This window comes from Antennarius striatus, chromosome 12 (genome assembly GCF_040054535.1).
Source record: "Antennarius striatus isolate MH-2024 chromosome 12, ASM4005453v1, whole genome shotgun sequence".
In the NCBI taxonomy this organism is placed as follows: Eukaryota; Metazoa; Chordata; class Actinopteri; order Lophiiformes; family Antennariidae; genus Antennarius; species Antennarius striatus.
The window spans coordinates 14,956,452-15,090,000 of NC_090787.1; the positions used below are offsets into that span (position 1 = coordinate 14,956,452).

Below are 133,549 nucleotides of genomic sequence, written 5' to 3' on the forward strand. Positions count from 1 at the left end.
CCATGGTGTCTGGCGGCATAATCAATCAACACAGAAAATAGAGACCCAGCAGGTGGAACCCTGAGGCAAACGTGTAATTCATAAACTTTTGTAGTTGTTTTTTTCTTTTCCATTATGTCTATGTCTTTGATAAGTCTTAATAACGAGCAATTGCAATAAAATATTCTGATTCTGGTTCTCATATCTGCAGGTCCTCACTGACAGTAAAGCATTTGATCGAACTAATTTTAAATGTTTCTTTTGTGTGTGTGTGTGTGTGTGTGTGTGTGTGTGTGTGTGTGTGTGTGTGTGTGTGTGTGTGTGTGTGTGTGTGTGTGTGTGTGTGTGTGTGTGTGTGTGTGGGTGGGTGTGTGTAAATATTTTTTTAAATTTTATTTACTTAAATGATTTCTAGCACATAGTACTTTTTTTTTTAAATTATTATTATTTTTATGCAATTTAATGTGTAATATTATGGTAACTGCTCTTTTAATTTGTATTATCATTTGTGTGTTCATCTCCCTGTCTTTGGTTTAATTATTGAATAAAAACTATGTTAAAAAAAAAGAAGATTTCTAGCATTCCATTACCCACAAAAATAAAGACCACACATGTCAAGATCCATCAGATTCTTGGTGGCATTACACAGAGGAGATTGTGTTCACGTTCCAATTCTGTCTGCAGGGTGTCTCATGAGAAGGTCACACAGAGTTCAGATTTTTCTTTTTTCTCCTGTCTACTTAAGTTGAAAGGAGATGCTGTAGAATTTAAACCATGTTACTCCATAACAAAAAGAGATGTCAGAGTGAATCTTGTCAGACAATATATTTTGGCTCAGCATTTGCTCAGAGTCAACCTTGGAAAACAAAACTTTCTTTGCATTGGTGACAATATTGTCACAATGTGAGAGCTTTCATAAGAACCCATGTGGGGGACCATGTTATTCTCAAATGAATGAATGTAGTAATTGAACAGATGTTAAATTTTTATGTTACCGAGACACAGTTTTCACTAGCAACACATTTGAAATGAAGATGACAAGATGATCAGGCAAAGACATTTTTATTAAAATTTGACAGCCAGAAATGTGAAAAATGTGGCCAGAAACTGATTTAAAACTGTCAAAATAAAACAAATAACCCCAACTGCTGCACATTGTGCCATCATTAACAGATAATAAATATTTGAATATTTCTAACATCAAAAAAGCAAAACAGCTATTAACTATTGCTGTTAGATCCTTCTAAGTGCTTTCCAAAAAGAAATAGAACAGAAATCTTTTAAGGTACGAAATGTTTAGAAATACCCTCTCCAAGAAATGTCCTCTCCAAATGCTGCAAAGTATGAACTTTTAAAAACATTACTTCTAAAACAACCTGAAATACAAAATTTCATAACATTACTTACATTTAATGGGACTGTATAAAGAGACTGTATAAATGTTGATATGAATTCAAATGATGCTTTGAGAATATTTCCAGCTCTAACTGCAAGCAAACCTTAAAACCATTCTGCAGTGTAAGGTATATATGTGCAAAGCAAACAAAATCAACAAATATCTGTAAAAAAATTCTTAAACAATTAAAATATATTTCATAGGCTTGATCGACACTTTAATTGCATGTGGTCAGGTTACTCACAACATGTGCATCACAGTCAATGAGGTACAGGCAGTCAAGTCTAGTAAACAGGTATTGTCAGTTGTTGTAGTCTGTCTCCTCAAGGTAATCTGGAATGGGCAGTCCGGTGAGAATTGTTAAACATCTGTTCCACACGTTGAACACAGGACAGACTGGCTGAACAAAGGAAATGTCAAATGTGTGCAAGTGCTGAGAGTTGACGGCATCGTAGAAAGACAAAGACCCAGAGTCATAGTCCAGCAACACCCCCAAACGCCGCAGGTGGGGCGAAGGCTCAATGGGTATCTCCTTGCTGTTGTGGCGCACCACCCATGAGTTGTTGCATCGAGACAACACCCAAGAGGCCGAATTTTTGCCAATCCACTCTTGTTTTGGTGCCGATTTGTATGTGATTCCCACTGCAAACCTGCACGTGCAACAGAAAATAATAATTATGTTTAAAATGGCATAAAAATTGTAAAACTGATACTTCATAAAAAAAGAGATGTTATTGGCATTGTAAACCTGAAAATTGTCAAACTCTTAGTGGGTCTACAGCAACAGTCAGAGGAATACCAAATACCTCTGATGCCCATAAACACTTCATGCAAAAAAAAACAAGTTCTCTTTGATTCATGCTGGGCTAAACAGGAAAAAAACATACAAAGAGCAAAATGTTGTTCTTCAGTGACTGAATGAAATCTCATTGCCCAAAATTTTGCACAGTGCAAGGAAAACAAAGCATCGTGGAAAGACTTCTACTTCCCCTTTCAATTGTTATCCAAATACTGTACAACATGTTATGACAAAACCAATTCTACAATAAAAAAATAATAATTTAATTTAACAATCCACCGATACTGTAACATGAATATTTTTACCATGTGCTTCCTCCTATCAGTGCTTCCCAGTAATGGCGGCCACTGTCGATAAAGACATTTCCTGCAACACCGTAGCTGCTGTGGCTGGAGAATCGATCCTGACTGTGGCTCTTCTTGGAAGATGTCTCATCCCTCTCCACCGTCTGGTTGTCATGGGACACCCTCAGCTTCTTGTGTGCTGATTTTGGGTCTAATTTGAATGGCTGACCTTAAAAAGAAATCTTCCTTTTTAAAATGCATTACAATATTTATGTATAATTAACTGTGTAATAAATTTGGTGCAGTTACATACTGTTGGTTTTGAGTTTCTCTGGTTCGCTGCTACGGTTTCCTGCCTGATTTATGGCCTTCACTATGAAAATGTACTTGATGCCACATTGGAGCCCATGCACCGTGTAGTGATTTTGCTTGATGTTTGGTACAATCATCCAGCTATCAGCAGAGTTGCACAAACCTGCAGCCGAGAGAGACAAAGAAACACTTGAAAAGAAAAATTTAAATCACTTAACTCATGGTGGAAACAGCTGATACAAACAGAGAAGAAATGCAGCATAATTACCGTAAATGCAGTGTTTCAGTCTGCGGCTGCTATTTTTTAGGTACTCAAATATAATCAAGTGAGCATGAACCCTGAGGCAGATCACAATATATTCCTCAATCAAGCTATTGTGACCTTGTTAGAGCAAGGGATTAAAGTGGTTTGCTGCTCAAACGTGAGGTAATATTGACTTTATGATACACAGCTGGATGTAAATCCACTAAATTGTTGTTTTCTTCTCCTTACATCATATCCTAGACACTGTATTGTATTTAAGCAGCATCCAGTTATCCACAAAAGTCATGACAGATCTCTTCTGTGGCTACAATACAATATTATGTTTTTGATATTGTAACATTGCCCCCAAGCAATTTAAAATCAAGCAGAGAAAATCCCTTTCAAATCCCTCCATCTTTGCCATGTTTCCAACCACAAATATTATTCTGCACTCCCACCAGAGAACAGTATATAAACTTACTGACAACATTAGTTTGGCTGGTGAAGATAGCATACTGGAGTTCATAGGATACAACAGAGAATTCATCGTCTGATGACCAGTGAACTGTGATTGTGTCATATGAAGCGGTGCATAATTCCTCACGGATTATTGGCGGATTTGGTGCTGCAGTCAAAAAACAAAAGACAATCGTTGTTCAAGACAGCAATTAAAGACGAGTGTATTCTGTACAAAACAACACAAAATATCAAACAAATTTAAAAAAAATGGATTCCACTAGTTGTAATCTGGATCCCCCAGAAATAACTGTACAACAGGGGCCTAAGCATAAACAGCCAATGCCAAATAGTTTAGTTCAGTGGAATTAAAGCTCAAATCCTCTCTAACATCTGTGATATTTTCTATTTTGTCATTTCCTAGACGCGTCATTAAAACATTTTTGTCAATGAATGGTGGAGCCTTTACTTGGAGGATAAATCAAAATGAATTGTTTTGTAGAAGAATGTTCAAAAAGTTCTCATCTGTCAGAACAAAGTCATCAAGTAACACAGTATAACATGGTCTATGTATTGAACAAGATCCTAGTCACCTGTAAGATAATCCAAGCTTTCAAGCAATTTCTTTTCTCTTGTAAAGTCCAAAGCAAAAGTATCGAAGGTGTCATTCAAGTTAATTTCTGGCAGCAGTATTTGAGATGAAGCTGTCGCCATAGAAACTCTGTAATAAAGCAGTACATAATTAGATGGATTGATTGCCTGTTGCTGGTTTTTGGAGATATTTGTAGCCTCACCTGTCACAGATGCTTTTAGCCGTCTGGAGGAAGTGGGTGTGGTCCGTCTCCTTGAGAGCTTGGTCGGCCTGAGTGATGAGGGACGAGGACCTCTCGATGCACTGCTTGCAGCTGGCTATCTGCTGGGCTAGTTTCCTCAGTCGCACAGACTGTGCAAGAAGCAAGAGACATGTTGATGGATGAAAAGCTTAGTAAATAACCAACCACTGTCTAAAAGATGAAACTGACATTTGCCAAATTTGACTTTATCTCACTTTGAAAATCTTGAAAATCTGACTTGGACCTTTGAGAATTGGATTTTTTTTGTACTTGTGTAATGCTCGCAAAGTGGCAAGGTTCAGCCACTTATAAAAACTGTTCTGGCATGAGAGAGATAATCATGAAACATCCCTGATGACACCATCACATTATCTAGCCCTGCTATCCCACATCTGTGACACATTGGATTAGTGGTGGAAAGCAGCCTCAACCTAATGCAAGATATAAAACAAGGAAGCATAGAGTCGTCATGCAAGCAGGTCCATGATCGAAACAGGCCTGATCTCACTCTGACAATGATTATGGTGCAGCATGCAGGGTTTATTTCTAATAGAATCTACCAGTAATAATCTAATAGAGGACATGATGTGAAATTATTCAAGGGATGCAGCACATCAAACGCTGTGCCAGAAAATGTGAGGAGTGATACTGAAGACAAAACGCATCAGTGAACACAACAGGCTGGCAATGGTTTGCTATTTTATACATATTTAAACAACAGCACATATTTTGCTACTACTACAATCTACGATTCAAAACTTTTTGGAGATGTGAGGCTTTTCCTCAACAGCCTGTGATTTGTTACCACCATAGTGAGAGCTGCATGCACAGGTGTTGTGAGAGGAGCAAAGGTCATCGAGCACGAGGAGATAAACAAAAAGACAAAGGTAATCCAGTACAAAAGTGACAAAAGGTTAAAAAAAAACAAAAAAACATACCTTTCCCTCCTTTATCTTGGAAGCTATGATTTGTCTGCGCTGCTGGATGATATTAATCAGCAGGTCACACTCCTCAAGCAGTTTATTTTCTTGTCTTGATGCATTAGCCTGGATGGAAGCAGATAAAAAACATTGGACATAATGTAAATGCTTTTCTTTTTCCTTTGCTATTAAAATGAGTGCTTGTTTGTTTGATTAAACATTTCCTAAAGACAAACTTCATATGACAGGAAAACTATATTAGGGAATGTAATTCCCCCTAACATTGGGCAGGGAAATTGATTTTGCTCACATTTTGTATTTTATCCCAAATGTACGGATAATCACACTGATTGATGAGAATTGTGGTACACAGTGAATTAGAGATTCTTTGTTTTAGCAACACTTAAATGTACCCACACCCATGGAAATATATTCAGTGTAAAGTTGTTCTGAAAATGCTAAATTTGCTTCAACTTGTAAGCAATGTTTACATTGTGATTAAATCGCTTTAATCATTTTTATCTGTGTCAAAATAAGGAGCTTGAACAACATGAGCAGCATCACCTCAACATGCTGGCAAGTTTGGATAAGTTTGCCCATCAAACTTTCCAAATCACTGGTCCTCTTGATGAGACTGCTGAGGTTGGAATCCAGGGCGTGCTGCAAAGAGAGTTAAAGATGAGTATTTAATCACACGTTGGCTCCCACCACACCACCATCATCAGAGTGTAAACAGCAGAATAAAGAGTCTGGTGGACGAGAATGTAAGGACCTAAGTTATGTGGAATCAACACAACAGGGGACATACTGTACAAGGCTGCCTCTTGTTATGACTGGACACATTTGGGGATCCCCGAATATGTCTCACAAACCCCCATGATCGGGCTCAGGAGAGCATCTGCCAGGGATTCGGTCAGCCAAAGCCCGACTGTGTTAATCAGTGACTCAGATCAAAGGATTATGGCACTGAGCTATCTCATACTGTTTTTGGTAAAAATGATGACTGTGTGCTGAGGTGGTGTGAAATATCAAATGAGATAAAGTGTTGCTCTACTGGAATAAAATATTAACGTGCAATTACATGTAATAGTGTCATAAATGATTACATAAAGCAAAGGCATAACAAACCAGATGACACAAGTGTGGGAAAAAAAATCAGCAGGTACTTTGCAAAAACAAATCCAAAGCAATCATCAGTAATAAAATCTAAATTATTACTTTTGTGTGAGCATATGTTTTCAATTGAAATTTCCATTGAATTCGATGATTGTTTTGGTTTAACAGGGACACACTGTGAAGTAGTAAACAATCCAAATCGGTACTGTCATTCTGTTAATCTCCCAACATTCAGAGCATTTTAATGTTCTCTTTGTTCACAAATGTCAAATATGTAATTATGAAATTTGTGGCTGAAAACAAATATTGAAAATAGTCAGTAGAAATGAACAGAAACTAGAAGGCCTGTAGCAGATAGGGGGTTAACTTCCTTCAGGGTTCAGGTTTTACTTTGTGATGTTGGGTACATCGCTGCGTATTAAAATAGCAAAGGCTTTATTTTACCACTCTCAGCAGTATGATTTATTTATATGAAAGAGAAAGTGAGGAATCTAAGATGCATATCTCCAGATACAGGTGAGGGGAATAAAACATTCTCAAACTGGGCACATGAAACATAAAATATGAATCAAACTGAAGTTAAATATAAGCAAATGCCCCGGTTAACATTTTGATGCATTGTTCTTCTCAAAGTGCCTAAAAAGCATCTGCTCGTCCAACATAAATACGCTCTATGTGTTTGGACAGCTCTCGCTAGCTGAGTTCTCTTTCCGAAAGGTATTTAAGGTCGATGAGAGGAAAGAATAGCAGCTTCCTTTTGCATGTGAATGCTTCTAGTCTAACACCTTAGCTTTGGCCAGCCTCTTTTCCTTCCTGTCTGACAGGTCACTGTCAGGTTTTGGAGTTTTTTCCTGTGTCAACATTAGCAATCGGCTCTATTGTCAGAGTTTGTCCCATCATCCTGTGAGCACTGCGGGCAGTGACCAACTGTGATCCCTGATGTTGAACTGACTTTTAGGTTGTCATTGAGTTGGATCAGCTCAACAGTTTTTTTTTACACACACTTTATCAGGTATAAAGGTATTCTGTAGTTTGACAAAATCACATTTGATCAGAATTTCAAATAAAGCTGACGGTGGCGCAGTGGTTAGCGCTGTTGCCTCACAACACGGCGGACCCGGGTTCGAGTCCCGCTCTGTGCGGAGTTCGCATGCTCTCCCAGTGTCTCCGGGTTCTCCGGCTTCCTCCCACCTCCAAAAGCATGCGCTTCAGGTTGATTGGTCCAAAATTGCCCGTAGGAATGAGTGTGTGTGTGTGTGTGTGTGTGTGCATGGTTGTGTGTCTTTGTGTGTGGCTCCGCGGTGCACTGGCGTCGTTCCCGGAGTGTCCCCCACCTCACGCCCTATGCCGCCGAGATAGGCTCCGACGGCAGATATAGTGGTGGTAATCTGAAGATGACTGACTGACTAGTGCCACTTCAGTTTTACCTTTATAAAGAGGAGAAATACACGCTGGGAAAAAAAGCCTATTAAAGAACCTGTTCGTCAAGGTGGGAACAAAAATTTAGCCATTCACCAGAAAACACTGCCCTCAGCCTTCAGTGAAACAGGTTACTGTCAGAGTGTAGAGCAGATCTACTACTCTGCAATTATTTTGGAAATATGTGACCTTAGAATGACACTCCAGCAGATGAAGAAAAATCTTCATGGTTCAGGACATGCTGTTCCTTAGATGTGCTGCAGGCCAGGTGCCTCGGTGCTTATTACATTCCGTAGGATTTTTAGCTTTGGAACACTAATCTTGAGGTAATTATAACACAAAATCAATAAAAATCGTTCATGAAATTAAAAGTGCATGTTGCTGCAGTGAATATTTTAGCCCCTAAAAATTCCAGTAATTCCTGAACATGATACAGCATACCAACACTGTTGGTTTGAAGTTGTTTTTAAGCTTGATTCCTTTTGACCTGAATATAACTAACATATAAATTCAAATTTATACTAGTACCTCACCCCTGGAAGGTTCTGCATACGTACTGATGTGAATCTTCTCTCTGTGTTTATGTGACTTTCTTCCCACATCTCACTTAAGTGAAATTCACCACAAACCTGAAATTGCCAGTTCTTCCTGTTTATACACCCAAGGCAGACCAGAAACCTTACATGATGGCACAGAAGATGTACATAATATCAAATATAATATCAAACCTTCATCATGTTGCATCGTACCAGACTACATTATAGATGTTTTACTTAATCCAGTATCTACATACACTGTTGTTACCAGCATCACAATATCTCTTTGTGTGCGAATCTGTGAGAAATGGAAGGCATCATGATCGTAAACATGTGTTTGGGAACACCGGCACTAAAACAGGCTCAGCTGCAAGCCACCTGGGTCCTGTCCTGCCTGCCAGGATTCTTTAGAATGGGGATTGTTGTTTCCCGTGTCACTTGAGGCTTTTAACAATGCAGCAAAGTGCATTTAATTTGAGGTCAACAAAAAAACATAAAGTGGTACATTAGAACATAAAATGACATCAAACAAATGATTATATGACACAGATGAGGAAACAGGTTATATGGAGGGAGTCTTTCAGAAGATAAATGGCTCTATTAATCTCAGGGCGCTTTGCTGTCTTCATAGAGTGATATTTACATCCCGCTTCAAAGTGGTGATGTATTGTAATTGTCAGTGTTCGTCCGTCCGTCCGTCCGTCCATCCGTCCGTCCGTTTGTTTGTTCGTTTGTTTGATCATTGGTTCGTTTGTATGTCCACCAAATATCTTCGCAACCGTTGCAGATAAAAAGACGAAACAAAGAGCACATTACTCGGGCAGCAAATGGGATGAAAATGAGATGATGTCCTTGACCTTGAGATAACTACGTCAAGGTCAAATTTCAACTCTTGCACACTCAGGAACCGGATAAGATAGAAAGATGAGGGAGAAGGCCAGTGTGAGTAAGATCGTAGATCAAAGCTAGTGCTTTGATCTATGACAGTAGGTCAGAGCACTAGCTTTGATCTTTGACCTATGCAAGTAGGTCACGGTAAAATTTTGAATTCAGGAGTGTCACGGGATGTTGCAGTCTCTGACTGCCTTGTTTTAAAAGAGAATAAATTGTACAGTCAATACTTTACTAGATAACAAAGGCTTACATAGTATGCCACACAAAATCAAAATTATAAAAGTTTATCAGAAAGTTTTTGTCGTTTTTCATGTGTTAAATTTAAAGTTTTTCCCTATCTAAAGTCGTATTCCATCCCTTCATATGTATATCAATATGTATAACAGCTTGATTATTGCAGGGATGTGTCTCCAACTAATAACAGTAAAATGCACTATTGCCTTGAAGAAACTAAACTGGATTTTACATAACAGGAGCTGAAGCGCATCAGTATCTGATGAGAACACCTCATGTGGTGCAATATCTTCTCCAGACAGAGATAATCAGGCTGTTTCCTGTGGATTGTTGGTCCCCTGCTGGGTATTGACAGCGGCTGGTTTATATACATATGTTCAACAACTGGGTTTTTTCCCTTCCAGACGTGTACATGCATTTGCAACACGGACATCATCATCAAGAGAGGATGATAGAGGCTTCTACATGGCTATTCAACTCAGAATTTTGTCACAGTTTCTCTGTGCATTTGAGACTGTCATTAATAAAATACATCCCTGTCACCCAGCAACATTTAAACCACAAGTTGATCAGTTGTACTAAAACTTGTTATAATTAAAGCCATGCACTAGGAGTAGTTATTGTGAAAGCTATAGCATAGCAGTACCCTCGCGGTTCTTGTGATAATAGTAGTAGTAAAACATGTCGCAATTAAAACTGTTGAAGCTGTGATAACAATAGAAATGCCAACACAAATAGAGGCAGACATTTTTATGAGAATTTTATTGCATATTTGTATGTGTGTGTCCTGTCATCATAAGAATTCATGACGCTTCACCCTCACTTCCCAGGGATCATTTATGAAATAAAAAAGCAAATAAACATTACTGTTCTGCAATGAGTCTTGGGGGCTTTGAAGGGTCTGCATTGGATCCTTTGTGACCACAGAAAAGATGGCCACATTTGAGACTCATCTAATGTTTTAGGATGGCAATTTTACCAAAAACCAGGTGCTTTTGCCCTCAGGTGAGTCAGGTGTGTTAATCTTCTGTTTTCACTCACGTCCACCCATTGTGGTTTGATACTTACATAGCTCCCACTCTATTTTGAGTTTGTCTGCAGTAATCCTGTTTAAGCATCTGTACATGCTAACACCTGTCACTTGGATTGAGCATCGATGAAGAGGAGATACATTCACTAATTCAGATTTTAAGCCAACTTTTGTGAAAAATAAGCAAAATATGACAAGACTTGGGATTTCAAGTGCCGACCAAATGTCATCTTTTATCTCAACCGAACAATAACTATTTGTCTTTACTATGGTTCTCATTCCCTTTTGGATTCCTAAGGATAGAATCCAAATTAAAATCAGTTTTTTTTTATACAACAAATATGCATGTAGAGTTAAACAAATGATGCTCGTCACCTGTTCTGCCTCTTGGTGTGAACGATCACGCCCCATACAGAGAAAGTGGCAGGAAGATTTCTGCACAATGACAGCATGATCAAAGGAGAAAGGTTAAAGTTTTCTGATCTCTCTTTGGAAGATGTTCCAAACGTTGACATGCCAGTTCTAACCAAGCACAGTGCAGAGGAGGATCAGGCAGGTGGGTTTTCAGCATTAGTTGGGTTGCAGTAACACCCCCATATGCCCCTTTAGTGAGTCGTGCATACACATTGGAGAAACCATAACATTCCTGTTAATTTGATGAAGTGGGATGCCATGCTATCACAAAAAACAACCTTGTGTGTGAAATTTCAAACTTCTCTCCATTGAGCGTAGGAAATTAGCCAACTTATCACATAATTAGGTTAATTGATAGAAATCACCTTTCTGCAGTCCTGAAATATAGTAGTTATTTTTATATATCCCCGTCATCGAGTTCAATGCACTGCAGGTAAGGAGTATACATAATAAATTTTAAGCTTGCTGGAGACACACTGGAGATTCGAAAAACTCTGTGACCACACTGATTCATGGCTGTAATAGAAAGAATATGATGCATGACCTTTTTACATGCTCCAGCTGACAGCCCTGTCTCATTCTTTATTGATAGAAGCCCATCTTCTTGCAGTGAAGAGCTTCACTTAACCCAAAACTGTAAAAGCATTCTCTTGCATTGAGTCACTGGCCATGAGAGAGACCTAGCCTTCACTTCATACTATTTGTCAAAGACTTGTGATGAATTATATCTCAAATAGAAGGGGTAGTCGTATTCAGTATTGTTTTCTTTGTAAGAAAATCTCATTAAATCATCAAGTCTCTGGCCCATTCATGATATTTAATTCCATTTAGATGACATATAATAAGTTATGATGTGTTAAACAACTGTATATTTGAGCTTCCTCAAAAATAAATTAAGTCCTAGGCAATTTAGTGGTGAAGATCTGTAAGTATTTTCAGCTCAATTGTCTATATGGGATCAACTCAACACAAATAACAGTGCAGATGTTCATTCAGTGAAGGAATACATCACCAGTCTAACAATGCAGCTGGCTGGTGTGTTTTTAGACGACAGCAGAGGCCTATGGTACAGCAACATAGACTACAACTGTACATGAAGCTTTGGCGATACAGACTGGCGTTAGTATAAAATATCAAGATACCTGGTTGACTTTTGATTTATGACAATAAAAACTGGTGTAACTCACTCACCAAAACATCTTGAGGGGAAACGTAAGATTATTTCATCAAGTGGCAGATCATTTCTGTTATTTGCATCATTTGTGCTTCACAAAGTGTTTCATGTATTTCTAACAAAATAATAGAGTCGGGGTTATGTTGTGTTTTACTAGTCAAAATCCAGTAGCAAAATATGAATCCTTTTTTTGAACCTGAAATGCTTTTATCATTTTCAAGTAATACACCACAGTTAAATTTGTTGGGGTTAAAAAACAGAAACATCACTATTTTAGTGGAATACTCATAAATGCATCAATTTAATGGCTTAATTTATCAGTTCTCAACATCTTTTTCATGCCACCAACCTTAAAATTGATGCAGATAGGAGGAAAGAAGACCATTTGGTCTTATCCAGTTGTACCACATCCATTAAATGTTTTTAATTCTAAAACGTGTTTGACATCCCTGACATATTCACAGATTTTGTTTCAGTATGTTACTCCCTGGACTACACTCTGACAACCAGTGGGTTAATTCATTTTAAAACATGTAGCTCTAGCTGTAAAATAGTGAGAAATGGAGCCTGAAAAACCCTCCAATTTACTGTAAAGTCATTTTTTTCTGAGTGTGAAACTACTGGTTCGGCTACGTTGAACAGTGAAAAGACAGTAAAGAGATTCCATGCTACGAGATGATTGTTTCATCATAATAATCATTACAACTTCAATAATTTTGCTTTACCTTATGAGTTTATTTCATTAAAATGAAACAGCTCAACAACGCTGTTATTTAATAAAGTAAAATTCATTAAATTTACTAGCTTATGCTGTCATGCTGTGATACTGTGGGGGGAATAGGAGGTCTCAGTAGTGCATCATGATTCTCCAAGCATTCCTTGAACAACACATCACTCCTTACCTTGAGCTTGTCATAGCGGTCGCTGAGAGCTGCCACTTGGTGGTCCCGGTGTCGGCCAACCAGCTTACACAATGCACAGATCAGCTGTTCATCTGTCACACAGTACATGTTGACCTTCTCATCTTCGTGTTCCAGACACATGAGGCCTCGCAGAGTGGAGTCCAGTAAAGGCTCGATTAGTCGGTGACCCGTGAAAGGCTTCTTGTTGGGGTGGGTGGCCTTGAGGCACTCCTCACAGTATGACACCTCACAGGTGACGCAAGTCTTCACTGCATTCTGTGGGGGGTCCTGCTCACAAAATTGACACTGTACCCGGTCATTAGGAGAAGTCATGGCTTTGCCGCCGGTGGTGGCTCGCTCCCGTCGAGTTTCGTTAGGAGAATTAGGTCCGCTTAGAGAAGCCTTCTGGTAGCGATCGATGATGTTCTGTAATGTAACGTTGCGTTTGAGTCCCTCTAGGCCCCTTTGGTTGAGAGTGATGACATAGCGGCAGGTCGGGCACTGAAAGGCACTGATGGATTGAATCGGTTCACTTGGAGTGCAGTGTGACACCAGGATACGATGGGCACAGTTGAAACAAAGACTGTGAGCGCAGGGCAAGAGTAGAGGATCTTCAAATAGCTCCAGACAGATTGGGCAGGTCAGCTCTGACTCCAGTGTTTCCATCTTCAGGCATACAGAAGTGGGTTTGACAGCGAAATCCAGGGAAGCTGATCAGCTATCTGTGCAGAAATGAATGAAAGCAAGTTTTCATTACAACATGAGTATGCATGAAATATACAGTATTTTCTGCACTATAAGGAGTACCTAAAAGCCTTAAATTTTCTCAAAACATGACATATATATGACATGTATATGTCAAAACATGACATATAAGATTTGAAATAAGCCACTCATTGAAGGTGTGCCTTATAGGCCAGTGCAACTTATAGTGTGGAAAATACTGTATACTACAGTAGGTTTGTGATATATGAGTATGAAAATTAAAAAAGATACAATTCCCAGACATATACTAATCATTATGTGCACAGAGGACATAGCTGGCTGTCATTTTACTGTATGTCACTGTACTTTACTGTAGTCTGAGGGCCAGTGGGTCAGGGAAGACTGACAACTCAGCCAAGCAGAAGTCTATTGACCTGCTGGCTGATGGCTGGGGCTCCTCGCTATCACAGACACTACGCCTTTGTTCCCCGGCCAATCGGACACCATAGCTGCGAGTGGACACACTGTGCTCAAAGTGTCTGCCTACATGAACTTCCTACCTCCAGCCTTTATGTGTGAGGAGGCAGAAGCTCATTAACGAGACAGTCGAGCACAAGTAGCCTTTTGAAGTTGTGAGGATGCAGCAATTACCTCCAAGCCACAGAACCTGGGTTTGTTCTTTCCATTCTACATCCAGCTATACTGCGTTACTCAAAACAGGAGGCAATTGTTACACTTGTCTGTGGTCACAGCTGTGATGAATCTGCAGGTCTTTGTTTCTTAGCTGTTTTGTTCGTGTCAGAAAAATCAACAAATGGAGCCGTGGGGAAGTTCTGTGCTGAGACTTATCCTTTCATCATAGAAACATTTCACTCCTGAGCAGAATATGTCACAAGAAATGAAATAAGGATTGTATTACATCATCCATCAGTATATTCCCTAAACTCCTGCTAGCAGAATTCAGGTATGTATAATTGGCTAAAAATCAAAGTCATCTCAAAACACAAACCAACCTTTGACAGATGAAACTAAATTACTTGCCTTAATTTGTCTAAATTACCTTATTAATTTCTCTGATATGTTTTTACCAGACACACACAAGAGTTTTATAGCAAAGCTATCTGTTACAGCAATTCCACAGGTCTTGTCTAACAGGTAGAGCTGGTACTTTACCTGGGAACGCCTTAGTATATGAGAAATAAAAAAAATAGTAGAGGAAATTCAAAGACGACAGTCCTCTGATGTCATCTCCTAAGATATAAAATATCCCATTCAACAGAGGGCTTGTAAAACAACACTATGGCAAACACACACTGCAAACTGCGTTATATCCCCTAGTGAAACTCCCATTCATACATAGTTTACTTTACCCACCGATGGATTTCGCCCCACTTTGTACTGCCGAGACATTTCTGCTGAAGGAAAACTTCTGGCCAAAATCATTAGAACATATTTTGGACAACAAACACGGCAGCCGTAAACCGTAGCATTGCTGTAGAGATGGGCATCCAGATGGCACAAGTCTTCACAGCCCCAGTAATCCTGCAGCAGAGCTGTCATTAAGCGAGAGGTTGAGCAAGAAGCAGAAAGCACAACAGGAAAAGTTGCCCGACAATTCCAGGAAAGCCAGCTCCACCTACAGCTGGAGTGCTGGCCAGTACTGGAAGAAGAGAGACAACAGTAAGGGAATGTGTGTGCGTGCGTGTGTGTGTGTGTGTGTGTGTGTGTGTGTGTGTGTGTGTGTGTGTGTGTGTGTGTGAGAGAGAGAGAGAGAGAGAGAGAGAGAGAGAGAGAGAGAGAGAGAGAGAGAGAGAGAGAGAGAGAGAGAGAGAGAGAGAGAGAGAGAGAGAGAGAGAGAGAGAGACGAGGGTGGGAGGCAAAATAAGTGGAGGCAAAGTATTGTGTGCACAGTCTCAGCCTGTGTCCTCAGAGGCAGGTTAGTGTCCTCTCAGCCCTGCCCATTGAAAAATTCAAAGCACTGGGATCAGTTTCAGGTTTCCTGTGTGACAGTCGCTCACAATGCTGTGGATTGGAACAGTTCTCGGCTGTGGCCCCAGGGATTCGAACCAAAGACACCAACATAGCTCAGAGACTGCCTGAGGGGACTCGTATGTACGCAGGGCAAAGGCCTGAGATCCCCTTTGGCATACAATGACAAAAAAGAAATAAAAATGAAAAGTTTATGTAAAGCAAATTCCGTCAAAAGCTGTATGTAAGTCTTGTGACGTGTAAAATGTGACAAAAGAGAACGTTAGGTACTATAGTTGGCAAAATAAGGTGAACTAAGTTTTAATGTCGAAACTGGAAACTCTAGACCACCCCGACGGACAAGACTGCGGATTAAGACAGACAGTGGATAACATCATCTGCCACATTCAGGTCTGTCCCAGTTGGTCCTCGTGTGGGAATCACCGAGGTGCCATCTGCTTCTCATGTGCCTGTTTCCAGACACACCCCTGCTGTGCTCCATTTGGATTCTGCAGTCATTCAAACGAGTCCCAAGAGTCACGATCGTCTCCAAGAGACGGATCCACACCATAGATATTAAATACAAGCTAAAGTTCAGACAAAGCAGTGGGTGTGTGCTGCACTGCTTTGGGAATGCACGTGGGAATGTAACTGGCATTCCCCAGGCTTCCTATGGCATTCCCCAACTGGGATGGACATCAATATCATGACATCAAGCCTCTGCTTATTCTTTCCCAATTCTGCCTCCCTCTTCACGTTTTAACACAATGTAATCACAAGATCAGTGTGTTAGGAAGTTGTGTTTCCTCATGAAGGGAACAAGTGGCTATGCAATCTAAAGGTTTCTATGCAAGGATTTGTTGAGATTATTTTTTTACTGCCTGTAGAGCTGAGCCATACGTCACACATTCAAATCAGCCTGAGCATACCTCAACACTGACAGAGAGTATCGACACACTGCTATGACGTGACTATTTTTGTTTCCAGAGGAAATGAAAGAAATGCTAAGATAAAGAAAGATTAGATATGAAGGCAATGAGTTCAGTACTCAACCACAGATACGCTCAGAGCTGTAATGCAGCCAATAAAAAGAAATAAAAATCATAAATGCTAAATCATGTGTATAATAACCAAAATCCAACTGAAATGATAGTTTCTCATAAAAACACACACATAAAATCAAAATTATATTGTATACATTTGCTATAACTAAATGTTTGTGATGTGGAAATAACTTGAGAAAAATCTGCATGATTTTCCTATTTCTGGAGAGAAAAAAAAGTCTCTATTTTTGACTACATCTTAGCACAGATGAAGTGACAGGTGTGAGACGTGCACATTAAAGTGCCCGGTGGTTTGTCAAATCATGAACTTGAGCACTTAACGTTTTTAAGGTTTTATTTGATTAGAAGGTAATGGCTCACTTAGAGATGAAACAATTACAAAGTCTCAGATAGGAAGACAATTACCTGCTCAAACACTTCTTAATCCTTTTGGTTATGGTCTTTTATTCTCTTTAATGTCACCTCTTAACCACACATTCAGCCACCGAAAGAGTGTGATTGTTCTTTGTCTTCTTTCCTGGGGCAAGCACCTAACATATTTATCTGTAATCTTGTCGATGCAGCGTGGCTGTGACCAATGTGTGGCCTGTTGATGATCCCTAAAGCAGCCAGCTCAGCAGCAGCCCGTGCAGGCCTAATGTGATTTAAAGCATCACTAGCCAGCTGATTAGACTGACAAATCTACCTGATCTGCAGCTGCACACATTACTGAGATTAGCCTCATGAAGCCCGGTACAGACGAACATACATTATTACCATCATTTAAATGACTGTAGAGGACAATTTAATTAAAAACCTACTTGTAAACATTTGGGCAAGTCACTCAACCTACAGAATGTACAATGTATTAGATTTTTTTTTTTTAATGTTTGCCTTTGCTCTACAAACATCTTGAAAATTAATGTAAGAGACACAAAATAATCACAAAAGTCAAAGATGGTTCCAACAAGAGGTGTCTTTTGTGAATTAACAGGATGTTTTAGAATACAGTCCAGAATCAGGATATGACACTTAATATTTGAAGTTAATAACTTTTTAAAAGCCAGAAAAAAATAAAACTCAAAATTTTATCTTGACAGCTTGTGTAGTTTTTTCTCTGTATGGCTGGATGTGTTATACAGGTCATCAAAAGTAGCACCAAAAATCTATTTCCTCTCTGCTGTTTGGCAGGTGGTATCAGCAGGGGAAAAGAATCACTGCATCCTTTCCACAAACACGGGAAATTTACAGAATGTGACCTGCCAACTGTGCAGCTGTGAGCCTGCAACTCACAGAAGAAACGGTCACAACTTTTTTTATTGTTGGGAAAATAGTGAAGGTGCGACACCATGTGGTTAATTTATGAACTGCAACAAGCATTTCGACCCTAGGAGGACTTCTTACCATAAAAAAAAAATACACGTCGACATTTTACTGCACTAAGAAAAAAAAAGTATAGTTATTCAAAGCGCTTTGCAATTTAGTTGCACCATTTTTGTCACCCCACCACTTTTCTAAGGAGCTCCACATGTGTTACCATGGTGACTGCCAGACGTCTATTTGTCCCACTAACGATCAAAAGCAAAGCAAACTCTGGTGGGAAGACGCCTCGCATTCCTCCTCACAGCAATGAACAAGATAAGTTACTAATTAATAAGGAAAAACCACAGACCCAACTGTGAAGTCTTAGTTTCAGTATTCTTTAGCTTCATTTAGAATGACTCCTATATATTTGTTTATACAAACACGTTGGTCTTACACAGGCTGTGTTGACATGTATTACTAGGAAATGAAAGATATGTAACTTTTATCTTATCAATGTGGGAAATGGTATTTTACGGGTCAGGAGGCTACCAAATTCTAGATAAAATGCTGGGTTTATCTCTGGCAAAGGTAATAAAAAGCTTTTATGATGACAAAGAAAGGTGACTCTGAAGTAAGGAAATTTGCTATACGGTATTTTCTAGTGATTGGTCTTTCAAATTACATCATATATTAAATTGAGCTCATTTAGAAGTATAGTAAATTCCAGAAATGCAAACTGCTTCCATACTGAAACCTGCTTTAACTACTCCCACCTTCTTTGATGCTTTTTAATCACCAGATCCCCCTCAGGCATCTCACTTAGTCATCATACCTTTAATGTATTATCCACAGCTCTAAACATGAGGGAATCTGTGAGCACAACAAGGCCAAACAGCCACTACACTCACACAGAGCTCTGCCTGGAGCCATGGAAACATACAGTATGATGACTCATTGTTTTGGTTGCAAAACATTTCAAGTCAATAATTAAAAAAAAAAAAGTGCAGAGTTAAGAATGACATTCTGACTTACCTGCCACATGATTACATCCATAAACAGGCGACAGAGGACAAGGACTGAGACTCTGTCACTGCTGATCCGGGGCACGGGTTTAAACTTTGGATGAAGTGACTTTTTCCTCCTGTTCCTGTGAAGTTCTGAAGTTCTGACCCCTGTTCTGAAATCTAGTAGGAGGATCGAAACTTTCAACCTCTTTCCCTCCTCTCATTGAGGACTGCACCTACACTGTCTATACACAGTGGGCTGCACGTTGTTGCATTGACCAATCACGTGGATGGGCCCTCCCCTTTCAGCTGGTTTTGTTCTGTCATTCAGAGCTACTGTAACATAGCATGGGCTGTCATTGACTCTGCAAAGTTTGATTTGTTATTTTCAAAATGAACATCAACCATAGAGCACCGCTGCACAGCACAAAAACAACGTTAAGAGCTTTAGAGCACTATCCTCTCTTGACTTTTTCAAGATGGTATATGATTTGCAAGTAATGTCAACCACATTCAGGCAAAATCTGAACTGCTTAGATTTATGCTCTGCAAGCTTGGTGGGGATTTGTGCCGCATGAAATGCCTGAGGCAAGATTCAATGCAGCCAAATTAAATAGTGCATAAGTAAACACCATAATCAATGACTAGTGCATTCTGGAGCAAGGACACGGATGCTTTGAGCCTGTCGATGGTCCATCGCTAGAGAGGGTGAGCAATGACACTGACAAACCACTGCTGCTGTCTTCAGCAATGTTTACTCATGCATCAAGGCATAGACGGTATTCACAAAGGAGACACATTTAGTTGGAAACTTCCTTTGTGCAAACTCATTTCTTAGAGCGATCGCACCCTTTTTGTTTTTCATGTAAATAAACTAAAATGGAAGCACACAGGAATGCATTGTGGTTGCAACGGTTAGTGTTGAAAGTCATCTTGGTTTGTTGGCACCCCTTTTGGCTACATGGAAAATGACCCCAACACAAATAGTTGCTGACGTTCAAACAGTGTTGCTGACGGCATGAAGTTTGATGAGTTTCTCAGCTCAGAATTTGAGCTCATGTTCACTTTTTATCGACAAGTTTTACCTCAGACGACCTTATCAGGCACGTGAAATCAGTATTATAATGCTCTATCTCTGTTGAAAGCACATGTCTTTGTGGTAAAATCAGAGTACATAAGGCACGGATTAATCTGGATTAGTAGCAATTCAAAAAACTCCTGCCAGGACCACATGTGTTTCAGTTTAGACTGCAGCGTTCAATAAACATGGAATGAAAATGTGAAACTAGTGAAAAACAAATTCTATTTTGAAGAAAAATCAATATTAAATAGCATGCTGGGATATACTCGGCAAACAATTGTTTTTGACGGCAAATAAATAACATGAACGCTTTTGCTAAATACATAAAATCCAATGCAAATGCAGCTGTTACAGCAGTATGTCGCAAGACCAAAAAGATAGCATCAAAATTCACATTTTTTCCTTTTGTGCGTGTTTTTATTATTTATTTTTCAGTAAATTCAAAAATAATGTGCTGAATTTCAAACAGCGTGGTATGCAGAAGACTGCAAAGCCTGTTTATTTTAGCAATACTAAACTTTCTCAAAGCCCAACTTTAAAGTGTAACAGACTTTAAAGGGGACTTTTAAAGTGTCACCCAACGGAAATACAAATGATCCCTTACCTCTCAGTCAGTCAACCAGACAGTCCGCAGTGCAGTGTGACAGATGAATGCAGAAATTTAATCCAGAAAGGGATGTTAGCTACAGTCACCTGCTTCCCTCAGAAACCTCCCTTTAGCTTCCTGTCTGGGCTCTGCTGCTTCATCTGCCTCACTGCTATCTCTGAAAATTCTCCTCACACATCCTCTTCTGCTCTAATCCTCTCTAAAAGGAAGCCAAAACTGCTCCAAATGGTTCAACCAGGCATCGACTTCTCAGGCTTTTTAGCCTTTGTATTATTATTCTGTTGGCTGGGATCATTAACTTTGTCCCATAAGAATATAAAGAGGTAAATAACCCGCTTCCTGTGGGAGGCTGTCAATCACAGCTGATGATGAGGTGTTTGGGGGGGGGGGATCTGTGGGGGAGCTGCCACAGAAGGAGGCACTTCTGATTGGTCACCGGGGAACAGAGGTGACCTGCATGACAAACGTGGGTAGTGGGATGGATGGGTCTGTAGAGGTGCTCAGCTGAGGTTATGTGTACATTTATAATAGAGCTTTATTCAGCTCCCTCATTTACATCGAACACGGAAGAAGATAAATCCGATCCGTGGAAATGAGTTACTAATTAAAGCTGACAGAGCTGAATTCATGACACTGTCATTTACGTCAAACGTGACAGAGGAGCTAAATGTTTGGGTCACTATAAAGAATCAAACTGTTCAAAATGAGTCTTTGGTACAGTCTGGTCACCCACTGAGGGAAGTGGAAGGCACGAATAAAGCTTCTGTTGCCATGGCGGTATGGCAAGAGCAACGATGCATCTTGGTGCTCGTGCCAAAAGCCGCTCTAATCTTTTCGTTGGCAAACTTTCAGCTCTTTCTTCACAGCTTGTTTGTTTCTCAGTCAAATACTGTCTGTCACTCTGCAGCTCCTTCCAACGTACCAAGCCAATCTGAGATCTGATGTCTTTTGTAAAGAAAAGTCAATTGTAAAGATACTTTTAGGAGAAAAAAAAGATCTTGAGATGGGTCAATCTGCTGACTGTGACTAAATGTTAACATAGAAAAAGAAGGACAATAGACAAGTTGATCTTGAATTTCGTTGATTCTTAAAACCGACTTGTAACCACCGCAGAAAAAATCCTTTTTTGATATATTATTCTCACATCTATCTTCAATATTATTCTCACATCTGTCTTCAGATGTGTGCCACCTCTCTAGTAAATTACAACGGCAAGAAAAGCCTTGAGAAAGCGTTTTTGTCAATGGCCAAGGCCCCCATGCTAATGTACGTCCATAAATTGTCTGTGAAATAATGAGATTCTGACTTTATTTCATTTTAGTGGAGTGAAATGCCATAAAACTCATGACATTTACATGGAATGTGGATTCATGCTGACATTTGAGGCCAGCACTTTTTAAAGGTGAAAGTGGTATGCCACTCCAGGGTCAATCCAAAGTCACTCACCTTTACGATCAGTAATAAATATTAGATGTAAAGATGGCTCCTGCCATTCCACAAAAGAAGAAAACTTGCATACGCTGCGGTTTTAACGACTGTTCCCACCTCACTAACTGAAGGCCCAGATCCTGAACTTTGATCTGGGAGAACTAATAAAGTTTCTCAGACTTTTCATAATGGAAATTGTCAAAAGAAAGCCAAAACTTATACCTTTGGGTTTTCAGTAATAATTTAACATTAAAAGAAGATTGATGATATTCATTCATTCATTCATTCATTCATTCATTCATTCATTCATTCATTCATTCATTCATTCATTCATTCATTCATTCATTCATTCATTCGTTCATTCATTTTCCGGAGGATGACATCACTGTAACGGGTTACGGGAGCCTGTCCCAGCTGGCATGTCATGACACGCCAGCTCAGCAGGATGATATTATTCATTCCAAATATTTAACATGTAATATTTCATAATAACTAAATACAAACTAACTATTTCATCAGAGAGTATCGATAGCAGTCGTAATTAAATTTCGCACAATGGTATGGGATGCTGACAAAAACAAAAACAATTAGATAGTCTGTTTATGGTTTTGCATAATTGCCTATTAAGATTTGGATGTTCTTTGTGCAATCCTTGTAAAATTACTTCCACAAAATGTGTGGCATTATATATATATATATATATATATATATATATATATATATATATATATATATATATATATATATATATATATATATATATATATATATATATATATATATATATATACACACACACACACACATATATATTCTCTTATCAATAAGTAACAGCGCTCGTAAAATAATTATTCACAACAGATGAATATTCATTCACTCTAAATAAGGCCATTTGCTGCCTGAGGCAGTTCACTGGCACATCAAGCTCTACTAATTGGAAATAGGACTGTAAAGGGCCAGAAAAGCCATCCTGAAGGTGTAGATAAGAATAGACTGTGAAACCTGAGGATACACAAATCCTGATATCAGGCTAACGTACACAAACCACGTCATTCTGTTACAGCGCTATATTTCACCTTGATGTTCGGCCACTGGAAAGTGCTATTTCATTTTACACTGAACAAAGTTATATTGTTCATAAATTAGAGTATTTAAATCCACCTTACACTTGGAACAAAGTAGAAGCAAAAGAACTCAAATGGGAGTCAGAATGTCTTAAGGTCAACTTCAACACAATGCTCAAAGCAAATCAACACAAATTCATTAAATTCAGCAAACAGAAACTAGTTATGTGACTTACGTGTCAGTCCAGGGTGAACCTCTGAGGCACAGCTGGAAGATGCATCTCCCATTGAATGGCTTCGCTTTCTATTTTAGCACCACACAGATGAGAGACCGCACAAAACATACAGTAGGTCCTGTCAGGCTAGTCTGTCCACACTCCCTTCCTCATCGGCAGACCTCCCCACCCAACCACAGCCCCAGCCGTATGCTCATGCAAGCGTAAAACATACCCAGGAAGCGTTGCTTCCATTGGGTCATTTCGTGGGTACTTGTTTCCATTAATTCTGTGGCCCCTCAACCCCCCCCCCTCCCTACTCCTCCTCCCTGGGGTTCAGCTCTTGCCCTTGGCTCCCCACCCTCTAAGCAATAAGACAAAGATGTAGCAAATGGAGAGACAAAGGGGGTGCACAAACCTTGGGGACCACATTTTGATGAGTCTGACTAAACAAGCAGGGCCTGAACAGATGGGATCAGTCTCTGGGGCTCTGCTGCTTGGTTGCATTTAAAACACAACTCTGTGCATCCTCACAATAAATGTTGTGTTCTGCTCGCTTACTAAATGCCATCTAATCATAGACGACACACAAATACAAGATAACACCAAGCAGAGTATCATGTTATGTTTGCCGTGCAGATGCCGCTGTCTGAGTACACATGTTTAATTGAGTTTGGGTGCGCGTTTGTCTTTTTGAGTGCACTTAATCTAAGCAACGATGATTGTTTTCCAAACCGGGACAGTCTAAAACAGACACTGCTCATTTTGCCAGTAAACAATAAGAAAAGATGCATAGTCTGTCCTCTTGATAGCAAAGATAGCAAAGATCTCAGATTCTAATTGCTTTTATCCTCGAGACATAACACCATGAATATTTATAACAAATCCAATCAGAGCGACTTCAATTCTCAAAAGATGCCTTATTCAGTGGCAATAAAGGTAAAATATCCGAGATTCCACCTTAATAGTTGAAGCCATTAATTAGTGGAAACTAAAGCATGTAACGATCTGCTGCAAGCAGCAGTGAGACTGGTTTATGATTAGCTGGGAGAGCATATAGGACTGTTACGAGCATTGACCTGGAATTAATTCTTCTCCTCTGATGCTGCAGCTTCATCAGTGGTTTGCTGATGGTCATGCCAACAGCAGATTCTATTGTCAGCCTCGTTCTCCACCCTAACATGGTGCAGCGATCCAGTAAAGATTTTAATTGTTAACTGTTGTGATGTGGTGTGAAAGAAAAAAAAAAGTGTCATATAAACAGGGCATTGGTGGTTTGGGTTAGCCAAATTTAAAAACACTTCATTAAAATGTCAATTGATACGTCTTTATGTCGCACGTACGAAGCTCTGCTTCCCTCCCTGTTTTCATGGGGATGAGTAATAAGAAGTTAAAATAGAAGACTGGAAGCCAAAGGACACACCGCTCTCCAATAAACCAGTTCTATTTTGTGGTTGAAGGCTGCACAATAAAATACTGGTCTGTCTGGCGTTTCCTCATTGAAATGAAACAGTGAAGAAGTTTTTGGGAAAGTCAGGTCATGTGTTGTATTCATTCCACACCACAAAAGTCTTGGCTTTTTCCTGAAAGAATGCATCCTTCAGAGAGGGTTCGGTGAACGCCTGCTGCATTCTTTTCTGCTTGAAGACATCTGTAATTGCTTCCAGTCTCTTAAAGATTTATTATTAAAAAGAAGTGTCTCGTCTTTATTAAGAATTGCCTGCGGCCTTCACAACACTACCTTACCAGAGATGATGATGGTCTAGCCTCTCTCCTATATTCACAAACTTCTAACTCCATCCTTGAACATAGACTGTATAGATTTTTTTTAATGTCTTTTACAAGCTGCTAGATGCTACCAGTCTCAGGTTTATTCTAGGATATGAGATTTTTTTTTCACTTCAACGCCTGCACTGCAGTCACTACATCACTGCACTCAGACCAAATCACCAAGAGATGCTGGAGGAGGCCTGAACATCTGTTCTGGTGGGCCGTCTCCCTGAGTCCAATGAGACGAAATCGGAGCCCAGCTGCTTCTATCTGGGTCAGTTGCAAGTTGGATGTTTTCAAACTTGTCTTTTTGGGGTGAGACCTCTTTGACAGCACAGTCACAAATTTAAACAATATGTTGGTTGTGATGTTAAAGAAGCACTAAAGGTTAAGAAAAAGTCAAACTGACTTTTGTGCGAACCTCGACTCAGCGTAGCGAAACAAAAAAATCCTTACTTCATCTTCATGTCAGCAAAGCATTCCTTCAAGACAGCGGAGGACACATTCCTCAGTCTTGGCCCGTGAAGTGCATTCTCTGGAGTTTAAAATTAAACACTTTTACCACAGAGGTATCACTGTTAAAAGAATAGCCTTAAATTTCACGGAGCGGCGTGGCGGATTCACACACACCACAGTTACATAACCAACCGTTTCCATCCACAACTACCTACTCTGGCAGTGACAATGAACTAGCGTTGGCTCTTGCCCTGTCACAACAAGCAGGCCCAGAAATCACAGCTGCTGATGGAGGCAGTCTTGTTTATCAGTTGGAATGAAGGCCTGGCAAAAACACAACACCGAGAGGAGGAGTGCGATTTTTAAAACAGATTGAAAACCCACCACACGTTCAAAGCAGTCAAGGAAATATAATTAAATTCAAATTAGATGCCTTCCTCTTCCGCTTGATAATATGGGAAAAAAAAGCAGTTGATTGAATTGGATTCAATTCCAAAGGCAGAATAAAGATTGATAGGAATAATAATAATACCTCACAGTAATCTCCTAGAACTAAAAGGAAGGTAGGCATTCCAGAGCAATAGCAGAACCAGATGCTTCCAATGAGGAAAGTATTGAGAGCAAAAAATAATTTCCTATCCTCAGTTCTTTGGCACAATTCAGAACAATATACAGCACTATCCGTCACCAGAGCAAAAGCTTGAACGACACGAGTGTTTTTAATGCACTTCACAGATTTGCTGTCAGTCGTTTTCATGAGGGACCTGATATGTCTGTCTTCAGCTGAAGCTGTGACACAAGTGTAAACAAGACTGGACTTGTTGAGATGACATGTCTCCATAATACATTCAAGTTTCCAACACTTCCTGTGCGACACATACAGTACTTCATGTCTGTGTGACACACATGAAGTATTGAGTTTCTATATCCCGTGTCATGTGTTCCTGAATGTGCTCATTGCATTAAGTCGGAAAAATCAAAGCAGATATTGATGATATTGATGATATTGATACCGTAAAATCATTCAAATCTGTTTTAATATGACTTCAGAGGAAACTTTATACAAAAGGATGCCCTTTTTTATGCTCTGACTGCTCATTTAGTGCCCACTCTAAGATAAATACTGCTTCTCTGAATCGGCATTTAAGACCCAGAGCCAATTAAACTTCCTTAACTCGATGCCGCTTAACATTACTTTATCATATCTTACCTGCTTCCCCATGGCTGCACTTGTGTGGGTCTCCCTTGGTGAATAAATACGAGGCTAATAGAGAGTGTGTCTGTTAGACAGCTGGTGCGTCCCCTGAGGTAAAACCGACAGGAGACAGGAGGTGGAAGGTGTTTCTGTCTGCACGTATACTCCCCCTTCACTGGGTGTGTGCATAGACATACCTCACTGACACACACTCTGCTTCCCATCTGCTCTACAGGTTCACACAGGAGCATGAAAAGCTCCTGGGAGGAGTACTTAACCCTTGCACAAGCTGGCACTAAATGGAATAATAAGGAACAGCATTCATTATACCCACAGATTACCATAAAAATAATTTCTTGTGCCCGTATCACTGGTGCTATTAGAGGTACCAGTATAAGAAGCTTTCCAAATTTTTGTACGGGCGAAGAGAAATAAATGGGATAAATGTGAGCCAAAGGCTGAACCTGGTACTCATATATTGTAAGACAGTGACAGATAATAAGGATGAAGGGCTTTTCTTCATCACCACAGGCATCTCTGAGCAGAGAAAAATAAGCTTAAGGATCTGCAGCAGCCAGCAGGCAGAGAGAAGCAAAGGAATAAAAGCTCACTATTAAGCAAGAGAGAATTGGTTTTCTCCGCCCTAATGGGAATTCATTCTGCGAGATAGATGAGTCAGTCTGAAAACACAATTCCATACATGCAATAATGAGATCATACGTAAAGAATTGGGTGGACATCCGGCAAGTGGGAGAGAGACTCAACGTGACTAAGAATTCCATCGAGATTCAACCTTGAGGAATTTTCCCCATTCAACTCCAGTGAACTAGAATGACAACTGCAATCCTATTGACTGATCCAAGTTTTGTTTGGAAATCAACTCAGAAATTCCTGGATCCATCTTTTTATGTGGATCAGTACCTTTATTTGATTGGTTCTTTCCCGGCCTGCGACCCGACCCTTCAATGAAGTTTTACGGAAATCCTTTCAGGAGTTTTTGAATAATCTTGCTGAGAAACAAACTAACTAACATGAAAACATGAACAATAACATTCACAGTGCGTGCATGTCAAGGTAGATGTAATCAGGTTGTCACTACAAGAATAAAAACCACATCCACGCAAGTCAAGCTGGGATATAAAAAAAGCCGTTTGAAGCCAGACAAAAGAAAACGACATTGCAAAATAGATTGGGAAAAAAAAAAAAACTGGAATTGCCACATCCACTTGAGGATAAATCAGACAGCTCTAATTCTACAGGACAGGTTTATTTGTATCAGAGCAAACAGAAACCCCACAATCATAAATGATTATACATATTGATGCCAAAACACAGTGAATGATGCCTAAACCAATTACAGCCAGTGTATCTATATGGAACAGCAAATCCCAGACCGAAGCCTGCTCATCCAGAAATCAAACCTGAGCAGCCCATTACCTCAGGGATGGGGGTTCCCTGAGACTAGAATGGTTCAGGTGTATACCACATTAAATCCCCTTTCTGATTCCAGCTGGGACCTTTGTTGTATGTCATACCACTCCTCTTTCCGGAGCTTTCAAGTTGCCAGGCTCTGCCTCCACCCCAGAAGCCTGTGATGGAAAAAAAAACTTAGGGATTAGAAGACCTTCTCACACACTTGTTAAATTTGGAAGATTACACCTTTACTGTATGATTCATTTGAGGATATGTAATTTACTGACTTCAGCAGATTTCCCCAAAAGCCATCCCTTGAACATCAACCTCAGCAGAAGTCAGGCAGTGAGATTCATCGACATGTTTGGATGAGTAGAGCTCTGACACAAACCATCTTTAAATCTACATATTACTCAGCATTGTGGTTGTCGAGACTGTAGAAACTCTATAAACACATCCAGCTCATCACATTTTATGATTACAGGATGTCTGTCCTCATGTGAACAGAAAAGTTTCAGGAAGGAACCAAAAGGCCACGAGACAACTCACAAGTCATGCAAAAGTCAGGCACAGACTTTATGATAAAAAGTCATTTTAATCTTTGGGACTAGAAAAAAATCCCCCAGAAAGTCAGACTGTGGATACTTCTACCAGCACCATTGTCAGAAAAATCTTGAATAATTGGAAAATAGATGTTTCACCTCAGAATCTTTCAGCAATTTTCTTAGGCTTTAAGAGACAAAATGGGAAGACAAAATTGTTTTCTATAATGGGAGATTACAATCTTCTTTCTATCTCTATGTATATATAATTGGTTAATTTTCACAGACAGCTGAATTCAACTTAAATGACTCTAAATACATTATTTCAGCTGTTGCAGAATCATGTCTCCTTTCTCCGTTAACAGTGTGACCCAATACATATCCCTACTCTCAGAAAAGATGGCCAGTCACACATGGTTCTGGAAAATGTAATTATAACTGAACTCTGTCACACCCCTATACTACATAAAACTTTTTTTTCCCCACAATGACCTGAATTATCTTTGTGAATAAAGAATAACATGAAATATTCCATGCTGGTTTCATGTTTCTGAGAACATATCTGAATGTTAGAAAGAGAGTGAATACAAGTTAGTTCTCAGCCAGCAGGAGGTTGGATGATAAAAGTTCAGAGAACATCTGAAGATCCGCTGCTCGCTCTCTTCCTCAACACAAGTGTGTGAAATCATAAAGATGTAGAATGAAAGTTTTTCTTTTCTTTTCATGAGAACACATTTATCTTAGCAAAGCCCATGTTTGATTAACTAGGAGAATTTAATTTAAATTTTGAGTCTCTATAATAATTACCTAAGATGAACTTGTGCTTCTTCTGTCTGTAAGCATAGCAGCGTTTACTGCAGATGGAAATTCATTTAATTTGGAAAGGATGAAAATGGAATGGAATAAAAAACATGCAGTGTGTTTCTGATTTATAATGAAAGGAATGAAACAAACACATACACAAAAATCAGAACACAAAACAACTTCATTCATTCGTTCATTCATTCTTTCATTCAATCATTTCTCTTTAAAACAACACAACCGTAACTGTCACGTCTTCAGATGCTTTTTCTCTTTTGGCTGGCTATGGGTGAGTGGTGGGGTACATCCCAGGTGAGACACCAGCTAATTGCAGAGCCACATGAAAGACAAACACGCACACCTTGGTGTGCTCAATTCACCTAAGCTACATGTTTCTGAAGGTGGGAGGAAGCCCGAATACCCGGAGAGAACCCACACAGACATGGGGAGAACATAAAAACTCCACACAGAATGGAATCAAACCTAGAACCTTCTTACTGTGAGACAACAGCGATACCTGCTGCTCCCCAAATCAGATTCATGTACGCTGATATTCATATTTTGTTTCCACCCTTTTCCATGATATTTCCATGATATTATGCTTTTTTTTAAATGACAAGACTATACTTAAATGTAAATGTGATAAAAATGTTATTTTTCATAGATATTCCAGAACTTGTGCAACTCAACTCTAAGTGAGTTATTGACTGAGATAGACAGGGAGGAATAAAAACAGAAAGCAAAAGATAATAATTGAAATCAAATTAATAATTGTCCATAACTTTCCTATGAAGCCAGCGTGAGATCAACAAGCTTTGAGGGAAAACATTTGGATCGCTAATTCTTCATATTTCATGGGATTCATCATTTCTGCCGCATATATTCTCTGGTTGTTGCGCAAGTTTGAAGCATGTGTGAAACTCTCCGTTGTCTTCAGTGGCTGTCCTGAAGTCTGCTGTTAGCAAAACTTGAACTTGGAATCATTCGCCACCCTGCCTGCCAAAGAGTTGACATATTGAGGTTGAACTCGCATCCCACCCAACTCCCAGGCTGCATCCCAACCAAACCGCTGTGTCGTGTCATGTGGATGCAAGGAGAGAGGAGCGTCACATCGCTAACTTTGCTAAAAGCCGTGTTGTAATTGGAAAAGTATGAGAACAAATGCACCCATCAACTATAATCCAAAACCTACATTTAAAAACAAACATCAAGATGAATGCATTTATCACAGTTTGTCTAGGTTTCATTTGAGCAACGTCTCAAACTGAGAAGTATTCATGAAATTATACTAACTGCTGTGAGCATATGAGACAAATAGAGTCAGGTTTCGTGGGCTGCACAATGAGAGTGCAGGAACCAACAGAGGAGTAAACATCTCTGTGTGTGTACTAACTTGATGATCCTGCAGAAACAAGTAAATCAGTTTGGAAAAGCTTGACATTAAACTAAACTGGGAAGAAATGTTTCGAGAAAACATTACTTCAAACATCACTTACATCCAACAAAAAGACAGGAATGATGCTCAGAATCCAAACATGGTGGGAAATTGCTCTAAATTGCCCCTTTGGTGAACTCTTTGTTTCTAGAACTTCACATTTTGTTCAAAAGTTTTGGACTGGACTAAGCTGTGAGAGGATTAGTACAATTACTGCTAATCCTTTAATCTTGAACAATTGTTATTTTTTCAAATAAACTTCATTATCCACTAATGTCCAAGAGCCCTGTAAGACATTTAGGCCTTTGAATCCCTTCTGCATTAATAATATGCCAACCATTGTGCTGCACATTTTCCTATTACAGAATAAATTGGCGTTGTGTTTACTCATTATGTTTGTATTGTTGTTTACTGGGTCTACCTACATTTGTAGTTACAATAGAGGAGTGGAGTCATGAAAGATTTTCTTGTCTTACTGCTAACTTAAAATTGATGTAATAAGGATTGATGGAAATAAATTTCTTTGAACAATAAATAACAAAATAAGACTGTGTAATAAATTCTGTGTCTAGGCAATCACTTTAAATGAATGTCAAGCCATCCAGCTGGTGTCCAAAGAGGACTGAAGCATCAAACCATTTGATTTTACTATATTGTGTGCAATAGCCAACAGTAATGAGCTCCACTGAGCCTAATACTCCTCTGCTGAGATTTGGATGTCAATCTCGACCTTGAAACACCCGAGCCAGAGCTTTCTTTTTTCTGGACATTTAGCCTCAGTTTAGTCGTAACCTTCCTCTGTCCTCCCTGCAGCTGCTCCTGATGCCAGCAAGCAGACTCTGACAGGATGGACCCCCTAATGCTAACAGTTGTAGCTCTCTGCCAAAGGATCGACTTACGTTCTCAGTAGCACTGCAGAGAAAAGATGAAAAATTCAATATTGGATCTTGACAATTTGCCTTTGAGAAGCAGGTCAAATATAAAGAAAGAAAGAGAAAAAATTGGCCTGTTAGTGATTAAGACATTGAATGGACAGGTTTGAGGAAGAATCCTACATTTGGACTGCAGATACAAATGCAAACCATATCCAGACATTCTGTTCTCCTCTGAAGGGGACTTTGGTGGCCAGATACAGCGAGGATGACATGGCTAAAAAGACACACATGCTTCTAGCCCATTCCCCCAAAATATCAGTAATAGATGCACAATTTCAATGACATCAATATCCTGCATAAGAGCATATTCATCATTAGTACCATTCCTGCTTATCTAAAAGGTAAATATCAATGTTGTTGTTGCAGGACAGATGTCTGATTATCATATGAAGTTTTAAATATCACTGCGGATTTAAGAAAACCTACACTTCAATGATAAGGTAGAAATTTGAGATCTTTAAAATAAAATGTTCATAAACATAAATGCTATCCCTCACCCATACTAAAGGAAACCACCACTATCTCACTCATTATGGGGGTCTAATAGGATTGTAAATGTAAATGTAACTGCATTCGCTGAGTAATGAGATGGTGAAACAGAACATTTTCTTGGTGCAGAAGAACAAGAAGGGAGAACAAATAATCCTTTTCTGGTCTTATACTCCCCTCTTGTGTTCAGTTCAGGTAAATGTTTCCAAATCTTCTGATTATAATGAAATAATGATAAAAGTATTATGAAATACAAAACTTAGTAACTGAACTTTTTTTAGCTTAGGTTGGTTTGTCCCGTGTCACAGCAGTACACCAATCTAAATTCATGCCACTATTTCTCTGCTCTCTTACCTTTACAGCTGCTAATCAGAATCAGATGCCAGTGATGACAGTGACTTTGAGCAAAAAGTAATTTCTTTTGAGCTGAAACATTTCAGAGAGGACAGGCGTTTCTTGATAAGCCTTATCATAATTTATTGAGTAGCAACAATAAAAGGTCTGTATGCTTGCTGTCCATTATATTTAAAGAGTACATTCTATTTACAAATAATGAAAAGAAATTATGATTAATGTAAATAATCATTACTCCTTCATCACAAACAAAAGTCTTATGGCCGGAAACGAGTGCTGAAAAATGACGGACCATTCAAACCCAGATATACTTAATATAAGTCATAATCAAAACATATCCACCAGTTTTGTTGTGTGTGTAATGTTGACATTGTCAGCAAATTAAATAGAGTACATGTCAAGGTAGCATACATTTAAATTAATATTAAAACACAAACAGGGTTTAGAGTTTCATATTCAAAGCCAAAAACATGAATTCAAATTTAGACTTAATACAGTAGTTTTCTGAAATAACATTCAGGTCTAAATACAAAATACTGTGTTGCAAATTAGGTCCTTTTAGCAACTACAACAAATTCAACAATAAATGTATGAAAATTTTGACAAAAATAAGTAGAACAACACATTTATAGAAACTGGTGCCTCACAGCAGGGTGTCAGGCAGGGTTTCTGTGTTCTCTTTGGACAGTATCTGCCATATATGCCACCTCTCAGCCTGCCAGTCCAGTTCACCAGGGCTCTTGGCTTGCCCTGCCCCATTGGCATCTGTGGTACCTGCAGTCTGGGGTGCCCCACTGTTCTGGGACGGATGTGGGATTTGGTGGTTGGGCAGATTTGTGATGAGGGAGGGTGTGGAGTTAGAAATACGAGTCTCCTTTAGCTGTCCAGCTGAGTCAAGAGGAGACAAAGTATGCGTCCTGACCTTCGGTGATGGACATGTAGCCTGTCCTGTCACTCCTGCTAAGTTGTCCGTGCTGAAAGCACCTGATTGGCCGCTTAGTCTCTGATGTAATGACGATTGCGGCTGCGTTTGTCCTCTCCGGTCGTGAGGACTACTGCTGCTGTGATTCACTGGGGGGTGTGGCTTCATTTCTGGGATGCCCAATGAGGTTTGCGTTATTCTGACAGGCAACTTGTTGTTACCTTGGTGACTGCTCAGGCCCTCCAATGATCCATACGACTCACATTCCGACACGTCTCCGAGGGAGCCTGGAAGAAACCACTCATTATCATCAGGCATTCATTAAATATCTCAGGCCATCTGCCTCTAAACCTCAAGAAGATTCTATTACCAGTGGCTTGATGGACCGAAAAATCTCTGCTGAGCAGTTCATTCCAGTTGTCCCAGAAAAGATCAGCTGAGGTCTCTAAATAGAACCAAATCATCAGCAGTATCATTATCACTCATTAGATCAACACCGGTCACACTCAATTAGCAGGTGAGCTCCTGTTCAACTGGGCTTGTTACGTCATGTCTTTATGTCTCTGTTAGCTATTATAATCACAGTACTACTACTACTACTATTACAATTACTACTACTACTACTATAACTACTACTATTACAATTACTACTATTACTACTGTAACTACTACTATTACAATTACTAGTACTACAATTACTATTACAATTATTACTATCATTACTAGTATTACGACTACTATCACAATTACTATTAGAATTACTACTACTACTACTGCTATTACTACTACTATTAGAATTACTACTACTACTACTGCTATTACTACTACTATTACAAGTACTACTACTACCATTACCACCACTAGTACAATTACTACTACTACTAGTACAATTACTACTACTACTACTACTCATACTACTTTTACAAGTACTACTACTACTACCACTACTACTACTACCACTACCACTACCACTACCACTACTACTACTACTGCTACTACCACTACCACTACCACTACCACTACTACTACTACTGCTACTACTACTACTACTACTACCACTACCACTACCATTACTACTACTACTACTACTACTACCACTACCACTACCACTACCACTACTACTACTACTGCTACTACCACTACCACTACCACTACCACTACCACTACTACTACTACTGCTACTACTACTACTACTACTACCACTACCACTACCATTACTACTACTACTACTACTACTACCACTACCACTACCACTACCACTACTACTACTACTACTACTACTACTACTACCACTTATGCAGAGATAAATGCTTGAATCAAACAATGTGGTCACCTGACGGAGGGGAACCGTTTCTCCTTATTTCTGGGGTTTTTGCTAAGCTAACTAACTTCTAGCTCCTGCCTCACAGACAGGAGAATGGTATGTTCCCATCAGCTATGCAGCCGACTTCATAACACCAATGAATACAGTGTGATGACTTTGGTGTACCTTTGTCAGTAGACAGCGAAGGGGAGGAGCTGCCAGAACCGTCCTTTGAGTCATCACTGAGTTTGTGCTGCTTAGAGAGTCCGGGGCTCCTGTCAGAGAATAAATTGCTGTCCTCTGGGTATTCACACAGCAGTCGATCCGACACGACAGGGGAGTTGTTGTCGTATGGAGACACCTCTCCACTAGATGTCTTGATGAAGTCCTCAGACAAGCATCTCTCACTCAGAGAGAAGGACACTTTATTTTGGCCAGGCTCTCTGAAGGAACAAAGATGACCCAACACATGTGATAGATCAAATTAATATGACGGGGTGGGGTGGGGGGGGTCTTATCATGATGTGATGTGACACAGTAAGACAAAAGGGGGACACTCACAAGTGTTGAGAAGCCTTACGCCTTAGTAAATAGTCCACAACATCAGGGTCAGTTTCAAGGAAAGTCATGAGCACCTCATTCTGCAGGTCAGCAGGAACCTAAGAAGTCCAAAACAAGATGGATATAAGACTTTTTAAGAGGTAACTTTTTTTGTTACCTCTTATTTTACAATTACTCACACTTGAACTAAATCTGCATTCACTACATTTTGATGATTAATTCTATCCCAGCCATGATTTATTCAATTTTTAGAAGTATTTACACAGCATCTATGATGCAATGTATGCAAGAGATAGCATGCTGTTTATATGCTATCAGGCAAAAATAATTAAGAGCAATTTAGAAGAGCAGAACTAATGATGCAGAACAAACGTCTGATGGGCTTCCTCTGCCCTCTGGCTTCCTTAAACAGATCATTTTCACATACTCCAATTAAGCACGTCTGTTTTTAAATATCTGTTGAAAAGCAGAAAATATAATGTACATGAGGATCTTGCCCTTAGCTCTAATCATCTTCTATTACTACACAGAGGCAGGAATGACTTAATAACATCCCCGGTGCGGTTTAACATTTACCGTGTAGTAAATTATTTGGTAGTCAGCATTAGAATATTCGTTTCAGGGGAGAAACGTACAGATTTCTGTGTTTAACTACAGTTTTTTGAAGGACAGTGAGAATTCATTCTCAAAACCTGTGAAACTAATGAGAGCATTTTATTAGGCTCCAGTCTATTCAGTACAAGACATTACCATAAACAGAATTTTTTCCTGAATACGTCAAAGATCTTAATAGCCTCTTTTTGAACCAGGACCTTGAAAGTAAATGCTTGTTGGTGTGCGATAACAACAGCTTACCGTAAATAAAGTATCGTATGAAACGATCATCCTTTGGAGCATGCTGATGATGGCGGTGCTGTCTTCTACGTGAGCTAAACTCTGAACTGAAAACTCCTTGTCGGAGTTTTTTGGCTTCTGTAAGAGGTTTGGTCCAAAGACGGTGGCTAAATTTAATGACGTCATCTTGTTTCCTGTCACCTGAAAAAAAGAAAAAAAAAGGACAGACTTTTTTTAGTCTGTTAATAGTCTGGTTTTATTCTTAGCCAGTAACCATCAACCTAAAAGAAAACAGACAATTTATTATCTGCAATAATTTAAACTGGAGACAATTTGTAAGAAAGTAATGTTCACGTGCAGATGTGCTCACAAACAGGAAACTCTTGCATGCAGTGTAATTACTGTATAAAAAAAAAAAAGTCTTTTGTGTTGATAGACCCTTGGCTCCCATAAAATGTTTGGAATGTGCGTCTAACATGCCGGCCAACCACCATCAATCTGGTGCTGCCATCTTTTGTTCAAACAGCCCAAACAGACCTCTTGTTCACTGTTACAATACTCTACATATGCTCTGGGCCCAAAGCCAAAGGAAACTGGCTTCAAATCCATGGGAAACAATTTATCTCTACAATGATGATCAGCAGTCAAAATGTTAAATTAATATGAAACTGAAAAAGTTGGTCATGACAATGAAAGAAGCTTGGCATGCATGTCGGACACTTACCTACAAGACTTTTTATTACAGGAAAACATATATAGGAGCAGTTTTTTTTTAACCTCTTTATATTTTGGAGAATAATCTTTAATCTAAACGATTTTTAGTGCTGAAATGTTGTGTGAAGCGTGCCTTTGATACACTTCATCATGTCTTCAACAAATTGCACATCAGCCATAAGTAATTGGAGGACGATGGATTTCCATGGTAACAACTTATACCCATTTTTCACATAAGTGAGGTTCAATTTTCAAGTACATCCTGTGAACTGTGTAATTTTTTCAAGACAAAGTGTCCATGAACACCAGGAATGAGGATAAAGGCATACCGTATTTTTAGCTTCCATTAGCTCAGATACTTATTTCTAAATGTCTGCTAAACTGAAAGGGTTGGTATTCAGGTAAATACACTATTGAACATATTATGGGGAGTCTACGTGAATATGCCATTACCTTGTTTAATTAAAAATCTAATGACAGACCATTAAGCATAATTTGATAATTTCACAGAGAACTCTCTTCAGATTAGAACCTGAAGGTATGACAAACATCTGTCTGAGTGCCATCTGACACCTGCTAGGAATCATCACAGTCACATTTAACCAGAGTTTTACTGCATCAATCTGCCATAGTTCATTTCCCTCATATATATTTTTATTCTTATTGGTGTTGTCTTAATTTCAACTACAATATTACCAACTTTCTATGTTCATGTAAATCTAATTTTGGGGGGTCCAAATGTAAGAGCACCCAGCTGTGAAACCAGGACATGTACACCTTCCTTACCTCCTGTCCTTCGTTGTCCACGCTGTCTTCAGCATGTGCAGTCACTGTGGACAACAAGCAGAGGAGGCGCTGCAGTGTGTCGCTGTTGCAAGGCGGAAGCAAGAATATCAAGAGCTGGAGGGCGCTCTCCTGCTCTGAATAATCCAGCGCTGCAGAGAAGAAAAAAACCACCACACACCACCCACAGCCGAAGTTACAGAAAGCTTGGTGACTTTTTATCTTTTACTTATGCTTATGTGTCTGCGTTCCTCACACATTGTGTTGACGAAGGCTGTGTAGAGTTCTCTGGTCAGCAGAGGGTCTGGCATGTCTCTGAGGAACTCTTTCAACAGAGCGGCCACATCATGGACACTGTGCTCCTCGTCCAATTGTACCTCCCATCCCTGGTCAAACTCCTTGCGAAGCTGGGTGAAATATTCTGACAATTATAACAACTAAAATGCTGTTCAGAGTTGAGACGATGTGCTCAAAAAAAGCTGAACTTGTACCTGTTGGACTCGTTTTTTGGAACTACCAACACGGAAAATTCCAACCGTCTGTAGGCCTGAAAAACAGAAAATGTGCCATAAATTATGCAAATATTCAGACCGAAATTCATTCATATTGTATAATTCATAAAGTTACAACCAAACTGCATTCCTTGTGACGTTATTCAAGCTACGCTGGAGATTTTTATGTCACAAATTATTTTGCACCCTTCTGATAAGGTGTAATTCCTCTACTTTGACGATGCGTACCATATTTTTCCAGATACTGGCAGCAGAGATCCACGACCCTTGGCACCTGTCTGTAAATTGGGTTGAGGCTGAGCTTTTTGTCATGGCGCTTCTTCCTGTTGCCTGCTACCTCAACTGGAAGGGACAGCTGGAGGGCCTCCAGGAGTCGAGACTGGTTATCATCAAGGTCGGTGATGCAATCAACAGATACCCCGCCCTTGTGAAAGCAGATGGGTGACAAATGTATAGTCAGCGCTATGGGTGGTAATCTTTGGATCCATCATCAACCCACTGATGGATATATATAAAAAAAATAAAAAAAATCACATCACTGAGTACCAGCGGAATCAATATGAATCTATAATCAGACAGATTTCATGCTGCTCTACAGTAGCTTTTCAAGTTCGTTGTCAAAAAAAAAAACCCTACCCGCCTGTGAGTCCGTGGGACCGGGTCTGGTGTGCTGGGGAGGGGTGATCCATTTGGGGTCTCTGAGGTGGAGCTAAGGGATGAGTTGCTGCTGGAAAGCTCTTTGTTGGTCCTTTTGAAGCTGGCGTTAAGGTGGAGGAAGGATAGCATCAATTCAGTGGGGTCACTGTGTCCCTCCCGGAGGGGATTGTAGCGCTGCTTGTGCATGTGGTCGTTGGATATGACCTGCCACAGCGGTATGCCAAATGCCTGGGGCACGGTCTCTGTTTGAGGGGAAAAGGGCAAATCAGAGAGAAGCGATGTCAACTTCTTGGCCACAAGTCAATGGTGAGTCAATAAATATGTGCCAGTAACAACAGCGTGTTACACATCATGCTAGTCGTTTTTGCACCGAGGGTCTAAAACTGTGTTTACATTCATCCTTTGTATCCTTTTAAATAAATGCTGCTCTAAATAAATATGACAAAACATATGCCAAGAACAGTGCTCTGCAAAGCCCATTCAATATTCACAGTCAAGGAGCACATACTTTCTGAACTGCCTTTGTAAACAAAAGGGGTGGGGAAAGAGGAAAGAGGAGGCCGACTGTGCCGGAGGATAGGCTGTAATGAACGAGCCTCCACTTAAGATTGCTTTTCGTTATTTCCCTTGACTGCTTGTCTGACAGAGAACATCACTTTCCTGCCAGAATTTGGCAGAAAAGGAAGTCAAAGATCACAGCACCCCTCAGAGACGTCTTTAAATTCTGATTATTCAGTGTTACACGACTTTGTGAGTCCATACAGCTGTAACTAAAGGGATGAAATAGTATTTGATCCTTAAAGTTGTGTCAAAAGCTAAACAGACCAGAAGCTTGAGCCAATAAAAGACTGCCAGGAGGACAGTTTGCAAGGGGAAGCACTGACTTCACCCTTACAGTATGAAGTGTATCCCGTATATCACTTTACCTTTGTCTTTACTCTTCTCTTTTGATAATGAATCCAACTTACGCCTGAGTGACTTCTTGTGCTTGTGGCCATCTAAAAAGAGGCAGAAGTGTCACTGTTGAATAAAGATCCCAAATTAAGTTTGCTTCTGCTTTCACTTGATAGTCTTAGGCTGTTTGTCTATAATCTTTCAAACGAATTAATAGAAACGGACAAACTGATCAGACCACACAGAGAGAAAAATGTTTAAGTTTGTGACAACACAATCTAATTGTTTACATCTAAAACAGATGGCCTTCAACGGGACTTTACCACAGGGCTGTGAAGGAATACCAAATCAGAAACAGTCTGGAAAAACTTCACATTTCTTGAACAAAACAGTGGAACATGAGCGACACCCTCACATTGTGTGTGTGTGTGTGTTTTAATACATTTAGGGATTGTGATGTAGCAGCCCAGGTCACAATCCAGAAGCAATCGCCTCAAGGCCACATCCTGGAGTCGAACCCTCTCCAACTCCGAGAGGCTTTGCAGGGGGACGGGCTTCAGGCCAACGCTACATCCAGACACGCTGTTCCAGGTGAAGTCACCCTGAGGACAAACACACACACGATCATTGCCATTATGCCTTCATGACTGATTACACCCTCTTCTGACGCCCAGCATGTCTGACAGATACTTTTGCTTCACCTGCCAGCTGCCGCATTAACATTAATCTTCTGCTGTTTCTTGTGACAGAAACTGACAGCTGACACCCCAAACACAGATTGTTCTCAAACATGTCTACAGGGGATTAGTGTCTTCATGTTAGCATGCAGCATGTGTTTTGTTTTGTTTTTTTAATCATGAATTCAAACACAAATATCTTTTTTCTTCCCAAACTATGAAAATAAGAATTATTAAGTTGGTAAAATGAGTGACGCTGAAAAAGTGATCAGGGACCAGACATGACTGATTGTGTAGATTATCCTATTTGACAAGAGGCAGAGTATGTTCATAAATGAAATTTTATTTATCTATTTATTTATTTGGTTAGTTGTTTATGTTTATTTTTTATTTTATTTTATTTTCTCAAACTCCACTCAGTAATTTGAACAAAGATACTCATTCATTCTATAGTGTATTTGCTACTGAGTTTTCAAAAAGCTATGATATAATATACCATAATTTAAAAGTGTTGACAATAATTTGCGAGTAAATATTGATAGAGATTAAACATTCTGATCTTTAAGTACTGTACTAAAAACTGGGCGAGTAATCTGATGTGAAATCCTCAACCTTTGAGCATCTCCATACTGGAGATTACAGAGCTTTGATCCAGTCGACTCGAGCCAATCATATGAGCAATGTTCCAAAGAGGCTTAGTAACTCATTATCGGGATAAGGCTTACAATAAAGTGATTCAGTCTTATTAAATGAGAATTAGGAATGTGCTACACTAGTAGCATGTTATTTTCTAGACCAAGTACAGCAAGCCAAAGTACAGTATTATGCACAGAGATCGTCAGATGACAAATTTATTTTCTGTTCAGTATGCTTACCAGTGTTAACTGCCTGTACTGTTTGTACTTGGCATCATGTGTGAAATAATCTCTCAACTCAGTATTACTGTACAGGTGAATGGCGCCTTAACTGTCTAAGAAAAATTATAACACAGTGTCATCAAAGGTCAGGAAAACAGTCTTAGTCGTCTTTGGGTCACAATCCCACCGGCTATATTTAACAGCAGAGAAATGTCTGTGATTTTATTTAACTGATGTTTAATGACTTTCCCTGGAGTGATGTCACCATTAAAAAACGTTACAAATGTTTCTGGTCTTCATGTTTCTAGGACTGTTGTTTCCCACCAGCGGACTAAGATGGTCATTAGGTCATTTTGACCCAGCATTTAAAACACAGTCGCAGAGGCAATCACACACTAGGAAAATCCCAAAGACACACACACACACACACACACACACACAAACGTGACTTAGAAGAAGAAGAAGAAGAAGAAGAAGAAGAAGAAGAAGAAGAAGAAGAAGAAGATGAAGATTTTTTTTTGATTTTTGCAAAAACACTTTAATCTCATTCAAACATTTTGCAGTTTTACATCAGATGAAAGCATTTAAGTGCCTCAGAACATCTTTTCCAAACAAACTTCAATCACATTTAGAACATTTAGAACATTTAGAACATTTAGAACATTTTACAAATTTTCATTAGATGAAATTTCAAAAACACTAAAAAGAACAAGAAGAACAAGAAGAACAAGAAGAACAAGAAGTACACTTTATTAATCCCCGCAGGGAAATTAGTGGATGGTTTATATATTTTACTCTCACTTATTGTGGCTTTTTACTGTGAATGCGAGAAAAGCCAAAGCCATCTGTTACTAACAGAAGAATATCATCTATGAAATAAAGAAAGCGATTATGATATGTGTGATAAATAACAAGTGCTATCCACTGAATAAATGCAGACTTTCTTCTCTCTGAAGACAAAACATTCTGATATTCATTCTGTTAACAAATGACAGAATGTTTCTTCACACTAAATACATTTAGACTTTAAAATTCCATTTATTTTAGGGGATTAGTGAAGGTGGGTCATTTTTCATAAATGGAGTAAATAGATTGTAAAGACAAGGATTGTTGTAAATGTCAGTAAATGTCATTAGATCCTCTTTTACTGATCATATAATATAATATGGACAAACACCTACACTTCAGTACTCAGAGCAGGAAATACCAAGATGCCTGAAAGCTGGACTTTAAAAACTCCGATTTCAAAATAGTTGTAAACACAAATTCATAATTTGAGAATTGGCCTCTAATCTTTTGGTTTTACTTCAGTTTTTCTGCATCTTGTTATCATGTTTTTAAGTGATTTTATGTGTCTGTTTGTCAGTGTGTGTCAGTAAAAGTAGTTGAATGAGTGAATGAAAGAGCAAATAGACTAACTATAACATGACTCTTAAGCGTCTTTTTTTCTGAAATAACCCTTGTTTTTCTAACTTCTCACAGTGAACAGAAAAGACTTTTGTCCAATCAGCAGTCACTGTTGAATCATGTTAGTGCTTTATAATCTTTGCTGAGCCCTATTAACAACACCACTAACCATCAAATACGACCAAAAGCGGCTTAACAAAGTCTTTTTGTTGTTTCCTAGTTCTGACATTTGAACTATACTGTACACTAAAAGTGTTAAATGCTCATTTTTCTTCTTTAATCATTCTATTCTGTACATAAAACATCAGCCGTAAAACAAGCATAGCTTTTGAAATGTGTTAGTAGCTCCCGTCAAGGTGCATTTTCTTTGACTGTGCAGGACCTAACTGTAATTCTAAGAACTGCTGAAACACAAAGCTTTTGTTGGCGGTCCTGGAATACAAAGAGAGGAAATGTGCAAGGTAGTTCAGACAAAATAGCAAGATCATAACTGTAGATTACACCACTCAGCCTCACTTGGAACTCGATGCAGTGAGGTGATGGATGTACCTCAGCACTCAGGAAGCCATTAAATGGGGCATTGTTGGAAAAGAGTTCCGCAAGAGTCCATACAATGTCTCCGAACGTCTCGGGGGTTGTTGTTGTTGTTTTTTTAGATTTCTACATTCAATTCTACAGCAGTTGTAAAATATCTTGCAGACTCTGTGAAAATTAATGCGTAACAAAATTGAAAAAAACCACCATAGAAGACAAATAACATTGAGTCTGTTTGTTCAGAACAAGTGTAATTGTGCTCCATACAGTTTACACAAATTATCTGAAATTCACTTTCAAAGTAAGGTCATTAACAAATTTGGAGATCTCTAATCAACCAGCATTGGCCGGTTGGTGACGACACATAAGATACAAGAAGACAACAAGTGGAGGACCTGTCAATTCAAGTTTGACTACCATAACATACTGATCCGCTTCCTGTGGTAATGCAATTACATTTCTACCAAAGCTTAATTATTTTCTCCATTTGTATGAACCCGATGACAAACTCAGGGAGCCGCACCGTTCACTCAGTGATAAAACAAACCAACAAAAAGTAGCTACTCACAAGATGGGTGATGCTTCGTTCCACACGGGGATGTCCCATTACAAACGTGGGTCACCACCAACAAGAAGTCACTCCTCAGACTTGTGAAACTACACCAGCATTTTAGAGTCAATTAATACTGAAACCATTTAACTCCAGAAGGGACTTTTCGAGCAAACACAGACCACATGCATGCAGCTGAAGGAAGCCTGGACCCAGGTCTCAGGCAGCAACTTGAAAGTGGAAGTTCACTGAGTTGTTTACATCACTAGGAGACACGTAATCCCTATGAATAGCTCCACCGAGTGGACTGGGAGGGGTGAGTGGTCTCTGTGTAAGAGCCCAACATTAAAAGAAGAAATGCATCTAAGAAGGAAAGACAGACACATTTAACCTGTACGTTAGCTCAACATTAAATAATATCAACAGAGGATTAGCTCCTCTGAACAGCAGAAGGCATTACACAAAATAATATTGTAGTTTAATACTCTCGCACCGCCAGATGGCGAGGTTCCTCCAACCTCAAAAAAGACAAATGTTTCTTCATTTTTTATTTTAAAATTTTATATCTAAAGGATCATGAAATGATTCTCGCAAATAACTGACATTACAAAGTACATTTTAAGATATATTTTACTAACTAATTATGTGGAATAAACGTTCAAAAACAAGGCTTACATAATAAGCGTGCACTGCCTGGAGAAGAAAAAGAACTGACTAACAGTTAATAAACTTGGGTTTTACATAAAGGATCTAAACAGAAAGTCCAATAGTCATCCAAAATGAAACGCAAAATCAGAAGAAATCCTAAACATGGCTGCAACCAGGGTAGCGGATCAGAGAGGGGCTCCAACAGTCATATTAAACAATATTCCATTTACAGTGGTACAGTAAGACCCAATGTGATTATATAGGCATCAAAATTACCACAGTTTTGTAGTGATGTACTGTATGTTGGGTTGATTTAAAGAGAAGACCAAAGTAAGTCAATGATATTATAGGTTGCTCAGGAAATACTGAATATACATTTAAAGCTGACTTTTCTCCTTGTATGCTCTGTCTGTTTCTGTAAATGTGCATAAATAATCCATTATGATCCAATGTCATGACATTCTGTCAGCCAAACTGTGTTCAGTCTCCTCGCCCACAATTATGATCCATCGTGTCCATCGGTATCTGAGCCTCATATAATGATCTCCAGTCATGCTGTGCAAGTCACATTGTTGGACGTGATTCACCGTGAAGAACTGTAGAACAGCAAAGATAGACGCTTCCTCTGTGAGCTAATTAAATCCAATCATACTGTTTCTTTCTTCCATCAGCACAACGGCCACCTTAAATAATTAATTTTCACTTCATATAATTAAAAAAAAAAACCTTAGGAGAGTTGAGACACTGAATTCTAACAAGGAGACTGAATTTCATTATGTGAAGCAGAAATATGGACGTTGAGATCGGGGATGGGTTTTTGCTTGCAGGAGGCATGCATGTCAATTATGTAACCGTACAAAACAACATCGCAATTGATGTGAAGCAGAGAATTATCATCTGTTTATATCAAACAAACTGTAAAATCTTTCTCTTATCAGATACAAACTGGATTCTATGGCATTGCAGCTTCAAACCAGTAGGTTTGGTCTCATGCTATGAAAATGGACGGTCTCTCGTGGGAAGAACTATGTGCCTGAGGGACTGTAGCCAAGGATCAGGTCATGCCGCCGCACTGTGAGAAATACAAGTTAAGGCTTTCTTCATGTAAACCAGATGTCTCTGCTTTCCATCTCAGCTCGGCCTATTGACACCCTGAGGTCGTACACCTTGCAAAATGCACAGTGATGTCCAACCTAGGGAAAATACAAGGTCATTTAAAGCATAGATCAAACATACCAAAAGATTTGTTTCGTCATCAAGATCATGTGACATAAGTCATCACTTGTTGATCCTTAGGATCACATGCATAAGTGATGTAACATTGCATGCCATTCGCTGGAAAACATCAAACATTATGACCAAACTTATCACAGTGACTGATTTCCACAAAATCTATGGCTCCCTATGTGATTTCTTATCATGAAAGGAGGGCTCTGCAGAGTTGGGGTCAGAAATGTCTTTATTACTGAGTTGGAGCGCGATATGAATAATATAAAGTACTACAGTCTTGGTTCAAGGTGACTGGTCTCAAGCAAGGATTTCTCACCTCACACCTGAGTTCTGCTGGTCTACATTGATAGAGCTGCACTGTCTACAGATGTCAAAAACGGTCACGTAATGTGCATTGATAAATGGTGATGAATGAGAGTATGGATAATTCACTACATCTGCACAATGTGCTTAAGGTTGTTATTTCCAGTAAAGGTAACATTTTTCAGCTTTACAATGAACGTAGACTGCAGCTCCGGTATAATGGTGTGGGTAGCTTGCCTGCACTCCCCCAAGTCATAATTCACTTTAAATATCCTCTCTGACACTGAGCTGTCGCCAGTATTAATCAGTTACATTCAGGCTGACGGTGATTACATTTCTCAGAGCTCTGGCTGCAGGATCGGGCCCACTGTTGATGACTTTAAGACAGACCAGATACCTAGTATCTGTTACAAGCCTCATGTCTGCATTGCATTTCAATTATACCAAACAAACAGTGTTACCATGAGACCCATTTTAAGCACAGGAGTACAGATTGGTTAAATATGAACATGTGACACTGCAAACTGTTATAAATATGCAAATACTCACTGCAAAGGGTCTACAACACATCCTTAGTCTAGTCTCTTTGCTTCTTGATAATCATATGACAAGATGAGGCACCTTCTCACAGAGAGAAATGGTGTCGTTTTTTTAATTGTCCATAATTTTATATCTAGTTATAACTGGATGATTTCTGTTAATATAAACTAAAAGTCTATTAAAACAAAAATACCAATGATTCTGATAATTACAAATTTATTATTTCCTATGATTGATTCATCAATAAATCAATGGTTTCTTCACTATTTGCATTTGTAAATGAACCGAATGCTTCTAATGGAAACTTAACTGAAGTAAGTTTTAGATTACTTATATATAAAAAAAACATTTTCAAGCAAGGGTAGTACTTATTGTACATTTCATTCATACAGCTGGAAGTAAAAGACAAACAAGCAAACCAACAAGCAATTGGGGGGGGGGGCACTTCGCCTGTATAGTGACGCCCCTGCACTCGAAAGTCCTCCAGTCAAACGTCAACCAGCGTCAACACTTCATGATTCCTTGTAAAAGAATGAACTGAGTCATTTTAGCTCACAGTGACGCAGACTGCAACTGTAGTGTATCCCAGGCAAAACGTGCGGCTTGGTGATGTTGCAATAATGCATGGAAAATTCCTTTTGAGTTTCTTTCCCATTTGAGATTAAATAATGAATGAATAAATGCAGTTGATTAACAGACAGTTTGGATATGATATCAGTAAAGATCAGAGGAACATCCGACGATCCTGTGACTTCATGAGGGAATTCAAGCTATTTCCTGAAGCTGTACACGTTCGGTTCCGCGCCGAGGCGCGTCGAGCCTTCTGCTCTCGATCGTGCGTTAATTTGTTGCCATCGTCAATTCAATAACAAACAAAAATGGTAAAATGCAATGGAATGGTCGATGGAACAAAGTGAATTAAATTGTGTTTTTTTTGGACAATTCCATCCCCCCAGTCATCGTAATTATGAAAATTATCTGCCGCCAATAACTCTGACGATCTGACCACAACTGTTCACTCCAGCAGAGGCCGTTACGCACGAACACAACGTGGTGTACTGGAGGTTTATAGAATCCTGTCAGAAATCAAAACTGACAAAAACTAATCACTAATCGACTGAAACGACCCATCAGGTCACTGACCTGTGATGATGCGTCTTCAGCTTCGGTTCCGTAATGTCGCATCAACGTCGGATCCAGGCTCCTGGTCTGCCTCAGTCTGCGCTTGGAAAAAGTTTTGGGGCTCGACGAGCACGAGAAAACACTGCTTAGCAATCCTTGAGCTGTCATATCTCCGATAAACTGATCAATACATGATGAAAGAAGTGTGAATAAATTTAAAAAAAGTTACATCACTGCCACAGATCCAAAACGGATCGAAGTAGAGGCACCGCTTCACAGAGGAGCAGCAGGTCCGCCGCGCGTCACCACGCGTCCCTGGTCACCTCCTCCGCCTCCCACGCTCTCAGGAGGCTACTTCCTCCGTTCTTTCATTTAACTAAAGATTCAAATGAAAGACCAAATTTGTGTTAACACCACGAATAAACGAGATCATCAGACAAATAGGCATACATATAGGATCCCTGCAGTTTTGTAATAAAGATGATTTATAATAATTAAGCTTTGAGTATGACCTCGAGGAGAAAACACACTGTAAAACAGGGTTTTAAAGAACAAATACGTGTTCTACTTGCAGCACGATCTTTGTATTCACTATTGATTTTCAAATATATATATAATTTTAAGGGAAAACAGATATTAATTAAGAGTTGTGAAAAATAATACGTGTTGTTTATCAAACTCAAGGACTCTAGATGTGCCGCAACTTCTTTTTCTATTCTGGCTCCTCCATCATTGCTTTAAGATAACTGGCTAAATTAATCAAGTTCCAAATATTTTAAATGAAACTGGTGGAGTGCTTAGTACCAGTACTAGTACCAGAATACCTTTGAAAGAAACTAAAAATTGTATGGATTGGCTACCACTCTCTTATGGACCCTGATAGAAGCAGAAACTGGTAAGACTATCCCAAAATTCAGTCATTCTTTGGGCTGCACTGCATTTCTCCTCACCATGAGGCAGTCAAGATACTTGGCATGTGGTGCCCTGGGAATAGACCCTTCCTGTGGGAGCTCCAGGGAAGGGACCTGTGTGATAACATGACATGTGAACTAGCACTGAATAGCAATGATAAGGTTTTATCAGATACCGTAGCCCACCAAACAGACAGGGGAAGTGGCGATAAGAGGGCAGCTTTGCGTTTGATCCACTTATTTGGTGATGGTGGTGAGGTTTGAAGTAAGACTCCCTGCAGAATCCCAGCAGACTTCCTGTTATGTCATCTCTTGTTGGGATAAGTGGAGGCCCGGGAGTTTATGGGATGGTGAAATAAACATTTGCTCATACGGCGTTTCCTTGTGAAATGCACTTTATGCTTTTGAATTAACATAGTGATTGCAGTTCTTGCCCCAGCTGAGCTATTTTCCAATACTGTCCAGTGATGTTACAAAATATAATAGCATGAGGTGTAATGTACAGGCTCTTGATAGGAGGGCAGTTCAGACTGTCTCACTGGAACCATGCAGTATTCTATGGGGATGTACAGTATGTGGGAGATAATTGTTCTTATAATTTATTAGATAAGTTATCTTGTGGCATTAGAATATCAGATGAAAGCTGACAGACTCTGCTTTGAATCTGATTATATGAACATCTCTATGATGATGATGATGATGATGATGATGATGATGAAGACCTTTTGTCAGTGCCATCAGGTGAGTTATTTTAATGCCTAAAGTTAAAATTACTTAATTAATCATTTAATTATTTATGCATTGGAAGTTTACACTTCAGTACTGGCTGATTATTTATGAGGAAGATGCTTCTGATGCCTGCATGAGTCAGCATAACATGAGGCGAAATTCTCCTGGTAGTGAAGAGCCGACAACTAAACTACTGTCCACTAGATGGCGGTAACGCGCCCACACTGTTCCTCAGCATCTGCCATGAATTCCTACAACTCCAGATATCTACTGATGCAGGAAGCGTTTGTTTACCAGATTCAAGGAGTTGGTCGGGTTAGGGAAGACCACTATGTATATGTAGAGCCCTGAAAAAGTGTGATTTTTTTTTTAACGCTCACCAGTGATGGAGTTGAAGAATTTCATTGGTTTGTTGACGGGGTTATTCTGATGGTAATGGAGACATGCCTCTCTTTAGGTATATGAAGGGGTGCTCGAGAGACACAGTGTGAAAGTGGAGCAAAATCCCATTAATCAAATTAAAAATTTATGTGGGGAAATTATTTTTTTTTTCATTCATTGTGTTTTGTATCTATTGAGAGAATATAAAAATAGTTTTTGCCACCTCTCCTGCATTGGTATCATGTGCCATGCGACAATCCATTTTTCTACACTATACATTCCAGTATTGCTATTACATTAGGAAGATCTATGTTTGACTGTCAGAATGTCTTTCTGCTCCTCCATGAGATGTTAGTTACATTTTCCTTCAACATCACCTGTAAACTGCTAGAGTTTGAGGAAAGATTTCAAGGTTGCAAAAAATTGTAGATTGTTAAATGTCCAGTCAGTATTCATTACCAAAATGCTAGCTGTTTGTGTATAACATGGGCTTATTTTTAACACTGCTGTGTTTTCCTTTTAATAAAAGGTGGTTACTGGTTCCTGTTAAATGTAATGCCTGTCTGTGCAGAGTGATCATCTGAGGTTTTGTCTGTGGTAATTTGATTGAAATCAAATCACACTAGTAATAGGTTCTTAAAGTCAATCATAAACTCTGGCGCACATGAGTCCCTTATTCCCAAATATAATTAGAATGAATAAAATTGCCCCATTGTGAACCTGTTTTCTGTTCTAATATATTTTTGTTACCACAATGGGGTCTGCACGCAGTGGAGGCAATACCTGTACCTATACAACAGAATAGTATTCTACAGTATCAGCATTAGGCTTAAATTAAAGAAGCTATAATATTTTCATTAGATAACTATCATTCTTAACCTGTGTTAATTTTATTCATTTTGACAGATTAGATAGTTTAACGTGTGAGTTCCAGTGTTTTCACAATGTTTGGGTAATACAATATGAAATCAAATCCAATGCACCAGTATTCTACACAGTGAAGTCATTTGTTATCACCTTGCTGAAAACGAGCCTCTTTTACTACAGATACTATAGTTGATCCGATTTTTCTATTGGTATCACTGTAAATGCTAAATTAAACTGGATATTCGAAGAAGCATCATAAAAAGAAATATTTTTTTGACTTCAATGAGGTCAAATTTATGTACAATATCCTGTTGGCAAGTTCCATTAAATTTGCAAAGAGCTTCACATAACATTTTAAATCTGTTAGTATTAACGTAAATGAGGGAACTCTGGTAAAAGCCCAACTGAATTCAGCTTTAATGACACGCAGTGCCTCCTTTCTGTCACTTGTCTGCGCTGGTGTACTGTGTAGAACAGATTTCATAGAAGCAGCCAATGGCATCATACTGGTATAAACCCTTAATTATACACATTAAAGATAATCTGTCCTAGCGGGCCTCCAAAAGAGAATGAAACAGCACCTTTGGACATTTTACACTTGCAACTCTGTTTATGACATCTATTTATCCTGAATTAGAGTACACATATTGACAAGAAGTCAATAAACTAAAACATAAAGGTCTTGGTTCTGCCTCAAATTGTCATAATTTGATGGGATTTAAAACTTTGTGGAGGAAATCCAGTTTGATTGCATTAGCTATCTTGTCTCTCTTTAATCATTTTCAACAAAATGTTATAAAGGATTAAACACAGCAGAGGATGCAACGTTTTGAATTAGTGAGTCATCACAGACTCTTTTGGGGGGGGGGGGGGGGGGGTTGAACAGACATGGAATCAAACATGTGTTTTGCTCATGTTTATGCCCCCCTGCTGTTAATGTATTCAGTGCAGAAGTTAACAAAACAAATCTTTTGTCTTTTGAAATATGGGATGTTAAGACAACACCCATTAGCGGAGTGCAGCTACACCAGACTGGTGACTGCTGTTATTACTCTGATTACCATCTCTTCCATTTGATAGCACATCTTCTCCACACTGAAGGGGAAAATGGGAGTAATGGTGAGTGGAAAATGCAATCTAGATGTCACACAAGCCTTTGATTAACCATTTACAGTAGCAGTCTCTGGATGAGGGTAGGGCCACGTCATCTCATATTTCCACTCAGTCTGATCCTTCAAACATTACTGGCCACAGCATATTGATTTTTCATTCTCCTGAATATCCCCTTTCCGTTAACAGAATTCATGTAACACTATCAGTGTTTCAAGGAGGCCTCCCCTCCCAGTACCTAATCCTAGTGCCATACTGCCAGTATCTTCTCCACCCCTCAAAGAGTCCACATTCAGTGTTTGCCCTCCATCAGTTCCAGCTGGGAGTTTCTACACGAGGGGAGCAAAGACATGGAAATAGTTCACAATGGAAAAAATGAATGTGTTAGCACCGATCTGGATGAAAACCAAGACCAGCAGAGGTGAGTTTGATGCTGTTTCACCTCGTTTTTCCACTGCTAAGTCTTTTAAATGACTGGCATAGAGTTGATAAATGTCCCTGAATATAATGTGTCATTCAGGAGACAGGAGTCTAGATTTGGTGTCTAATCAAATTTTTAATTGCATCATTACCAACAGACTGTAAATATTAGTTTGCAGAACTTTGTAGCTCTAGTATAAAAATGCAATAGAAAATAGTTAAATAAAGTCATTTCTTTTGTGATGTGAGAGTTTTAATCTGTATTTATAGCTGACTGAAATCTGTACATTTCCACTCTACCATGATGACATGCACCAACCAATTAGCTTTAATATTATCAGACTAATAGTTGTGGTTACAGATGACTGATGCTGACTGATAGGCTTAGAGCCCAGCCTGCAGGGATGCAATGCTTCTGATAACAGTGACGATGTTGGCTTGGTGACCTTAACAGCTTTCCACGGGCACATTGATTTTTCTCCCATATTACAAATAATTGCTGGCTGCTTTGAACCCTATCCTATCCTCCCCGGCCAGCGGGGCGGGGCTTAGGTATTGTGTTGACGTGGGAGTGTGTATCTGATTTGAGGAATGTGATATCCCACTATCTCATTGACTGCGATTGACTCCTGTGTACCTCTTGTCTGTGATATGAGTACATTCAGCTGTATCAGGGGAGCTGTTGCCTGTTGGGGTTCTATTTTACAGACAGTTAATCGTGCCTGAGAAAAAGTAATTATAAACAAAAGTCTGAGATTACAGTTTCATTAAATAGTGCAACTTAATGTTTGATTTATACAGCAGAAATACTGTTCAGAATTTGAAAGCTGTGACTCAGTTAATGGGCTTCCAACTTGTTTAGTTAATTATGATTAATGATCTGTTTCCTAATTTTCTGTGATTGCAAAAACGTTAATTATCCCAATTCAAATTTTTTGCCAAATAATGTAAATCACATTATTGGAAGAAGTGCAGTTTAAAGCCTTATAAATATACAACTATAACCTTACATTGGGGCCCCGCAGTTGCTCTTATTAGAGACTTCCTGTTCTGCATGGTGCAACTCTCATCATTTTATGCAAATGACTGCATCTTCTGTTTGTTCTGCTCCACAGAGTAATGAAAAAGTCACTTCCTTGCAGTTATTATGTGAAGCACAAATCTGCTTTGATGAGCTGAAAACAATTGCATGCATGTGGGAGCATGGAAACCACTGTTTAAGTCATTTTGCAGAACTAGAACACTTTTTTTTTTCATATGCCCTTAAGTTTATTTGAATAATTATTAATACGTTCAGAACTGTGTGCTGCCATCAAATAAGTTGTTGAAGCGATCTGTAATGAAGCATGCAGCTTCACTTTGTTTTAACCGAACAAATGAGCCATCAACTCATGCGGAGTGAACAGCACGTTAAATGAGATCAGTCTGAGAACGCACACTGCCAATCATATCCATTTTAATTCATCACTGTTGTGACCCCAAGACAATATGGAAAATGTGATTTGTAGTTGTGACCACTGTAGAGGGTTGTAGTGCTTTGAGCATCCCCTGCTCAACCCCACTCTAAGTGGTCTGGCCTGTATGCCATGAAAAACAGGACACTATGCAACACGCTCTGGCCCAGGGGTGGGTGTCAAGCCACATGATTGGATAGATTCATGTGCAGTATTTATCTCATACAAAAGCATGCTCTTTACTGCTTTAACCTCACAGCACTCCACTGTGGCCATGTCGTCATGCTCAGCTTGTGTGTACACCGTGTGCACTTTTGCAATGGTAGTTGTTGGTATGGGATACATATATATAGCAAGACATGTTTTTATGAAACGCAGTGTGAACACAGTCAATCTGTCTTCTACGGGCAGCTGAACCTGGGCCTCCACAGACTGTGACATGTACATGCCATGGGACATATTATGCAAGCAATTCTATTTGCCTGAAGAGGCAAAGACACGTGCCTCAGTTCATAAGTAATGGAAGACTGTGAATGCCATTCACGCATGAGAGAGTCTGCATGCCGTAACGTAGCGTGAACTATCATGTTGTTGAAATGTCATGGGAGTATGTCAAAATGGCCTAAAAATCCTAAATGTGCACCTGAGAGAAATATTAAAGGCGCTATATTCATTCGATTAAAAACATATAGTGACAAGCTGCATTTGACATTAGATTTTGAAAGTATGAATAATAAAATAATACCTGATGCCACTGCATAACATTTAGGTTAAGATCTAATTCATTGGTTTATATAGGATTTAGGTTTGGCTCTGTTAAGGGTGACAGGTGGCTGGCAGATAGTGATAGAGTTTGGATTATGTTTGAAGCTTAATTTTTTAAGCTTTCGTGGATGGTAAAACACATGCCATCTCCAAATGCCTCTTAGTGGGATCAGATTAATATTTCAGATACTGCAGCTTGGTTGTATACTGAAATATTGTGAATTACACCATTGGGATGAAACGCAGAGATGTTGTTTCATTTGCAGGAAGCAGTAAAATGTGATTTATATCTTCTTGTCGGACCAGTAGAATCAAGCTGAAATACACTGCAGGTGAATCGCACCAAAGCCTCACATTTTCCATGAGAACTCTGACTTAGCTCATTGGAGTCCAGCTGTCCACCATTGATCCCTCTGCCTTTTCTGATGCACTGGCCCGGAATCTGATGTTATTTCATTACTGAGGCAGGAGCAACAAGCTCGGTCTCCTCCCCCCCCGGGGCACCGGTCACTCAGTTGGATAGGGGTACTGTATGTAATCATAACTGAATGACTTAGTTAGGAAAGCTTGGTCATCTTTTGAAAGTGAAAATTAAAAAGAGACAAACTTAGGAGTCGGGAGCCACGAGAGCATCGCTTGAACGGCCTGGAGAGGATAAACAGAGTAGAGCTTTAAAGACTTGTCATCATAATGGAGCCAGAGGACAGTGATCTTGGCATCTTTACTGTCATACAGTAAGTATTCATGTCCTCTAGATCTGTGCTCTGCACTTACTTTATAATTCAGTCACATCTGATCAGAGCACCAATGGCTGTTGTAGGACCGTATATAGTATACGCTAGAGGAAGCAGAGACAGTTCAGCTTTACATAATCCATTTGATGACAACTAACAATACTCTACATGGGAAGTTTTTCTCTGCTTGGATTAATAAACCCTTTTAACCCATATTTTTTATAGTAGAAACAGAGAAGCTGTGTTTAATAATAATCTCATGACCGCAGTTCAAGTATTGTGCATGCTTTTTACTTCCTGGGATGTTTAAAAGCAAAGTTTTGTTTGCATTTAGCTAGATTTATAATAGATTACTTAGCAAGTTGATGAGAAAAATAATGTGCAAGAGATTCTTAACAGCAGTTTGTACAGCTTTGAAAGACTGCCAGAATGTCCATGGTGTATCGAGCCATCTGCCCAGTGCATGCTGTGTGAGGTTTCATCCCTCAGCAACCCACAAGGGAACATGTAGACGATGATGGTATGGATGGATATACCAAACGTGTTTAAAGCCAGGCACATAAATTTCTCAAGCATCCCCGTCGACTTGGTTCATTTGCTGAACAGCTTACAGCCTCCAGGTACTATTTTGACCTTTTATAGCAAGTGCTGTTAAATTGACAAACCACATCTATGATATTTTTGAAAACACAACATAATTCATTCAGGTAACACGTCAGTTCTGATCACAATTAGTCATACTGCTTAATATTCATAGGAAAACAGCATTCAGATCTCCAGATTCCTACCTAAAACCTGTCTTATTCATCGAATAAACAGGCATAATTTGCATTGCGCGAACATATGGGAGAAGTCCAGGTGGTTCATTGGCTGGTGCATACTAAGAAGCATGCAAATTTATAGAACATTGCAAATGAGATGGTTGAAAAAGTGCGGCGAGAGTCGCTAGCTGACGTGACCACTGCTGAGGTGTGAGAGTCGCTAATGCTAATTTGGGATCACATCATCACAGTACAGTCAAAGCTACAGTCATGTTTGTGCTGCACAGTGAAGTCCTTAATGCTGCTTTATCTGTGTTTTATCTCACAAGCACCTTTTTGGATGTGTCCAGATAACACCTAGCATTCATGTGCTGTTTTGTCCTCTATCTGACTACCTGCAATGGTGTGTGCTTTATTCAAAGTGGCTGTGCTCTGCTTATTTTATCCTTGACAAAGCAAGCAACGTGATTCTAAGGCAGGACTTGCAAAATTTGAGCACTGCCAGGTTTTAAGTGGCCAAGCGTAGCCAGAACAACAGAAATCAGCTTTTAGAAAGCTACTCTGAGAGAGGAGAGTTAGGGATCAGCAAGGCAGCGGGGGTTTTAGCGGTCAAAGCTTCAATCGTAGTCTCCTTAGATCACGCTTCTGTCTGACCTTAATATTCTCTGCCGTTCATGGTGCTGGCCTCTGGGCCCTGAGCCTGTAGACAAACACGGCTATCCAGAATATGCTGAGTCTCGCATTTGATGTAAGCAGTCTCCACGCTCATCAGTGCATCGTTGATGTATTTGTGTACGCGACACAAAAATAATCAGCATCGACAACAAAACTGCCTGTTCTATTCTATCTATCTGAGATGCGCTACCATGAAAGTGAACGTTAGAATGTGATTCATTTTTATTTTATTTTTTAAACAAAGACATCAAGTCTATCCATAGATAGAGATTTAAGTGATAGTCTGTCAGGGACAATACACAGGTTCACTTTTTTGCCCATCTTGTCATTTATTTTTCCATGGCGACAGACAAAAAATGAGCATGAGTGGAAGTGGCAACATTTTTTTATTGCATGTATCAGTCTCAACAAAGCCACGCTGACTCACCCTGCATTGAGCCTTACAAGTTGTGGCACTCTAATATAGGACGGTTGCTGCTTGACTGTGGAAGCAGTAATAAATCTTTGCTTAAATTTGCATTCTATGTATTTGATTCTGTTTCTCTGTTACCACCTGACATTTTTTATTGATTCTAGTGATTATCATTCTGTCAGGCTCCCAATAGGGAAATCCACTGAATGTGACCGGGTAAGGGATCTTCTTCTTTTCACACTTTAAGCACATTTTGACAATACTGTGATTTGTTTGTGTCTCAGCTTATGAATGGTTCATTGTTCGTGGTAAATAGCTGTATTCAAGCCCAATTTAACAAATAGAGATGCCTTTTTATGGAGTACATTTGAAGTTTGCTTTGTGTGCTTTGTGTTCCCCATCACGGATCAAGACAGAACAAATTGTCTCTATTACCTGTAAGAGGTTCTTTTTTTTGTCAGAGCTGTCTGAGCCACATGAAGAAGCATCACATCTCACTGGATCAGAGTATTCTCCAACAGAGGTGGCCTGACTCGTATTTGATTTATGAGTGGTGATCCTACCTGTTTGGAAAAATAGATGCATGGCGACTTGTTGATGGGGCTGAAACGTGGCGTTACCCTTTAGCTGAATTCTATTATCTCAGGGCTCCCCTGCTCAGTGATCAGCACACCAACATCTGGGCGATTGAAACTGCTGCCCATGTTGGATTAGATGGAGCAAGACATGAAAATTTATAGACATGTAGAAATATCACAAGGAAATGACACAGGCGTCTGCTAGCATACAGATGACTTCCTGAATCACAAAAATCTCATCTTCTCCCTGCGGGACATTGATTAATCCCACACATCCACTTGTCTCTTTTTTACTACAATGGAATTCCATTCTACATATGTTGATCTAACAATCCTGATCCCCCGCTGAGGACATTTCATCGGCTGTGTGTTTATCTGTGATGTTGATTGTTAAAATGTTTTGCGGGCCCTTTCGTGATGGCCTAGTTCAAAACGGGAATTTAGCAGCTGAAACATTTCAAAAGGTTTAAACGAATGCAGTGTAAAATATGAGCATCTGTGAGGCAGAAACATCATCTTGAGGTGGGAATATATCAGGTCCTCCTGTTCCTCTTTTGGATCAACACTCATGTTATGTGCACATCATTCAGGTTAGTCGCTGTCTTTTCTCAATCTTTCTGGACGACACGCCGTTTGACTGAGGATTGACGAGTCGAACCTTTTGGGGGGAATTCTCGGAATCAGACTGCATCCTTTAATAGTGATTCTCGTGGCCTTTGCTTCCATGGACACACACAACATCCTCGTTTCTTCCTTCTTCCACTCCAACCCCCCCCCCCCCACCACCACCACCACCACTAGGGCTGCCACCCCTGTCCCTCCCTCTCTCCTTCTGCCCCTGGCTCTGGCTCCCTCTGCCTCTCTCTAGAGCTGTTGTTACTGTGCAGCTCCCACACATCATTCCACCGCGATAGAAATTAAATGAAGGTGGCTTAGTGCAGCTAACACAGGCATGCTTTGAAGGATGTAACAGGGGTGGGGTGGGGGGGAGAGAGACTGCCTGGCTAGATCCTTTTCCATGGGCTGTGAATATGCGCTGCTGAGACGAGGACGCACCAATCACTCAGCCATGCAGAAGCTAAGACAACAGGACTAATCTCTCAACCTGACTTGTGGAAGCTCTACTTTTTTCCTGCATTATTTATTCCTCACTGCCAGATAGTGTGGGACAATGGAGCCGGAGTGAAGTAGATTGTAGATTTGTAGCCGTGACTGCAGTCTTGCAGCACACATGGATGTGTTCAGCTTTGTGAAGATGCCAAAGCTGGCAGGGTGAGTCTGATGGATGCTGCTGTGCGTTTGCCTGGCTGTGAATGTGCCTGTTATCTAGTGGTGGTGGTGGTGGTGGTGGTGGCAGGGGGGGGTGTTCATGTACGTCCATACAGACACGGTTTGGAGAGTGACACATGAATCACATGTGGAGGAGGATAATTAAAAATACTGAGTTATTGATTGCTCAAGAGAGCAAGTTGTGCAGTCATGTATGACATGAAATGAATGGGCAAGTGGGGTAAATGGGAGTGGAGGTGGATGAGAAGCTGATGCGGCTCTTGTATTTAAACTGTGTATAAGTTGGTAAATTCCTTACAGTACAAACAGAGGCTGTTACTTTATGTGTGTAGCGATGTCATGAAAACATACATGATTTGGAGAATTACAGTAGCCGCGTTAGTTTCAGATTTTAAAATCACTTCAGCTCAAGGTTAATGGGAAAATATGACCAAATCACAGTAGAGTCATTTTTGGTAGTTTGGTAATTACAGATATCTTATTTCTTATTTTTCTGAACATGAATTACAATCAATATCAGCTGTCATCTAAAACTGTCTGACTGGTCAAGTTATGAGCAAGAAGATGAACACTACAAACCCAAGCTGGGTTATATTTAAAAAATGAAATATAATGACTCATTTTTTTATTATTAGTCTTCTGCTTCTCATTCATAAAATGTCAAAAATTGAGATATAAAAATAGGAGTTTCTTTATTTTGGAGGAAGTAATTTCAAATATGCAATAAGAATATGTTTTTAAGTTATGAGAAATTCACTCTTTGCCAGGATGACACCTCACCTCAGCATCCATAGGTCTGCTAGATTGATCTGACCGGTGGATGGTAATCCTCCTAGGGGATTTGGCTCCATCAGAGGCAGCGAGTGATGGGAACAGCTAATCCTATAAACGTGAAATATTAAATCAGAAGCTGTTTATGTTACAGGAATGACTATTCATTGCATTTCACTTCACTTATGAGTCATCAGCAGACTGCGTTGGCATTTTTTTTTTTATTAGACAGACTAATTTTGTTTAACAATAATTTATTTCAGCTTTGAAGCTTAGTGATACACTACAATTTTTTTGCCTGCAAATCACAGCTTTTTTTTTTATTTTTTATATTCCTACAGTAAAACATGATTTTATTTTTTTTTTAAATCAAATGATGGGAACAATGTCTTTCAGTTAGCATTCCTCAGCATGGTAGCATGATGCAGCTCCCGACGGATCACCAACGTCAGTGCATCCTGTCACTCTTAATAATGCTACACAATGCTATCTCTGATTATGAGTTACCACTGCTACACTGCTCGGTTTTTTTTTTTCTCTGTTTCCTCATGCTCAGCTGCCAACAAGAATTTAAGTCAGCAGGATGTTGTTTTGCAAAGGCTGATGAAACATTTTAGAGGGAGACCCAGTGTATGTATTTCTAGATCCACATGAAAATGACTTTGAATTTATTATATCTTCCTCCTGCCTTGCAACGCCTCCAGATGTGTTTGTCAGAAGCCAAAGCATGTTTTTGCTTTAATGTCCTGATTTTTAAGCTGTATTTCAAGCTTGCAAACATTTTCACGTACTTGACATTTGTTTATTGCAAGATAACAAATTCTTGCACTCTCTTCTTGTCTAAAACGGCAAGTTTGAGTCATTTGATCAAAGTAGTTTAAGCAGCTTTGTTTTAATCTTTCCATGTATAACTCTGGCTTAATTTAGCTGGAAGTGCTGTGACACTTTAAATGTATCCCATTGGTGCAGTTAATGAATGTGATTAATGGGTAAACTGTCAATTATCACTCCATCAGAGTGATTGCAGACTCAGTATGGTAGCTGAGAAATTATTTGTGGTGACTGCTTGCAATGCATGCATTAAAAAATATTCAGATAATTTATGATATTATTTTTTTGTATTTTCACATTCAAATTAATGGGTTTACAAATTGTGTTTTTCTGGATGAGACATTTCTGGACTGCATGACCTTATTCAGGTTCATGTAATAAAATCTATTACATTGGATTTTGTGAGTAAGGGTTCTTCTACAAACTTTTTTTGCACAGGAAATCACTGGGCTAGACAAATTGATTAGCCTATATGTTCATCAGAGTACACAAAGACCAAAAGATCTGTCATTTGGAGTTGTTCAGAAATGGCTCAGGGTCAGAAATGGGAGCCAGCTGGATGGTGCATGAGGTCTCAGGCGACCATTTTCTTCTGTCCTTTAGAGATTTTAGCATAAAACAACGAGTAACACAATGAGTTGCTTGAGAATTCAAGTGTAGTTGCCCACAGGGTTTGTACGCCACTATATTTCATTAATGCTAAGCAATGCAGGCCTTGGGAAAATGCAGTGCAATGATGAAAAAATAACAACACAGATGTCTTAATTATTTTTAACAGCTGGATGTGATGTTACCATGTGGTGTGATAGAAATGTATATGATTGTTGTGAACTATATACCCTGTTATTTTCCAGAGTGATGCTCAAGCAGCATCTCTTTGTAACTTCATGGTGCTTTTCTGTCTAACACGTTAACTATAGACTTACTCTCACAGTAAAATAGCAGGATGATTAAAGTGGATCTGTTTCCCAGATGCAGTTTTATTCCCACACAGAGGAGATTAACTAACCAAAAACCTTTCTGTGTGGAGCCAACAGAGAGCTGCACAGGATAGTGCTGTTTCCCATGGCAACAATATCAGTACTTCCAAAGAAAAACACAGAAATGCAATATTCGGTTAGAATAGCGAGGGAAATAGACAGATCTTATTCAGAAGTGAGTGCAAGTTAGAAAATTTCAACATTAGAGCAGGAGACTCTTCGGACAGGACGTCTAACTTGTTTTGCTGAGGTCGCTTCATATGACAGTGACATCTTGCCAATCAATGTGGACAAAAAAACCAATGTATTTTTCACATAAAGATATGGAAGCATGAAATCCTGCCATTATGTAACTAAAAGGTCAGCAATATTTTGGAAATCAGTGAGCTGGGATCACAGAAGTTCCTCTTTGTCTGAGCCGCTCCCTGAGCTTCCTCCCAGGAGATGGTCATCTCATCTGCCTCTCTGCAGATTTCATATCCAAACAGAATCATATTAGGGGTTTTGGTCTGCATCAAGTTTTCTGTTCAATCCAGGAGCACAGCATCAGTGGCGCCTCTGTCTCTTCACTGTGTCTTAAGTTATTCTTGTAATACTTTGCTCCGTGTTATTCAAAAAGAGTGAAAAATCAAGTGCCGTCTATTTTTGTTCAACTTTGTTAGGAGTGGAGTGTTGCTCAGTCTCTTAATGCACCACAAACCTCCAAGTGTTGCTCAACCATGAGGAATTAGCGTGTTGATTCAGTAGATCCTGTGTTTCATCACATACCAGACTGGCTGCAGCAGAAGAGAATAAAGTGATGAGTAACCAATGATGGCGTATGTAGAGGAAAACTGATATGCCTCTGTGGACTGGGAGAGGATTTTTGTGTCTCTCTCAGTGCATGCTGGGAAAGCCTTAAGAACCAATAACAGCAGGGAAAACGGGATCAAAATATTCCTACCTCTCAATGACAATATACTGTATGTATCTTTCTGAAGACCCCATGAAAAATACACCTCTGTGATCCTAAATATGAATAATGGCATTTGTTTCATAAGCTCAACCGTCATGGAGATTGTTGGTGTAAATTATTCAAACAAACTCAAGTGTCCGTATTGGAATGTGCTCTTGCTAGCTTGTCCATAATGCATAGTTTCTCCTTATCTTAACAGCATTTCATCCTGTGCAGATACACCGTAGAGCTTCTTCATAAACACTTCGTATTCAGAGAGATGAAAGTGCAAGTGAATTACTGTGATAATGTAAGGATCCGATTGTTCATGCAAGTTTTATGAAGAGCTGAAAAGTGATCTTTTCCCTATCTCTTAGACGGTTACACATATATCTTCCCATCAACCAATTATGCATTTGCATGAGAAACAATAACTGTGATGTGAATAAGACTTGATCTTCTAATGCAGATAAAAACCATTGCTTGGCAGATTTGCAAAGGCTAATGTTGTTGCATTTTATTGATAATTAAGAACAATATTGAAATTTACTTCAGTTAATTCAATTCGATTCGAAAAACTTTATTTGTCCTCAAGGGGCAATTTAAAGCACATAAAGCAGGATTAGTGTAAAAATACAAACATACGGTGTAAACAGTGTTAACATAAACAATAAACATAAATAATAATGAAATTAATTAACGGATTGAAGAGATTACTTTCTGCTGTTGACTAAATAGTAAGCATAGACCAGAATTGTGCACAAACACCTCAATTTGCATTCTTATTGCAGTTTCTCCAAAGAGAACTTCTCTCAGAACATACGGTATATACTAACTTTCAATATCTTGTTCTAATTTTCCTCCCACTGACTCTTGGGTAACCTATTCATGAATTGTGCAGAATGGCTTGCCCACTTGGAACTCGATTACTTAGTCCAATGTGTCTATGCAGGCATCATTTATTTATGCTCACTGAGGAAGATCAGTTTCACTGTCCACCAGTGGGTGAACCTTCAGCAGCTCTGTAATGCGGACAGCGGCGACTCAGTGCCATGACATTCCTCAGGTCTCCAGACAAATGAAATCAAAGATCACAGTATCTGTGACTGTGCTGTTAATACGGAGACATTGTGGCTTAGAGACATAAAATGGATTTTGTGGAACAGCTGATCAGTTGAGAAACATTATTTGAAGGTGCAGCATCTGGAACTGTAAGTAGAATCTGCTTCATTATCCAGAAGAACTTTGAGGAAATGGTCAAACACATTCCTGCTATGGATGTATGTTGTTATATTGTCTAGTGTAATTCTTTGACTTGTTATATGTTTCATCACTCTTGATTAGGGATGAGCGAGTACACTGCTATCTGTATCTGTATCTGTTCAATCATCTAAATTATCTGTATCTGTAGTTGTACTTAGAATGGGCGGGGCTTAACCCGGAAGTGGGTGTGGTTTGACTGGAAATGGATGGGGCTTAAATCGGTACATTATTTTAAGTCTGAAATCGATATGGATTGATCAGAAGTTGCTTTATTTATTGTTTATTTTAAAATATTTACAGAACAGCTTCAAAATTGAGATTAAAATCAGAACAGGTTTTTTATGAACTCAGAACATGAACTGCATTAATGAATATAACGTGTGCAATAAGATATTATGAACTACAAAGTAGGCATGAACAAGAATTGTCACACTCAACACAACTTCATAATTTTTTATCTTCTTTTTCTTTTTAATTTTTAAAAAAAATTTAGAGCGAGAGATAAAAAGAGAGATAGAGAGAGAGAGAGAGCATATGTGTGGGTCCGCATTCCCGCTATGTAACAGTTAAAATATCTACACAGTATATAAATTATTAATTTGAACTGAGGTGAGAAAGTGTCAAACTAAGAGCAAGCAGGCAAAGAAAAAAAAAAACGACTGGAGTGGAGGCGGTGACCAATGACACAAGAGCAGTTTTCAGCTCTGTCTGGTCAAATGCACCGCGTACGTGCAACAAAACAAAACAAGAAACAAGGTCACCAAATAACCTTAAATAGACCGAAATAGAGGCAAGCTGGAGAAAATCAGTGATGTGTCTATGTGTGTGACTGGCCAATCACAGAGCATGAAGACAGTCAGTTATGAGCAGGGGTCCCCAACCCATGGGCCATGGACCGGTACCGGTCCGTGGGACATTGGGTACTAGGCGGCACAGAAAGTTTGACTTTCTTTTTTTTATTGTTTTATTTTGATGATTCCACACAAATAAAAGATGTTTTATCTGTGTGGAATGACGCAAAGACGAATCAGTTCATCTGTCCCGCTTGACAGGTCTTGGTCACATGACAGGTTACCAGCCGCTACCCCTAAATTAAGTGCCAACAACTGCGCCAGTGTTCTGGATTAAAAAAGTATCCAAAACCCTGCTTCCATTTCCAACCTCCCGTCTTTGTGAAGCGGGATTTTCTGCAGTGACCATAAAGAAAACCAAACTGCGGAGTAGACCAGACGTCCAGGACACACTTCAGGTGTCATTGTCTCCCGTTACCCCCAGATCAGCGGTACCCAACTGCTAATTCTCATTATTGTAATTATTATTATTTGATTGACTTGTTCACCCTTTTATTGGAAATGATCAGTATTTCTCCTGCATTGAATGCAGATTGTAAGTCGCTATAATTCAAAATAAAACTCATCAGTGAAGTCACTTGAATCGAGTTTTTAATGTTATTATTTCTTAAAATTATTTTCTTTACAGAGATTATCAAAAAAAAAGGTTGTTTATTGTCTGTTGATGTCTGCATTTTACATAAAACCACTGCGGATGATTTATTATTAGACTACATCTGTCCTGCCATCATTAACGATTATCGAGCAAATGAAGGCCGGTCTGTGAAAATATTATCTTAGATGAAACCGGTCCGTGGCGCAAAAAAGGTTGGAGACTGCTGTTCATGAGGATTTTCCTTCAGCAAGAGCACGAGTATAGACAAGTTTTACTCGTACCATGCTCGTACTTGTCAAAAATCCTTTATCCTATCCGGCTCAACCCTACTCTTGACCCGATTGTGTAATTCTGCAACATCCCATGCTACTCCTCTTAACTCTGCTGTTCGCATTACCCCAGGGGCTTAGATGAAGGGTAACAAGTACGACTCATCAATGAGGTGAACATGGCTTCATAAGCGTCAGACAGAATCCAGTTGTGTCCACACATACACACAAACGCACACACGCACGTACACACACATACACACATTATTTGAGCTGCAGGAAATGTATTCTAAATATACAGCGAGGCCAATGTAGTACACTGGGTCAAATAAATCCATATCCAAGTGGAAACAGTAATATTTCCCAAACACACCACTGGACTGATGAAAACAACTTATTGCTCCCTGTTTTTCAAATGTAGAACGAACTTTTTTCAGCAATTTGAAATGTTCATATGATGACTAATCATGGTTTAATGATAAAAATGAGTGCCTGACTAATAGTCCCTCTCAAATTGAATCTCATGCTGATCAATATTTTATTAAAATCTTTCACACACACACACACACAGACTGACATCATCATGGTGACACCCAGAGGAACACTCGAGTACAAGCACAAATGCACAAAATGTATTATTGTCGGTACAGTAACTGGCGAAATATTTAGAAGGGAAGAAACAGGAGCTTTGAATAATGAATGTAAAGAGCCCCGTTACACAACAGACAAGCCTTTGAAGTGACAAAAACTTGCAGCCATGGCTTTCACAGCATCACTATTGTGCAGATACAAAGACAGAGATAAAGGGAGGATGATGACGGGGCGCCACACACATAAAGGTAGATGAAAACATTTTAACCAGTGCTTCTGCTCCACTTGCAGAAGCACATGTAAAGACTTTGTATGTGGAACAACGTGTGATGGCAAAGCTAGAAATTCAGCTTAGCAGAGTCACAGTCCAGCATACAGCAACCCAGGAGGAATTGGTTTGTGACAAGATGGTGACGACTGGTGGTGTACTCTCTGATAAAACTTTATCAAATGATATTATGCAAATGAAATAACCACTTTATAAGAAAGGTCCTCCGGGCTTCTTCTACAAAGAACGTGCTGACATCCAGAAATAAAACCAATTTCATGCCTCTCAAAGCACAAGAGTGAGGCATGACAACTCCCCGTGTGCGTCTGGCTTACGTAATTAATTTGATTTGTATTCACCGAGTGTGACTGTGAAACAGTGTTTATCATTTTCTTATCACCCGGGTTGAATCACTTCAAATCAGCCTGTGACTCATTTATTTCTCTGACAAATACTATTTTGATTGTTTTGAATTATTTTCAAGCTGCATTTACTGTCTGTTACTTACACTCACCATGAGGTGCCATGCTTTTATGTAACAGTATTACATTTTCAATGGACAGGATAGGATATGAGGCGTGCCAATTTTAAGCATTGCCTCTTCTTTCATCCTCTGTAGCCACAGAACCAAAACCTCAGGATGGCCACCCCCATCAGGGACCTGGAGTGCTTCACAGGGACCCCCTAATGGATGGGACATGGGCTCAAGTAGAGAGGGGCGTGACTGCTACATCAAGTAAGTGCCCTGTGTTTAAAGAAACAGAGGGGGAGCGTTCTCCATCCCAGATGTTTCAGATGCGTTGCCAACCCGTGATTATTCCAGCCACGTCACTGCCTCCACACTGTCTCCATCTGTGCATTCAGAATACTGATTCTCTGTTCCCTCCGCTGCTGCACACACTCTGCCCCCGCCTCGTCTCACTCTCTCACACTCTCACACACCCACAGTTCTACTAGTGCAGTCTCCCAAACACAGGGAGAGGGCTTTGAAGCGTGCACGCTGCTGATCATGAAGAAATCCACCTGAGCAGGGACTTTGTTTTCATATTGGAGTCGGCGCATTCCCCAGAGGATGCTGGGTTATAGTGCTATTAGTGTAATTGATCCGTCGTAATTGGCACTTCTGGGTATCTGTGCGGGCAGGTAAAATGAAACTCCCTGCTGGCTGTGTGTGTGCGTGTGTGTGTGTGTGTGTGTGTGTGTGTGTGTGTGTGTGTGTGTGTGTGTGTGTGTGTGTGTGTGTGTGTGTGTGTGTGTGTGTGTGTGTGTGTGTGTGTGTGCATGTACCAGTGTAACAAGTGTGTCTTCTGCTTGTTTCATTTGTTCTGTTGATTCAGCTGATTTATCCTTTTTTGACCTGCAACATGCAATAATACTAGGTCCAAAAAATATTGCTTCATTTGTGACCACCGGTTCCACCTGGATTTCACAGTTTCTACTAACATTTTGCTTGTGTCATTGGTTCACAATGTTGTTGTGCTCCTCAAGTTTAATATGTCTGAAGGAATTGCATGCACAATAGTGTTCTGCATTGCTCTAAATGAATGTTTGCATGGTTTACCGAACAGGAGCACTTGTCACACATGGCTTATAGCATCAGAAGCATGATGTCAGAGGAGTTATATAAGAATTTAGGAGCAGTGAAAGTGCTGGATGCAGAGTGTGTCTGTTTGAGGCAGCTCACAGAGGTGCATTGGCTCCAAATATATCTTTTTACATTTTAGTGAGACTTGTGCACAATCAAAAAACCGTGTCCATGATTATTTTTGGCCGTCCAAGTTGGTCAGGACTACAGGGTGCCAATACTAAAATTTTTGCATCTCGACTTGGAACACATGTCTAGTCTGCGTGACAGAAGAGCATGAATAAAGCAGGAGCTATTTAATATTTACAATGTTACTCAAGATACTTAATATAAGTATATTATATTATCAAGATTTTTTTAACAGGAGGTAAATGTCATCTAGAAAATAACAGTTTTCTGTGATGTTGAAGACTGAGCGCCAGATAACAGGATGCATGCTTCTCTTCACAGGTGATAAAGTGAATTCAAGAGCGGTTCTGTACTTCATTAATCATTCACAGTGTTTAATAGAGAAAAATAGATTTCAAGGTTTTGGAGATATAGGAAGGGAGCAGCAAATGACAAGAGACATTAAAAAATCTGTCCAAAAAAAACTGACTGTGGTTGTACAATTTGGAAACACGTTGTGCTCCAGACGGGACTAATATAACCTTAGCACCAATAAATTATGGGCTGTGTCAAACCAACAACAATATTATTTACATTATTTTAGCTAATGATTACACCGCTTTACTTAAAAGTTGATTTATGAAGAAAAGACTGAAAATAGTGTTTAAACACTAACAGTCCGGCCAGGAACTCTTTCCGCTCATTACCGATCATCTTGTTTGCCGTATGGCTGTCAGTGCAGGGTCTGATTGCTGCATAGGGTGATGCGGAGCTACACTCTCTGCTAATGATGATGATGATTAGGTATCATTAGATGCATGGCTGTTTGCAAAATGAGAATGTTTAGCAGGTGTCCTAGCAGGGGAGGAGACAGTGCTCTTCCTGAATGCACAAGTCCATATGGTTTTAATTTGTGTACAATCTGTTAAGATTGTTTTAGAGATAAAGTTGACACACAAATCTAAATTAAGCAGACCTTATAGGGGATCGGTCAATGTAAATATGACATGAATATCTCTGAATTCATTCGACACACAAATAGGTGATGAACTTTTTTGGAATGGAGAGAAATAGCAATAGAGGTTTGTAGGTAGACCTAACAGCAACGTAGAGATTGTCATGAATACAATTATCAAATTAAATGTCTAATTACAATCAGATATTTAACCGATGCATCCTTTAAAAAAATAATTTAAAATTTATTACATTTAATTCTACATTTAAAAGCTAAAATATGTTTGATATCCTGCACAGGCTGACAAAATATATTATTAAACAGATTCACGTAGGCTGGATCAGGTAAGGTAGTAAGCTAGGACTTTATTTTTATTCATCTATCAACAAAGAGGTCTTATTGTTATACATTTAAATAATATTTGTTAATACCAATGGAAGTAAAAGTTTTTTAACATAAATGAGTGAATAAAGTGTTTCTCCTTAAATCACCTTGTAGGTACAGAGACAATACGTCAGCGTGTTATGTTCATTTCCACCTCCACCTTTCTGTCAATGCAGGCTTTGTACATTCCACAGTCTGTTTGCCCACCCACACCACGAATCCATACCACTGTTAGAGGTTTTACTTTATTTAAACAGTTTTTTTTTACAAATGACTTTTATTTTGCAATATGACTTTTGGTTCCTTAGTTTAACTAATGTTCCTATCTGCTTCTGTACATTATCGTATCTATGTTCTGCTTTCTTTAAACCTCTAGCATGAATGGTTTTCAACGTTAATCACTTGAAATAACCATTGCAGGATAAATGCATTTCACATTCAGCTGCTAACTTTTACAAGTAGTTTTCAAATTAAATAGCTATATATTCAGCAAGTGCAGAAGATGGTTGGCTGAGTAGCCACAATTATATGGATTTGTACTTATATTTGTAATTAGTTTGCCAGTCTGTTTGCAGGATTCATCAAAAAATTTTGAGTGTTAGAATACAACCTAGTGAGCAACCAGGCCCACAAAGCATTCTCTTTCTATGTTGTTCAATGGGTAGATGAGTGACATGAAGGTTCCAGTGGGAGGTCTGCCACAGGGAGATCTCAAGCACAGAGATCTCCCTGTGGCAGTAATGAATGAAACCTCATGGATAACCCAAGCTACCTTTTGAAGGTTTGCATTCACTCACTTTTACTCACTTACTATAATATGTAGTATTATATTAACTTGTATTACTGTTTGAGTTGAACCAATCGCACACTGAATTTGAAAACAAACACAAATTAGAATCCACGCAGGTCAGATTTTGCTCCACATCTTCAAGGTTGTTTGATAACATTAAGACATACATTCTAGAACTATAATTTAATATTGTTACAGAGGCATCATTAACCTTTCTTCTTTCATTTTGCATTGCAAAACCAGACAGAGTAAAACAAAGGTGTGGGAGGACGAGTGAGACAGTCATCCTTGTACAAAGAAGCAGTCAGTTTTATGTAAAATGCCTCAATTTTGGGAAACCTTCCAGAAGTGTAGTAATAGCTTATTAAATTCAAAATTCCGTCAAAGTATTCGCAACTCCCGCTTTTAGGAGAAATCATGTTTGTGTTTTATTTTCTAAAGGTTATTCACAGTTCCTTTTGCATGAACCAGTCAAACATCCACCCATTACCCATATTTACATAGAGAAGACATTTGAGGACCAGCTCCCTTCTGAAGACCACCAGGCTCTTCTTGTTCAGTATTTTAGCCAGTACTAAAAGAGGAGACTGTTCAGTGTCTCTGCTGCTTGACATAAATTGCAGTCTAACATTTAGATTAATTATGAGTCCTAGTAAAGTTTTCTCCATGCTGTCAATGTGCGCTGTAGACCTCTTAACCCCACCGCAAACAATAGAAGCTCTGTTTTACTTGAATTGGCCTATAAAGTTTATACCTCCAGAGTAGATTTGATATTAGCCTTTCTTTGTTTTTATTTTTTAATTTTACGTCAGTTTAAGAATTGAGCATTTGAGCCCCACTTTGTTTTAGATATTTGTAAGTATGAATATGAGTTCACAATTGATATTACCATAAAAAGGTAAAGATTAAAATCTGTTGCATACTGTTATAATTGTCCCAATGTCTGCTGTCTTGTGTTGCCTGCTTTGCCAGTTCTCCATCCTGATGATAGATCATGTGTTTTGTTCGTTCTGGTTTGCAGCTCTGGGAAAGAATTGTTAAATCCTCCTCCAAAATGTCTGTTGACAATCACTTTGAACATCTTGCTGCCCTTGTTTTTTGGTAGTTTTGGAGTTGCGACTGACAGATCTCACTGTGTCTTTGTGCTGTGAAAGATTAATTGTTACTATTTAGTGGTGAATAGTACATGTGTCAAGAATAACTGTGAATTGCACACTGTCTCCTGACAGCTTTAATTAACCGACGTTGTTGGCGACATACGGAGCTGACGCAACTGCATTCACAGCCAGAGAATGTGGAGAAACTGTTAAACTGTTCACAGATTAGCTGAATGCTACAGTTTGTGTATATCTTCTGACTTCACAAAGGAGTGATAACTTTGCTACAAGGATGCAGAGAAATGCTTTGTTCCATGTGTATAAGGTACAAGCTGTACAGTCTTGGTTTGTTGCCAGGATTCTTACAGTCATCAAGATTATAAACCTCTAACTCGGCAGTCAGGAGGTTTCAGCAGTCTCGTTGTGCTGTCCTGTATCTTTAGAGGAGCGCAGCAAAATCAGAAATAGCATAAGTACTACAGAAAGCCGCAACCACAATTCATATCTGCAGGGTAAGAATACAGACAACAGATTGATTATCGACACCCACATGTTCCAGTTTGAGACAACGCTTTTTATTTCAAAGCAGATATCTTTTCTGTGAATATTTATATTTTTATTGTTATTTATTGTCATTTTTAATCTATGCATTTAATTTTCTCTGCATAAAAAAATTGTAATTTATGAATTATTATATTTGTTATAAATGAATTGATCTGTGTAGCGTCAGCACCTTTTTTTAAAATATCAAAATGATAAACCAAAAGTCTGATTGTTAAGAGTCTTTGAAGTTTTCCTTCACTATTTTGAATTTTTCATTTCTGAATGCATTTGTGGTGATCATTTAATAAATTAAATAATTGATTTAGCTGCGGATTTTCCTGTTAAATGCTTTTAGCTTGGATTAAGAGAGATATTTACACATGGCTTACACATAAAAGCAAAGTTTTGCTGAGTAAAAGCGACCATTTATGAGTTTCGTTTCGCTTCTTGCAGCCACGTCTCCCAGAGCAGCTCCCTAGAGGAGGTTCGTCTGGACGGGGACAGGTTTGTGCCACCGACTCCTCGGAAGGTGGAGATGAGACGAGATCCGGTGCTTGGCTTTGGATTTGTGGCAGGAAGTGAGAAACCTGTGGTGGTCCGTTCAGTCACACCAGGTAAAGAAACCAAGCTGTATGGTGAGTCCTGGTGCGACAGTGATTTACTCCATTCGTCATGAACACTCTCCAGGGGAGATTGAAACACCACAGGTTTCTCAGAAAGGAGAGAGGAGAACCTGCTACAGCTGACACTGATGATTAACTGATCTTAAGAACACTCATTAGTAAACACTTATTGACATCGAAGACAGGACCTCTGGACAAACAATGCATTCCAGCACTTCACAAGGGTTTTGGTGTGTGTGTTTGCAGGGGGTCCATCAGAAGGCAAGCTGATCCCAGGGGACGAGATCATCATGATTAATGATGAGCCGGTCAGTTCAGCACCAAGGGAGAGGGTGATTGACCTTGTCAGGTATGACAACACTCTAAACTGAGATGGTGATTCACTGTTGTTACACCTGCTGTCCATGATTGAGGGCTTCAGCGCTTGCCTTTCTGAATTAAGCCACTGTATTTCTTTCTTCAGTGAAGAAACGCTTCTTGTCGAGGGTTGTGGTCACACTGACTTTGCAGAGTTTGCATGCTTGTCACATATTACACGCAATTATACAACCTGGTGAACTCTAACACGAACTATATAGGGTGGTGGTTGTGGAGACGTGACCTTAAGTTAAGTTGGTTGATCTCTTTGTGGGGGCAGAATAATGAAACCTGTTTTAAAATCTGCCTGGAAGCCTCTTAGATGACGTGCCTTCTTCTCAGACAAGCATTAACAAGACATAACATGATAATTTGCCACAACAGGCAGGATACTGCCCCTATGGCCTGATGGTATGTGGAAGAATAGAATTTGGACTAATTGTTGTGCTGCTTTACCTGCAGCACACATCAGCTAAATCTATCTTTTTTTAAATGAATTTGTTAAAAAGGTGAAAGAGGTGAAAGTTTAAATGTAAAACAGGACATTTTGTGAATTCATTACAAATGCTACATGATTAAAAAATGTCTAGTCGGGATAAAAACAGCAACAATAATAATAATAATAACAATATTAATAATAATAATAGTTGTCACATGACTGCACTGTGTATTTTAGCAGACGTCACTCAAGGACGTTTTAGAAATCAAGGAAATTAAGCTCTACAAGGAACCTTTCCTAAGATGTAGAGGGTTTGGGATACCTGCGTGGATTCTTAGTAAAAAAACGCGGCTTTTATATCATGTCATTACTATATTTTATTGTATTTTATTTCTTTTCTTTTTTTCACAATTCAAAATTATATTTTTATCAAACAAATATTTCTGCTAGATCTCCGCAGCCACCTGCTCTCATTCCGGATCATGTAGTTGTATGCTGATGGAGTTTGTTCCTGCTTCTCAGCAGATGAATGTGACTCACGCTGCTTGACTGGCTGGTGGCAACCGCCTGGTCTTAGTATGAAATTGTGAAGGCAGTGCATTAGCAGAGGGAGATGTGTTTGTTACACCTCGTTGTTTCAGAATGTTCAGTCTCTGCAGTAAAACAACGCTCAATGGACACAACATGGGATAACAATGGACACAACATGGGATAACATTAACTTTGAGACTTTAAAGAGCATGTTGATATCTTTTGACAATATAATATGATGTGAAACTGTTAAAGTGTCTGCAACAAACTGGTTAATTCTTGTATACTGTCTGCTGAAAGAGGTGAATATGATCGTTATATTCTTGTGGAGAACACTGGCAAGGTCAACATCTAGTTTTGACTATCCATGATGTTAACAAACCTTGTGTTCCTAGGAAGAATATAAAACATGGTTATACTCTAGGGTAAAAGGCTAACATCTGGAAGTGGATAAGGGAATGAACGTCTGTCAAAATTCAATGTATGAGCTAGTTGAAAACTTTTAATATATGAGTTTGTTGATTACATATTCTAATGAGAGACATGTTTTGTTGATGATTTAGGGGACGGGAACCTTACAAGCCAATGGCTTCTACCCGTTAACCCTTTTTTTGTTTCTTTTTGGATGTTGTTGATGATGTTTTAGCGCTGATGAAAGTGAAATACGTTGTAATAACATGTCTGGAAAGAAGAAGAAAAAAAAAATACACAATGAAAAACAAGGATCCAATAGTCCTCCTGCCACCATTCACTATGATGACTCAAACACAACAAGAAAAATGAAACGCATACAAATTTCCGTTGACTTCATTTTTAATGAAAATAAAATGTTTTTGTGTGTCTTACAGGAGCTGCAAGGAGTCCATATTGTTGACCGTGGTTCAGCCGTACCCAGTAAGTTTCTCCGTCCTCTGTCAATGAATCGAGTGCATTAGGCTGTTTGTGTGTTTTGTTGTTCTGATATTTGTTGGCTCTGTGATATGTTAGTTCAGGTTTTTTTAACAGCACTGCTTTTAGCTGTGTTTTACATCTGCACTAACAAAGGGGAGTCCAGTCGCTATGGATGTTTCCAAGCCTTCTCCCGTTATAGCATCAGATCCTTGTGAGACCTCAGACAAACCTACCACATCAACATTTAAGATCAGTCACAGAACTCCAGATGGTGATTAACGCAGGGTGCCATGAGCATATATTCTGCCTTTGTTTACAGTTCACATAATAATTCAGTGGAAATTTAATTACGCTTGAATTGCCTCCAAAAATAGAAGAAAATCGTCTTTGCGTGCTCACAGAAAACAACATATCTCTTATGATGTGGTAACAACTGATAATTCTCTTTTTTTACAGCAACTATGACATTTTAAACCATAGACATTTTTGAAATGTGGGGTTTAAGGACACTCTGCATTTTAAGAATTAATTTTTACTTCAGAGTCTCCACATGAAGAAAAGTGACTCAATGCAATATCTATTTGGTGCAAATATTTTCAAACGATTGTGAAGCTCTTGTAATTCAACCTGCAACAGCTTCAGTTTCCAGATGTTTCTTTGCGGCCTTGTTGACACAGTGGGAGTGAAGGCATCCTCAGTCTGACCCAGAGCTACCTTTTAAACATCAGCCCTCAAGTGGAGAGATGATATGGTGTCATGCTTCCGGAAGAGAACAGTCCCTCAGTTGTGTGGAGCTGAAATCTTTACGGCAGATCTCATCTCTGGCCAAACTTATTGCCCTTCAAGTCTCCTCTTTCTTCTTTCTCTCCAACAGTCACCCAAATCGGCATTCATCAGCGCAGCCAAAAAGGCCAAGTTAAAGACTAATCCTGTTAAAGTCCGCTTTGCTGAAGAGGTCATCATTAATGGCCAGGTCCCGGTAAGTCACTCTGGACACTGACTTATCCTGTCTACTGAAGGACTGAGCAGGAGACAACATGGCCAGACATCAGATCTATATGGTGGCATTGAGCAGCTTGAAAATAACAGCAATTACAGACTGTAAAATGAAGGCGCTAGATTTCCTCTCCGCTTTCTTTTGGTGAAGAAAAAGTGAATGCGAAAGTATGATTGACAGAAAAAAGGGGACACTCTCACAGAGTGTTTCCCCAAGTCAACCTCAAAGTGAGATTATGAGGAATTCAAATCTTGTGAGCAAAAAAATCAGACAGCAGTCATGAAGGAAGGTGCATCTGTTGTGCCTTTCACCACTTATAGCTTAATAAAACAAGTTAATTCACTTTTTTATGAAGAGTTAGATGGTAGGGTCAGAGTTCCATTTGAAAATTGCTCCTATTTTCTTATACAGTAGTGTGCTTGTGTGTGCGTGTGTGTGAGTATTTTGAATATAAAGTTATCTCTCGGCAAAAATGAAATCTGTTACAGTTTTCAAACCCAGAAATTACTGTATGCAAACATAAAAATCAGTTTTGTTGATCAAGTACTTCAAATTCTGTCCTCAGGAAATGGTGAAGGACAACTCTCTTCTTTTTATGCCAAATGTTCTGAAAGTGTACCTGGAGAATGGGCAGACTAAATCATTTAAATTTGACAGCAACACATCTATTAAGGTAGGTGCTGTAAAGAACTTTACAATGACAAGCAGCTTCGTAATTGAAAGTGCTGGATTACTATAGATATTCAGATGTACTCTGCTATAAAGGACAGGCTTCTCTCTTTACTATGACTTGTGGAACCTCATCTGAATCTAAAATATAATTTGAACTAAAAGCATTTGGAACTTAATTAACTGTGGAGCAGAAAGTACTTTGTCAGCAGGTCACACTTGCTTCGTTCGTTGAAATTCTGACTGCACATTCGGTAGTGGTCACGTTCTTTGTGTGTGAGCAGCCATGAAAATGATTTATGGGCATGGCACCGAACAAGAAGGCTGCTGCATCTACACGGATCTCACATTGTATTAACCATGACTGTGTCTGTGTGAAAGGATGTTATCTTGACCTTGCAAGAAAAGCTTTCCATCAAGAGCATTGAACACTTCTCTCTGATGCTGGAGCAAAGAGCTGAGGGATCTGCCAGCAAACTCATGTTACTGCACGAGCAGGAGATGCTAACTCAGGTGAGATGGCCCTCATGGGTGCCACTAAACAGGAAAGAGACCGTCAAGCAATAGACTTGATGGCAGATGGAGGATACCACCACCATCTTCAATGTACACTCAAGTTTATTTATACTCCCGCTGCAGCACAAAAGGAGTAAAGGCTTTTGTCAGTAGTTATGAAACTATCCATGGAACAAAAGGTGGCAAGCAGCAAGGTTTAGAGAAGATGAATACATGTCTGACACATCCCCTCTATCGCACTCACTAATTCTCATTTAATGCTTGATGTATGACATTTGAGGCAAGTTTTATTTGACTTTTGAATTCTCCATATATACAGTCAGTTCACTCTCTGTTAATTCCATTCATTGAAACCAGGTGACGATTGTTTTGGGGTTTTTTTTTTCAAATCCTCGAGTCGACACACCAAGCTGTTCTTTAAATGACTTTGACACTTCCACATTGATCCTGACACATAGTATGGGTTTAGTTCTTATCAAGTACAGCATGTTATGTTCCATCTTTTAACACTTGTTTCATCTCTTCTTAATAGATAGTTCTTAGATGCAAAATCTTTACTGATGGGGTCATCTTCTTTTGACATGTGCTTCAGGTGACACAGAGGCCTGGATCACATAAAATGAAGTGCTTTTTTCGCATCACTTTCGTTCCAAAGGATCCCGTGGACCTGCTCAGGAGAGATGCAGTAGCATTCGAGTACCTTTATGTCCAGGTGAATATTGGAAGATGCAGATTCAGTTCATGATGAACAATTTAAACCGTCGATGTAAAACCGCTTCAGAAAAAAGACACAGTACAGACTAGTCACTGTAGGTGTGTTGATTTTATTATAGCAAGAGGAACTGAAGTTTAACCTCCTGCTGTCATCTCCCCCTCAGAGTTGCAACGATGTTGTCTTGGAGAGATTTGGGTCAGAACTGAAATACGACACGGCCCTCCACCTGGCTGCCCTGCAAATGTATATTCTAACCATCAATACTAAACAGTCCCAGAAAGTTTCCCTCAAGTACATTGAGTGAGTAAATGTGGTACCACATTGTACCATGGAGGTTTCTCATGACTTATTCTGGCTTTTGTTATTTTAAAGAGCAGAATGTTTTAAGCAAAAAAGAATACTGATCTCAGATGCAGAATTTCTGATGCAAAGCCAAGAGGTTTGCAGTAATTTTGATTAGCTGGTCAATGTGTCATTTGTGGGTAAAGTGAACCAATCATCAGTCATGGTTTGACCATTTGTCTCACTGAGTCACCTTTTCTAATCTTTGTTCATTTGTGGTTCTGCAGGAAAGAGTGGGGTCTGGCATTGTTCCTGCCTCCTGCTGTGCTTTCTAGCATGAAAGAGAAGAACATCAAAAAAGCCCTCACTCACATCTTGAAAACAAACCAGAACCTGGTGCCTCCTGGTAAAAAGGTACCATATGCTACTGCTTCTTCATTCTGTCTCCATCTCTCTGTCTTTGCCGTGCACTGCATCTGTAGAAACATTTGACTGCCCCCTAGTGGAGAGTTATGCTCTGGAAAAAACAGAACCTACACTCAGTTGAAAATGACTTTTTGCTATAAACCTCTTTTAGATGGTATCAGCTTGACTCTTACCCTGCCTCTTTTCTGTCGTCCGTGTTCAAGCTGACTGCCTTGCAGGCAAAGGTTCATTACCTGAAGTACCTCAGTGACCTGAGGCTGTACGGAGGACGTGTCTTTAAATCTACCCTGATTGTGAGTGAAATGCTCTTATTGTGTCGGACACAAAAATATGCCATACCACACGCAGGAAGTGATATGCATGTGCTTCATCTCTCTTCCCTTTTACAGCAAGGTGAGAAGCATACAGAGGTGACATTGCTAGTGGGGCCCAAGTATGGTATCAGCCATGTGATTAACACCAAGACAAACCTAGTGGCACTCCTGGCTGATTTCAGCCACGTCAACCGCATTGAGATGTACACCGAGGATGAGAACAGGGTTAGAGTGGAGCTACATGTTCTGGATGTGAAGGTTAATGGATGTTCTTCTATTTTCATAAAACTATGTCAGATCATTTTAAGCAATACTTTTGATGGTTTTACCCGAACACCATAAGTCTGTTCGGCAGTTATAATAACTCTGTTGTATAGCTCTGCTCCCTCATGTTTTTCCCTCATTGTCATCTGCTTATCTACCTCTTTTCACAGCCCATCACTCTCTTAATGGAGTCTGTTGATGCAATGAATCTGGCTTGTTTGACTGCCGGCTACTACAGATTACTGGTGGACTCTCGGCGCTCCATCTTCAACGTGGCCAAAAATACAGACAGTATGAAAATAACTGCATGTGAGATTATCACACAATGACTCATCAGTGAGTGGTATGTTTAATTGATAAACATGATTCCTTTTTTGGTTCCTCTTTACAGGCCACGCAGCAAAAGCAAAACAAAACTTTCAGGCCATAGAGTGTACATACAGCACGCCCAATAAAGGCTGTGAAGAAAGAAGCAGCCAGAGGTGTAGCCAGGACTATTCTGAGCAGGAGTGTGAATACCTCGACCACGGGAGATGTGAAGGCCATCCAGTCTACATAACTGAAATCCACCAGCCCCAGCACTCAATGCACATGGCAGAAAGAGTGGAGTGCTGCAGAATCCCCTGCTCCCAAACTTATCTCAATGTCCCAAGGCCCAAATCCCAAGACTCTTCCCGGAATGCAAAGGTCTCCTTTATCTTTGGAGATCCTCCATTGGACACTGTAAATCCCCAAAATTTGGGCTACCAGAGACTCATGGATGAAGGTCCAGAGATTCTAGACAATCACAGCCCCATGTACAGGCGTCTCGAGGAGGACTATAAAATGATAGATGCCATGGAGGACGGGGATGGGTATCAGTACGCCACCAAAATCTTTGGTCCCACCGAGTGCATCGAGGAGCCACTGCTGCACGACATCTGCTATGCAGAAACAACAGACGAGGCAGAAGATGAGGATGACATCAGCTGTGAAGAGGACATGGTGATGAGTGACATTGATAATCCTATGTTACTGTCATTCTCGGGGTCCAGCGATGACATCATTGACTTGACCTCCCTCCCTCCCCCGCCAGAGGGGAACAATGAGGACGACAATGACGTGTTGCTGCACTCTCTTAACTTGGCTATTGCTGCTCCTCCTCCCGGCTTCAGGGACAGCTCTGATGAGGAGGAGCAGCAGGGGGCTGGGACTAGGGCCCAAGATGCCTGCAATGATATTCCAGTGTCTCTCATAGATTCAGTGCCCACCAATAGGGCAGAGGGCCACAGAGAGCCTCTCAACAATGCAGTAGTGTCAACTTTACAAGCACTGGAGGCCCTCGCTGCATCAGAGGAACAGAACCCAGCGCAGTCCGAGAGCAGCACAGGTTCCCCTTACACTATTGTAACATTCATTCATTAAGACTACATGTGTTCAAGTCATTCACTATTGATTTGTTGTTGTTTTCAATAAATCCCATTTTGTTCTATGTTTCCATTGGTGTGTTTTTTCATTCATTTCATTTCTTCATTCATGTTACAAACATTTCATTTCATCACAATTTGTTTGGGTTCGTGGATCATTTTTCTTGGTTTACTCAGTGAGTACTGTACAAGAACAGGTTAAAACCATTTTGTATTCATTTCAAATAGCCATTTATGGCATGCTCATTTTAAGTCTCTGACGCTGTTCTCAATCAGATTTCATAGAGATGTCATCACTTTGGTGCTTTTTATGAGCTGTTATTGTGTTTTTCAAACTCATTCAAATATGTTTAATGTTGCTAATTATATTTCTCTTTCCATGATACGCAGGTGTAGAAATCTCACGAGCATTTAGTCCTGAATCCTCAGATTCTGGAAATGAAACAAATTCATCTGAGATGACAGAGAGCTCTGAGCTGACCAGCGCTCAGAGACACTCTGAGAACCACCTGAGGATGCATGTAGCCATGACAGATGAGTACCATCCAGCCCTGAATGAGGAGAAAGCGGAGGTCTGTGCACCTAATGATGGCAGTGTGGCGGCTATGCAGTACCACCCCCGGGAGCATCAAGAGGACGAAGCAAAATCATCTGCTGTTGCCTCCTCTCAGATCTTTCACTCAGATGGCAGTGAGATGGAGCCAGAGACGATGGAAATAAAATCAGTCAGTGAATACTTCAGTAAGATGCACATGAGCTCAGTGATGAGCAGGCAGAGAGGAAAGCAGAGGGAAGCAGATATCAGAATCCAAGAAGATGCCTCTGAATCTTCTGATCGCCCTCACGTGCCGTCTCAAGAATCAACTAAAGAGGAGCTCCCTCATCTCGTCGGGAAATATAACGCTTTCACTGTGAGAGATTCCTACTACATGAATCAACTCGATCTGGGGCGAACTCACTGGAAAGACAGGAATCAAAAATGGCAGCATAGGATGTCTGGAAACAAAATGGCAGACAATCTCACTCCAGATTGTGTAAATGACTCACAGGCTTCCCACACAGACAGACTGACAGTAAAGGGAGAGAAACAGGACTTGGATGAAAGAGGCCAACACTTAAATGCCCATTTCCACTCCCTGTCCAAAGTAGCTATCTCCACAGAGGGAGATTCCACTTCACACGATAATGAGAAGCAGCAAATTAAGGTACTTCCAAGCGAGCAAGAAGTCACACGATTATACGAGTACCACCTGAGCAAGCGTGTGTCATCGATACAGAGCGAAGGAATTCATTCTCTCCAAAGCTCACAGTGTTCTTCTATAGATGCCGGTTGTAGTACAGGCAGCAGCAGCTGTGTTACTCCCATGGATTCTCCCCTTTGTACCACAGACAATCTGCATGTACTGTCAGAGTCCTCTCTCAAAGGGATGAGTTATGTAACCGCTGAGGAGAGAGTGTATGGACCCCCGGTTCAGGGGAAAGCTGGCCATCCCATTGACCCCACGCTTCTGAGGAGGATCCATGCAGCCACCAGTGCTGATCCTGGGATTACACGGGGCGGTGCTCACAGAGTAGCAAAGATAAAGGAAACCACAGGTAAAACTAAACAGGAGGGTGCCCTCTCTTATCTATGTCTGTGTAACACTGGGAAATGAACAAAGGAGGCATTTTATAAAGTTTAATAGCTGATTTTAGCCAACTATGTCAGCATGGGCCGATAGAAATAATAGATGGGTTACAAAGCCTAGTTAGCCTGGAGGGTAGAGAAGTGGACCAGTATATAGAGAGGAAGTCCGTGAGAAACTTCCCATAGATTATATTTATAAAATACACTGTGTGTGTGTGTGTGAGAGAGAGAGAGAGAGAGAGAGAGAGAGAGAGAGAGAGAGAGAGAGAGAGAGAGAGAGAGAGAGAGAGAGAGAGAACTTCCTTTTCCTCTTTTTGTTCTCAAAAGCAACCTGAAAAACCACATTTAGATTTACACATCACTGTTTTTAGTTCTTCAGCACCATAACCAATTTTAGGTAGCTACATTGGCTGATGTATCACTATCAGTTTTATTTAGAAGTATATTCAAAAGAACAAAAAAACTGTTGAGATAGTAAAAATGTTTGATTGATTTTTGACACTTTAGGGAAAAGATCAAACACCAAGAGAAATATTGGTATGAGTGCTCATTTTCTCTGGAACCTTTGAATGTGGTACCACTCGAGGATCTCATTCATGGTGGCATTAAAGTATGTCCAGAGGTGACCAATCAGATGTGGACAGCTCTAGGATCATTTGTTTGAATGTAATTTAAGTTAAATTGAAAACACTAAAAAACTTCTCTCTCTGTAGCGCGTGACTCCCTTACCCTGTTCAAAAGCTCTTTGACACATGTTCGCAGCAGTATTTATAGCAAATAAACCAACTTAGAAACAATAAATCTAATTACTTTAGAAAAGGTAGCATGTACAGTAGACTAAAAATAATGATAAATTGATGTCATATTCTCTTTTCAATATTAACAATCCATTTTTCCAGTGTTCTACACACTGAAAAAGAATAAGAAAAGAAACACATTGATAATTCTATTGACAGATATTGTCTGTTTTGTAAATTTTGGGGGGATTTTAATTTACTATTTTATTTATTATTATAAAATATGATTCACTTGATTTGTTTTCTTGTTTGTCTGCTTTGCTTTTTATTAATCGCTATAATCCTTTGTTATATTTATTTTCTAACAATTTTGTATAAAAGTTAATATAAATGCTAAAATGGATGGATATGAATGCATACTGTCAGAGAGATGCTTAACAGCTCTTTTTTTCCCTCCTACCCCTAGTGTAGCTTGCACACAGCTGAAGAATGTTGGAGAAGAGTCATCTTTAGCTCTATGTAATAAGACCAGTACCACCACCACAGCCGTGTCACCCTCATCATTAAGAACTAGCACAGAACCCTGTGGGCTAATACGAGCCAGTCCTGGGCCAGACCCACATGCCCTGGCTATCCCCCCACATGAATCTTCATGCGACCCTACATCAAGTAGCTTCAGGCGGCCACACAGGGTCTGGAGGAACTGGAGCACCATGATGCCAGGTTCCAGAGGATTAGAGGCACTGTTAGATAAGACCAAAGCCACACTTAAAGGAAGGAGTCATGGTCACAATTTCCCGTCTCAAGATCACCTAGAAGTACAGAGGACATTCTCTGCCAAGACCTTGCCCAAGAGCTTGTCCCATGGCACATTCTCATGTAATTCTTCAGACAGAGGTCTGGTACGAGGAGCCTCCCTCTTATTGGCAGAGCTAACGGCACCACGGCTAGATGCGGGAACTTGGAGGTGTCACCGGTCATTCAGTCACTGTTTCCTGCGGAGAAAGACAAACACTAATGGTGATGACCAAAACTTCTCCGTCAGCTCAGCTTCTTGTGGTCATAAGGGTAAGACGGGCTCTAATGCCAGCTATCAAGCTGAGCAGAGCAACACAGCCACCGTCATGAGTGACAGGAGCCTTAAAGCGAGGCTCGCCCATGTAGATTCCATGAAGGGAAAAACCTACAGTCTTCACACAGGATTTGCAGTTGCACAGGAGGATGCCTTAGAGATGGTTGGTGTGTTACGCTCCAGCGTCGGCCACAGCGGAGGTGAGAAGCAGGGGGTCAATGAGGCTGATGTGGATACCTTTTCCCAGGTGCTTTTGAAGCAGGCCAAGGCGCTGAATGGGTCCTGCAGTCAAATGGCTGAGGAGTACAGCAGCCCGGAGGAGCTGCTGCTCACTCTGACACACAGCTTCCACACACTCTGCTGTCTGACACAAGCCTGCATGTCACTGGTGGAAGGCCTGAGCACCAAACGCGAGCAGATTGAGGTGGTAGCCCGGGTGGACGAGGTGGTTATGAACTACGTGTGTCTGCTGAAAGCTGCTGAGGTGGCGTCAGGAAGCTCCACCATTGACCAAAGTGTTCATGCATTGACACATCACTCTGCCATGATGTCTGATATGATAAACACACTAACTCACTCACTGAAAACATTGCTCAAGAAATGAACTGTTTCATCCTGATAGTTGATTTTAAAGCCATACGTGGGTTTAACAACCAATGTGAACTGCTATGAGAGTAAAAAAAAACTTGCCTTGAGTATACAATATTTTATTATGTAAAGTAAAAATAAAATTATATGAATCACTGAAGTTTTAAAATAGATTATATTAAGATCTCTATAAAGATGCATATGACTTTCCTCTCAACTGTATTTACTAGTACAGTGCGTCCTCGTTCTTCGCGGTTAAGCGTTCCAGGAACCACACGCGAATAATGAATTTCGCGATAGTGCGACAAACTATGTATCTTATTATTTACAGTAATTTGAACGTTTATGACCCTCCCAATACTGATATTAAACCACCTTCTGTCGCTCTTATCGACTGTTTAAAGCACTTTTGTGTCTCACGGAACGGAGCACACTTCAGGATGCTGTCAGCGCATAGAATGCTGGTATGGTATCACGTGACTGCCTACCAAAAAATCTGCGATGAGGTGAAGTCGCGAGCGTTGATGCACGAATACGCGAGGTCGCACTGTATTATACAATGAAGATTATTTTGATGGTTTATGGGTTCTGACAACATGCAGATTATTTAAATCTTGTAAGCACCTTGTTTCTAAATTGTAAAAATATATTATGTTCTTGAAATGTATACGCTATTTAAAGCTTTGAACAAATCATTGCACATGACAAGATAAGATGTGATTAAATAAAAATAATTCACTTACTTTATTTATTTGATGATTTCACCTTAATTTAACAAATACTTTACACATTACTATTGTGTATTTTCTCGTTGCTTTTTGTCAATGTCATTAAAAAGATTAAAACTTTTAAAATGTCTTATCTCACAGCACGTTTGTCTGTCTTCAATAAACATCACTTTCACACAAGATCACATTTAATTCAGTGTGTTTACTTTCAGTGGTGAATTTAGATTCATAATCATTGCTTGTCTGACGCAAAAGTAGAATAACAATACAATAATATTAGATTTGACAGTTTGTTCCTTTAATTACATTACTAATACAGAAAAAAATAGCTTGACTCGGTTTATAACTATATTTTGTCATGTATGGTTTTACTCTAGCCTGAGTGCTAGTAATGAGTGCTTTTGCAGTTTTAATGATGATTATGATGGTCCACTTCACTAAACATGGAACCTCACATGAGTTGGCACAGTGTTACATAAGGAAGTAGTCAAGCCGATACTGTACAGGAGCAGCTTTGTGAAGTTGCACTGTGCCATGAACATTTCAGCATACTAACATGCTAATATTGTTTGCTAAATTCACCATTCACACAATGTAAAGCTGAGTTTGCACGTTGGATGCAATCATCCATCCATTCATCCGTGTCCTTGTAGATGAAATGATTGCAATCATCTCATCTACAGTCGATTATCTGTTTTGCGGATCACAGGTGTTGCTGGAGTGTGTCTCAGCTGACTACGGGCAAAAGGCAGGGTACACTCTGGATAAGATGCCAGCTCATCACACAACCACACAAAAAACTAACAAACCAGAACCCACAGAACTCACGCCAATACCATTTTCTCTGCAATTCAACAGAAGAGGAATATTTCTAAAAACACTGTTTTTTTTTTTAAATTTTATATACTGGTTTGATCCCCGAAGGGAAATTAAGAAGCACACTCTAGCTACTGATTACAAACGCATGCATACATATTTGTGAGTACAGGCCCCTGTATCACACACACACACAAAGGGGCCTGTAGGCATGCAGGGGAGATAGAGTGGCAGGCAGCTCCTTCTTGGTGCGCCTCAAATGAGCAATTTGTAAAGGGGACGGCACCTTGCTCAAGGGTGCCTCGGCAGTGCTCCGGAGATGAGCTGACACCTCCCACTGTTAGCTCACCTCCGGGTATTTTTGGGGGGGCGGGAGCGGGAATCGAACCGCCGATCTTAAATCATAGGACGACCCGCTCTACCGCCCGCTTTACCACTGAGCCACTGCCGCCCTTTATACAAGCATGTGGACAAGAATAATGTATCAGTAGTTTCCAGATGTCGTGTCATGTCTGCACTTAATTGTGATGTCAAAGTGTGCACAGCTAACCGTTTTCTTTACATATATTTACACATATTTAGATTGTAATGACTCGAAAGTCACTTTTTTAACGTGTACTCTAGTGTGACTTGGAACAGTTACAGCTTTTCTGCTTCGGTTATCACTAATAAGGAATCAAACATACATACCATTCAAACATATGTTGGATTATAGTGGTAGGCTTAGACAAAAGCTTGGTGCCAGAGTATCATGCTTATTGTAAGATAAAAAGCAACTGACTTATTTTCTGATGTTTTAAGATGTTTCATCTGATAATTGTGGAAGAAGAATCTACATAAAGAATTTCAGTGGTAAAATCCTTTTCAAGTGTACATCACATATTCTTCTGCAGAGTAAACAGATATGAAACTATTATGTCCCTTGAGAGCAAAAGCTGATTAACACACTAACACCCTGTCTATGCCATTATGCTGTACCATAAGAACAAGAGGCTTAATGTCTTGACCTTTCTATTTCAAAGGAAACACCTTCACTACACAGGCATTCTCATCATAATGCATGTTTACATCATTATATAACAAACTCACTTATTTCACAAACATTGTAAAAGACGTCATGTTTGGGTGCATCAGATTTTTTTATAAGGGGGAAGTGATTCTGGCCCCAACTGTAGACCCCAGCCACCTGCTACTCTCATTACATCGTCTGAAGGGCGTCGTATTGATACCATGTTCTGGCAGCGCTCAGTTCAATTTGAAAGCAGAGCTTATTTCAGGACTGTTTAATATCACGTCAGAAAATGTTCTTCCATCTGGTGAGTGTCAATTACATTTGTTTTCAGTGAATTGTACTAGGATCACAGTAATAACGTAAGTAGTAAAATGACAATTTTGCTGTAAATCACATGAAAACGTGGGAAATTAAACACTGGCTTGCACTATTTTCTGGTTGTAACATCTTGTACAAACCTCACCAAGAATGATTTCTCTGCGTATATTTTTTCTTAATATGTCCTTAATATGTGCTGTTTTCTAATGTGTCTGTATCGTTGGTATTCTCAATGAACCACCTCTGTTTCTGTACAGATGTGCCTGTGGTGTTGTCTCTCCATATCAACAGCTAGCATTTCTTACCCTAAAACTCTGCCATGCAATGTTAGCGAGTCCAACAATGGGAGTATGGTGAAAGTGGACTGTACAGAGAGAAGCCTCAAAGATATCCCCTTGGGCATTCCCAGAGACGCAACCAATCTGACGCTCACCATCAACTTTATTCCCAGATTAAACTCTACCTCTTTCCTGGGGCTGGATAACCTGACTGAGATTGACATGAGATGCAACTGCATGCCCGTTAAAATCGGCCCCAAGGACCGTGTGTGTACCGAGAGCGTGACAATAGAGAAGAACACCTTTAGGAGCCTGAGGGACCTCAGAGCACTCTATCTAGATGGCAATCAGCTTTCCAGTATACCTGAAGGCCTCCCCTCCAACCTGATTCTGTTGAGTTTGGAAGTGAATCACATTTATTATATTTCTAAAGCAAACTTCTCAGAGATCAGAAATGTTGAGATGCTTTATCTTGGCCAAAACTGCTACTATCGCAACCCCTGCAATGTTTCCTATGATATAGAAGACGGTGCATTCTTGCAGCTTAGCAATTTAACCTTGTTAAGTCTTAAGTCAAATAACTTATCCTTTATTCCACATCACCTTCCTACAAGTCTGAAGGAACTCTATCTGTACAACAATAACATCCAAGAAGTCACTGATGAAGATTTCAAAACTCTGGTAAACCTTGAGATTCTGGATATTAGTGGAAACTGTCGTCGCTGTTACAATGCTCCTTTTCCATGCAACCCATGTCCAAATAATTCGCCACTTAAAATTAGTACAACAGCTTTCAAAATGTTGACAAAACTGAAGACACTCCGTCTGCATAGCAACTCTCTAAAATGTGTGGAACCTGATTGGTTTGCCAGCACAACAGACCTCAGAGTTCTTGATCTCTCATCAAACTTTTTAGCAAGAGAAATAGGAATGGCCACCTTCCCACTTTTCCTTGGAAAACTGGAAGAACTGGACCTCTCATTTAATTATGAGCTGCAGAGATATCCACAAACGCTGACGCTTAGCCACAGTTTCTCCTCCCTCCAATCTCTTAAAATTCTCCGACTACAAGGCTTTGTGTTCCAGCAGCTAAAGGCAGAGAGCATTGCTCCTCTAAAGACACTCACAAATTTGGAGGTTGTAGATCTGGGTACAAACTTCATTAAAATGACAAATCTTAGCATTCTAATGGAATTAAAACATTTTAAAATAATCAATCTGTCCAACAACAAAATATCATCACCCTCTGATGGACAAGATGCTGTTGGTTTTCCAGGAGGGGAACCTTTGCACTGGTCTCCCATGTCAGGTGCGACTCAGTACGGCAATGAGGAAGTGAGAGAGATTCATTACTTCAGATATGATGAATATGCACGCAGCTGCAAATACAAAGACAAAGAACTTGGAGTTATTACATCCTTTGTCAATAGGAAATGCAGTCAATTTGGCAAAACCCTGGACGTGAGCAGAAATAACATATTCTTCTTGCACTCAAGATTTTTAAATCTCAGAGAGTTGAGGTGCCTCAATTTGTCTGGAAATGCAATGAGTCAAAGTCTGAATGGATCTGAATTCACCTATTTGACCAATTTACAATATCTGGACTTTTCCTACAATCGCTTGGACCTGCTATACTCCACTGCATTTCAGGAGTTAAAGAATCTGGTCATTTTAGATATCAGCAACAACAACCATTATTTTGAATCTGAGGGTTTGACTCACATGCTGAACTTCACTAGGAATTTGAAAAATCTCAAGACATTGATGATGAATGGCAACAAAATCTCTACTACCACTAACACTGAGATGGAGAGTCAATCTCTGGAGAGGTTAGAGTTCAGACACAACCGGTTAGATATGCTATGGAGGGATGGGGACACCAGATTTGTCAACTATTTCAAGAAATTAGTTAATCTGACTGTTCTCGATATCTCTTACAACAACCTCAACTTCATTCCACAGCAAGTGTTCAGTAGCCTGCCAGACAAACTGACGGTGCTCTACGTTAAGAACAACAAACTAAAATCCTTTGCATGGGGGAAACTACAGCTTCTTCAGAATTTGCAAGTATTAGATCTCAGCGGAAACAGCTTAACTACAGTTCCACGCATCCTGTCAAACTGTACCAAATCTATTCGGGAGCTAATTTTACATGACAATCAAATTCTAAAACTCACACCAGATTTCCTCAAGGATGCTTACAACTTAAAGTATCTGGATCTTAGTTATAACCGCATAGCGCACATTGAGAAATCGAGCTTCCCAGATGATGTTGTTAATCAGATGAAGATGCTGCTTCTGCACAAAAACAAATTCTTGTGCAGTTGTAATGCCATTTGGTTCGTCTCATGGCTCAACTGGACCACAGTGACTATCCCCAGACTGGCCACTGATGTCACCTGTGCCTCACCGGGGGCACAAAGAGGTCATCCAGTGGTCTCAGTAGACCTGCTGGCGTGCCAGCACAGATATGTGTCCATTATCATTTACATTCTCATGACGTCTATCACCCTCAGTTTCCTCACCCTGTCCATCTGCAGCCACCTCTTCCTGTGGGACGTCTGGTATATCTATCACTTCTGCAGAGCCAAGCTCAAAGGTTATGATCGCCTGCACTCCCAAAACTCTGTCTATGATGCTTTTGTGATATATGACAAGGAGGATCCTGCAGTGACAGAGTGGGTGATGAAGGAAATGTGCGTTCATCTGGAGGACCGTGGGGACCGCCGCCTCAGGCTGTGTGTAGATGAACGAGATTGGATCCCTGGATGTCCCCTCATTGACAACCTCTCCCAGAGCATCCATAAGAGCAAAAGGACTGTGTTTATTCTCACCAACCGATATATCAAAAGTGGCAACTTCAAGACAGCTTTCTACATGGCCCACCAAAGGCTAATGGATGAAAAAAATGATGTCATCGTGCTCATCTTCTTGGAAAAAGTGCCCTGCAATTCAAAGTACTTGAGACTAAGGAAGAGGCTCTACAAGCGGTCTGTGCTGGAGTGGCCAACAAACCCACAGGCCCAGCCATACTTCTGGTTCAGTCTAACTAATGTATTAGCAACAGAAAGTCACAAACAATACAGTAACCTCTTCAAAGAGACACTGTAGATACTTCACACTGATCCAGTACACAGTTCATCTGTGTATGAGCAAATGTTTAAATGTAAGAGCAAGAACATTTTGTAGCACTAATTAATTTTTAATTCTCTCCTTTAGCCTTGCACACAAGAGGCTGGTAACATTTTCATTTGCACCTGAGGGTGCTGTGTCCCAGAATAGGGAAATGAAATCGATGTACTTCTTCAATTCAAATGCTACTTCTGTTTCAAAGCCATGCTGTTGGAATTAGTCAGTTCAATGATGTTCTGATGGACTTCTGAATCAGAGAGATTTCATTTTTAGATTCTTTTGTAGAATACATAAAGAACACAGAGGTTAGGTTTTACAGTCATTCAAGGATAAGAAATCAACACAATTCATGCACAATGGTGAGTTTCTCTGAATTTTTAAGTTTTTCTCAGTATATGGTATCGGGATGTGCTATTGATCATCTGTATGTCCTTTAAATTGGATGTTTAAATATTTTATGATTGTGTGCTTCCTTGTTTTTGTGCAAAAAATGTGGATCAAACATGTATTCATTTCCTTCACTTGGTTTGTTTGAATTGCATTTGTTATATGGAGCATGAAGTAAATACAGAACATTAAAGCTTATTTGTATCTGTGTGGGTGAAATGTTATAATGTTTTTTTTAAAAATCATCTCCCATATAAGAGCAGTATGCACTTAATAAGCAGATGTCTGCAGATGGACTAGTGCTCATAAAGTCTTGCTGGGCGGCTAAACATTGCTCAAAAAGACAAAAACTTGTTTGAAATTATAGAAAAGTATGGTAGCACATGTGACTGAAATAAGGTAAACTGTGAATGAAATCATATTTCATTCACAGTAAAAACCAGAGAGCTTGAATGACAAAGCCCGAATAGGTGGACGCAAAATATATTTATATATTAAATAAAATACTTTAAACAACCTACATACTGTTAAATAAGAATAAAATAAGATAAAATAAGAAAGTGTAATTACAGAAATAAGTGAACTAAAATGAAAATACTTGGAGTCACACCAGTTAAACACATCATTAGATCAGTACATGCAAAAATGGCCATAGTTGTCATCAACAAACAAAAAAGTGAAATATATACTGTATATTATACGTGAACTATAATTCAAATTGCAACAATAGTTTATATATATATAAACATATATGCTTGTCGTGCCTCATCGGTAGGACGCGCTGGTGATCCCAGGGATTCAGCCGAGGAGTCTTCTTCCTCGGCCGTAGAAGAAGTGACAGCAAACTACAACAATTCATTTGTTTTCCGCTCGCCTAACATATTTTTTTAATCAAATGTGCTTATTTGTGTGTTAGAGTTTGTATGTGTAATTAATTCTGCTCTGAGACTTTAAAAATAACCCACTCACTGTTGCTAATTAAATTGTGAATAAGCTACACTGTAGGTTCGTATGTTTGTAAATCTAATTATGATGAGATCAGTGCCTCACCAGCCATAAACCTCACCGCACGTCACTGATAGATAGGTATATAAAGGTAGGTATATAAAGGTCTGTTTGAACAGCTTATTTAGTACGTGTTGTAAGTTATTTCATGTGACTAATTTTAGTTTTATCTACAGACTCTCAAATGTTGGATGCACTTGCTGCTGTTCTGTCTGTGGTACCATTGTGGGTTCCAGACTGTTAAATGCAAACCTGAATGGATGACACCTCAGTTCCCGTGTGATGTCACAGCCTACAATAACTCTAAGATCGTATTTGACTGTGAAGGACGTCACCTGCATAAAGTACCTCACGGGATAACCAGGAATGCAACGGAGCTCAACTTGTCGAATAATTTCATTGGCAATATTTCAATTCATTCGTTTTCTGAACTAGTGAATCTGACTCATCTCAGTCTCAACCATGTAAACAAACTCAAACCAGTGATCATTGAAAAGAATGCTTTCACAAACCTGATGAAACTGCAGGGACTGACACTGTCTGGCAATCATCTGGATAAAATTCCCAGTAATGTCCCCCCTAGTGTGGAATTACTTGAACTAAACTATAACAACATTACATCACTGGATAACAGAAGCTTTGTTGGTTTATCAAACATAAAATATTTATTTTTATCAAAAAACTGCTTTTTCTGGCATCCCTGTCACAGAACTGTTACCATTGTTGACAACAGTTTCATGGTCATGAACAAACTTCAGACTCTGGACTTGTCCTTTAACAACTTAACTCATGTTCCCAAAGGACTACCTGAGTCATTAAGTGTACTGAGATTGGCTTCTAACCAAATAGAGTATATAAATGAAGATGATTTGCTCGGGCTAAAAAATTTAAAACTCCTCCAAATAGAAGGTAATTGTCCAAGATGTAAAAATGCCCCATATCCATGTGTTACTTGTCCAAACATTTCTCTTCGCATCCACTCTCAAGCATTTCACAGTTTGACAGAACTTGAGGTGCTGAACATGGGAGGAAATTCACTGAAACACATGAAAGCCACCTGGTTTGAGAGAATGCATAAGCTGAGAGACTTGCTGCTGGCATTTAACTTCTTGTTTAAAATAGTCAGCAATGAGGCACCATTTCTAAGAAACCTCACAAAACTGGAAAAACTGGATATTTCATTCAATTTTGAAGACCAGCTCTATCCTCAGACATTTAATCTTTCAAAGGACTTTGCAGATCTTGTGTCACTTAAAACTTTGCATATACAGGGTTTGGTCTTCCAAAATATTGGTCCAGAGACACTCACTTCTCTGTACCAGCTCAAAAATCTGACTGTACTGAACTTGGGGACTAACTTTATTATTCACTCTGATTCCACCATATTCCACAAATTGTCCCATCTGAAAATGATATACCTTGCAGAAAACAGGCTGTATCCACTGGCGGTGAAACGTTCCCTCCAGCAAAATGAGGTCAACAATCAGATGTCAAACCAACTTGTTGAACCTTTCAATAGAATCAGACCAAAAGACTTAGTTTATGAGATATCGCACGAACTACTCAAACCAGAGTGCTTTAACTCTGGACGGGTGCTAATCCTCAGTTCAAATAATATTTTCTTTATTTCTAAAAAGCAGTTTGAAGGCTATGGAAATATTGCATGTCTCAACCTCTCAAGAAATGGATTTTCTGCAGCCCCTAATGGAACAGAATTCACCCTGTTACCAAATCTGACATACCTGGACCTGTCGTTCAATAAAATTGATCTGGCGTACAACTACGCCTTCAAAGAACTGGGGAAACTAGAAGTTCTTGACCTCAGTAACAATGCTCACTACTTTGAAGCCTTTGGAATAAGTCATAATTTAAATTTTATGAAAAATCTGCCTGCCCTGAGGGTGCTGAATATGAGTCACAACTCTATTGGCACATTAACAACCAAACAAATGTGCAGCAGTTCCTTAGCAGAACTCCAGTTTACACACAATCAGCTCGGGAAGATTTGGAGAGCAACAGACGCCAGGTATGAGATGCTTTTTAGGAATCTTACAAACTTGACCATTTTAGACATATCCTACAACAACATAATCAAAATTCCAAATGGTGTATATGAATATTTGCCGCGTAACCTCACCAAACTTTACATGAGTCATAACAAGCTTACTGATTTCATTTGGGACAATCTGAAGTTTTTCCATCAGCTTCAGATTTTAGATCTGAGTTTCAACTCTTTACATAAAGTCACACATATTAAGCCAAACATCATCAACACGTTGACTTTCCTTGATTTGAGTCATAATGGCATATTCCACTTGGAGGACGGATTTCTTAATAACGCAAAGAGCCTTCAGACTCTCAGTCTCAGCAACAACTTATTGACTACCATCAATCAATCCACCTTCCAATCAAGACCTGAGAGCCCGATTCAGACTTTATTCTTGCATGGAAACCGATTTCAGTGTACCTGCGATTTGTTAGATTTCATTCTTTGGATTGAGAACAGCAATGTGAAGATCCCTAGACTGACCACTTGGGTGACATGTGACACACCAGCAAACCAGAAGGGTCATCCTCTGATATACTTCCAGATTAACCAGTGTGTAAATGACAGTCAGGCTTTCTTAATGTATACTGTCACACATGTATTTGTCATTGTTTTCCTAATTGTAACAACAGCTGCTCACTTATTTTACTGGGATGCTTCTTATGTCCTACACTATGTGAAAGCAAAGCTGAATGGATACAACCCTCTGAACTCATCAGACAGCATTTATGATGTGTTTGTGACCTACGACAGCAGCGATCCACATGTCTGTGAGTGGGTGATGAAGAATCTACGAGTGCAACTAGAGGAGGAGGGAGAGAGGCATCTTCCTCTGTGTCTAGAGGAGAGAGATTGGTCTCCTGGAGTGCCGCTGGTGGATAACCTCACTTGGAGCATCCAACATAGTCGCAAGACACTGTTTGTCTTGACAGAGGGCTATGTCAAGACCGGGGCTTTCAGGCTGGCAATGTATCTGGCCCATCAAAGGCTGTTTGATGAAAATGTAGACGTGATCATGCTGCTGTTGCTGGAGCCAGTGCTGCAGCACTCTCATTTCCTTCGCATGAGGAGGAGGCTGTGTGGGGAAAGTGTTGTGGATTGGCCGAGAACAGCTGCCGCAGAGCCCTGGTTCTGGCAGAACCTGAGAAATGTGATCAGAGTCAACAATAAGTTTATGTGCAGCAAGACCTACTCAAAGTACTTCAGTTGCAAATGAAGTAAATATCATGCATACATAAATACATATCTGTCTCTAAATCATGTATAATTTTAGAGTGTGGACAAAAATATCTGGAGCTTTGCTTTGAAGTGACAGCTCTATTGTTTGATGAGGTTTTTCTCATTCTGAAATGTGCTTAAAATAAAAATGCATTTTCTATGTTTGTTGATGCTGTGAATGCAACATTGAACGTGATTTATTAATTAATAAATGTATCTTTTGTTGCATGTTGTAAATTTGTCATTTCAAATATCAAAATCAAAATGAACACAATGAACCCGATGGTGTTCTTTGATTTTTAACCTGACTTCCAGAAAACACAAGATGGTCATTGAGTTATGTTTCTACAATGTCAAGAATATTGACAGAATAAGATCAATACAGACCAACTGTCTATTAGATATTTTTATACAAATATTTTAACCAATTCTAATTATATTTAAAAGTCCTAGTCACTCTGACCCCAGAACATCCATTAAGTCTGATTTGTCCACAATAGATGCACACAGGCTTGTCATTTAAGTCACAGGATATTTTCATTGTAAATTTAGCTTTCAGTAGGTTTTTACATTTATTTTTATCTGTGACTGGAAAGCACAATTTATTTCTTTTTGATACTATCGCGCTCAAGTTTCGCATTGCTATTTTAATGACACATTTTTATATATCATCCCCCCTTCTTTGGGGGAGAGGCCTCCTCTGTAAACACTCATACTGGTATGTTTTATCCAAACATTTTCTGTAATGTCGGTTTGACATTAGATGTAAATATAAAGTATATTACCAGTATTGGTTAGAAGCTCATAGACGTCAACGTCCCATTCTGTTATTGGATCTGCTCCAGGTCACTACCTCGTTTGTCCACACGGTGTCGTCCTTCACACAGTTTTCACCTGAGAGACTTATTTCACCCTCAAACCTCTTCGTTTACTAGTCGGCTGTTTTGAAACAACCCCTGGAAGAAAATGACGTGAATGCTCCAATGAAGACTGGAGGGTTATTCAAATAGTCACATATTTCCCTAACACTAACTGCCGGTAATGCGAATTACTGCTTAAATTACTGTAAAACAAAGTTGATCGGGTTTTTAAGATCCGCCTGTGTGACGCCAGATGATCATTTGCATACTGCTCAGTATTTAATGTGGGATTGACGCATCACCATCACCGTGTTCCAGCGCAAAGGAGACCTTCACTTTACGTTCACTGTTGTCGTGAGAACTCCAGTGAGTGTTTGTGGAACTTGCCATATTTCAAATGAGCAGTTGTTTCTAGTCAGTTTCCAGATGATGCATCTCTTCGTTGTGTCAGAATATTCTAGTCTGTGATGAAACATCAGGAAATGGCTTTTTGAAGTTCCAGCGTACAAGAAAGACAAACTGCGGAGCGACAAGCGGTTATAAACTTGATGACAATGTTTATTTAAAACCTGAGAAATTCCATTGGTTATGTGGGAGCAATAATTGCGTGACATTTGTTGATTTTCATGAGTTTTTCCTCTGTAGCGGATCTAGTGGGGGGGGGGGGGGTTGAGGGCGGTGGTTCCTGGGCGTCACGCGCTGCTTCGCGCATACGGGGACTTTCCCGCGTCAGGCGCGGAGATTGTTTGTTTTACGCGCAATGTTTACGTGAAATGCTCCATTGATGAACTGGAAGCCCAGGTATGTTTGAATCACTTAAAATAGTCTTGTCTTTTTACAGCATCAAACATGGCTGATAAACCAGATTTATCAGAGGTCAAAGGTTTTGACAAGACCAAACTGAAGAAGGCAGAAACGCAAGAGAAAAACACACTGCCAACGAAAGAAAGTACGTTGCACCCTTTTTTTTATTACTAGAACGGTTCCTATTCTCAAACTTCGGTACTAATGATTCCAAACGTTCTTGTTTTGCAGCTATCCAACAGGAGAAGAGTGCATCATGAAACTGGTTGGAGTATTTCCTGCTTGGCTGCTTGAGGATACAAAAAGAACAGCGTTCTTGTAGATCTGCGCTGCACAAGTTGTACATGGAAAATAAATCTAAAATGTTCTTGTGGTATTCTCACTGTGTTTCATCTTCATGAGTGATGCATTTGGTTCATTATCTGAAGCAGCTGATTGATTCTGGTAGTGTTGCATCTGACTATTGAAGATCAGTAAAAATGTTTGCAATATTCTCAATGTTCATAAAGAGAAATTCAGCTGGGTACCAAAGATTAATTTAATTTCAATAGCCAGCCTTTTGAAATTAAATGCATCTTAAATTGAATGGTCGTGGACTTGCCATCCAAAAAACAATTTTGATCTAATCAAGTTGGGTCATAATTTGTAAATAAAATTTGGGCACTTAAAAAAAGTGTTAGCCCTTTGCTTCATCCTGGGGAGATTTTGTACTTATTGAACTCCGTGCAGTGCTTGAGGTTTCTTCTGTTGCATAATGTCTGCACTAAACTCTGCCAAGAGTTCCTCAACATAGTTCTTGTACAGTGATCACCGCCCCCCACTCAATCTGTAGGATTTCTCTTAAGGGTGTGTCAGATTAGCCGCAACATGCAGATTTGCTATTTAGTCACTGGTTGCCACCGAGAACTCGAATAGTTCAGGAACAGTAAATAACCAAATTGTAAGATTTAAGTTAGTGAACAGGCCGCAGATATTAAAAAAAAAAAAAAATTGGACAAGTGACGGTCCAATAATGGGCAGAGACAAAGTTCTTCCCCCAAGACTAAAAACTTTATTAAAAGAGTGTAAAAACAACAATACCACCAAGAGACCTATCAGACCTATCAGGTCTACATGAGCGTTGCAGGATGGCCGGGATGACTAATTAGGGAGCCAATCGAGGCCGGAGCACTCACCCAGCTCCGTGCCCGACACTCACACTCACACAGCAAACAACCAAAAAGACAAGGGGTAAAGTGTAAAACGTGAAGGCTGTGTAAAAACCACTACACACACAAATTAAGGGGAGTGTGGAGCTGAAGTGAGGGACCCCGACCGCTGATGGCTCCACCGTCCGCAACACTCATGCAATAGAAAGAACAATTAAAAACATGTTAAAAGCTAGCAGGACTGCTGCAACAGTACTGTTTGTTGTCTTGGGGGAAAATACAAGCCTAGAATAAAATCAAGGAGTGTAAAAGGGCACAAAAGCCTAACCAATAAAATTGAATAAAATAAAACAATTAAAACCAACAATGAAACCAAGCTATAAAAAAACAACAACAAAACACCAGTGGCAGTCTGTCTAAAATAAAAAGGAGACAGGTTAAATACCTCTGCCAAATAAACCAATCTGTACACTAAAGGAATTGTCCCTTTACCTCCTGTGGAACAATCCTCTCCAGGAATCCACCTGTGTGGGCATGAGGGAAGTTCCTGAACAAAACCTAACATATGACAAAAATACATCTAAAAACACATACAAAGCACATAAACATAAAAAAAAAGAAAAAAAAGAAAGAAGATAACTTACGGCAGCATGTGTAGCAGTCAACTCCTAGCCAGAAAGGAAGCATAGTGACACCTTATACCAATTTCTGGCTGATTGGTAGGACGAGCTGACTGCTACCCCACTCTGGTGGCCCAGGAGAGACATTTTCTACCGGTCACACTATGCAGATATCTCAACGGGGCTGCCAGGGTGTATTCAAGAATTTAAACTTTTAATTGCACTTGGCAGTGTTGAGCTAGCCCAACAGTGCTCTTTAAACTCTCGTGTAACCAAAATGCATAGATCTCCCGAACTGCTTTCTAAGAGCTATGCATTATCTCTTGGGAAACTAATGGAAATATGTGAAACATCTTATCCTTTTTTTTTTAAATGATCTGTTTTAAAGTTTAATAAGGTTCATTGTGTCTGAAGACATGTTCTTCCAAGTTCCATGGGAATTTGCAGTAGCTTTTGTGCGATGCTGCTGATAATCTGAACAACCTGACATAGGTGAAAACTTTTGAAGGTAACTTAAACAAGGTACCCAGACACTTCTGCTAACATCTTTCTATTAAATTCTAAGCAACCAGAAAGTTTTCAGGTCGAAACACAAAACCTGACTCATCAGTGACATCAATTATCTTACACATTTAATGCTAGTAAACATTTTCAGGTTATTTACTTGGAAGTTAAATACCCTTACATAAACGCAGTAAAATACAGACATAAAGGTAAAATTTCTTGCGGCCAAAACACTGACTAGTACGTATGTCAGTATGGCCCTCTTTTAGGGCCATGAGGTTTTTCTCATTCTGAAATGTGCTTAAAATAAAAATACATTTTCTATGTTTGTTGATGCTGTGAATGCAACATTGAATGTGATTTATTAAATTAATAAATGTATCTTTTGTTGCATGTTGTAAATTTGTCATTTCAAATATCAAAATCAAAATGAACACAATGAAGCCAATGGTGTTCTTTGATTTTTAACCTGACTTCCAGAAAACACAAGATGGTCATCGAGTTATGTTTCTACAATGTCAAGAATATTGACAGAATAAGATCAATACAGACCAACTGTCTATTAGATATTTTTATACAAATATTTTAACCAGTTTTAATTATATTTAAAAGTCCTAGTCACTCTGACCCCTGAACATCCATTAAATCTGATTTGTCCACAATAGATGCAAACAGGCTTGTCATTTAGTCACAGGATATTTTCATTGTAAATTTAGCTTTCAGTCGGTTTTTACATTTATTTTTATCTGTAACTGGAATGCACAATTTATATCTTTTTGATACTATCACGCTCAAGTTTTGCATTGCTATTTTAATGACACATTTTTATATATCATCCCCCCTTCTTTGGGGGAGAGGCCTCCTCTGTAAAAACTCATACCGGTGTGTTTTATTCAAAATTTTTCTGTAATGTCGGTTTGACATTAGATGTAAATATAAAGTATATTACCAGTATTGGTTAGAAGCTCATAGACGTCAACGTCCCATTCTGTTATTGGATCTGCTCCAGGTCACTACCTCGTTTGTCCACACGGTGTCGTCCTTCACACAGTTTTCACCTGAGAGACTTATTTCACCCTCAAACCTCTTCGTTTACTAGTCGGCTGTTTTGAAAAAACAGCTGGAAGAAAATGACGTGAATGCTCCAATGAAGACTGGAGGGTTATTCAAATAGTCACATATTTCCCTAACACTAACTGCCGGTAATGTGAATTACTGCTTAAATTACTGTAAAACAAAGTTGATCGGGTTTTTAAGATCCGCCCGTGTGACGCCGGATGATCATTTGCATACTGCTCAGTATTTAATGTGGGATTGACGCATCACCATCACCGTGTTCCAGCGCAAAGGAGACCTTCACTTTACGTTCACTGTCGTCATGAGAACTCCGGTGAGTGTTTGTGGAACTTGCCATATTTCAAATGAGCAGTTGTTTCTAGTCAGTTTTCAGATGATGCATCTCTTCGTTGTGTCAGAATATTCTAGTCTGTGATGAAACATCAGGAAATGGCTTTTTGAAGTTCCAGCGTACAAGAAAGACGAACTGCGGAGCGACAAGCGGTTAAAAACTTGATGACAGTTTATTTAAAACCTGAGAAATTCCATCGGTTATGTGGGAGCAATAATTGCGTGACATTTGATTTTCATGACTTTTTCCTCTATAGCGGATCTAGTAGTGGGGGGGGAGGGGGGGTTGAGGGCGGTGGTTCCTGGGCGTCGCGCGCTGCTTCGCGCATACGGGGACTTTCGCGCGTCAGGCGCGGAGGTTGTTTGTTTTACGCGCAATGTTTACGTGAAATGCTCCATTGATGAACTGGAAGCCCAGGTATGTTTTTATCACTTAAAATAGTCTTGTCTTTTTACAGCATCAAACATGGCTTATAAAAAACCAGATTTATCAGAGGTCCAATATTTTGACAAGTCTAAACTGAAGAAGGCAGAAACGTATGAGAAAAACACACTGCCAACGAAAGAAGGTACGTTGCACCCTTTTTTTTATTATTAGAACGGTTCCTATTATCAAACTTCAGTACTAATGACTCCAAACGTTCTTGTTTTGTAGATATCGAACAGGAGAAAAGTGCATCTGTTGTGTTGCATCTGATTATTGAAGATCAGTAAAAATGTTTGCAATGTTCATAAAGAGAAATTCAGCTGGGTACCAAAGATTAATTTAATTTCAAAAGCCAGCCTTTTGAAATTAAATGTGTCTTAAATTGCATGGTCACGGACTTGCCGTGCAAAAAACAATTTTGATCTAATGAAGTTGGGTCATAATTTGTAAATAAAATTTGGGCACTTCAAAAAAAATGTTAGCCCTTTGCTTCATCCTGGGGAGATTTTGTACTTATTGAACTCTGTGCAGTGCTTGAGGTTTCTTCTGTTGCATAATGTCTGCACTAAACTCTGCCAAGAGTACCTCAACATAGTTCTTGTACAGTGATCACCGCCCCCCACTCAAGAGAAATCCTACAGATTAAGGGTGTGTCAGATTAGCCGCAACATGCAGATTTACTATTGTAGCCACTGGTTGCCACCGAGAACTCTAATAGTTCAGGAACAGTAAATAACCAAATTGTAAGATTTAAGTTAGTGAACAGGCCGCAGATATTAAAAAAAAAAAAATTTGACAAGCGATGGTCCAATAATGGGCAGAGACAAAGTTCTTCCCCCAAGACTAAAAACTTTATTAAAAGAGTAAAAAGAACAAGAATACCAAGAGACCTATCAGACCTATCAAGTCTACATGAGGATTGCAGGACGGCCGGGATGACTAATTAGGGAGCCAATCGAGGCCGGAGCACTCACCCAGCTCCGTGCCCGACACTCACACAGCAAACAACCAAAAAGACAAGGGGTAAAGTGTAAAATGTGAAGGCTGTGTAAAAACCACTACACACAAATTAAGGGGAGTGTGGAGCTGAAGTGAGGGACCCCGACCGCTGATGGCTCCACCGTCCGCAACACTCATGCAATAGAAAGAACAATTAAAAACATGTTAAAAGCTAGCAGGACTGCTGCAACAGTACAGTTTGTTGTCTTGGGGGAAAATACAAGCCTAGAATAAAATCAAGGAGTATAAAAGGGCACAAAAGCCTAACCAATAAAATTGAATAAAATAAAACAATTAAAACCAACAATGAAACCAATCTATAAAAAAACAACAACAAAACAGCAGTGGCAGTCTGTCTAAAATAAAAAGGAGACAGGTTAAATACCTCTGCCAAATAAACCAATCTTTACACTAAAGGAATTTTCCCTTTACCTCCTGTGGAACAATCCTCTCCAGGAATCCACCTGTGTGGGCATGAGGGAAGTCCCTGAACAAAACCTATCATATGACAAAAATAGATCTAAAAACGCATACAAAACACATAAACATAAAAAAAAAGAAAAGAAGACAACTTACGGCAGCATGTGTAGCAGTCAACTCCTAGCCAGAAAGGAAGCATAGTGACACCTTATACCAATTTCTGGCTGATTGGTAGGACGAGCTGACTGCTACCCCACTCTGGTGGCCCAGGAGAGACATTTTCTACCGGTCACACTATGCAGATATCTCAACGGGGCTGCCAGGGTGTATTCAAGAATTTAAACTTTTAATTGCACCTGGCAGTGTTGAGCTAGCCCAACAGTGCTCTTTAAACTCTCGTGTAACCAAAATGCATAGATCTCCCGAACTGCTTTCTAAGAGCTATGCATTATCTCTTGGGAAACTAATGGAAATATGTGAAACATCTTATCCTTTTTTTTTAAATGATCTGTTTTAAAGTTTAATAAGGTTCATTGTGTCTGAAGACATGTTCTTCCAAGTTCCATGGGAATTTGCAGTAGCTTTTGTGCGATGCTGCTGATAATCTGAACAACCTGACATAGGTGAAAACTTTTGAAGGTAACTTAAACAAGGTACCCAGACACTTCTGCTAACATCTTTCTATTAAATTCTAAGCAACCAGAAAGTTTTCAGGTCGAAACACAAAACCTGACTCATCAGTGACATCAATTTTCTCACACATTTAATACTAGTAAACATTTTCAGGTTATTTACTTGGAAGTTAAATACCCTTACATAAACGCAGTAAAATACTGAGATAAAGGTAAAATTTCTTGCGGCCAAAACACTGACTAGTACGTATGTCAGTATGGCCCTCTTTTAGGGCCATGGGGTTTTTCTCATTCTGAAATGTGCTTAAAATAAAAATGCATTTTATATTTTTGTTGATGCTGTGAATGCAACATTGAATGTGATTTATTAAATTAATTAATAAATGTATCTTTTGTTGCATGTTGTAAATTTGTCATTTCAAATATCAAAATCAAAATGAACACAATGAACCTGATGGTGTTTTTTGATTTTTAACCTGACTTCCAGAAAACACAAGATGGTCATCGAGTTATGTTTCTACAATGTCAAGAATATTGACAGAATAAGATCAATACAGACCAACTGTCTATTAGATATTTTATACAAATATTTTAACCAGTTTTAATTATATTTAAAAGTCCTAGTCACTCTGACCCCTGAACATCCATTAAATCTGATTTGTCCACAATAGATGCAAACAGGCTTGTCATTTAGTCACAGGATATTTTCATTGTAAACTTAGCTTTCAGTAGGTTTTTACATTTATTTTTATCTGTGACTGGAAAGCACAATTTATTTCTTTTTGATACTATCGCGCTCAAGTTTCGCATTGCTATTTTAATGACACATTTTTATATATCATCCCCCCTTCTTTGGGGGAGAGGCCTCCTCTGTAAAAACTCATACTGGTGTGTTTTATCCAAACATTTTCTGTAATGTCGGTTTGACATTAGATGTAAATATAAAGTATATTACCAGTATTGGTTAGAAGCTCATAGACGTCAACGTCCCATTCTGTTATTGGATCTGCTCCAGGTCACTAACTCGTTTGTCCACACGGTGTCGTCCTTCACACAGTTTTCACCTGAGAGACTTATTTCACTCTCAAACCTCTTCGTTTACTAGTCGGCTGTTTTGAAAAAACAGCTGGAAGAAAATGACGTGAATGCTCCAATGAAGACTGGAGGGTTATTCAAATAGTCACATATTTCCCTAACACTAACTGCCGGTAATGCGAATTACTGCTTAAATTACTCTAAAACAAAGTTGATCGGGTTTTTAAGATCCGCCCGTGTGACGCCGGTTGATCATTTGCATACTGCTCAGTATTTAACGTGGGATTGACGCATCACCATCACTGTGTTCCAGCGCAAAGGAGACCTTCACTTTACGTTCACTGTCGTCGTGAGAACTCCGGTGAGTGTTTGTGGAACTTGCCATATTTCAAATGAGCAGTTGTTTCTTGTCAGTTTTCAGATGATGCATCTCTTCGTTGTGTCAGAATATTCTAGTCTGTGATGAAACATCAGGAAATGGCTTTTTGAAGTTCCAGCGTACCAGAAGGACGAACTGTGGACCGACAAGCGGTTAAAAACTTGATGACAATGTTTATTTAAAAACTGAGAAATTCCATCGGTTATGTGGGAGCAATAATTGCGTGATATTTGTTGATTTTCATGAGTTTTTCCTCTGTAGCGGATCTAGTAGTGGGGGTGGGGTGGTGGTTCCTGGGCGTCACGCGCTGCTTCGCGCATACGGGGACTTTCGCGCGGAGATTGTTTGTTTTACACGCAATGTTTACGTGAAATGATCCATTGATGAATTGGAAGCCCAGGTATGTTTTAATCACTTAAAATAGTCTTGTCTTTTTACAGCATCAAACATGGCTGATAAGAAACCAGAGTTATCAGAGGTACAATGTTTTGACAAGACTAAACTGAAGAAGGAAGACGCCAAAGAGGAAAACTCACTGCCAACAAAAGAAGGTACGTCACGCACCTTTTTTATTAGAACGGTTTCTATTCTCAAACTTCGGTACTAATGATTCAAACGTTCTTGTTTTGCAGCTATCGAACAGGAGAAGTGTGCGTGATGAAACTGGTTGGAGTTTCATCACGCACAAGCGTTCTTGTAAATCTGGGCTGCACAAGTTGTACATGCAAAATAAATCTAACATGTTCTCGTGGTATTCTGACTGTTTGTGTTCCATCTTCATGAGTGATGCATTTGGTTCATTATCAGAAGCAGCCGATTGATTCCGGTAGTGTTGCATCTGACTATTGAAGATCAGTAAAAATGTTTGGAATATTCTCAATGTTCATAAAGAGAAATTCAGCTGGGTACCAAAGATTAATTTAATTTCCAAAGCCAGCCTTTTGAAATTAAATATGTCGTAAATTGCATGAGATTGCAGAAATAAAAGAGTGTCTCCGTAAGCAGCAAGCTCAATTAGATGCCATTATGAAACATGTCACTGCACCGTCACCACAGCCTACTCAGAGTGATGCAGTCCCAAACCCAGCTAAACGTTTCCGCTTCCAGGCTGACGGAAAGCCAATTTGCCACCGTTGTAGTAGACCAGGTCATATTGCCAGGTTTTGTAGGGTCAACTTGACAGCTTCTAAGACCCAAAGAGGCACTAGTTCCGACATTGAAGTCTGCACGCAAGTGGTGGGAGGAGATCCTGACTACCAGCCGTCGGGAAACTAGACCCCTCTGGTGTAGAGAGCCAACCACCAGGAAAGGGTATTGTGGGCTCACCTGAAGATCCCTCTTGACTGATTGGAGACTGCCCAGTGGTGGAGATCTGCATGGGTGGCATTATGGTACCCTGTCTCTTGGATACCGGGTCAATGGTCACCACGATCAGAGAAAGTTTTTTTGAGAGACATTTTAAATCACAAGGTATCGGGCTGCTAAAAAGGTGTCATTGGCTACGCCTTAAAGCTGCTAATGGGCTAAAAATACCTTATAAAGGTTATTTGGAGCTGGATATCACTGTGTTGGGAAAGACTTTGACCCGAATGGGTGTTTTAGTTGTTGAGGATCCAAAGGGTGAGCCCATACAACAAGGAGCCACGCCAGGTCTCTTAGGGATGAACATCATTCGCCACTGCTATCACTTGCTCTTTGAACAGTTTGGCCCAAGTCTTTTTGATTCACCTGACCTCCAAGTAGCCAGTAAGGAATGGAAAGACACACTTTTTACATGCCAGCGTCTTGAGGCGTTAGATGCACAGGGGTATTTGGGTAAAGCCAAAGTTCAGGGTCGGGCCATTCGCGTCCCTGCTGGTTCTGTGAAGTGGATTCACACCACTTGCCCTGCAGCTGCGAAAATCACCCTCCCTTCTGTGCTGCTTGAACCCCTAGCGACAGGAAACACACTCCCAGCTGGCATTCTTGTGTCCTCCGCCCTTATTTCTGTCCATAACGGAAGTGTTGACATTCCAGCTGTAAATGTCGGCACTGAAGATGTGTGGCTAAGGCCTCACACACAGCTAGGTGAGCTGCATGTGGTGGACCCACTTCCAACAGGGAACACAGTTGTTGTGGAGGAAACAGAGGAGCAGAGCACTATAGCAGTGATCCAACAGGTGAATGCAGTGAAACCCCCTACTCTCGATGTGTCCAGTTTATCGTGGTCCAACCTCTCCCCTGAACAGATAGAGCAGGGGATAGCACTATTGCAGAAGCATGGCATTGTTTTCAGCCAAGGAGAAGGAGACTTGGGATGTACCACACTGGTAGAGCACGAGATTCCGTTATTGGACGAAGCCCCAGTGCGGCAGCGCTATCGCAGGCTCCCACCATCACAGTATGAGCAAGTCAAAGCACACATTCGGGAGCTCCTGGACAAAGGTATTGTGCGCCCAAGCTGTAGTCCATACTCCTCCCCCATTGTGGTAGTCTTTAAAAAAACCGGAGAGATCAGGCTGTGTGTAGACTACCGTTTGCTCAATGCCAAGACCAGGAAAGATGCTTATCCTCTGCCCAGAATTGAGGAATCTTTGGATGCTCTCTCAGGTGCCCGATACTTTTCAACGCTAGACCTTGCAAGTGGCTACAACCAAGTGCCAGTGGCAGAAAAAGATAAACCAAAGACTGCTTTTTGTACCCCCTTTGGGCTGTTTGAGTTCAATAGGATGCCATTTGGGCTTTGCAATGCACCTAGTACTTTTCAAAGATTGATGGAGCGTATTTTTGGAGACCAGAGTCTTCAGTCCTTGCTTTTATATTTAGATGACATTGTCATTTTTTCATCTTCTTTTGATAAACATCTCCAACGTCTTGATCTGGTACTGTCCCGCCTTAAAGAACACCATCTAAAATTAAAGCTACAGAAATGTCACTTCTTTCAATCAGAAGTCACATACCTGGGCCATGTAATCTCCGCATCTGGTGTTGCCACTGATCCGTCGAAGATCAGTGCAGTGATTGATTGGGCACGGCCTACCACTTGCACAGAGCTACAGTCATTCCTTGGGTTTGCCTCGTACTATCGCCGCTTTGTGGAAGGTTTTGCAAAGCATGCTGCTCCACTTCATCGGCTAGTGGCTGCAATGGAGGGAACCAAGAAGTAACGCAAAGCCTTGGGAAATGGTGCCATCGGCGATCGCTGGAATGATGAATGTGAAACCTCATTCCAGACCCTCAAAAAGTTATTGGTGAGTGCACCAGTTCTGGGCTATGCTGATTTTACTAAACCTTTTATCCTTGAAATAGATGCCAGTCATGCTGGACTTGGAGCCGTATTATCTCAAGATCATGATGGGAAGCGACGACCAATTGCCTATGCCAGCAGGGGCCTTAGACCCACAGAAAGGAACATGTCCAACTACAGTTCTCGAAAGCTGGAATTTCTGGCGTTGAAATGGGCAGTCACACAAAAGTTTCGTGAGTATCTGTTTGGAAACAAATTTGTTGTATTCACAGATAACAACCCCCTGAGCTATTTGCAGTCCGCTAAACTTGGAGCTGTGGAGCAGCGGTGGGCATCTGAGTTAGCAGTTTTTGATTTTGAGCTGAAGTACCGACCGGGGCCTGCTAATCGTAATGCAGATGCATTATCCCGTCAGATGCATCTCCAGAGCACTTCCCCTTTGTTCCCTGGCTTGAAGGTGCCACGCGAAGTCCATGATCAAACAAACCCTGTATTTCAAACGCCTCATGCTGTCGCTGTCACCTTTCAGGTAGCTGCTTTTCCCTCTCGGCCCACCGCTGACTTAAGGGCCTTACAGGCCGCAGATCCAGTGATTGGACCCTTCCTACAGTATTGGAAGAGAAGAAAGATGCCAACAAAACAGGAACTGGCCAATGTCAGTAAAAGTGTGAAGAAGTTGGTGCAACACTGGACCAGAATTAGCTCAAGGGATGGTGTCCTATATCGCCAAATTCAGACACCAGGGAATGCAGAAATTCTACTTCAGCTTCTGTTGCCCCAGTGTTTGCAGTCTGAGGTCCTCAAAAGCCTGCATGACGACCATGGCCATCAAGGAATTGAACGCACCACCAGTCTCGCAAGGCAGAGATGCTTTTGGCCATTCATGGGACGAGACATAGAGAAGTACTGTCAGGAGTGCAACCGCTGTGTGTTGGCCAAAGCAGTACAACCAAAAGTTCGGACATTCAGAGGTGGTTTGGTGGCTTCTAAACCCCTGGAAGTAATTGCCATTGATTTTACTGTACTGGATAAGGCCAGTGATGGAAGAGAAAATGTGCTGGTGGTCACTGATGTGTTTTCTAAATTTGCCCAGGCATTCCCAACAGCAGACCAGCGGGCTAGTACAGTTGCCCGAATACTGACGGAGAAATGGTTCTACATCTATGGTGTACCCAAGCGTATTCACAGTGACCAAGGTAGGAGTTTTGAAGGAGATCTGTTGAAACGATTATGCCAACTTTACGGAATAGAAAAGAGTAGAACAACACCATACCATCCGGAAGGTAATGGACACTGTGAACGATTTAATCGAACATTGCATGACTTGTTACGTACTCTTCCTCAGGAAAAGAAAAGAAAATGGCCACAACACCTACCTCACCTGCTGTATGCCTATAAAACCACAGAACATCAATCCACAGGCTACTCACCCTATGAACTTATGTTTGGTCAGAAGGCTCAATTACCTGTAGATTTTTTGTTAGGGGCACCGCAGGAGTTAACCACACCAACCTCAGCACAGGACTGGATGGATGAACACCAGCATCGTCTGCGTTCAGTCTATGGTCAGGCAAAAGAGCAGCTCCACCGGACCGCAGAACGGAGAAATAGACATCACCAGCCAACAGAAACTTCTATTCTGTCCCCTGGAACGCTTGTTTACAGAAAGAGTCACCCTCTGGGGCGCCACAAAATCCAGGATACCTGGGACCCAGTTGTTTATGTGGTAGTCAGAAACATGGATGAAGAAGGGAGGGTCTACAAAATATGTCCCAGAGATGGTACAGGTCAGGAGAGGAATATCAACAGAGCGGAGCTCAGAGTGTTGCCGGCAACTGCCACCAATGGGCCTACAACACAAGTGCAGCCTGTACCTGACTTGGGCCTGACTGGAGACGCAACTACATATCCCAAATCCAATACGGTGGATGACGACAGCGATGTAGAGGGAGGTGTCTTCCTTTTGGAACCAGAGATACAGCCGGTTCAGGCCTTCTCCCCAAATTCCTCTGTGCCAGCTTCGCAGACAATAACTAGGCAGTCTGTCAATCACGAAATCCTTGAACAGGAAAGTAACCCCAACGTTAGCACAGCCACCTTGGCAACAGAGGAATGTCTTGATGTGCAAAAGCGGCCTACAAGAAGTAATGCAGGACAGCATTCGAATCCTTTCCACCTGCCAAGACCAGTTACTCAAACCCTTGCTACCACAGATAGGACCTCTCAGGTATCTCACACAGTCAACAGCCAGGTGGTTCTAGACACATTCCGACCTTGGTTGTAGCATTTCACCGGGACGGCGACCTTTCAAAATAGGGGCCAGTGTAACAGGGATACCTTTAAGACCCAGTGCGGAAGCTATTTAAGCAGCTGGTAGCAATGCTCTCGCTCTCTCTCTATCAGCATCAGACGTCACATGCTATTGGTTTGCGCGGTGGCAGACACACACCTGAGCCACACCTTAGTGTGACTAAGTCCCTGGATGAGCCAGAATTGTCCACAAGTGCGATGACTGTCACTGTTCTTTCCCTAGTCTTTTAGAGTTACTGGCCTGTGTTTTATTTCCCTTTTTATTATTTTATTTCTATTTTAACTGACACATTACAAGGGCAGGAGCGTCACCTACACCGACAGGTACAATTAATTAACAGTGGTAGGGTCGGGGGGAGACGCATGGCTCCATTCCTCTAGTGACCCTCCTTTTAATGGTTTTGAGTCATTGCTTTATTTATCCTATATTTTATTGTTTGGAGTGCCTTGCCTGTATATTGGCATCATAACGTGTGTGCTGTGTCCGCAGTGACTCCCAGTATTTTAGTGTGTGTTTTGGGCTCTAGAAGGTGAAGCCTTTGGGTACTTGTGCATAACTACCGCTGCTTACCTGTCAGGTATTTTTATACTGTGTGGCGCTAGGCTTGTCTCATTGGCCTGCCCTGTAATTTTAGGTGTCGGATTTTTAATTGTTTTAAATAAGGTTTTAACCCAGTAACCTGTTTTAATAAATTGTAAATTCTTGTTTAATTACCAGCCTCTTGTCCCGTTTGTTCTGGACACTGACCTGTGTTTTTAGTGGGTAGATTGAATTTAGTATTTATAGTCTTAACGACCACTAATTCAATACTACATATAAAGTATATTACCAGTATTGGTTAGAAGCTCATAGACGTCAACGTCCCATTCCGTTATTGGATCTGGTCCAGGTCACTACCTCGTTTGTCCACACGGTGTCGTCCTTCACACAGTTTTCACCTGAGAGACTTATTTCACCCTCCTCTGGAGGGAGAAGAGATCAAGAAGGTGGAGGATTTTAAGTACTTAGGCTCAACAGTCCAGAGCAATGGAGAGTGTGGAAAAGAGGTGAAGAAGCGTGTCCAGGCAGGATGGAACGGGTGGAGGAAAGTGTCAGGTATGATGTGTGATAGAAGAGTTTCAGCTAAAATGAAAGGAAAGGTGTACAAAACTGTGGTGAGACCAGCGATGTTGTTTGGTCTAGAGACAGTGTCACTGAGGAAAAGACGGGAGACAGAGTTGGAGGTAGCAGAGATGAAGATGCTGAGGTTCTCTTTGGGAGTGACCAGGAAGGATAGGATCAGGAATTAGTACATCAGAGGGACAGCACATGTTAGAGGTTTTGGAGATAAAGTCAGAGAGGCCAGACTGAGATGGTTTGGACATGTCCAGAGGAGAGATAGTGAATATATTGGTGGAAGGATGCTGAGTTTTGAACTGCCAGGCAGGAGGCCTAGAGGAAGACCAAAGAGGAGGTTTATGGATGTAATGAGGGAAGACATGAAGGTAGTTGGTGTGAGAGAAGAGGATTCAAAGGACAGGGCTAGATGGAGGAAATTGATTCGCTGTGGCGACCCCTGAAGGGAAAAGCCGAAAGGAAAAGAAGAAGACTTATTTCACCCTAAAAACCTCTTCGTTTATTAGTCGGCTGTTTTGAAACAACAGCTGGAAGAAAATGATGTGAAATGGTCCAATGAATATCGGAAGGTTATTCAAATAGTCACATATTTCCCTAACACTAACTACCGGTAATGTGAATTACTGCTTAAATTACTCTAAAACAAAGTTGATCGGGTTTTTAAAATCCGCCGGTGTGACGCCGGATGATCATTTGCATACTGCATAGTATTTAAGGTGGGATTGACGCATCACCATCACCGTGTTCCAGCGCAAAGGAGACCTTCACTTTACGTTCACTGTCGTCGTGAGAACTCCGGTGAGTGTTTGTGGAACTTGCCATATTTCAAATTAGCAGTTTGTCAGTTTTCAGATGATGCATCTCTTCGTTGTGTCAGAATATTCTAGTCTGTGATGAAACATCAGGAAATGGCTTTTTGAAGTTCCAGCGTACAAGAAAGACGAACTGCGGAGCGACAAGCGGTTAAAAACTTGATGAAAATGTTTATTTAAAACCTGAAAAATTCCATTGGTTATGTGGGAGCAATAATTGCGTGACATTTGATTTTCATGAGTTTTTCCCCTGTAGCGGATCTAGTAGTGGGAGGGGGGGGCGGTGGTTCCTGGACGTCACGCGCTGCTTCGCACATACCGGGACTTTCGCGCGTCAGGCGCGGAGATTGTTTGTTTTACGCGCATTGTTTACGTGAAATAATGATCCATTGGTGAATTGGAAGCCCAGGTATGTTTTAATCACTTAAAATAGTCTTGTCTTTTTACAGCATCAAACATGGCTGATAAGAAACCAGATTTATCAGAGGTCGAAGGTTTTGACAATACTAAACTGAAGAAGGCATCAATGTGTGAGAAAAATCCACTGCCAACGAAAGAAGGTACGTTGCACCCTTTTTTTATTATTAGAACGGTTCCTATTATCAAACTTCGGTACTAATGATTCAAACGTTCTTGTTTTGCAGATATCGAACAGGAGAAGAGTGCATCATGAAACTGGTTGGAGTATTTCCTACTCGGGCTGCTTGAGGATGCAAAAAGAACAGCGTTCTTGTAAATCTGCGCTGCACAAGTGGTACATGAAAAATAAACCCAACATGTTCTTGTGGTATTCTGACTGTTTGTGTTCCATCTTCATGAGTGATGCATTTAGTTCATTATCTGAAGCAGCCGATTGATTCTGGTAGTGTTGCATCTGACTATTGAAGATCAGTAAAAATGTTTGTAATATTCTTAATGTTCATAAAAAGAAATTCAGCTGGGTACCAACGATTAATTTAATTTCAAAAGCCAGCCTTTTCAAATTAAATGTGTCTTAAATTGCATGGTCGTGGACTTGCCGTGCAAAAAACAATTTTGATCTAATCAAGTTGGGTCATAATTTGTAAATAAAATTTGGGCACTTAAAAAAAAAAAGTTTGCTTCATCCTGGGGAGATTTTGTACTTATTGAACTCCGTGCAGTGCTTGAGGTTTCTTCTGTTGCACAATGTCTGCACTAAACTAAGCCAAGAGTTCCTCAACATAGTTCTTCTTGTACAGTGATCACTGCCCCCCACTCAATCTGTAGGATTTCTCATAAGGGTGTGTCAGATTAGCAGCAACATGCAGATTTGCTATGCGGATATCTCAACGTGGCTACCAGGGTGTAATTCAAGAATTTCAACTTTTAATTGCACTTTGCAGTGTTGAGCTGGCCCAACAGTGTTCTTTAAACTCTCTTGTAACCAAAATGCATAGATCTCCCTAACTGCTTTCTAAGACCTATGCATTATCTCTTGGGAAACTAATGGAAATATGTGAAACACCGTATCCAATTTTTTAAAAATGATCTGTTTTAAAGTTTAATAAGGTTCATTGTGTCTGAAGACATGTTCTTCCAAGTTCCATGGGAATTTGCAGTAGCTTTTGTGCGATGCTGCTGATAATCTGAACAACCTGACATAGGTGAAAACTTTTGAAGGTAACTCAAACACAGTACCCAGACACTTCTGCTAACATCTTTCTATTAAATTCTAAGCAACCAGGAAGTTTTCAGGTCGAAACACCAAACCTGACTCATCAGTGACGTCAATTTTCTCACACATTTAATGCTAGTAAACATTTTCAGGTTATTTACTTGGAAGTTAAATACCCTTACATAAACGCAGTAAAATACTGAGATAAAGGTAAAATTTCTTGCGGCCAAAACACTGACTAGTACGTATGCCAGTATGGCCCTCTTTTAGGGCCATGAGGTTTTTCTCATTCTGAAATGTGCTTCAAATAAAAATGCATTTTATATGTTTGTTGATGCTGTGAATGCAACATTGAATGTGATTTATTAAATTAATTAATAAATGTATCTTTTGTTGCATGTTGTAAATTTGTCATTTCAAATATCAAAATCAAAATGAACACAATGAACCCGATGGTGTTCTTTGATTTTTAACCTGACTTCCAGAAAACACAAGATGGTCATCGAGTTATGTTTCTACAATGTCAACAATATTGACAGAATAAGATCAATACAGACCAACTGTCTATTAGATATTTTTATACAAATATTTTAACCAGTTTTAATTGTATTTAAAAGTCCTAGTCACTCTGACCCCTGAACTTCCATTAAATCTGATTTGTCCACAATAGATGCAAACAGGCTTGTCATTTAAGTCACAGGATATTTTCATTGTAAACTTAGCTTTCAGTAGGTTTTTACATTTATTTTTATCTGTGACTGGAAAGCACAATTTATTTATTTTTGATACTATCGCGCTCAAGTTTCGCATTGCTATTTTAATGACACATTTTTATATATCATCCCCCCTTCTTTGGGCGAGAGGCCTCTTCTGTAAAAACTCATACCGGTGTGTTTTATTCAAACATTTTCTGTAATGTCGGTTTGACATTAGATGTAAATATAAAGTATATTACCAGTATTGGTTAGAAGCTCATAGACGTCAACGTCCCATTCTGTTATTGGATCTGCTCCAGGTCACTACCTCGTTTGTCCACACGGTGTCGTCCTTCACACAGTTTTCACCTGAGAGACTTATTTCACCCTCAAACCTCTTCGTTTACCAGTCGGCTGTTTTGAAACAACAGCTGGAAAAGAAAACGACGTGAATGCTCCAATGAATATCGGAGGGTTATTCAAATAGTCACATATTTCCCTAACACTAACTGCCGGTAATGTGAATTACTGCTTAAATTACTGTAAAACAAAGTTGATCGGGTTTTTAAGATCCGCCCGTGTGACGCCGGATGATCATTTGCATACTGCTCAGTATTTAATGTGGGATTGACGCATCACCATCACCGTGTTCCAGCGCAAAGAAGACCTTCACTTTACGTTCACTGTCGTCGTGAGAACTCCGGTGAGTGTTTGTGGAACTTGCCATATTTCAAATGAGCAGTTGTTTCTTGTCAGTTTTCAGATGATGCATCTCTTCGTTGTGTCAGAATATTCTAGTCTGTGATGAAACATCAGGAAATGGCTTTTTGAAGTTCCAGCGTACAAGAAAGACGAACTGCGGAGCGACAAGCGGTTAAAAACTTGATGACAATGTTTATTTAAAACCTGAGAAATTCCATCGGTTATGTGGGAGCAATAATTGCGTGATATTTGTTGATTTTCATGAGTTTTTCCTCTGTAGCGGATCTAGTAGTGGGGGGGGGGGCGGGGGGGTTGAGGGCGGTGGTTCCTGGGCGTCACGCGCTGCTTCGCGCATACGGGGACTTTCGCGCGTCAGGCGCGGAGATTGTTTGTTTTACGCGCAATGTTTATGTGAAATAATGATCCATTGGTGAACTGGAAGCCCAGGTATGTTTTAATCACTTAAAAGAGTCTTGTCTTTTTACAGCATCAAACATGGCTGATAAGAAACCAGATTTGTCAGAGGTCGAATGTTTTGACAAGTCTAAACTGAATAAGACAGAAACGAAAGAGAGCAATCCACTGCCAACCAAAGAAAGTACGTTGCACCTTTTTTTTTTTTTGGGACGGTTTCTATTCTCAAACTTCGGTACTAATGATTCAAACGTTCTTGTTTTGCAGTCATCGAACAGGAGAAGAATTCATCATGAAACTGGTCGGAGTATTTCCTGCTCGGGCTGCTTGAGGATACAAAAAGAACAGTGTTCTTGTAGTTCTGCGCTGCACAAGTTGTACATGAAAAATAAACCCAACATGTTCTTGTGATATTCTGACTCCGTTTGTGTTCCATCTTCATGAGTGATGCATTTGGTTCCTTATCTGAAGCAGCCGATTGATTCTGGTAGTGTTGCATCTGACTATTGAAGATCAGTAAAAATGTTTGTAATATTCTTAATGTTCATAAAAAGAAATTCAGCTGGGTACCAACGATTAATTTAATTTCAAAAGCCAGCCTTTTCAAATTAAATGTGTCTTAAATTGCATGGTCGTGGACTTGCCGTGCAAAAAACAATTTTGATCTAATCAAGTTGGGTCATAATTTGTAAATAAAATTTGGGCACTTAAAAAAAAAAAGTTTGCTTCATCCTGGGGAGATTTTGTACTTATTGAACTCCGTGCAGTGCTTGAGGTTTCTTCTCTGTTGCACAATGTCTGCACTAAACTCAGCCAAGAGTTCCTCAACATAGTTCTTCTTGTACAGTGATCACTGCCCCCCACTCAATCTGTAGGATTTCTCATAAGGGTGTGTCAGATTAGCAGCAACATGCAGATTTGCTATGCGGATATCTCAACGTGGCTACCAGGGTGTAATTCAAGAATTTCAACTTTTAATTGCACTTTGCAGTGTTGAGCTGGCCCAACAGTGTTCTTTAAACTCTCTTGTAACCAAAATGCATAGATCTCCCTAACTGCTTTCTAAGACCTATGCATTATCTCTTGGGAAACTAATGGAAATATGTGAAACACCGTATCCAATTTTTTAAAAATGATCTGTTTTAAAGTTTAATAAGGTTCATTGTGTCTGAAGACATGTTCTTCCAAGTTCCATGGGAATTTGCAGTAGCTTTTGTGCGATGCTGCTGATAATCTGAACAACCTGACATAGGTGAAAACTTTTGAAGGTAACTCAAACACAGTACCCAGACACTTCTGCTAACATCTTTCTATTAAATTCTAAGCAACCAGGAAGTTTTCAGGTCGAAACACCAAACCTGACTCATCAGTGACGTCAATTTTCTCACACATTTAATGCTAGTAAACATTTTCAGGTTATTTACTTGGAAGTTAAATACCCTTACATAAACGCAGTAAAATACTGAGATAAAGGTAAAATTTCTTGCGGCCAAAACACTGACTAGTACGTATGCCAGTATGGCCCTCTTTTAGGGCCATGAGGTTTTTCTCATTCTGAAATGTGCTTCAAATAAAAATGCATTTTATATGTTTGTTGATGCTGTGAATGCAACATTGAATGTGATTTATTAAATTAATTAATAAATGTATCTTTTGTTGCATGTTGTAAATTTGTCATTTCAAATATCAAAATCAAAATGAACACAATGAACCCGATGGTGTTCTTTGATTTTTAACCTGACTTCCAGAAAACACAAGATGGTCATCGAGTTATGTTTCTACAATGTCAACAATATTGACAGAATAAGATCAATACAGACCAACTGTCTATTAGATATTTTTATACAAATATTTTAACCAGTTTTAATTGTATTTAAAAGTCCTAGTCACTCTGACCCCTGAACTTCCATTAAATCTGATTTGTCCACAATAGATGCAAACAGGCTTGTCATTTAAGTCACAGGATATTTTCATTGTAAACTTAGCTTTCAGTAGGTTTTTACATTTATTTTTATCTGTGACTGGAAAGCACAATTTATTTATTTTTGATACTATCGCGCTCAAGTTTCGCATTGCTATTTTAATGACACATTTTTATATATCATCCCCCCTTCTTTGGGCGAGAGGCCTCTTCTGTAAAAACTCATACCGGTGTGTTTTATTCAAACATTTTCTGTAATGTCGGTTTGACATTAGATGTAAATATAAAGTATATTACCAGTATTGGTTAGAAGCTCATAGACGTCAACGTCCCATTCTGTTATTGGATCTGCTCCAGGTCACTACCTCGTTTGTCCACACGGTGTCGTCCTTCACACAGTTTTCACCTGAGAGACTTATTTCACCCTCAAACCTCTTCGTTTACCAGTCGGCTGTTTTGAAACAACAGCTGGAAAAGAAAACGACGTGAATGCTCCAATGAATATCGGAGGGTTATTCAAATAGTCACATATTTCCCTAACACTAACTGCCGGTAATGTGAATTACTGCTTAAATTACTGTAAAACAAAGTTGATCGGGTTTTTAAGATCCGCCCGTGTGACGCCGGATGATCATTTGCATACTGCTCAGTATTTAATGTGGGATTGACGCATCACCATCACCGTGTTCCAGCGCAAAGAAGACCTTCACTTTACGTTCACTGTCGTCGTGAGAACTCCGGTGAGTGTTTGTGGAACTTGCCATATTTCAAATGAGCAGTTGTTTCTTGTCAGTTTTCAGATGATGCATCTCTTCGTTGTGTCAGAATATTCTAGTCTGTGATGAAACATCAGGAAATGGCTTTTTGAAGTTCCAGCGTACAAGAAAGACGAACTGCGGAGCGACAAGCGGTTAAAAACTTGATGACAATGTTTATTTAAAACCTGAGAAATTCCATCGGTTATGTGGGAGCAATAATTGCGTGATATTTGTTGATTTTCATGAGTTTTTCCTCTGTAGCGGATCTAGTAGTGGGGGGCGGGGGGTCAGGGGGGTTGAGGGCGGTGGTTCCTGGGCGTCACGCGCTGCTTCATGCATACGGGGACTTTCGCGCGTCAGGCGCGAGATTGTTTGTTTTACGCGCAATGGTTATGTGAAATAATGATCCATTGGTGAACTGGAAGCCCAGGTATGTTTTAATCACTTAAAATAGTCTTGTCTTTTTACAGCATCAAACATGGCTGATAAGAAACCAGATTTGTCAGAGGTCGAATGTTTTGACAAGTCTAAACTGAATAAGACAGAAACGAAAGAGAGCAATCCACTGCCAACCAAAGAAAGTACGTTGCACCTTTTTTTTTTTTGGGGACGGTTTCTATTCTCAAACTTCGGTACTAATGATTCAAACGTTCTTGTTTTGCAGTCATCGAACAGGAGAAGAATTCATCATGAAACTGGTCGGAGTATTTCCTGCTCGGGCTGCTTGAGGATACAAAAAGAACAGTGTTCTTGTAGTTCTGCGCTGCACAAGTTGTACATGAAAAATAAACCCAACATGTTCTTGTGATATTCTGACTCCGTTTGTGTTCCATCTTCATGAGTGATGCATTTGGTTCCTTATCTGAAGCAGCCGATTGATTCTGGTAGTGTTGCATCTGACTATTGAAGATCAGTAAAAAATGTTTGTAATATTCTTAATGTTCATAAAAAGAAATTCAGCTGGGTACCAAAGATTAATTTCATTTCAAAAGCCAGCCTTTTCAAATTAAATGTGTCTTAAATTGAATGGTCGTGGACTTGCCATGCAAAAAACAATTTTGATCTAATCAAGTTGGTTTCATAATTTGTAAATAAAATGTGGGCACTTAAAAAAAAAACAACTTGGCCCTTTGCTTCATCCTGGGGAGATTTTGTACTTGTTGAACTCCGTGCAGTGCTTGAGGTTTCTTCTCTGTTGCACAATGTCTGCACTAAACTCAGCCAAGAGTTCCTCAACATAGTTCTTGTACAGTGATCACTCCCCCCCCCCACTCAATCTGTAGGATTTCTCATAAGGGTGTGTCTCAGATTAGCAGCAACATGCAGATTTGTTATGCGGATATCTCAACGTGGCTGGCAGGGTGTATTCAAGAATGAAGATGAGGGTAGGACATTTCTTATGGCCAAAACACTGACTAGTACGTATGTCAGTATGGCCCTCTTTTAATTCCTGCATCTTTTGTGTTCCTCACTAAACTGGCAGCTCCTCAAACAAAATTTAAAAAACACTTCAGCAAACAAAATGACTTAAAACAAAATGTTCTGCTAGAGAACAGAACTTGTGATTCCGTCATGACCTGACAGTTGAACTTTTGACACCATTCATGGATGGAGTCAACAGGCTGTAGAAATAAAATTGTAACCTGCAGCAGTCTGGGTTACTCAATTTCTTCCTCATGTCGACTGGAATTTCCAAAACTTTGATTTTGGCAGTGTCCTGACAAAGATGGTACTAAACAGCTCTGGATGTGTCAAGTCCTGCTATGGCATTTAGTAATGCAATTTGTCTGTTTTTGGATTTAATTTCACTGGGTTGTCTTTGTTTTAAGGTAAATTTGACACAATTTAGTATTAGAATCGTAGAAGAAACCAGGAGGGGCTCAAATACTTTTTCACAGCAGTATATTTTCAATTGTGCTTTAAACCAAGTATTTTTTTGCTGGAGATGGCATTGCTAACCACTGCCATGCCTTGCCAGGTATGAATAACCTTTCGTCGTATCTTGTGCACAAACAAATAAACATGGTTGATTGTGTAACCTCAACCCAACCCCATTCATGCAGGAAATTTCCCCTGCTAGATGTCAGTTAGGTGCCAGCTATAATCTGTATTGCATTCAGGTCACAGATGTGAATGTAACACAACCTGTGAGACGTTTTTATGAAATGGTAGTATTTACATAAATAGCTGATAACACATGTAAAGAGCAAGCCTGTGATCATGCCGTGCTGCGGGATGGTCACAGCGTCCAAAAAACTTCACTATTCATTTACAATCAGTTCTGTTTCATTCTGAAATGTAGGGATAAAATTAGGTGACAGAGTGGAAGAGGGTGGGAGTTACAGAACCGGTTTGTTCTATAGAACAAAACAGCTGCACTGTAATATCAGCTAAAGAGTTTATAGCTCAGCCTCTCATTTGTCTCCCTACCCTATAGTCAGTTTTAACAGGTGAAAAATGATATGTTGTTCCGTTTATTTTTGCACGAAAAGTTCAAAACCATTTATTGTATACTCTATCACACATTTAGAAAATCAATATCTCTAATAACTGTCAATTTGAAGTCTAGTAACACAACAGTTTCCCTCCTTTGCTTTGGGGAAAACAGTAAGTTGATAAAGTAATGAATAGTACAATAAATTGTGATTCTAACAGATTCAGCTTGTCAACATACTGTAAGTGCAGTTTCACGGTTCACCATCAGTGTCAAGGACATAAAGGGAAGACATTTTGGAAAAGCTCAATATTTTTGTGGGGGAAGCAGAGCATTAATACAGATATTTACTTCATATCCATACTGTATATGAGTCTTCCAAGTCAAGATCGTATTGCTGTTTAGATCATGATCTGGATCCAACAATTGCATTCAGCTCTTCTCATCAGCCAATAACACAGCTACATACTGTTACTGTCATCCTATCATCTTGCTGCTGTCTTTTTAAAAACTCCCCCCTTACTTCCAGCTCTCTCGTGGTGTCATTTTGCACATCTTACACTTCCCCATCACCACCGAGTCGTCATCATGCATTAACATCATTAGGGTCATCAGCCACCACCACCAGTGTCTGGACCAGAAGTAGGGAGATATATGTCTTGCTCAGAAATAAATGTCGAGAACAAAAGTGAGACTGATGTCAAATTAAAATGACACTCTTGTCAAACTACCCCTCTCTTTCCAAAAGACACTGGGAATGGAGACAATCTGTGGAGAATGGAGACTGGGAAAGATTCCCATCTGCCAGTTGTTGGGCTGATGGAATCTTTGTTTGGAACATTATTATGAATGGGAATCTTGCTGCTAGCATCCTGCCACACTGGCTTCAAAGGCAAGTCACCGAGGCAGTGAACGCTCCCTATACAGTCTGTCTGTTCCAGGAATAGTCAAAGAGCAATGACAGATCGCATAGGCCCTGGTTGACAGCATGTAATAATCCAGAACCAGGACCAAAATATCCATCAGATGCAGCTCAGAAGCAGGTTCAGACCAGCCACCCTTATAGCAACAGAGAACCATGGCACCACAATAGTTTTGTACATGCCAAAACTAGTTTGGTACTCAGAAGAATGAATACTACTGCCAAGATTCAGCTATCCTCTCATTTGGAAAATGAAAGTTATACCATGACCATAATTTTAACATCACTTGATTTATATTACTATTTAAATCCAGTGGATCAAGATTATCATGTATTTATGATCCATAAGTTGTTCAACATGCAGTTAAAGAAAATGTTGAATGTTTAAGATAGTATTAAAAATCCTGGATCCAACCATTTATGAAAGCATGTTTACAAATACGAACCGTGCTACATATTAAAATACGTTCAGTGTACGATAAAAGTTAACAATTGAAACAAATTCATATAAAACATTCCTACAGAAACTCCTTCAGGGGAAAACAAAACTTGTTTCTACATGTCATTAGTGTAAAGAGAAGGAGGAAGTGATACAGCCGCTCACAACAGCTTGGCAAAACTCATCTCTGCTCATCAAGCTCAGCTAAAAACATGAACGCCCCACCCCTTGCTCTTTCTTGTGTGATGTTTCCATGGTAACAGACTAGATCTTTAAGACACACAATCAGTGCAGTATTGTTCAGAGCTCTAAATGCGTTTACTTTGTTTTAGTGGATAATACTGATATGCTTGGAGTCCATTTTTAACTAAATCAGTGCAAAGACTAGTGATCTTAAACATTAGCCTGAGTCTCCGCCTCCCTCCAAGCATAAAATGGTGGCACGTGTCATTCTTCCCCTTCACATGTTCATTAAAGTTGCTACACAACAACTATTAATCTCCCCTTTATGAGTTTTGGAAAAGTTTCAAAAGTCTTATAAAGTATCCTTTTAAAAATATGCAGTGAGGAGATCTGTTGTGATTTGAAAGTGCTTTTTTTTTTACCAGGAGTACATCCTTGGTAAGGTAATACATACGTACACACACACACACACACACACACACAAACACACACACACACATACTGTATATACATGCATACATATACTGTATACATACACACACGTGTGTGAACACACACATGGACACACAGACAATTGCTTTACAGAAAAGGAAGAAAAAAAATAGCAGTGTCTGCATTTTACTTTACAAACTCAAATATTTACTGTATAAACTGAAAAATATCCAGGATTCAGCATTCCTATGAATCACTAAACTAACATTTAGTTGTCTAGCCACTGTTTCTGAGTACCGCTTCACATCTGTGTTGCATGGAGTCGACCAACTTCTGGCATCTATGAACAGGTATTCCAGCCCAGGATGATTTGACAACGTTCCATAATTCCTCAGCATTTCTTGGTTTTGCCTCAGAAACAGCATTTTTAATGTCGCCCCACAAGTTTTCTATCGGATTAAGGTCCGGGGATTGGGCTGGCCACTCCATGACTTTAATTTTGTTGGTTTGGAACCAAACACGCTTACTGGTGTGTTTGGGGTCATTGTCTTGTTGAAACACCCATTTCAATGGCATTTCCTCTTCAGCATAGGGCAACATGACCTCTTCAAGTTTTTTTTGATGTATCCAAACTGATCCATGATCCTTGGTATGCAATAAATAGGCCCGATACCATAGTAAGAGAAACATCCCCATATCATGATGTTTGTACCACCATGCTTCTCTGTCTTCAGAGTGTACTGTGGCTTGAATTCAGTGTTTGGGGGTCGTCTGACAAACTGTCCGCGGCCCTTAGACCCAAAGACCCAAACAATTTTACTCTCATCCGTCCACAAAATGTTTCTCCATTTCTCTTTTGGCCAGCCAATGTGTTCTTTGGCAAATTGTATCCTCTTCAGCACATGTCTTTTTTTCAACAGTGGGACTTTGCGGGGGCTTCTTGCTGATGGATTAGCTTCACACAGGCGTCTTCTAATTGTCACAGTACTCACAGGTAACTTCAGACTGTCTTTGATCATCCTGGAGCTGATCATTGGCTGAGTTTTCACCATACTGGCTATTCTTCGATCCATTCTAATGGTAGTCTTCCGTTTTCTTCCACGTCTCTCTGGTTTTACTTTCCATTTTAAAGCATAGGAGATCATGTTAGCCAAGCAGCCCATCATTTTCTGCACTTCTTTATACGTTTTCCCTTCATTAATCAACATTTTAATCAAAGTACGTTTTTCTTCTGAACAATGACTGGAACGACCCATTTTTCTCATGTTTACAGAGAGAAATGTACTGCACAATGTACATGTACTGGCTTCATCCTTAAATAAGGGCCACCTGATTGACACCTGTTTTTTAACAGATTGAAAGACTTCACTAATTGAACTCCACACTACTATTTTTTTGAACACGCCCCTTCAATTCATTATTCAATTACACAGACTCAGGAGCATACATATCATGAATGTTGGCCCTGTTGGTTTTCTATGACCCTACTACAGCAACTGGTAAATTATTTGTCATGCAGTAATATAATTTCTACCAAAAATAGGTTATTCATGTTGGACTGCTATTATTTTGAACACAACTGTACATACATAAATACATACATACATACATACATGCATAAACGACAGAAACTCAACTTTGTTTATTAGGGTTTTGCTCAGAAATATCACAGTCACACAAGTCATCCACAATATAGAATATAAAATATACTGCACAATCCTGTAAACAGACACACACAAAAAAACACAAACCCCCACAAACAACCTCCAGCCACTCATGTTACAACACATGCAAATAAATATAGAACAAATAAATACTTTATATTAAATCAAAACTAATAAAGGACTCTATGTAATGCCCTTGTAAAACATATGAGATCATAAATGAGTAAATAAAAATGAAATCAATTAATACATACACACATACATTAAAAAAATATAAGATAGTCTGGAGAAGGTAAATTAGTTTGTTCCACTAACTGCAACAATAACCAAACTACGTTAGGCTTGTAAATATCTGAAAAGACTGCTTTGAAGGAAAAACAACTTTGACTGTAAATTATTGATAAGTGGCAAAGAATAAACAAGTCCTAAAAGTATAGATGCCAAGGTTTGACCAGACTGGCAGAGGTTTATTTTAAGTTAGTTTCCTTCACATTACGCAGTTCAACTGAATACATAACACCCTCTGGAAAAAGTGTCGACCTGTCTGAGCTTGTTTGTCAGGGATGCACAGAGCCTCGCATTCTTCTTTGGCAGTTAAGTGTGCTACACAGTGCACATGGGGTTGAGCAATGTAGCCAGTATATTGTGCTCTAATAGAAGATATAATGCATTATTGTGAGTTAATCAAAAATAGGACATGGTGATCCCAGCTGGCCAGCAGTTTACTGTTTTGGATGGCACGGTTTAAAGTGAGAAAACCCTAACCCTAACCCTAACCCTCAATTCTTCAAGGGATTAAACATATTTTAGAATGGTCAAATAAATGCACAATTAAAACTAGGCTGTCCAGAAGCTATGATTGCGATACGTCACATAGGAGAGACGTTTTCTACCTGACTAACAAGCTAATCAATTAGCAGAGAACCAGAAATATTTTCATGTTCGGATTTAAACAGGAACCTCCCAGCGAAGCTAGTAAAAGTCTAATGAAGGTATCTTGAACTTAATTATAGTGATACAAAGGCAGAGTAAATACAGAGTTGCCTGACCTGTTTCTAACTCTCTGCAAGCTACTAAACTATTTAGATTTTTGTCCAACAAACAACTACATAGCAGACGAAACACTGCATTTACGGTGTTGGCCCTACAGCATTACATGGTATGGGTGGCAGCTACGTGAAACAGAAGTGAATACAGATTGGGTAAAATGTGAATTATGAAACTGCTTCTCAAATTCTTGGAACAGTTAAGAGAAAAATCACGAGAAAGAATGTTGTGTTATGAAGTGGTCCTTCCCTATTGGATAAATAGACACGCTGTGTTGTGAATGCATCGTGGCATCAGATAAAGCTCTGCAACAATATGAGGAAGTGAAAGAAATTACAGTCTACACAACACAAAGCCAACATGTTCAAAGAGGGAAGACCTTTTCACTTCTGCAAAAAGATTTTGCGATACTTTGTGTGATTTACTGTGACCCAAATTTGCTGATAAGATTTAGTGCGACATGTGCATGCAACTTCAGTAGCTCAGTAGTTCACCAGCTGTGAGCATGGCAAACCCAACCCCCCCACAGTGCCAGCATACAGTGTATGTGGGTGTACAGGAAGAATTCACTGTTACATGTTATACTGTTGGCAGGAGGTTTGTGCTGGGCTGATAACAGTGATCATGTGTGACAAAGACACAGGAAGTGGGAAGGGGGATGTCAGTTTGCATGGGTTTAAAGGGGAATATAGTCATTTTGTGAGAATGATCATGTGATGACAAACTGGAAGTGAGTGTTTTCAGTTGTTCAGGAACAGTTTGAGATTAAGCAGATAGCGTAGTTAGACTGCACTGACAACAGAGAGAAATATCTGACATCTGCAGTGAAGAATAACAAGAGAAAGAAAGAGAAGTAGACTCTGAGATGAGCCTACTGGCAATATATTCACCAGGGAAGTGTGTGATCCATGTTTGACTTCTTTTTAAAAAGAGCTATTAAAATCAGTAATATAATAGATCTGTGTGTTTTGAAAATTTGTGTCCTGCCAGAAGCTGAAGCCAACAGTTAAATGTAATTGAAGGGTAGAGTTCGACAGCGTGAACACCGAGGTACATGACCTGTTGTTTCTGTGGGGTCTGTTGTTTACCATGTTATTGTATGGAGGTGTTTCATCACAAATTTAGTCTTAGTTTGAAAAATTGATACATTCTATCTGTATAGATTAAGGAATGAAATCAGCTTCAGCTTTGTCTTTTGAAGAAAACATCTCAAAGTGAAAAAAGGCAACACAAAAACTCATCATCATCCATGTCATTGATATGATTGTTGAAACTGGATAGAAATAACCAGTACTGCTAATGCTAAAGGCCTGAGTACAAATACATGAGGTTTATAGATAGATGGGTATACTTTAATGATCCCAAACAGGGAAATTCAGTTAAAGTTGTTCAATGAATTTAAAAATGCATCTGAATAGCAGAAAACCTTCCTAGAATATGTGCCTTTAGTTTCAGGCCAGGTTTTATATTTATGGGCTGGAAGAAATACTGGATGGACACAGGAAGCACAGAGGTTAGAGGGGTGGAATGGAAAGCCCGAAAGTCTAATCCAATGAGAATGTCGCCCCATAGCCAATATTGTAATCTATAAATGTAGTTTAATTTAAACTACAACTGAAAACTGACTCCAATTTGTAAAGCAGACAGACCTGAACTAAAACCTAATCCAGCCAGTCTTCTCTTTATAACCAGTATTTACATAACTGTATGTTGTCCTATTCAAAGTCAAACAGAAAAAAAAACGTGACTAAATCTACAAAAAAAGCCTGTAGACAAATGTCAATAGAACTATATACTGTGTACTTTAGCATGTTGGAGATCAGGCGGATGGGTTTCCCAGTGTTCCTTGAGAGTGTTTCTTGAGGCCTTGAGCCCTGTGTTTGAATATGTTCTGGGTGTTCACCGGTGTTGCCTGCTGTCCAGTAGTTTGGTATTTATAGGTGTTTAGGTATAAATAGTTGCTGTGTGAATACACCCTGGATTGAATCAGTCACATGGTTTGGTGGCTCCAGCTTTGGTGATTTCAGAGGGTGTACTGAAAGAAAACTGGACCATGAAATGATGACAATGACAGTTTGCTTTCTTTTGTGTGCGGCCCTTGTACCACCATGATTCAGTGTTATCTGATAGAAGACGGAATGATGATGGTGCATAACAAACTGCTTACCAGGAACAGTCAGGTTAATCTACACTTGTGTACAGACTGAAAAATCAGATGGCAGAAATGCTACTGGTAAATTTTATACTATTTTTCCATTAGCTGAACCAACAAACTAATAAAGAAACTTTTTTTTTTTCACTTTTGATCAGGTAAGAAAAATGTAGCATATTTTAAGCCCCAATTGGCTTCCTGCAGGCTGTCTGGAGCACCGGGATGATCATCAATAAATAAAAACTATAGATAAATAAATAAATAAAACCCTCCACAGCAGCTGTGTAGAGTGTGGCTCCATCTGCCAGGATGACATCAGGAGGTTGTGTCGGTCCACAAGGAGGAGGATTACTGTTAATAAGTGACATGCGAATGAATGTCTAAATAAAATGTTGTGTACACCCCTGAGAAATTCATGGCATTTTTGTTCCCCCTGTTATTTTTGTCCTGACTCTTTGTTTTTATTGCCACTTAAATTAATAAGATTATATCAAATTAATGAGGAACAAAATATGGTTTCTTATGTGACATAAACTGTTAATGCAAATTTAAAAGCAAACACAGTAGTGCAATTTTCAACTACTATTGAACCGGAGCAGGATGATGTATCTGATTAATCCTCACTGAATATATCAGTTTGTACATTCAGTTCCTCCAACATAGAAAATAAATTTTTAAAACATTTTTTTAAAGTATTTAAAAAGTATTAAAATTGTAATTTTTAAAGTATTGGTCATACAACAGTCCTCATGCTGACATAACAATAATTATTATAACATTCCAGTGTTATCATTCCATGACTGTTAAGCTCCTTCACATCTCAGAGTACTGAACACAGTACTCCAAAAGTTACTGATGACATGCTGTTGGAAATCCTCCTCAGTTAGGAACTCTGTGCAATGTATTTGTTGCACTTGCTGCTATTGATTCCTTTGCTGCTCACTACATTCGTACAATCTTGTCGACTCGTTGTAAATATATTTCCATAATTCCTTGTTTCTTGTACCTGCCTTATGATTTTGTATGTTATACTGTACTTCATACTTGAACCTGAGGCCTTTTTTTGCACTGAGTTGTCTAAAAAAAAATTGTTGTACACTTGTGTATGATGACATTAAAGGAATCCTATTCTATCATGTTCTATTCTGTCTCAGTCGGTACAGAGTGATGCACAGCTGCTGTATGCTGCAGAAGCTTGTTTGTGAATTTTTCCTCAATGCAGAGAAAAGTTTCAAAGGTGAGTAACAGGATGTGGTTGAAAAGCGACAGAAACAAAACTCCACAGTTAACTCATGCCCTGGTGGAGCAATATAGACTGAAAGAGTGCTCGAAAAAAGCTTCATCTGATTCCTAATTGCCTTTTTTGTCATTCTTGTTTGAAGACACGTCATAAACATAAGAGGAGCATTAATCAAGATTAACTGATGATGGAGATTAATGTCATAAAATTAAAAACATAAATGTCATATGTGCTCAAAACATGCAAAATAAGCAGAATAGGTTTGTGTAAAACTCGAAGGGCATAATAATGATGACACCATGTCTCATTGTTCATATTGTTTGTTATATGAGTATTAGAACTTTGATGAACTATTTATGGATTATGGGAAACATTAACAATAGAATGACTAATGTGGTGGCAAACTATAACAAAACCTGCACACAATATTATTGTGACATGTTTTACTGAGGTGCTGGAGTCATGATGCCTGCAGTAAATTTTGTAAATGTCTTTAAGGAAACATGGAGCAGAATGGAGTTCTCTGAACATAGAAGATCTCTTCTGCCAAATACCTGGTGAGGCTTGAAGAACACCATCTGAGGAATGCGCTTCGCTCAGTGCTTCAATTGTCCCAGCCACACACAGCATGTCTCAACCTCATGTTGTTTGTTTCTTTGCACAGACTTGCAGCCATGTTTGCATTTGTGATAGTATCACCTGATCAGGCACACCCACTGCATTTTATATATTCTGAGACTGTTTTAGCAGTGGTTGTTGCAAAACATGACAACTAAAGCTAAGCTGTGACAATGGTTTCCTATTAATCAATGTGGATGAGCGTGTGTGAGTTGTATGTGCATGTGTGTGAGAATCACTTAAAGAGAGTGGAAACCATTGAGGCAAAACACCTTTCTAATTTTGGAAAGGTGACTTCCGTCTTCGGCTACCTATGACATTTTATGTCATCCTATTATAGGCAGGATGTCACAGAATTATACGGCCAACAGCAACGGACGACCACAGACGTAAACGGTAACGATCAGACCACATTCCAGGTTGCTCAATTTTAATATATGGTGCAAATGAGAAAGTATAAAAACTACCTGAAATTTAGGTCAGACAGTGAGAGCACATGGATATAAACAACTCATATTCAACCAAATTTTGCATGCCTGTCCTTTATGTCTGCAGCGTTGGCTACGAAACATAAGAATTTAAATCGTATTAATTTATTTAAACGGAGAGCCACACCAGTCTGTAATAACAACAGTGACAATTTAAAATGTATTTTCAGGAGCCTATATCTCTGATGATAGTGAACTGACTTGAAAACTCTTGTGTGTTTTCTGTTCTTCACGCAGTTACGTGATCATTACACCAAGGTAGAGCAAGTCCAGTTCTGGTATCAAACTCTGAACTCAGAGTTCTTCATTGTATTCAAAGGTTCGGCTGCAAAACGGCATTCCTGAAGGCATCAAAGAGTGGCGCACGTTGGAGCTACAGCGTAAAACTGGAACACCGTGACATGAGACTTATAGATCACAATAACCCGTTCCTTAGTCACAGCAAATGTCAAATCACATTTGCGTACCATTTAAAATGTTGATTTTGAATAATGTTATAATTATATCAGGTTTATTACCATTAGAAACTGTCTGAAAGGTTTGACAACCAAAATATTTTTTAAATACCACATAAATAATACAATAATACAATACTATAATGTACAAGTATGCAGATTATATGTATGCAAAAAATGTGAAAGTTGTTTGAACTGTTCATGATAATCACTTATATAAAGAAGCACATCATTGCAATAGATGGTAATGTTTTAATACAGAAAGACCGTAGTGCCACTCATTAAGGGAGGTCAGCCTTCTGTCTGTGAATCAATATCATCAGCTCTGCAGCAAAGACCTAAGTGCTTTGTTTGAGACCACAACTGATTTGGAAGGGTGCTGTAAATCTGACCAAGCAATCCCATTAATAAATTATGATGAGCCACACATCAACCCTCTTGAGATGTCTGGTGCATCCCCATCAAACCACCCTCACAGCATGGCACACCTGTGTCTGCTGCTACATTATTAATGAGAGGAGAATGGTAGGCCGCCGCCTGAGGCCATAGCCTCCGTGCATCTGTGTTTGTTACACGATAAGGAACAAAAGTGTCTGTAATCTCCCTCCAAATTCCCCCATGGTCTGTCTCTCTGGAGGGTCTGGTTCAGTCTCTCTTTTCAGCTCTCATTGTGTAATCCGTGTGCTGCAGATATTCTAGTTAGAGAGCATCTGGATGTACAAATCCAAACAGGATAAACCTAAAAAGTATCAAAAGGTATGTGGGATCATTTGGGCACTCGATTTGAGAAAATGTAAATATCAGAATGCTGCACAGCATGGAAATAGCTTTTCTGTCTTTGGACTGGTATGAAAGATAAGTTCAGTCAAGGTTGTATTTCAGTCGGGGGTTCTGAGCAGAAAATGTCTAACTTTTGAAGAATGAAGTGCGAATTAAAAATTGAGAATTGTCTCCCTACATTCCTTTTTTAAAATTCATAATCTCTGACAGTAGTGTTCAAATGCATTTTTTGCACATTACTTCAGTATCTTTGAAAGATGGTGGCCCATTTTTACAGCAGTCAGTCTTACTTGCAGAACAGTCATTGCTCATTTAATCTCTCGCTCAGGGCAGGAAGTGGTTGTGTACACATATCAGTTTCAAAATAACTTCTCAACAGTCTTGTTTCTCCTTTTATAGTAAGGTCCGTGCTCATTGTCTCAGGAACCATGGTGAGGGCCTTGGAGGATATTTTGAAAAGGAGCAGACATCTTTACTGGGGTCTGCTGATCACAGAATCACATACATTATCAGCACTCAGCCGATGTCATCTTCACAATAACCTGAACCATTGAAGAAAAACATATTACACAATACTGAGTCACATTATGAGTTGCTATAATTAATTTCATTCATATTTTACTGACAACCAGCCCTAAATAGATTGGTGATTTTGGCTTGACCATTTTAAGGCGCAGCACATTCACCAGCCAGAGCTTTTCAGGAGCATACTGCTGGCTCTATCCTGCTCTGCAGACAGACAGAGGAAGTCCTTTGTCCCACGGGTCACAAGACTTTTCAGTTCCTCCCAGCAGGGGTGAGACGGAACTGATGAATAAATGATCACCTGCACTCACTCAGCTGCATTTGGACAGTTAAATTACATTTACTTATGCACAATTGTTACTTTAATATTCATTATTTTCTGTGAATGACTGCTGTTTTGTTTTTGTTTTTTTCCAATTTTCTATTTATCCAAAACAAGGTCCTATTTTAGAATGTTGGAAAAATTATTTGTCGTCTGCCTCTGGATCCACCTCAACATTACAGAATAACTCTTCCATGTCACAAGTTACACCATTGTAAGGACAAAAAAAACATTAGAACCTGTTGAGACGGACAGCGTACTGCTGTGGGTTTGAGTTTATCACTTTACGTGTACAGTCTTGTAGTTTATTGAAGTTCGTAACTAATTATAAGTATGAGTGAATACCAAAATGATGGCCAGCACACTTACTGAACATGCATGCCTGACAGTTCTGTACTACCTAAGTCCACTTTAAAAGCAAGGAGACAGAGGAACATATACAGTATGTGTTTGTGAGTTAAGTATTGATCTAGCACTGACCCTCAGAAATGATTATACAAACTCTTTACTCTTCAGATGGAACTATGTGAAATGGCTAGTAAATCTCTCAGCCAGCAATAACCAACTCTCCTTATGATATGCCTCAACTTGTACCCTGCATGCATTCAGTACGTGCTGCCAAAACCGAATATCAGCAGACAAACAGGATGCGACAAAGCCCACAACAAACCACAACTGCAGTGAAATTCCATTGGCAAATACTTCAGATCTATCCAGAGTTCCTGATAAAACCAGTCCTGATAAGTTAGACCAGCTGGGTTTCAGCACATCTGCTATTCATTTGAAAGACCATTTTGTTTCTGAGAATAAGAATAAGAATAAGAATAAGAATAAGAATAAGAATAAGAATAAGAATAAGAATAAGAATAAGAATAAGAATAAGAATAAGAATAAGAATATGTATGTTGTTGTTGTTCTTACAGTATTATGATTGCTGTATACTTTTGTCTTGCATGTTGATGAGTACTGAGCTGTGTCTTCCCCTCCTGGAGGAAAAGAGAATTGAGCAAACATTCATGTCTTAAATAATTGAGAGATATGTCGTGTACACTTTACGCATTGACGATTCTGATTTTCTGCCATGTATATATAGATAATATACTGTAAATGTTTTCATGATCAAAACTCTCGTACTTTTGGATCCCAAAAAACACAGTTAAAATTGTCAGGTAAAACAGATTGCTGCCACCAAGCAAGTCAAATGTTGATGCCATGAATTGGTTCATTAGTTTTTAGTGGTAATTTGGATTATTATCTTGTTGCAGGACTTTTTTAAAGCATTAGTATTGACAGTAAGGTCAAACTTTAAGTTTTTTTCTTCTTGATTAATGGATAACACTTCCAGTCTTTGGAAAATAAAATGACATCACCAGATATTTTACACACATTCAAGTCTGATATGGATCCAATTACTATTCTCCATGTGATGTAGTATCTTTAAATTTATGGGGCTTTTGAAAATTCCCTACTGTAAGGAAACCAATAATAAAGAAAACACAGACTTGTAACTATCGTCAAATTGTAGCTGAGAATGTAATGATTCAGTCAGGTGTCAGATTACAGAGGTCGTCAACAGTTACTGTGCTGATTCCTGACTAAAACACCATTAATAAAATGATGTGAAACGTGAAATTAATGACACTTTAATGAGTCATATCATCAGTGTTAAACTATCAAGGTACTGACTTTTTAGGTGAAATGACACAATGAGGAAACTGATCTTCCATGCTGTCCACTTACTGCAAATACTGTACACATTGCTGCATAACTATCATACATTAAACATACATAAACTTCACTTAACCGCACAGAAACAATGTTGGAAGCTTGAGACACAGTCAAAATTCAGAGCTTCCTCATAAGCAGAAGATGGTGCTGTTGTAGAAATAATTCGACTACATCAGCACAGAGACCAACAACCAACA

General features: G+C 39.6%; 6 protein-coding genes and 1 long non-coding RNA gene across 20 annotated transcripts; 5 read left to right on the forward strand and 2 right to left on the reverse strand.

Moving 5' to 3' along the window:
- Positions 1-1,024: 1,024 nt before the first annotated feature.
- mid1 (midline 1) lies at positions 1,025-26,897 on the reverse strand. 6 transcript variants are annotated; one of them, XM_068329885.1, is made up of 11 exons: positions 26,799-26,897; positions 12,943-13,664; positions 10,828-10,887; positions 5,788-5,883; positions 5,242-5,349; positions 4,265-4,413; positions 4,064-4,191; positions 3,496-3,639; positions 2,772-2,933; positions 2,480-2,687; positions 1,025-2,025 (listed from the first exon to the last, which is right to left on the reverse strand). In XM_068329885.1, the coding sequence occupies exons 2-11, from the start codon at positions 13,606-13,608 to the stop codon at positions 1,677-1,679; spliced, it is 2,070 nt and encodes a 689-aa protein (XP_068185986.1). In that variant the 5' UTR covers positions 13,609-13,664; positions 26,799-26,897; the 3' UTR covers positions 1,025-1,676. The 6 variants fall into 6 exon arrangements, with proteins under 6 accessions (XP_068185986.1, XP_068185987.1, XP_068185985.1 ...); XM_068329886.1 differs by lacking the exon at positions 26,799-26,897 and adding an exon at positions 23,384-23,499; XM_068329884.1 differs by lacking the exon at positions 26,799-26,897 and adding an exon at positions 20,653-20,779.
- Positions 26,898-32,860: 5,963 nt separating this feature from the next.
- Positions 32,861-48,118, reverse strand: LOC137605068 (rho GTPase-activating protein 6-like). Of its 2 annotated transcripts, none has more exons than XM_068329430.1 (13): positions 47,822-48,118; positions 40,375-40,534; positions 39,965-40,036; positions 39,018-39,280; positions 38,610-38,805; positions 38,361-38,416; positions 38,126-38,276; positions 37,873-38,021; positions 36,394-36,573; positions 35,539-35,636; positions 35,164-35,420; positions 34,045-34,119; positions 32,861-33,961 (listed from the first exon to the last, which is right to left on the reverse strand). In XM_068329430.1, exons 1-13 carry the CDS (start codon positions 47,966-47,968, stop codon positions 33,396-33,398), a joined length of 2,370 nt encoding a protein of 789 aa, XP_068185531.1. In that variant the 5' UTR covers positions 47,969-48,118; the 3' UTR covers positions 32,861-33,395. The 2 variants fall into 2 exon arrangements, with proteins under 2 accessions (XP_068185531.1, XP_068185532.1); XM_068329431.1 differs by lacking the exon at positions 47,822-48,118 and adding an exon at positions 43,976-44,507.
- A 6,852-nt stretch (positions 48,119-54,970) lies between these two features.
- Positions 54,971-84,844, forward strand: frmpd4 (FERM and PDZ domain containing 4). Of its 8 annotated transcripts, none has more exons than XM_068329196.1 (17): positions 54,971-55,171; positions 66,860-66,976; positions 72,156-72,337; positions 72,572-72,674; positions 74,501-74,546; positions 75,418-75,522; positions 76,106-76,213; positions 76,591-76,722; positions 77,318-77,437; positions 77,604-77,740; positions 78,010-78,136; positions 78,352-78,441; positions 78,538-78,720; positions 78,897-79,035; positions 79,118-80,095; positions 80,523-81,728; positions 82,968-84,844. In XM_068329196.1, the coding sequence occupies exons 1-17, from the start codon at positions 55,128-55,130 to the stop codon at positions 84,170-84,172; spliced, it is 5,022 nt and encodes a 1,673-aa protein (XP_068185297.1). In that variant the 5' UTR covers positions 54,971-55,127; the 3' UTR covers positions 84,173-84,844. The 8 variants fall into 8 exon arrangements, with proteins under 8 accessions (XP_068185297.1, XP_068185299.1, XP_068185301.1 ...); XM_068329198.1 differs by having other exon boundaries at positions 78,897-79,017; XM_068329200.1 differs by having other exon boundaries at positions 72,156-72,316.
- A 2,072-nt stretch (positions 84,845-86,916) lies between these two features.
- Positions 86,917-90,422, forward strand: tlr7 (toll-like receptor 7). The gene is made up of 2 exons (XM_068328629.1): positions 86,917-87,016; positions 87,288-90,422. Exons 1-2 carry the CDS (start codon positions 87,002-87,004, stop codon positions 90,417-90,419), a joined length of 3,147 nt encoding a protein of 1,048 aa, XP_068184730.1. The 5' UTR covers positions 86,917-87,001; the 3' UTR covers positions 90,420-90,422.
- A 269-nt stretch (positions 90,423-90,691) lies between these two features.
- Positions 90,692-97,021, forward strand: LOC137604581 (toll-like receptor 8). The gene is made up of 5 exons (XM_068328415.1): positions 90,692-90,799; positions 92,009-95,090; positions 96,234-96,323; positions 96,799-96,906; positions 96,993-97,021. The coding sequence occupies exons 1-5, from the start codon at positions 90,797-90,799 to the stop codon at positions 97,019-97,021; spliced, it is 3,312 nt and encodes a 1,103-aa protein (XP_068184516.1). The 5' UTR covers positions 90,692-90,796.
- A 3,359-nt stretch (positions 97,022-100,380) lies between these two features.
- Positions 100,381-105,083, forward strand: tmsb4x (thymosin beta 4 X-linked). The gene is made up of 5 exons (XM_068328633.1): positions 100,381-100,423; positions 100,899-101,009; positions 104,267-104,314; positions 104,773-104,883; positions 104,965-105,083. Exons 2-5 carry the CDS (start codon positions 100,907-100,909, stop codon positions 104,988-104,990), a joined length of 288 nt encoding a protein of 95 aa, XP_068184734.1. The 5' UTR covers positions 100,381-100,423; positions 100,899-100,906; the 3' UTR covers positions 104,991-105,083.
- A 23,270-nt stretch (positions 105,084-128,353) lies between these two features.
- LOC137604592 (uncharacterized) lies at positions 128,354-129,944 on the forward strand. The gene is made up of 4 exons (XR_011037644.1): positions 128,354-128,433; positions 128,935-128,993; positions 129,395-129,450; positions 129,780-129,944. It is a non-coding gene; the product is annotated as an uncharacterized lncRNA (long non-coding RNA).
- The last annotated feature ends 3,605 nt before the right edge of the window (positions 129,945-133,549 follow it).

Coding starts and splice junctions, on each gene's coding strand:
- frmpd4 (XM_068329196.1), top strand. CDS start 55,128: ATGGAGCCAGAGGACAGTGATCTTGGCATCTTTACTGTCATACA. Junction 75,523..76,105: donor TCATTAATGGCCAGGTCCCG/GTAAGTCACTCT, acceptor TTCTGTCCTCAG/GAAATGGTGAAGGACAACTC. Junction 78,137..78,351: donor TGGTGCCTCCTGGTAAAAAG/GTACCATATGCT, acceptor TCCGTGTTCAAG/CTGACTGCCTTGCAGGCAAA.
- tmsb4x (XM_068328633.1), top strand. CDS start 100,907: ATGGCTTATAAAAAACCAGATTTATCAGAGGTCCAATATTTTGACAAG. Junction 101,010..104,266: donor CACACTGCCAACGAAAGAAG/GTACGTTGCACC, acceptor ACTGTGTTCCAG/CGCAAAGGAGACCTTCACTT. Junction 104,315..104,772: donor CTGTCGTCGTGAGAACTCCG/GTGAGTGTTTGT, acceptor GTCTTTTTACAG/CATCAAACATGGCTGATAAG.
- LOC137605068 (XM_068329430.1), bottom strand. CDS start 47,968: ATGACAGCTCAAGGATTGCTAAGCAGTGTTTTCTCGTGCTCGTCGAGC. Junction 38,806..39,017: donor TCCCACGGACTCACAGGCGG/GTAGGGTTTTTT, acceptor TGCTTTCACAAG/GGCGGGGTATCTGTTGATTG. Junction 38,022..38,125: donor AGCCTTCGTCAACACAATGT/GTGAGGAACGCA, acceptor TCTTCTCTGCAG/CGCTGGATTATTCAGAGCAG.
- mid1 (XM_068329885.1), bottom strand. CDS start 13,608: ATGGAAACACTGGAGTCAGAGCTGACCTGCCCAATCTGTCTGGAGCTA. Junction 5,350..5,787: donor AAACTTGCCAGCATGTTGAG/GTGATGCTGCTC, acceptor GCTTCCATCCAG/GCTAATGCATCAAGACAAGA. Junction 2,934..3,495: donor CAGCCAAACTAATGTTGTCA/GTAAGTTTATAT, acceptor TCTCGGCTGCAG/GTTTGTGCAACTCTGCTGAT.
- LOC137604581 (XM_068328415.1), top strand. Junction 95,091..96,233: donor CTCAAAGTACTTCAGTTGCA/AATGAAGTAAAT, acceptor CATACTGCTCAG/TATTTAATGTGGGATTGACG. Junction 96,324..96,798: donor CTGTTGTCGTGAGAACTCCA/GTGAGTGTTTGT, acceptor GTCTTTTTACAG/CATCAAACATGGCTGATAAA.